The 144,179-nt window shown below is 41.8% G+C and overlaps 1 protein-coding gene and 1 non-coding gene across 2 annotated transcripts; one reads left to right on the top strand and one right to left on the bottom strand.

Moving 5' to 3' along the window:
* Nucleotides 1-8,268: 8,268 nt before the first annotated feature.
* Nucleotides 8,269-8,343, bottom strand: Trnas-aga (transfer RNA serine (anticodon AGA)). The gene has a single exon. It is a non-coding gene; the product is annotated as a tRNA-Ser (tRNA).
* Nucleotides 8,344-49,141: 40,798 nt separating this feature from the next.
* LOC126455660 (uncharacterized) lies at nucleotides 49,142-79,890 on the top strand. The gene is made up of 2 exons (XM_050091428.1): nucleotides 49,142-49,267; nucleotides 77,500-79,890. The coding sequence occupies exon 2, from the start codon at nucleotides 77,550-77,552 to the stop codon at nucleotides 79,629-79,631; it is 2,082 nt and encodes a 693-aa protein (XP_049947385.1). The 5' UTR covers nucleotides 49,142-49,267; nucleotides 77,500-77,549; the 3' UTR covers nucleotides 79,632-79,890.
* The last annotated feature ends 64,289 nt before the right edge of the window (nucleotides 79,891-144,179 follow it).

Genomic DNA, 144,179 nt, shown 5'->3' with positions numbered 1-144,179 from the left:
TGTAACCGAAGTTTAACGAGTTCCTTTTAGTACTCATGTGGATGACCTCACACATTTCGTTATTCAGGGTCAACTGCCACTTTTAGCACCATTCAGATATTTTTTCTAAATCGTTTTGCAGTTTGCTTTGATCTTCTGATGACTTTATTAGTCGATAAACGACAGCGTCATCTGCAAAGAACCGAAGACGGCTGCTCAGATTGTCTCCAAAATCGTTTATATAGATAAGGAACAGTAAAGGGCCTATAACACTACCTTGGGGAACGCCTGAAATCACTTCTGCTTTACTCGATGACTTTCCGTCAGTTACTACGAACTGTGACCTTTCTGACAGGAAATCGCAAATCCAGTCACATAACTGAGACGATATTCCATAACCACGCAATTTTACTACGAGCCACTTGTGTGGTACAGTGTCAAAAGCCTTACGGAAATCCAGAAATACGGAATCGATCCCTTGTCAATAGCAATCAGCACTTCATGTGAATAAAGAGCTAGTTGTGTTTCACAGGAACGATGTTTTCTAAACCCATGTTGACAGTGTGTCAATAGACCGTTTCCTTCGAGGTAATTCATAATGTTCGAACACAATATATGTTCTAAATTCCTGCTACATATCGACGTTAACGAAATAGACCTGTAATTTAGTGGATTACTCCTACTACCTTTCTTGAATATTGGTGTGACTTGTGCAACTTTCCAGTCTTTAGTACGGATCTTTCTTCGAGCGAACCGTTGTATATGATTGTTAGGTATGGAGCTAATGCATCAGCATACTCCGAAAGGAACCTAATTGGTATACAGTCTGCACCAGAAGACTTGCTTTTATTAAGTGATTTGAGTTGCTTCACTACTACGAGGATATTTACTTCTACGTTACTCATGTTGGCAGCTGTTCTCGATTCGAATTCTGGAATATTTACTTCATCTTCTTTTGTGAAGGCATTTCGGAAGGAATGAAGTTTTATTTAGACTGAACTGGGATAGAGTCAGAAATGGTGCCGGCCATTGTTCTGCATATTACGCTGAATACTAGGTATACTTAATCAAGCTCGTAAAGCGTGGCAAAGAAAACTGGTAATGCACAAACGACTGGAGCTTGAGAATACTGTTCCGCCGATAAACCTGAAATGAGAGAGAGCTATCGGAAATTATGTTGTCTGATAATTTCATGAAAAAGGCTTTCCACTGTCGAAAAAATTCTTTATCGAGAGGTTGAATCACACAAGTAGTTCCAGGCGGAACCGGTATTACATCTGCGACTTTTTCGTCGTCCTCCACAAAAACAAAGGCGTCGTTATGTTCAGACAACGAATTCAACAAAAGCAATGAACTAGTTTCTGCAGCTGGTAGGAAAACGTTTCGAACGAACTGTTGAAAATTATTCTTTCCCATTTTTCCAGATTTTGATACGTCGATTACAAGATTATTTGCAACTAAACAGTCCATTTTTAATTTTTGGTCCTGATTTGCCTTGCGGGTCTTGAAGACAGATGTACAGCTGCGGAAACAGTAAATCACTCTTACTTATCACTGGTATTATCGTATGTGAATGTGTCCTTGTATCCATTGATTGGGCAACCGACTCCGTCTTTTTTTTCACCCCCAAATGAATAGGGCCGTTTGCACACAGTTCTTTCAGAAACCTGACTGATCAGCGTTATAAACAACAGTTGCGGGGATAACAGCAATCTTCGTCTTCACATCAGCTGTGAATTTCCCTGTAACACTATTAGTGGCAGCTGCTCTACACCTTTACGTGACGTAGGCGGTAATTTTGCGACTTCCTAGTCTGTACGATTTCTTGAACCCGCGTAGCCAGGTGTACCAAGCCTGGAAATTAGCAATGTTCGTGTCAGATGCAATTCGGAGGGCTCAGTCTCGTAGATATCCATGGGTAACGGTGCATAACCTCTCACGAGCAGTTCTGGGCCGGCCGATGTGGCCGAGCGGTTCTAGGCGCTTCAGTCTGGAACGGCGCGACCGCTACGGTCGCAGGTTCGAATCCTGCCTCGGGCATGGATGTGTGTGATGTCCTTAGTTACGTTTAGGTAGTTCTAAGTTCTAGGGGACTGATGACCTCAGATGTTAAGACCCATAGAGCTTAGAGCCATTTGAATCATTTGAGCAGTTCTGAATCTTTCGAACAGTTTTTCATTCAGATGGTTTTGGGTTTCTGTTTGGCTCATATTTCCTACTTAATGTAATTCATTCTACCATTTGTACAGTTCACGCTCAGATTCTACGAAACGAAAACGCCTTTGCGTAACTTTAAGCCATTTTTCCCTCCTTCGTGTAGCCAATATTTCACTGCCTTTACTTTGTCGCTGAAAGCTGTTGCAGTACGTGCTTCTTTAGGCTTGGAAGGTATTGTTCGTCAGAACTGTTACTGGCACAACTGTCTTCCGAACTACAATTCGTGGAATCGTCACAGTTATTTCCTATTTCTTCTAACATATCCAAAATTTCAGATGAAATGTCGACATCATTCGAATGAATGTAAAGGAAATCAACTAACAAATGACACGTATTTACGTCCTCAGGAGAAGCAGGTGATTTCGGCTGGAAATCACGTTCTTCATGTTCCATCATTGCTAAATCGAGAACATTAATTGGATTCCACATTACTGTTAAACTGGATGAAAAGAAAAGATACTATTAGCAGAAATGCCTTACGAAAGCACAATAAATATTAATTCAGCTTTATCTGTATTGTCAGTACTTGGTTATACTGCGAAAAGCAAGTGATAATTTGCGATAGATGTTACTTGAGTGGCTAATTCGAGAGAATAGTATCTGTGTTCTGTAGTGTCAGAGCAACTATCAACGAACGGTAACCTGAGATGTCGTTTATTTTATTTATTTATTTATTTATTGTTCCGTGGGACCACATTTAGGAGAAGTCTCCATGGTCATGGAACGAGTCAATACATGAAATTATAACACAATTGTAGAAACAGATAAAATGAAATATAAGAAACATATTCAGGCGACAAGTCGTTAGTTTAAATAAAGAAAATCAAGAATGTAACACTGGAATTTGCTTAATTTTTTAGCTCTTCCAGGAGCTCCTCGACAGAATAGAAGGAGTGAGCCATGAGGAAACTCTTCAGTTTAGACTTAAAAGTGTTTGGGCTACTGCTAAGATTTTTGAGTTCTTGTGGTAGCTTATTGAAAATGGATGCAGCAGAATACTGCACTCCTTTCTGCACAAGAGTCAAGGAAGTGCATTCCACATGCAGATTTGATTTCTGCCTAGTATTAACTGAGTGAAAGCTGCTAACTCTTGGGAATAAGCTAATATTGCTAACAACAAACGACATTAAAGATATACATACTGTGAGGGCAATGTCAAAATTCCCAGGCTATTGAATAGGGGTCGACAAGAAGTTTTCGAACTTACACCATACATAGCTCGAACAGCCCGTTTTTGAGCCAAAAATACCCTTTTTGAATCAGAAGAATTACCCCAAAAAATAATACCATATGACATAAGCGTATGAAAATATGCGAAGTATACTACTTTTCGTGTTGAAATGTCACTTATTTCAGATACTGTTCTAATGGTAAATAAAGTGGCATTTAGTTTCTGAACAAGATCCTGAACATGGGCTTTCCACAACAGCTTACTATCTATCCGTACGCCTAGGAACTTGAACTGTTCCGTCTCGCTTATAACATGTCCATTCTGTCTGATTAAAATGTCAGTTCTTGTTGAATTGTGGGTTAGAAACTGTAAAAACTGAGTCTTACTGTGATTTAGCATCAAATTATTTTCCACAAGCCACGAACTTATATCATGAACTACATTATTTGATAATGTTTCAATATTACACACAAGATCCTTCACTACCAAGGTGGTGTCATCAGCAAACAGAAATATTTTTGAATCACCTGTAATACTAGAAGGCATATCATTTACATAAATAAGAAACAGCAGTGGCCCCAGCACCGACCCTTGGGGAACGCCCCATTTAACAGTGCCCCATTGGGACTGAACATCATTACCACTCTCAATATTGCGGAGGATTACCTTTTGCTTTCTGTTCTTAAAGTAGGAGGCGAACCAATTGTAAGCTACTCCCCTTACTCCATAATGTTCCAATTTCGGGGTACGTTTCGACATGTCTTATTGGACCATTCAGTTGCAAGAACAGATATTCATCTAAATTTAAAGTTGTGTGTATTTTATGCCAACGTATAAGCAAAGTAAACGTATTTAAGACAAACATCAAAAGATAAAAAAGTAAAATAAAAAGATTAAATCTACAAATAAAATAGTATTTACAAGTAACTTGTTTTATTTGACACTATGCGTGCAGTACACACAAAACAGAAGGAATTACATTTGTACTGGTGAGAAATATAAACGAGAAATTAAGTCGGCAGCTCAACAAAAATGCTGGAAAACCATTGTCTATTACTTGTGACTTGTTGGTATGACGATCAGCATAAATTTCAAGATCTTATAAAATATGCAGATCTCTACCTTTGGGTTCCAAATTTAGGATGTTAAAACAACTCTCAGTAGGATGAAACTAGTGGCCATTGTCCCTCAAATGACAGCTCAGATCACTGCCATTACCTGCACAATTGTTCTCCCTGAATCTTGTTTTAAGATCCCTTCCCGTTTGGTCTATGTAAATACTGACACAGGACCTTGCATCTAATCCTATATATTTATCTAATTTCTCATCCAAACTACGGCGCAGAAAGAAAGTAATGGTCTACTATACTCAGTGATCTCTATACTATCTGGATGACGAACTTGGGCTGCCACAGCGTGCCGTCGTCTGTTAGCGCCGCCATATTGCAGTTAGGCAAGAAACTGAATGTGATATTTCAGTTAGAAAGGTGGCACTCGTTTTCGTTCGAAAGTATCTACGTTCTTGGCGATAATAACACTAACTACATTAACATTAAAGTAACGAACTACCAATTTCGTTTTACGCTGATGAACACTAAAGTCTGTCGTAAATATAAAGTACCTAAAAGCGAGAAAATATTTTTCCAGGCGTAAGGAACAGTTTTATTCACATATGTAATGCACTTACCAGTGGCGACGTCATCTGTCTAGTTGGAAAAATACGTAATGGGGTGAATTTGGATATCCACAACAATATCCTAATTACTGTCAGGCACCGAATGAAACACCCAAAATTACGTGTGACATTGACACGAAAATTGTTCTCTTCTTTTACTGAACTAATTCACATGTACTAACGTGGAAACTGCGATGAAATCAGTTAGTTTAAAGTGCATATTAAACTGAGCACTAACATATATAAACAATTCAGCCAATCTGGGTAGCTTTGCACCACTTTTTCCCGTCTTTTTGAAAGTACTGCACACACAATCTACATCACAACAGACACTAAAATTTCACACGTATTGCTGAGGTGAGCTTGGCAATGAAGAAATATGCACTAGAGACGCTATCTTGGAGTAAAATTTCAATTTTAATATTGGTACAAAGTTACTTAGTCATTTTGGGTAACTTTAGTATTAAAAACACTAGTATTTTACCCATATCTAATGTTCTGAATGAATTTACATCCCAAAAAAAGGAAATCAGGTGTTTATAAGAAGTAAAAACAGTGTTGATTCAGTTTCCAGATTTACTTTGAAATATCAAGATATTTGTATCAACCTGGCAGTGTTCAACTTAAATCACTGTCAGAAGCTTACTTCACAGTCAAAGGAATTAAAGAAAAATCACAAGCCTGAGAGCTTTTAGGGAGGTGGAAAGAAATTTGAATGAATCACAGAGGTAATAAAATGTTACACTTGGTGTAAAATAATACAAGCAGGTGGAACACCAGCCATTTGAAACAAAAATAGCAATTGCTACAAAGATACCATGATTAGTTAAAAGCTACCCTGATTACAATGTCCCAAGGAACGACTTTATACATCTATGTACTTTTTTATCATTTGTAAAATGATAATTACTGTAAAAATTAAGCATGAGCAAGGATATTGAAATGAGAACACAAAACCACATTGAAATAAAATATGAAATTAATTTTTGTCATTTCCATTCATTTTTAACCGCTGCTGTAATGTTACAGGCACAACATTACACATTACTGAATAAAATAATCTTCCTGAGATTTTGTCTTACATTCGTTATATAGTGACCTATTTTGTCAGCTGAAAACCTTTTCCCATATGTTTTCAGCCACACCTGTATGTACCTGGATGCAATCTTACGTACAAGCTGTGTCTCATGCAAATCTTCAACTCCGCATTTATTAAGGAAGTCGTGGTCAAGTTGAGGGAATGAACAGTTCACAAATTTTTTAAGGACACACTTGACAATCTTACTAATTAAGTGCTTTTGCCTCATGTCACCATTGACAATAAACATTTGAAACAATTTTTCTGAGTGCTCCACCACAGAGTATACAGCATTACTTGTTTCAATAAGCTTGCCTTGGCTTACAAATTTTGTGAATGAGTTCTTTTCTGAAGTACTGAGAAGTGCATATGTTGCGTCATTACAAACAACAGGTGGCCTAAGAATGTAGAGGCAGTCTTTACATGTAACTTGTTTTGAAATTGTGAGGGCAAAAAAACCCTGCAACGTAGTACAAAATGTTCTGCTTGTATGTGGAAAACAGAGTACCCTCTTCAATAAGTGAGCACCATTTTCCTACATCATCTACAACCATACAAGAATCATCATCATCATCTACAAGAGGACGCAGCCTAAAAGCAACTTGTGCATAGCACACATCAACTGATACGAATTTGGGTTGTTATTCTAACCCCCCTCTGGATCTCACACATGAGAAGAAGAGTTCAATATGATCTTGGGAAAACTTATATGTCAACAAATATTGCACAGGAGAATTTTCCCTAGTCATTACTTCCAGTGCAATGGCTTTAATCGAATGCCTGTTCAAAATTATGCCAAAGGCAAAGGTATTTCTTGGGTGCTGCAGGAGACAAACACCATTTACTTTTAAACTTCTTATGTAAGATTCTGTCTGATGAAAAATATCAAGCCAAACTGCATGATTACTGAGTTTCAGGCTGGCTTTATATCCTGGAGCCAGAGGATTTCTGGAGTTAAAGTCATCAAAAATTCTGTCTCTGAATCTCAAAAACTCTACTGTTGCCTCACTACCATGGAATCTGGGATTGGCAGCTCTTCTAAAAAAATCTATAGTATCTGCAATATTAGAACTGAGTGTTTGAACTGCTAAGCTGACATTTATCTTTTTACTAACGTAATTAATATGTTGTCCTGACAACTTATTAGCAAATGTCATGCCTGGAACTGAGTGTTTGAACTGCTAAGCTGACATTCATCTTTTTACTAACGTAATTAATATGTTGTCCTGACAACTTATTAGCAAATGTCATGCCTGGAACTGAGTGTTTGAACTGCTAAGCTGACATTCATCTTTTTACTAACGTAATTAATATGTTGTCCTGACAACTTATTAGCAAATGTCATGCCTTCATCAATTTGCAACTCATTTAGTTCTTTCAAGTACTGCCGCTTAATATGGCCATTTGTAGACTCTATAACACCTACTTCTGCTAATGCATTTCGAGCAAGATTCACTAAATGACATATATCCAAAATGCAGTGAACATTGTGGTTTGAACCTGGGTGAAGGAACTGAGAAGAAAAAGAAAGATTTTGTTAAAATTAATACTGCATCCCAATGAACAAAGAGTGCTTATATTTGTCCTTGTGCCATCATAAGTGACTGCCCAAATTCTGATGCCTGAATTGCTTAGCCTCTCCACAGCAGAGTTTATTAACTTTGCCTGCACACTACCGTCAAAGCCATTCACTAAAAAATACGCTACAGGAGACAAGCATAAAAACTAATGCCTCTGAAGCTTCTGTCACTCCTTTTGATTGTTCAACTTCTCCAAAATCTACAAAACCTGTATACCTCTTAGTTTCCTGGTCCCACACTACCTATTTTCTAATTGCCATAGAATATTTAAATTCAGTCCTCAATTCATGATTAAACTCAAATTACCTGAACACATCACTTAAAAAGCCAGGATCACAATTCACAGTCTCTGCCCAACGAGAAATCAGTGATTTGTCAGGCAGAGGCATTAATGTCTGTAAATATTCATACACCTTAGGAGAGTAAAAATACACCATCATTGCTGACATTTTAATGTCTGTTTTGTACCTGTTTCCCTTGGATGACACACTATTATTCAACATGATGAGATTTTCACTCTGCAGCGGGGTGTGCGCTGATGTGAAACTTCCTGGCAGTTTAAAACTGTATGCCAGACCGAGACTCGAACTCGGGACCTTTGCCTTTCTCGGGCAAGTGCTCTACCAACTGAGCTACCCAAGCACGACTCACGTCCCATCCTCACAGCTTTACTCCTAACAGTACCTCGTCTCCTACCTTCCAAACTTCACAGAAGCTCTCCTGCGAACCTTGCAGAACTAGCACTCCTGAAAGAAACAAATTGCACACTAGTTCCATCCGAGTCCCTGTTTGTTGATTCAGGAATTCATGCAGCTTCTCTGTTAGATGACCCTTCTCTTTCAGAGAACTTATGATGTCTTTCATTGAATAGTTTTTCTTCTCTCTTCTCCTATTTTTTCCTCCAGGCTCTTGATTATTCTTCTCAGTGCCTCCACAACATCTGGTAAAAAATTGCATGTGTCAGTGGCCTTGTCATTCATTTCTATTGGTGTCTGAGATCCACAATCCTTAGATGTCTCGCAACTCTGAGAAAACTGAAACAAGAATAGAATACAAGTAGTACAGGCATCAAACATTGTTTGGTAATGTACTTATGAGAAAACATGTTTGTTTGAAAACAAAAACAATATTTGTGTGAAGTGACTAATCTGTTCAATATAATCGTGAGTTTCTACAGTAGAGTGTTCAGTTGTTATTCTAATCTGTCGCCTTGGTTGCTTTTCCTTTGGCATTAAATGCTTCGGAAACGCAAACTGTGATGGCACTGAAGCAGGCTTCAGATGCCTTCTGAAGTACCAGGCCTTACTAAATAATCTTCTTCCAAGGAGTGATCTCCACTCAAGAAACTAGCCCTCATAGGAGTGAAACCATTGCGTTTAGTGGCAATGACCCACTGTTTCAGCAAATCATCTTTTTGCAGAGGACACCTGTCCAAAACAGAAGACACATTGTATCATGCAAGGCAACGACCAAGATATTTACGAGAGTGTTGTCATTTCTTGACATTCAATTATTACCTGTGGAAAGTTAAATCACTTTCCTTGCTCCACCGGTTCGTACAGTTGTATGCAGAGCAAGAAATAACCATTTTACCCTCACAACATACACTTCGTTAACAGCAAGAGAAACTTCTGCCTAACTAAAAGATGATGGACAGTTGCAGCTCTTCGATCTGTGGCCGCAGGATCTATTTGAGCATATCCAAGTAAACATTTCCCATCATGGTTCTCTCTGCGAAAAAAAATAAAAAAATAAGATTGGTCTACGACCCAATCGTGCATTAGGCCGCGCCACAGATTAAGCTGTACGTTATCACGGATGTGTTTACGTGTTGTGTGTGGGTCTTCGCAGCTCCGAATCCTAATATTGTGGCGATTAAAATGTCCAGAAATATGGAACGTTGCTCAGTCTGTAAACAGGCACTTCGTCAGGCGGTCATTGACAGCCACTGTGGAGGCTAGCACGGCAGATGCGAGTACATAGCTCAGAAGACGGTGGTTTAGCTGGAAAGCTTGGACCATTTACACTTTGCGCGCAAAAAGGCCTAACCACTTGTGTAACGCTTCAGGGACACCTGACCTTGCATCCTGCATTTAGCGTGATGTTCGATGAACTGACGTCTGGAGTCTGCTTTGAAATACAGCTTGCTCTCTGTCGACAGGTGTTTGAGAGACAAGGGTTATCTACTCTGACGAAGGCCTTTGGCTTTGCCTGTCTCTTTAAAGTTTTTGAACCGCCTTATGGTGCTTGTTTTCGACGGTGACGCTCTCCTATACTGGCCTCGGTAATACCGCAGTACAGTCACAGATTTGGATTCTGCTTGCCAAATGGCACATGGTCAATCGCCATTTTAATGCACTCCAAGTCAAATCTGCAATTAAGGACAAAGGAAAAAAAAATGAGAACTTGCCAAATGTTAACAGTCCATGATTTTTATGTCCCACATGTTGCTGAGGTTATTTTGAGTACGCTGCAGAAGTCTGGCTGGGAAGCCCTTACACAGTCACAATCCCGATCTCTCCCCATGAGATTTCCGTTTTTTTGGAGCCCTTAAGAAAGACATTCGTGGGCGTCGATATGCTTCGGACGAAAAGGCAGCTGCTAATATTTCACCACTAAGGCACTGAACGTCTTCTTTCATACCACTCGCGCTTTTGTTGCAATGAATACACATGAACACACGACAGCTTGAACAGGAGATTGGGATTCCTAAAACCAGTACACATCGCACTGAAATATGTCACCAGTCCCTTCCTTATGATGTACGTTTTCACCAAAAATGGTATAAGAACGATTTTCTGAATCGTGTACAGTTCTGTGAGTGCACAGTGCAATAAATCCTCGCCGGTCAGAACTTCTTCTCCGATATTCCTTGTACCGATGAATGTTCCTTCTTAAGTAAAGGACAGGTTTTGCTAGCGATTAGGAGCTCGCTTGAGTTTTTATCTCTCAGTTGCCACTTTAGTTTAAATTTTCATCACAAAGAGGAAGAAGAAGAAGATATGCAAAGGCGATAGGAAATACTGAATCATTTCATATCAGCACACATTCCGCTGCAGAGTGCATGGGGGCTTAATTAAATATGAGATTGAAAATGATTTTTTAGTAACTGTATATCCGATTACGCAGTGTCTCGTAATCGGTTGGCTCTTACTAGTATTATTACGCTATCTGACTGCAAAGAACAATGTAAGAAAATTTTCGAAAACACAGTTAATTAATTAAGTCCCCAGCAACTATAAAACCTACAAAATCCAAGCACAAATGTAACTGTTCTGTATGTGGGAGTGTGACTCAACGTCCACATCTGGCACGGTTCTTCTCCAACAAGACAACAATTTTTAAATACCAACTATGCTGACGTGACAAAAGAAATTTAGAAAAACTATAATTACGCAAGAAAACCAAAATTCACTCTAATACAAGAACACAAGCCAGATGCTTTGTTGACTGAACCTGTAGTGACGCATTATTTCAGTCACACAATTAATAAAAGAACATTGTAATTTTTACCTTCATATATATTGACGAAATGCACTCATTACAATAACATCTGCTATCTCTCCCATCAAATAACTGCATAAAACATGGAACAACACTCTTTACTACAACATCTCACTCCGATTTCACGTCAAGCAGTGCCCACTAGCACATCTCGGTACGAACTCTTAACACATACTGTCCTCTACGAGCTCTCTACTAGCACTGACCTCAACGAGTTCTCTCCAAGCACTGACTGCCACGAACTCTTGACAAGCACTGTCTGTTACGAACTCTCAACACGCACTGTGGAGGCGGCTTAATAGTACTCTTTGGCGCACTCTCTGGCACAGTGGCACAGTGTAGCCACCTTTCAAGAGTGAAAATTTCATTCTGGAAAAACTGAATTACTTTGCGGTAAGCGGACAGACCAGACTGCAAGGAAGTGCGACACATTGTTAGTAGTTAAAACAATCTGTATAAATTTTTGAGACGACTGTGAAGAAGCAAAGAATTACTGAGGTAGGTAGTTACTTAGTTTCATGTTTCATGGATCAGTTGCACGATAAATCGTAATAATGTGGGTCGTGTCTTTTTATATTCACATCAAAAATTAGTTTTTAAATATGGCTACATGCTTCATGGAACTTTATCAAAGATAAGTCGGATGTATTTGCTAAAAACCTGGACAAACATCTTTATTGGTTTCCATTAAAAGCAAAAAACTGTGAGAGACTTGTTGGAGGTTTTGGTAAGTGCAATAAAGAAGGCAATTCCGAACGGCTACCGGAAGCAATATATTTCAACTTGGAATGAAATTAAAGAGAAGTTATATGATGAATTTCTAAAAAGCGGTGTCCTGTAAATAGCAGATAACCTACTTCATAACCTCGATACAGCCAGACGTACTACATTGCTGTCTAAAATTAAAGCAAGAAACGGAAATTTTGCAAGGTTGTGTTTATTTTGCAACAAAACAGTATACATAGGTGATACTAAAGTGAAAACAATATAAAGAATACAGAACGTAAACAACTGCAACACGCATGACGGTAGACAAAAATGTTCTTCGTTTTTTTCCCAGATTATCGGATTTGCAGACACATTCTGACAACTGGTTAATGTGCTCAGTATGGGGAGTGATCACCTCTGGAACCAACCGAAACAGGCTGACGACGACGGGAGAAGCTGCGAATGATGTCATCAATCTCATGTTGAGGCAACAGAGCCCATTCTTCCTTCAGAGCTGCTCACAAGTCTTGGAGAGTGGTTGGTGGATGCTGACGTGATGCAACCCTTCTCTCTAGTGCATCCTAGACATTCTCTATGGGATTCAAATTGGGAGAGGGAGCAGGCCACACCGCGTGTGCAATATCTATGAGGTCCACCAATAAGAACTCTGGGGCCACTTCACCTCGCAACAACCGCGCATGAGATCCCAACATCACCTCACGGTAACTGACAGCAGTTTGATCTTGCTGATTCACTTGTACATTTTCTTGAAGAGGTTTTCTAGTGGTCAACATAATCCCTGCCCAAATTATTAGGGATCCTTCTCGATCTCGGTCTCTTTCCACAATGTTTGGGTCCCTCTAGAAGCGAATCCGACGAGAATCATTCTCCAGACCAAATCCGGACTCATTTGTGGAAAGAACATTGGCCTACCATTCGACTGTCCAGGTTGTATGTTGACAGCTCCCCTCCAGACGTGCCTTTCTGTGAAGACACGTCAGAGGTAAACAGACAGCTGGTCTCCCACAATGAAGGCCACTCTGCTGAAGCCTTCTGTACACCGTTTGTCTCGATACAACATGTCCAGGGGATGCTGCGTGGCCAGGTGCCAGTTGCAGTGCAGCAGTAAGGCGGTACCGTCGTCCCCTTACAGCCAAGGAACGGTCCCCTCTTTCTGGTGTCACACGTGGTCGGCCCTGTCGTGGTCTCCGGGATACAGTTTCGGTCTCTATCAACTGTCGTCTCATCCGAGAAACAACGTAACGATTCACATTAAGCCATCGGGCTACATCAGCTTGCGACTCGCATGCTTCCTCTCTTCCTATGGCCCTCCACAAAAGTGTCTGTAGGCATCTTCTCTGTGCCATACTGCACCGTCTGTGACTGTGTACACAGCAATGTGGGACTACCATGCAAACACTACCCCGCTTGACAGGTGCCCTGACGTCATTGCTGGCGTGGTTGTCCGTTTATCGGAATGCTATCTTCCATGCAGAACACGATCGTAACGACATCTGTTGATACTTTGAATGATTATGTCTTGAATTAGACACACAGCAGTTTGTTGCTTTAATTTTGGACACCAGTGTATATGGACAGAGACTCTCAAGTATATAACACTAGGCGCTCAGCGGGCAGTGCAGCACTATGCTCTGTTAATTTTTTCAAATTGTTGCATCCTTGAGCCCCCGGTTCGCGATGTACGCTCCCCAGTTGCTAAAGCCAAGAATCAGACTTTATTAATAATTATAGTACAAAGTGATATCTCCAGCTACAGTTACATTTTCAGCAAGTTGCACCCAGCAATGTTGAGCAGGTGCAGACACCAACAAGTGTCATCATTTCAGTAGAAGCAGTCCCAACAAGTCACATTAATTCAGTAGAAGCAGTTCATCAGTGGCACCCAGCAATGTTGAGTAGGTGCAGACAGCAACAAGTGACTTCATTTCAGTAGAAACAGTTCATCAGTTGCACCCAGCAATGTTGAGTAGGTGCAAACAACAAGAAGTAACATCATTTCAGTAGAAGCAGTCAATCAGTTGCACCCAGCAATGTTGAGTTGGTGCAGACAGCAACAAGTGACATTATCTCAGTAGAAGCAGTTCGATAAAATTCACTAGCACTGATCACACTGTTCATCAGCAGAAATTAAACACGACCAAATATCACACATCATATTGAAAAGTGCAGGTAACAGTTCAGAATATTTATCTTCACTAATCAGACAGTTCAGGCATGAACAATAGTTTGAATGCACATACAGTGCTTTTACACTAAACATACAAATCATAACAAACACATAAATGATATCAGATAATTGTCCTATTAACTATTACAATACACAAATACCAGTAAACCTATAATATTCATGGGTGTCAGTGCAAGCCACTACCAACAAATAAAATAATATTTAGGAGATAGGTGGGTAGGATTAGTAAAGGAAAACACACAAAACACACTCACTCATCTTTCATCCACATTAAGTACTACTGTGTAACTGAATAGTGTTAATTGTGTAAATGAAATTCTGTCTAAATCTGATGTTCATCATGTGTATCAAGTAGTACTGGCAGCAATGTATAATAGTCAATAATAGTTAGGTCATCGTCATAGTCATCATGTCAAGACCAATGTTTGCCAAGCCAGATCAAATGTACTGTTGTTGAACAACTGTCAGTGAGCCACGATATGCAATTACTTCCTCTCTCCAAAAAAAAAGTATATACTGCTTAGTGATTTAACAAAGTGTGTGTATAGACTATCTTCCTTCTATTTTAGTGTTCTAGTCTGCTATTTTCATCCTCTTTGTTCCATAAGACCAACCAAAAAAAATATGCTCCTCACTTACTTTACCTCTTATACACCAAAACTCCAATAATCATCAGCATCACATAATCTCAATACGTCACTAATACTTCTTCAATACGTCGATACATATAACTCTTATCATCAACATCATTTACCTTACCTCTCGTCCACAAAAAACTCCAATAATCATCAACTTCATATAATCTCTCAATACCTCAATAATACGTCGATAAATATAAACCTCAGCACCAATATCATTTCACTTCCATAACAACTCTTTCCTCTAGTCAGTCTCCTCGAACAAGTACAGACAAAATCCTAATGCACACCTCATCATCCCATACAATCCGAAGACACACTGTCAACACACAACCTCTGTGTAATCCATCTGACCCAAATTTTCTACTCATTATGAATTATAAACAAAGAAATGCATACATGACCTCTAACAGACTTAGTTCGAATAACTCTCAGTAATTAAGTACGATTACGGAGTGTGAATGATCATAATATTTCACAGTGTGTACACCACTTCAAGAATCATAGCAGAAGCAAACATGTGGAGTATTTTTTGTGTCAAGTGTCACTTCCTATTTCCATTGCTCACGAAAATGCAGTGTGATACTGTCAATGGTCTAAACCTAGTTTTGGTCTGTCATGTCGTTAGCTTCCTTCCTATTGGCATAAATTTATACAGCTTCCATAAAACCTAGCTCATGTGACTTCAACGAAGTTCTTTGTACCAATGTCGTTCGTCGAATTATAGCAGTTCATTTTCTTATCTTAAAAATATAAGGCACTTAGCGTAAGCAAAACAAGCAATAGCGAGTAAATATACCAGTAGAGAACAGAATGTCAACAAGTGGATGCAGCACAAATCCTACAACGAGGCTCTGCCAAGCGAACAATCTATAACCTATACCATAGTGTAACCTAGACTCTATATTCGTACACTGTACATCAGCATTTCTATATACCAAATTAAAGAGCAGTTATGGCAACAAAACAGAAATGTGTAAATATGTAATCCCTACAAAAAGCAGCAAACATATATCTTACGTAATAAACAAGTCATTAGCATCATATCAGCCTAAGCAAATAAATGTTCATATGTCATCTTAATAAGTAAACATGAAGGCGCAAGCAGATAAATCACAAAGTATAACTTACATACCTAACCACATCAGCACAATAAATCAGGTTACAATTATAATTTAAATAAATAAGCACAGCAGGCACATAATTAAAAAAATATGACATCAGTGAAAAAGCAGTGCAGCCAAACGATGCATAATATATACAAATAACAACCCTGTTCATTAATAAACATTGACAAAAATCAGCAATTGTGCGCAAGTGCGTCGCTTCACACGTAAATTCATAGAACATGAAATTAGCACAAAGTATGAATCACGTAATTGCGAGCAGCAAATTACGTCTAAAGTACGTACCTAAGTGGAAATTTGTTACCTGAAAATAAACTCAATTAATAGTTACCCTTTTTTTTTAGTTAATTAGTTTCTTCTTCGAAATTACATTCTTCCTGAAAATTTCTCGATAGCAGGTCGTCTTAACGTCGGACACGCACAGAATTTACCTGAAGTTCTTAAATATTTTATACAACCGTATCCTGAAAAATACTGAATGTTAATAACAGAATTCATCAAGTCACTATAGCTTTATACTGAATTTAGTCGGAGAAATTAGACTGTGTGTTTGTTTACGTCTGTCAGTGCATTCGCACTGAGCGCTCGATCAGCTGTAGGCGCGTGACGTAGGAAGCCATTGTTTGCGGTCAACGACTGCCTTGTGCGGCGCGCAGACTTGACTGTTGCTTTGAGTATGTGTCGCCGCCAAAACACAGCGCGGTATCCTTGTACTCTCTGCGTGTTTACATCTAGCTGTTGGTTTCTCAAAAGTATGTCATTCCACAAAAATTTTAACATTTGATATATGATGTATTCCTTTAGAGCGTCGTGATTTAAGAGTTTCTACTTCAACAGTGTTATCATGTATAATTTTGCGAATTCTATATGGACCGTTATAAAGCAGAAAAAATTTGCGACACAAGCCTTTTCCTTTGTGAGACAAACGGTGGGACTTAATTAATACCTTTTGACCAACTGACAAGATTTTTGAACGACCAGGACGTCTAGCTGATTTCTCTCTTCTAGCAGCCGCAGATGCAATATTTTGCAGAGCCAGGTTGACAACTTCAGAATGCCGCAGTTTCCGTGAAGGCGGAAAAGGAACGATTTCAGATATGCGATTTGTCGGTGCTTTATTTTTTAATATCAATAGAGGCGGTAAAGAAGTCGAGTCATTAGGAAGTTCATTCAGAATGTTTTGAAAAATATGAAGATACTGATCCCAAGTTCTGTGATTCTGATGACAATAAAGACGGCACAATTTATTGATTTCCTTCATCCATCTCTCTGAAGCGTTAGATTGAGGGTGAAAAAGTGAAATGAAGATTGGTTTAATTTTACGACGCTGTAGAGTACGAAGCCAAATTTTAGAACGAAACTGTGATCCATTATCTGATATAACCTTATCAACGTGACCGACTTCTTTAAGAAAATGTTTGATAAAAGCATTAGATACTGAACGAGCTGTTGCTTTGCGTAAAGGTGTAAAACACACATATTTTGACGTCAGTTCCACTGCTACGAAAATGTACGCAAAACCATTAGTAGATCGAACCACTGGACCGAACAAATCGACTGCAGCCATCTCCTTTAATTTCGCTGGAATGATGGGAAACAACGGTGCTCTGTGAGAAATCGTTGGAGGCTTAGCCATTTGACATAATTTGCATTTGGCAAGAACAGATCGAATACGTTTTTCCATATTACTGAAGTAACAATTTTCTCGTAATTTATGAAAGCATTTTCGGGGACCAAAGTGTGCATAACTGAAATGCGTATACCAAATCAATTTATTGACCCACTCATCAGGAATACAAACTAACCAAACGGAGTTGTCGAGCGATTTTCGTTTAAAAAGAATGTCATTGCGAACTAGATAATGCTGTCTAATCGCTACGCTTTCCTTTCTCCTCCACTTCTCCTTAATGTCCTTCCAGATTGGATCCTTATTTTGCTCCTTAGCGATGTCCTGGAGCGAAGACGAAATAAAGTTCTCATACGCAACACCTTGAATATACATCAAACAATAATTGTTTTCCTTGCAGTCCTCTTCAGCACTTTGTTTCAAACCCATAGGTGCACGTGATAAAGCATCGGCAACAATATTAGAAGAACCCTGTATGTAAACAATACTAAAGTCAAATTCCTGTAGGTACAACGCCCATCGTGACAATCTGCCGTGAGTTAATTTTGTTGACATAAGAAATTCCAGAGCTCGATGATCGGTGTAAACCTTAGTATGTCTGCCAAACAAAAATGTGCGAAATTTTGTAAAAGCCCAAACAACAGCCAAAGCTTCAAGTTCCGTAATCGAATAATTCTTTTCTGATTTAGAAAGAACACGACTTCCAAATGCAATAGTTTTCTGGACTACAACGCCGTTTTCTTCTATTTCTTGAAATAGATGTGCACCTTGGCCTTTGTATGATGAGTCCGTCGCCAAACAAAATTCTTTAGATAAATCCGGATGTGAAAGAAGTGGAGCAGCAACTAAAGCATCACGAAGCTGTTCAAATTCTGACTGAGCTTCCTCATCCCAACACCAATTAGATTTCTTTCCGGATAGTTCACATAAACGAGGTGTGGCCAAATCGTCCAATTTAACAAAGCGTCGAAGAAAATTACAGACACCAAGGAAACTACGAACATCACGTTTTGTAGTAGGAACAGCATAATTACGAATAGCATCTAATTTTTCTGGATCAGGAAGAATACCTTCTGTAGAAATAATGTGGCCGAGAAATTTCACCTGAGAACGACCAAATTCAGATTTTTCCAAGTTCACTAACATGCCAACTCGTGCAAAAATACGTAATAATGAATCCAAAATTTTGTTGTGCTCACTCCAAGAACGTTTAGCGATAAGAATGTCGTCAACATAAGAAGTAATATTGTCACGAAGACAAACAGGTAAAATTTCATTTAAGCTACGAATGAATGCTGCTGAAGATACAGTAAGTCCAAACGGTAATTTCCGAAATTGGTAACAGTTACCAAAGGCTAAAAAGGCGGTGTATTTTCTACAGTCAGGGTGGAGTTCTATTTGCCAAAAACTTGCGCGCATATCAATCGTGGATAAAACTTTAATTCCATGGAAATATTGAAGAAGTTCATCTAAATTTTGTGGGCGGTCAGTTTCAGGAATGATGATGTTATTTATCTGTCTGGAATCCAGAACCAGACGAATTGATCCATCCTTTTTAAGAACAACGTGTAATGGGCTAGTATAAGGACTGACTGCAGGCTCAATAATGCCCTGATCTAACATGTATTGAAGTTCATTCTTAACCTTGTCTCTGTAAGCCAAAGGAATAGCGTACGTTTTCCCGCGAAATGGTGTGTGTTCTTTCACTTTAAATAAATATTGTAAGCCTTGTATAGTTCCTGTGTGATGACTAAACACTGTAGCATGTGAAGTCAAAATGTAGTGCAGCTCTTCTCTTGCAACGTCATCTGGCACTTCAGCTTTCTTAACCTTTTCATTAATTAATTCTTCGCTATTAATTATATCATCCATCGCGTCTCTGTATCTATTGTCATTATCATGAATAAACACATTGTCGTCATAATGCTCAACGAAAACATCAGAAGTAAGAAACCTTAAACATTTTGTATCTGACTCAGATCTTGTTAAACACTCGAAAAATTTCAAACATTTCGGCATTCCGGCAACAGTCAAATTCACACTTCCTTCTTTAAAGTTCAAAATTGCCTTATGTGCGTTAAGAAACTCCATACCTAATATAATTTGTGTACTGAGTAATGGAACAATAATAAAATTAGCAGAAAATTCGTATCCTTGACAAATGAAATTTAAATTGGTCTGTTGTTTGACTTCCACACTTTTTCCAGAAATAGCACCTCGAATTGTAGTTTTAGAAATAGGTAACACAGGACAGGCAATAGTTCTTTCACATATACGAAAAACTGATTCACTAATGACATTCAATGGGCTCCCAGAATCTAAAACTGCAGTGAACTTATTCTTACCCACACATACTTCAATAACAGGATGTAAAAATGCGTCTACATTATTTTCCTTTTCATCTAACAAAATGTCTCTCATGTCTTCCAGGCGTACGTAGTGTAAAGTCGTAGTGTCATTACTTTCTGAACCGTCTATATTGCTGCCAGAAGCCGAAGCTGCAAGTCATTGTCGATTGTTTGCGTCACGTCTTTGAGTATTCGCGTCATTTCGCGGATCAATTTCTACGATTTGCACTTGTCTCTCTGAAGTTCTGTCACGTGGAGGATGCCAATTAGGTCCCTCCTGTCTGTTGGATGCAAATTCTTGGCTGTGTCTGTTATTAAAATTTCTGTTTTCCTGTCTGTCTGCATAACTACTCCTTGTGTAATTTCGACTGTCACTTCTGAAATTATTGTTGTATCTACTACCCTGATTGTTTCTGTAGTAAGAATTTCTATTACTGTTTGAATAATTTCTGTCTTGATAATACCGATTACTGTTTCCGTATGATTGATCATTCCGATACGAATTACCGTTGTTATAGTTGTCTGTGTAATTTCTGTTAGAACGTCTGTTATTGTCATAGGGCTGGTATCTATTGTCGTGTCTGTTACGTCTGTCATTCTCAAAATTACCCATATAACGCCCGTTCCGATCACTATTACTTCTCTCTGAAAATCTATTGTAATTACTGTTACTGAAAAAGTTACAAGAGGTCCCGTCATCGTTGTCATACTCAAGTTCTTGCAACAAAGTCTTAAAAGTCTCAATGTCGTCTTTACATCTTCCGGCCAAAGCAATTTGTCTTATGGATTGTGGCAGCTTAGTTAAACAAATGCGAATTAATTCAGTCGGGCTATAAGGGTTGGACAAGAACTGATTCTTTCGAATCATGTCTTCAAAGTACTCTGCCGGCGTGCGGAACTCAGACTGTTTGAAATTACGCTGCATAATAAGACTGTGTTTGACTCTGTCTTGCGTGTTTTCGGACCAATATGCCGATAGAAATGCATGATAAAAATCATTTAGATTATTACAATCTCTAATGAGTGCGCGCATCCGCGTCGCCGGTTCGTTTTCTAAATATCCACACATAAATTCCAGTTTGTGACTTAGTGGCCAATTTGGTGGAAGTGCGTACATAAATTGATCTAGCCATGCACATGGATGTATGTCATTCTTAGAATTGCGGAAGATCTTAAATTTCCGGACAGTCAAAAAGTGTTTATAATCAAAGTTTTCGCCTCGTGGCGACAAAGACCTACCGCGTCTGTCCCGGTCCGAATATCGATTATTGTAAAGTTCGCGCGCCTGGCGCTCTCTTGTTGCATCCCGTAAATTAAACAAATTATTTTCTTCAAACCCCTCTGCTACCTGTGATTCTAAATTTCTTCTGCTATCTTTTCCTACAATTTCGCCTTCGATCTGCTTGACTTGCTTCCGTAATGCCTCAAATTCCCTTTTCACGCGTTCATTAAATTTTCCCTGATTCTCAACATGCTTATTTATGTTCTGATACTCTTCGGTTTCTGCAAATGGTAATGGGGCTGTATCATCCGAATCTCTGTCCCCATGTAAACTAAGATTTGTCAATTTATCTGAAATTTCCTCAACTCTTTCCGATAAGTCACCTATTTTTTCTTTCTGTTTGTTTACATCTTCCGTAAGTGTCGCGACTCGGGTTTCAGTATTGACACATTTGGTAGTTAACTGTTCATATTGTCGTGTTAGATTATTTATTCTGTCATTTGGTACGGATTCCTCGATTCTTTCAAATATTTCTTCCTTATCCTTTGCACGTTGTAAATTTAACTCTGAAAAATTCTGTACTATCACGCGATCTCTTTCTTCCTGTTCTCTATCCTGTTCCCTTTGTCTGATTTCTACTGCAATTAATCTATTATTGTGAGAATTCAGAATCGGTTGTACTTCTTCCCTGATTTCTTTCTTTAATTCATCTTTCATATTTTTGAAACATGTCCCCATTCGTGAATCTATCCGTGTTTCCAAAGTTCCCATCTCTGTTTTAAATTCAGATCCTAACCGAGTTTCCATTGTTCCCATATCAGTTTTTAATTCAGATCGTAAAGTTCCCATCTCTGTTTCTAAACGTGTTGCCACTGTTTTTAATTCAGATCCCAAATTTAATATTGCACCCATCAACTGCTCCATAGTAGCCGGTTCGCAATTCTTTTCGCGCCTAACATTTCCCGCAAAACCAGTTTCCTTCGTAATAGCTGTAAAGCTATCTGTGTTCGATACTATTCCAGAATCTTCTATCGTTAATCTCGTATTCTGTGAATTTTCTGATTGAGAAAAATTTTGAAATGGTTCCGGACTATTTTCCCGACTTATTACATTGTTTTCCACTTCATTATTCATCACACTGTTTTCCTCTGTTGGCGAGTTCGCCATGTTAACAATTTCGTTATTCTCACTATTCATCATTTTTGCCTTTTTCATTGATCGCGTAATCATTTACAAAACATAAAAAAAAAATTCGTCACTGTACTAAAATTACACACAATGACTCTTTATCTCCAACAATACTATTCACATGAAATGTCTCCCTCAGACACGATCAATCGAACAATTGAAATAATTGCACTAATTTGTCAAACGCGTATACAAGGCAATAAAAATTAAATTTTGAAAAATACCATTAGAAGAATGCCAATTACCAAATCTACACATGCAAAATAGACTACAATTACTATACTACAAATTACTACAACAATACTACAGTCTACAATTTTCACAATCAGAAGAATCCAAGGGACGATCCGAAGCAGCGGTCGCCAAGTGCATGGGGGCTTAATTAAATATGAGATTGAAAATGATTTTTTAGTAACTGTATATCCGATTACGCAGTGTCTCGTAATCGGTTGGCTCTTACTAGTATTATTACGCTATCTGACTGCAAAGAACAATGTAAGAAAATTTTCGAAAACACAGTTAATTAATTAAGTCCCCAGCAACTATAAAACCTACAAAATCCAAGCACAAATGTAACTGTTCTGTATGTGGGAGTGTGACTCAACGTCCACATCTGGCACGGTTCTTCTCCAACAAGACAACAATTTTTAAATACCAACTATGCTGACGTGACAAAAGAAATTTAGAAAAACTATAATTACGCAAGAAAACCAAAATTCACTCTAATACAAGAACACAAGCCAGATGCTTTGTTGACTGAACCTGTAGTGACGCATTATTTCAGTCACACAATTAATAAAAGAACATTGTAATTTTTACCTTCATATATATTGACGAAATGCACTCATTACAATAACATCTGCTATCTCTCCCATCAAATAACTGCATAAAACATGGAACAACACTCTTTACTACAACATCTCACTCCGATTTCACGTCAAGCAGTGCCCACTAGCACATCTCGGTACGAACTCTTAACACATACTGTCCTCTACGAGCTCTCTACTAGCACTGACCTCAACGAGTTCTCTCCAAGCACTGACTGCCACGAACTCTTGACAAGCACTGTCTGTTACGAACTCTCAACACGCACTGTGGAGGCGGCTTAATAGTACTCTTTGGCGCACTCTCTGGCACAGTGGCACAGTGTAGCCACCTTTCAAGAGTGAAAATTTCATTCTGGAAAAACTGAATTACTTTGCGGTAAGCGGACAGACCAGACTGCAAGGAAGTGCGACACATTGTTAGTAGTTAAAACAATCTGTATAAATTTTTGAGACGACTGTGAAGAAGCAAAGAATTACTGAGGTAGGTAGTTACTTAGTTTCATGTTTCATGGATCAGTTGCACGATAAATCGTAATAATGTGGGTCGTGTCTTTTTATATTCACATCAAAAATTAGTTTTTAAATATGGCTACATGCTTCATGGAACTTTATCAAAGATAAGTCGGATGTATTTGCTAAAAACCTGGACAAACATCTTTATTGGTTTCCATTAAAAGCAAAAAACTGTGAGAGACTTGTTGGAGGTTTTGGTAAGTGCAATAAAGAAGGCAATTCCGAACGGCTACCGGAAGCAATATATTTCAACTTGGAATGAAATTAAAGAGAAGTTATATGATGAATTTCTAAAAAGCGGTGTCCTGTAAATAGCAGATAACCTACTTCATAACCTCGATACAGCCAGACGTACTACATTGCTGTCTAAAATTAAAGCAAGAAACGGAAATTTTGCAAGGTTGTGTTTATTTTGCAACAAAACAGTATACATAGGTGATACTAAAGTGAAAACAATATAAAGAATACAGAACGTAAACAACTGCAACACGCATGACGGTAGACAAAAATGTTCTTCGTTTTTTTCCCAGATTATCGGATTTGCAGACACATTCTGACAACTGGTTAATGTGCTCAGTATGGGGAGTGATCACCTCTGGAACCAACCGAAACAGGCTGACGACGACGGGAGAAGCTGCGAATGATGTCATCAATCTCATGTTGAGGCAACAGAGCCCATTCTTCCTTCAGAGCTGCTCACAAGTCTTGGAGAGTGGTTGGTGGATGCTGACGTGATGCAACCCTTCTCTCTAGTGCATCCTAGACATTCTCTATGGGATTCAAATTGGGAGAGGGAGCAGGCCACACCGCGTGTGCAATATCTATGAGGTCCACCAATAAGAACTCTGGGGCCACTTCACCTCGCAACAACCGCGCATGAGATCCCAACATCACCTCACGGTAACTGACAGCAGTTTGATCTTGCTGATTCACTTGTACATTTTCTTGAAGAGGTTTTCTAGTGGTCAACATAATCCCTGCCCAAATTATTAGGGATCCTTCTCGATCTCGGTCTCTTTCCACAATGTTTGGGTCCCTCTAGAAGCGAATCCGACGAGAATCATTCTCCAGACCAAATCCGGACTCATTTGTGGAAAGAACATTGGCCTACCATTCGACTGTCCAGGTTGTATGTTGACAGCTCCCCTCCAGACGTGCCTTTCTGTGAAGACACGTCAGAGGTAAACAGACAGCTGGTCTCCCACAATGAAGGCCACTCTGCTGAAGCCTTCTGTACACCGTTTGTCTCGATACAACATGTCCAGGGGATGCTGCGTGGCCAGGTGCCAGTTGCAGTGCAGCAGTAAGGCGGTACCGTCGTCCCCTTACAGCCAAGGAACGGTCCCCTCTTTCTGGTGTCACACGTGGTCGGCCCTGTCGTGGTCTCCGGGATACAGTTTCGGTCTCTATCAACTGTCGTCTCATCCGAGAAACAACGTAACGATTCACATTAAGCCATCGGGCTACATCAGCTTGCGACTCGCATGCTTCCTCTCTTCCTATGGCCCTCCACAAAAGTGTCTGTAGGCATCTTCTCTGTGCCATACTGCACCGTCTGTGACTGTGTACACAGCAATGTGGGACTACCATGCAAACACTACCCCGCTTGACAGGTGCCCTGACGTCATTGCTGGCGTGGTTGTCCGTTTATCGGAATGCTATCTTCCATGCAGAACACGATCGTAACGACATCTGTTGATACTTTGAATGATTATGTCTTGAATTAGACACACAGCAGTTTGTTGCTTTAATTTTGGACACCAGTGTATATGGACAGAGACTCTCAAGTATATAACACTAGGCGCTCAGCGGGCAGTGCAGCACTATGCTCTGTTAATTTTTTCAAATTGTTGCATCCTTGAGCCCCCGGTTCGCGATGTACGCTCCCCAGTTGCTAAAGCCAAGAATCAGACTTTATTAATAATTATAGTACAAAGTGATATCTCCAGCTACAGTTACATTTTCAGCAAGTTGCACCCAGCAATGTTGAGCAGGTGCAGACACCAACAAGTGTCATCATTTCAGTAGAAGCAGTCCCAACAAGTCACATTAATTCAGTAGAAGCAGTTCATCAGTGGCACCCAGCAATGTTGAGTAGGTGCAGACAGCAACAAGTGACTTCATTTCAGTAGAAACAGTTCATCAGTTGCACCCAGCAATGTTGAGTAGGTGCAAACAACAAGAAGTAACATCATTTCAGTAGAAGCAGTCAATCAGTTGCACCCAGCAATGTTGAGTTGGTGCAGACAGCAACAAGTGACATTATCTCAGTAGAAGCAGTTCGATAAAATTCACTAGCACTGATCACACTGTTCATCAGCAGAAATTAAACACGACCAAATATCACACATCATATTGAAAAGTGCAGGTAACAGTTCAGAATATTTATCTTCACTAATCAGACAGTTCAGGCATGAACAATAGTTTGAATGCACATACAGTGCTTTTACACTAAACATACAAATCATAACAAACACATAAATGATATCAGATAATTGTCCTATTAACTATTACAATACACAAATACCAGTAAACCTATAATATTCATGGGTGTCAGTGCAAGCCACTACCAACAAATAAAATAATATTTAGGAGATAGGTGGGTAGGATTAGTAAAGGAAAACACACAAAACACACTCACTCATCTTTCATCCACATTAAGTACTACTGTGTAACTGAATAGTGTTAATTGTGTAAATGAAATTCTGTCTAAATCTGATGTTCATCATGTGTATCAAGTAGTACTGGCAGCAATGTATAATAGTCAATAATAGTTAGGTCATCGTCATAGTCATCATGTCAAGACCAATGTTTGCCAAGCCAGATCAAATGTACTGTTGTTGAACAACTGTCAGTGAGCCACGATATGCAATTACTTCCTCTCTCCAAAAAAAAAGTATATACTGCTTAGTGATTTAACAAAGTGTGTGTATAGACTATCTTCCTTCTATTTTAGTGTTCTAGTCTGCTATTTTCATCCTCTTTGTTCCATAAGACCAACCAAAAAAAATATGCTCCTCACTTACTTTACCTCTTATACACCAAAACTCCAATAATCATCAGCATCACATAATCTCAATACGTCACTAATACTTCTTCAATACGTCGATACATATAACTCTTATCATCAACATCATTTACCTTACCTCTCGTCCACAAAAAACTCCAATAATCATCAACTTCATATAATCTCTCAATACCTCAATAATACGTCGATAAATATAAACCTCAGCACCAATATCATTTCACTTCCATAACAACTCTTTCCTCTAGTCAGTCTCCTCGAACAAGTACAGACAAAATCCTAATGCACACCTCATCATCCCATACAATCCGAAGACACACTGTCAACACACAACCTCTGTGTAATCCATCTGACCCAAATTTTCTACTCATTATGAATTATAAACAAAGAAATGCATACATGACCTCTAACAGACTTAGTTCGAATAACTCTCAGTAATTAAGTACGATTACGGAGTGTGAATGATCATAATATTTCACAGTGTGTACACCACTTCAAGAATCATAGCAGAAGCAAACATGTGGAGTATTTTTTGTGTCAAGTGTCACTTCCTATTTCCATTGCTCACGAAAATGCAGTGTGATACTGTCAATGGTCTAAACCTAGTTTTGGTCTGTCATGTCGTTAGCTTCCTTCCTATTGGCATAAATTTATACAGCTTCCATAAAACCTAGCTCATGTGACTTCAACGAAGTTCTTTGTACCAATGTCGTTCGTCGAATTATAGCAGTTCATTTTCTTATCTTAAAAATATAAGGCACTTAGCGTAAGCAAAACAAGCAATAGCGAGTAAATATACCAGTAGAGAACAGAATGTCAACAAGTGGATGCAGCACAAATCCTACAACGAGGCTCTGCCAAGCGAACAATCTATAACCTATACCATAGTGTAACCTAGACTCTATATTCGTACACTGTACATCAGCATTTCTATATACCAAATTAAAGAGCAGTTATGGCAACAAAACAGAAATGTGTAAATATGTAATCCCTACAAAAAGCAGCAAACATATATCTTACGTAATAAACAAGTCATTAGCATCATATCAGCCTAAGCAAATAAATGTTCATATGTCATCTTAATAAGTAAACATGAAGGCGCAAGCAGATAAATCACAAAGTATAACTTACATACCTAACCACATCAGCACAATAAATCAGGTTACAATTATAATTTAAATAAATAAGCACAGCAGGCACATAATTAAAAAAATATGACATCAGTGAAAAAGCAGTGCAGCCAAACGATGCATAATATATACAAATAACAACCCTGTTCATTAATAAACATTGACAAAAATCAGCAATTGTGCGCAAGTGCGTCGCTTCACACGTAAATTCATAGAACATGAAATTAGCACAAAGTATGAATCACGTAATTGCGAGCAGCAAATTACGTCTAAAGTACGTACCTAAGTGGAAATTTGTTACCTGAAAATAAACTCAATTAATAGTTACCCTTTTTTTTTAGTTAATTAGTTTCTTCTTCGAAATTACATTCTTCCTGAAAATTTCTCGATAGCAGGTCGTCTTAACGTCGGACACGCACAGAATTTACCTGAAGTTCTTAAATATTTTATACAACCGTATCCTGAAAAATACTGAATGTTAATAACAGAATTCATCAAGTCACTATAGCTTTATACTGAATTTAGTCGGAGAAATTAGACTGTGTGTTTGTTTACGTCTGTCAGTGCATTCGCACTGAGCGCTCGATCAGCTGTAGGCGCGTGACGTAGGAAGCCATTGTTTGCGGTCAACGACTGCCTTGTGCGGCGCGCAGACTTGACTGTTGCTTTGAGTATGTGTCGCCGCCAAAACACAGCGCGGTATCCTTGTACTCTCTGCGTGTTTACATCTAGCTGTTGGTTTCTCAAAAGTATGTCATTCCACAAAAATTTTAACATTTGATATATGATGTATTCCTTTAGAGCGTCGTGATTTAAGAGTTTCTACTTCAACAGTGTTATCATGTATAATTTTGCGAATTCTATATGGACCGTTATAAAGCAGAAAAAATTTGCGACACAAGCCTTTTCCTTTGTGAGACAAACGGTGGGACTTAATTAATACCTTTTGACCAACTGACAAGATTTTTGAACGACCAGGACGTCTAGCTGATTTCTCTCTTCTAGCAGCCGCAGATGCAATATTTTGCAGAGCCAGGTTGACAACTTCAGAATGCCGCAGTTTCCGTGAAGGCGGAAAAGGAACGATTTCAGATATGCGATTTGTCGGTGCTTTATTTTTTAATATCAATAGAGGCGGTAAAGAAGTCGAGTCATTAGGAAGTTCATTCAGAATGTTTTGAAAAATATGAAGATACTGATCCCAAGTTCTGTGATTCTGATGACAATAAAGACGGCACAATTTATTGATTTCCTTCATCCATCTCTCTGAAGCGTTAGATTGAGGGTGAAAAAGTGAAATGAAGATTGGTTTAATTTTACGACGCTGTAGAGTACGAAGCCAAATTTTAGAACGAAACTGTGATCCATTATCTGATATAACCTTATCAACGTGACCGACTTCTTTAAGAAAATGTTTGATAAAAGCATTAGATACTGAACGAGCTGTTGCTTTGCGTAAAGGTGTAAAACACACATATTTTGACGTCAGTTCCACTGCTACGAAAATGTACGCAAAACCATTAGTAGATCGAACCACTGGACCGAACAAATCGACTGCAGCCATCTCCTTTAATTTCGCTGGAATGATGGGAAACAACGGTGCTCTGTGAGAAATCGTTGGAGGCTTAGCCATTTGACATAATTTGCATTTGGCAAGAACAGATCGAATACGTTTTTCCATATTACTGAAGTAACAATTTTCTCGTAATTTATGAAAGCATTTTCGGGGACCAAAGTGTGCATAACTGAAATGCGTATACCAAATCAATTTATTGACCCACTCATCAGGAATACAAACTAACCAAACGGAGTTGTCGAGCGATTTTCGTTTAAAAAGAATGTCATTGCGAACTAGATAATGCTGTCTAATCGCTACGCTTTCCTTTCTCCTCCACTTCTCCTTAATGTCCTTCCAGATTGGATCCTTATTTTGCTCCTTAGCGATGTCCTGGAGCGAAGACGAAATAAAGTTCTCATACGCAACACCTTGAATATACATCAAACAATAATTGTTTTCCTTGCAGTCCTCTTCAGCACTTTGTTTCAAACCCATAGGTGCACGTGATAAAGCATCGGCAACAATATTAGAAGAACCCTGTATGTAAACAATACTAAAGTCAAATTCCTGTAGGTACAACGCCCATCGTGACAATCTGCCGTGAGTTAATTTTGTTGACATAAGAAATTCCAGAGCTCGATGATCGGTGTAAACCTTAGTATGTCTGCCAAACAAAAATGTGCGAAATTTTGTAAAAGCCCAAACAACAGCCAAAGCTTCAAGTTCCGTAATCGAATAATTCTTTTCTGATTTAGAAAGAACACGACTTCCAAATGCAATAGTTTTCTGGACTACAACGCCGTTTTCTTCTATTTCTTGAAATAGATGTGCACCTTGGCCTTTGTATGATGAGTCCGTCGCCAAACAAAATTCTTTAGATAAATCCGGATGTGAAAGAAGTGGAGCAGCAACTAAAGCATCACGAAGCTGTTCAAATTCTGACTGAGCTTCCTCATCCCAACACCAATTAGATTTCTTTCCGGATAGTTCACATAAACGAGGTGTGGCCAAATCGTCCAATTTAACAAAGCGTCGAAGAAAATTACAGACACCAAGGAAACTACGAACATCACGTTTTGTAGTAGGAACAGCATAATTACGAATAGCATCTAATTTTTCTGGATCAGGAAGAATACCTTCTGTAGAAATAATGTGGCCGAGAAATTTCACCTGAGAACGACCAAATTCAGATTTTTCCAAGTTCACTAACATGCCAACTCGTGCAAAAATACGTAATAATGAATCCAAAATTTTGTTGTGCTCACTCCAAGAACGTTTAGCGATAAGAATGTCGTCAACATAAGAAGTAATATTGTCACGAAGACAAACAGGTAAAATTTCATTTAAGCTACGAATGAATGCTGCTGAAGATACAGTAAGTCCAAACGGTAATTTCCGAAATTGGTAACAGTTACCAAAGGCTAAAAAGGCGGTGTATTTTCTACAGTCAGGGTGGAGTTCTATTTGCCAAAAACTTGCGCGCATATCAATCGTGGATAAAACTTTAATTCCATGGAAATATTGAAGAAGTTCATCTAAATTTTGTGGGCGGTCAGTTTCAGGAATGATGATGTTATTTATCTGTCTGGAATCCAGAACCAGACGAATTGATCCATCCTTTTTAAGAACAACGTGTAATGGGCTAGTATAAGGACTGACTGCAGGCTCAATAATGCCCTGATCTAACATGTATTGAAGTTCATTCTTAACCTTGTCTCTGTAAGCCAAAGGAATAGCGTACGTTTTCCCGCGAAATGGTGTGTGTTCTTTCACTTTAAATAAATATTGTAAGCCTTGTATAGTTCCTGTGTGATGACTAAACACTGTAGCATGTGAAGTCAAAATGTAGTGCAGCTCTTCTCTTGCAACGTCATCTGGCACTTCAGCTTTCTTAACCTTTTCATTAATTAATTCTTCGCTATTAATTATATCATCCATCGCGTCTCTGTATCTATTGTCATTATCATGAATAAACACATTGTCGTCATAATGCTCAACGAAAACATCAGAAGTAAGAAACCTTAAACATTTTGTATCTGACTCAGATCTTGTTAAACACTCGAAAAATTTCAAACATTTCGGCATTCCGGCAACAGTCAAATTCACACTTCCTTCTTTAAAGTTCAAAATTGCCTTATGTGCGTTAAGAAACTCCATACCTAATATAATTTGTGTACTGAGTAATGGAACAATAATAAAATTAGCAGAAAATTCGTATCCTTGACAAATGAAATTTAAATTGGTCTGTTGTTTGACTTCCACACTTTTTCCAGAAATAGCACCTCGAATTGTAGTTTTAGAAATAGGTAACACAGGACAGGCAATAGTTCTTTCACATATACGAAAAACTGATTCACTAATGACATTCAATGGGCTCCCAGAATCTAAAACTGCAGTGAACTTATTCTTACCCACACATACTTCAATAACAGGATGTAAAAATGCGTCTACATTATTTTCCTTTTCATCTAACAAAATGTCTCTCATGTCTTCCAGGCGTACGTAGTGTAAAGTCGTAGTGTCATTACTTTCTGAACCGTCTATATTGCTGCCAGAAGCCGAAGCTGCAAGTCATTGTCGATTGTTTGCGTCACGTCTTTGAGTATTCGCGTCATTTCGCGGATCAATTTCTACGATTTGCACTTGTCTCTCTGAAGTTCTGTCACGTGGAGGATGCCAATTAGGTCCCTCCTGTCTGTTGGATGCAAATTCTTGGCTGTGTCTGTTATTAAAATTTCTGTTTTCCTGTCTGTCTGCATAACTACTCCTTGTGTAATTTCGACTGTCACTTCTGAAATTATTGTTGTATCTACTACCCTGATTGTTTCTGTAGTAAGAATTTCTATTACTGTTTGAATAATTTCTGTCTTGATAATACCGATTACTGTTTCCGTATGATTGATCATTCCGATACGAATTACCGTTGTTATAGTTGTCTGTGTAATTTCTGTTAGAACGTCTGTTATTGTCATAGGGCTGGTATCTATTGTCGTGTCTGTTACGTCTGTCATTCTCAAAATTACCCATATAACGCCCGTTCCGATCACTATTACTTCTCTCTGAAAATCTATTGTAATTACTGTTACTGAAAAAGTTACAAGAGGTCCCGTCATCGTTGTCATACTCAAGTTCTTGCAACAAAGTCTTAAAAGTCTCAATGTCGTCTTTACATCTTCCGGCCAAAGCAATTTGTCTTATGGATTGTGGCAGCTTAGTTAAACAAATGCGAATTAATTCAGTCGGGCTATAAGGGTTGGACAAGAACTGATTCTTTCGAATCATGTCTTCAAAGTACTCTGCCGGCGTGCGGAACTCAGACTGTTTGAAATTACGCTGCATAATAAGACTGTGTTTGACTCTGTCTTGCGTGTTTTCGGACCAATATGCCGATAGAAATGCATGATAAAAATCATTTAGATTATTACAATCTCTAATGAGTGCGCGCATCCGCGTCGCCGGTTCGTTTTCTAAATATCCACACATAAATTCCAGTTTGTGACTTAGTGGCCAATTTGGTGGAAGTGCGTACATAAATTGATCTAGCCATGCACATGGATGTATGTCATTCTTAGAATTGCGGAAGATCTTAAATTTCCGGACAGTCAAAAAGTGTTTATAATCAAAGTTTTCGCCTCGTGGCGACAAAGACCTACCGCGTCTGTCCCGGTCCGAATATCGATTATTGTAAAGTTCGCGCGCCTGGCGCTCTCTTGTTGCATCCCGTAAATTAAACAAATTATTTTCTTCAAACCCCTCTGCTACCTGTGATTCTAAATTTCTTCTGCTATCTTTTCCTACAATTTCGCCTTCGATCTGCTTGACTTGCTTCCGTAATGCCTCAAATTCCCTTTTCACGCGTTCATTAAATTTTCCCTGATTCTCAACATGCTTATTTATGTTCTGATACTCTTCGGTTTCTGCAAATGGTAATGGGGCTGTATCATCCGAATCTCTGTCCCCATGTAAACTAAGATTTGTCAATTTATCTGAAATTTCCTCAACTCTTTCCGATAAGTCACCTATTTTTTCTTTCTGTTTGTTTACATCTTCCGTAAGTGTCGCGACTCGGGTTTCAGTATTGACACATTTGGTAGTTAACTGTTCATATTGTCGTGTTAGATTATTTATTCTGTCATTTGGTACGGATTCCTCGATTCTTTCAAATATTTCTTCCTTATCCTTTGCACGTTGTAAATTTAACTCTGAAAAATTCTGTACTATCACGCGATCTCTTTCTTCCTGTTCTCTATCCTGTTCCCTTTGTCTGATTTCTACTGCAATTAATCTATTATTGTGAGAATTCAGAATCGGTTGTACTTCTTCCCTGATTTCTTTCTTTAATTCATCTTTCATATTTTTGAAACATGTCCCCATTCGTGAATCTATCCGTGTTTCCAAAGTTCCCATCTCTGTTTTAAATTCAGATCCTAACCGAGTTTCCATTGTTCCCATATCAGTTTTTAATTCAGATCGTAAAGTTCCCATCTCTGTTTCTAAACGTGTTGCCACTGTTTTTAATTCAGATCCCAAATTTAATATTGCACCCATCAACTGCTCCATAGTAGCCGGTTCGCAATTCTTTTCGCGCCTAACATTTCCCGCAAAACCAGTTTCCTTCGTAATAGCTGTAAAGCTATCTGTGTTCGATACTATTCCAGAATCTTCTATCGTTAATCTCGTATTCTGTGAATTTTCTGATTGAGAAAAATTTTGAAATGGTTCCGGACTATTTTCCCGACTTATTACATTGTTTTCCACTTCATTATTCATCACACTGTTTTCCTCTGTTGGCGAGTTCGCCATGTTAACAATTTCGTTATTCTCACTATTCATCATTTTTGCCTTTTTCATTGATCGCGTAATCATTTACAAAACATAAAAAAAAAATTCGTCACTGTACTAAAATTACACACAATGACTCTTTATCTCCAACAATACTATTCACATGAAATGTCTCCCTCAGACACGATCAATCGAACAATTGAAATAATTGCACTAATTTGTCAAACGCGTATACAAGGCAATAAAAATTAAATTTTGAAAAATACCATTAGAAGAATGCCAATTACCAAATCTACACATGCAAAATAGACTACAATTACTATACTACAAATTACTACAACAATACTACAGTCTACAATTTTCACAATCAGAAGAATCCAAGGGACGATCCGAAGCAGCGGTCGCCAAGTGCATGGGGGCTTAATTAAATATGAGATTGAAAATGATTTTTTAGTAACTGTATATCCGATTACGCAGTGTCTCGTAATCGGTTGGCTCTTACTAGTATTATTACGCTATCTGACTGCAAAGAACAATGTAAGAAAATTTTCGAAAACACAGTTAATTAATTAAGTCCCCAGCAACTATAAAACCTACAAAATCCAAGCACAAATGTAACTGTTCTGTATGTGGGAGTGTGACTCAACGTCCACATCTGGCACGGTTCTTCTCCAACAAGACAACAATTTTTAAATACCAACTATGCTGACGTGACAAAAGAAATTTAGAAAAACTATAATTACGCAAGAAAACCAAAATTCACTCTAATACAAGAACACAAGCCAGATGCTTTGTTGACTGAACCTGTAGTGACGCATTATTTCAGTCACACAATTAATAAAAGAACATTGTAATTTTTACCTTCATATATATTGACGAAATGCACTCATTACAATAACATCTGCTATCTCTCCCATCAAATAACTGCATAAAACATGGAACAACACTCTTTACTACAACATCTCACTCCGATTTCACGTCAAGCAGTGCCCACTAGCACATCTCGGTACGAACTCTTAACACATACTGTCCTCTACGAGCTCTCTACTAGCACTGACCTCAACGAGTTCTCTCCAAGCACTGACTGCCACGAACTCTTGACAAGCACTGTCTGTTACGAACTCTCAACACGCACTGTGGAGGCGGCTTAATAGTACTCTTTGGCGCACTCTCTGGCACAGTGGCACAGTGTAGCCACCTTTCAAGAGTGAAAATTTCATTCTGGAAAAACTGAATTACTTTGCGGTAAGCGGACAGACCAGACTGCAAGGAAGTGCGACACATTGTTAGTAGTTAAAACAATCTGTATAAATTTTTGAGACGACTGTGAAGAAGCAAAGAATTACTGAGGTAGGTAGTTACTTAGTTTCATGTTTCATGGATCAGTTGCACGATAAATCGTAATAATGTGGGTCGTGTCTTTTTATATTCACATCAAAAATTAGTTTTTAAATATGGCTACATGCTTCATGGAACTTTATCAAAGATAAGTCGGATGTATTTGCTAAAAACCTGGACAAACATCTTTATTGGTTTCCATTAAAAGCAAAAAACTGTGAGAGACTTGTTGGAGGTTTTGGTAAGTGCAATAAAGAAGGCAATTCCGAACGGCTACCGGAAGCAATATATTTCAACTTGGAATGAAATTAAAGAGAAGTTATATGATGAATTTCTAAAAAGCGGTGTCCTGTAAATAGCAGATAACCTACTTCATAACCTCGATACAGCCAGACGTACTACATTGCTGTCTAAAATTAAAGCAAGAAACGGAAATTTTGCAAGGTTGTGTTTATTTTGCAACAAAACAGTATACATAGGTGATACTAAAGTGAAAACAATATAAAGAATACAGAACGTAAACAACTGCAACACGCATGACGGTAGACAAAAATGTTCTTCGTTTTTTTCCCAGATTATCGGATTTGCAGACACATTCTGACAACTGGTTAATGTGCTCAGTATGGGGAGTGATCACCTCTGGAACCAACCGAAACAGGCTGACGACGACGGGAGAAGCTGCGAATGATGTCATCAATCTCATGTTGAGGCAACAGAGCCCATTCTTCCTTCAGAGCTGCTCACAAGTCTTGGAGAGTGGTTGGTGGATGCTGACGTGATGCAACCCTTCTCTCTAGTGCATCCTAGACATTCTCTATGGGATTCAAATTGGGAGAGGGAGCAGGCCACACCGCGTGTGCAATATCTATGAGGTCCACCAATAAGAACTCTGGGGCCACTTCACCTCGCAACAACCGCGCATGAGATCCCAACATCACCTCACGGTAACTGACAGCAGTTTGATCTTGCTGATTCACTTGTACATTTTCTTGAAGAGGTTTTCTAGTGGTCAACATAATCCCTGCCCAAATTATTAGGGATCCTTCTCGATCTCGGTCTCTTTCCACAATGTTTGGGTCCCTCTAGAAGCGAATCCGACGAGAATCATTCTCCAGACCAAATCCGGACTCATTTGTGGAAAGAACATTGGCCTACCATTCGACTGTCCAGGTTGTATGTTGACAGCTCCCCTCCAGACGTGCCTTTCTGTGAAGACACGTCAGAGGTAAACAGACAGCTGGTCTCCCACAATGAAGGCCACTCTGCTGAAGCCTTCTGTACACCGTTTGTCTCGATACAACATGTCCAGGGGATGCTGCGTGGCCAGGTGCCAGTTGCAGTGCAGCAGTAAGGCGGTACCGTCGTCCCCTTACAGCCAAGGAACGGTCCCCTCTTTCTGGTGTCACACGTGGTCGGCCCTGTCGTGGTCTCCGGGATACAGTTTCGGTCTCTATCAACTGTCGTCTCATCCGAGAAACAACGTAACGATTCACATTAAGCCATCGGGCTACATCAGCTTGCGACTCGCATGCTTCCTCTCTTCCTATGGCCCTCCACAAAAGTGTCTGTAGGCATCTTCTCTGTGCCATACTGCACCGTCTGTGACTGTGTACACAGCAATGTGGGACTACCATGCAAACACTACCCCGCTTGACAGGTGCCCTGACGTCATTGCTGGCGTGGTTGTCCGTTTATCGGAATGCTATCTTCCATGCAGAACACGATCGTAACGACATCTGTTGATACTTTGAATGATTATGTCTTGAATTAGACACACAGCAGTTTGTTGCTTTAATTTTGGACACCAGTGTATATGGACAGAGACTCTCAAGTATATAACACTAGGCGCTCAGCGGGCAGTGCAGCACTATGCTCTGTTAATTTTTTCAAATTGTTGCATCCTTGAGCCCCCGGTTCGCGATGTACGCTCCCCGGTTGCTAAAGCCAAGAATCAGACTTTATTAATAATTATAGTACAAAGTGATATCTCCAGCTACAGTTACATTTTCAGCAAGTACACCAAGTCCTTTCATCCATACATGAGTTTTTTCATCATTACTAACTTTTCTACAAGAGCGTGTATACAATGTAAATGGCAAAACTTGTAGGAACAGCCTAAGCTATTATATTAAATGGACCTACATTCTTCCGTGGCTGCAGGGGTAATTTTACTTTTGACGTCGCTACTGGAAATTCTGGTAGTGGTTGGTTTACCCTAGCCATTGTTCGTTGTGAAAACGCCTCCCCTTCTGGACTTGAATCTTTCGCCGATCGAGATGTCATCGTCTACAAGACGTGGCATTGTGGTATTGATCCCAAAACCCAAAGTACACGTAGCTATGTTTATAGTAACATGCCATTTACATTGTATACACGCTCCTGTAGAAAAGTTAGTAATGATGAAAAAATTCATGTATGGATGAAAGGACTTTGTGTTCTTGCTGAAAATGTTATAATAACAGGAGATATTACTTTGTACCATAATTATTAATAAAGTGTGATCCTTGACTTTAGCAACCGGGGAGCGTACATAGCGAACCGGGAGTTGAAGGATGCAACAGTTTGAAAAAATTCGAAAACATAGTGCAGCACTGCCCGCTGAGCGCCTAGTGAGTCGGTGATGCAACCGGGGATCCATCCTTGCTGCTGTCTTGTTTAATTTACATATACCTGATACGCCTCCAATACAGCCCAGAAAGTTTGACTATGCATATGACTGGGCAACTGCTACCCGACATTAAATCTTTGAAACAACTGAATAAATTCTAACTTCTGCTCTGAGTATCCTAAGCCAGTATTCCCGTAAACGGAGGGTACGGCCAAACGTAAACGAAACAGAAATTGCATGTTTTTATCTGTCTAATAGGTTGCCACACAAAGCCTTTGATGCATGTTTTGAGGGACACAAACTTCATCATAATATGCATCCAAAATACCTTGGAATCACGTTATTTAGAACATTTTTTTTAAAGAGCACTTGACACATACATCTATTAATCTCAATAGCAGAAACAACATTTCACATAAGATCTGTGGCACTAGTTTGGAATCGTCAGCAGACAGTGTTTGAATATCGGCCGTTAGTGGGTTAATACGATCTGCTCCCACATATTGGTTACCATTTTGAGTCACATTCCACCTCCTGATATCAGACGGAAGAGTGCGCTACTAAGGGGAATACCAGGAGATTATTAATAACCCCTACCTTCCAATATTGAACGATGGATTCCCTGTCGAGCGAGAAAGATTAAGATTAGTACAACCCACTCTTATCACAGACAGGACTCTCTCGGAAATTGAATTCGATGTTACTGATGAATGGACACGCTGCTAGCAACAAAACCGTTCCCCACAGTGCCTGAAATTGCCCTTGCATCCAGAAGAAACCCCTGGATTTGAGTAGCCTCAGTCAGTGTGGACTAACCTCAACCGCATCCGGACGGGCCATGAAAGATGTACAGACACTATCCGCAAGAGGTGCAAATATTCATCACCATCTTGTGACTGTGGTGCGGAACGACAAACGAATTGCTCATGTTGTATCAACATGTCTCGCACGTGCCTATAAGGGTCCTTCCGAAGATTTCTAGGCAGCGACGAGTGGTGTGAAAAATTAATAAAAGATTTTGATATCTGTATATAGCTATTGTCATTCGTGTAGTTTATGTTAGAGATATGTCTTCAGTTGTTGACATGTTGTAGTTTCGTAATTTTTGTACATGTATTGCCATACAATAAATAAATAAATGGCAACATACCTTTCAAAAGGTTTTTTATTTCTAATTTTTTCAAAAAACTATGCAGATGTGAGTTAGCAGCTACTACGCACCACCTTTCGCGGCCGGCCGTAGTGGCCGAGCGGTTAAAGGCGCTACAGTCTGGAACCGCACGACCGCTACGGTCGCAGGTTCGAATCCTGCCTCGGGCATGGATGTGTGTGATCTCCTTAGGTTAGTTAGGTTTAAGTAGTTCTAAGTTCTAGGGGACTTATGACTACAGCAGTTGAGTCCCATAGTGCTCAGAGCCATTTGAACCATTTTTTGAACCACCTTTCGCACATAACAATAGCAGACATTCTGTAACGGAATAGAAGTAGTTATCAAGGAGTTCTTTTTCAAATTTTGCTTTATTGTCTATCAGATGTATTATATCACTGGGTAAGTGAACAAAAATTTTGGTTGCAACTGTGTGCACCCTGTGCTGAGGAAAACCTTAACGTTGGGTAATGAACATCACTTTATCTTCTGATATTGTAAATACGTACATCAATGTTCCTTCTGAACTGCAGTGGATTACTTACAACAAACTTCCTGTGGGAATAAATATCCTGTGACGCACTACTCAAAATGGGTGAGTACCACATACTATTCTTACAGTTAGTTTCTGAGCAAAGAAGACTTTCTTTCTTAAAGACGGCTTACCTGGGAAAATTATTCCTTATGAAATAATGAATGAAAATATGCAAAGTATGTCAACTTACTGATTTGTCTCTCCCCTAAGATCTGAAATGGTTCTAAAAGCAAACGTGGCTGAACTAAGTTGTTTCAGGAGTTCCAAAATGTGCTTTTTCTAATTTAAATTCTCATCAATATGGACGCCTAAAAATTTCGAAGTTTCTATCCTATTTATTACCTCCTCAGCATGTGTCACACTTATATGTAGTATAGTACCTATACACGTGCAGAATTAAAAATGTTGTCTTTTTAAATTTGACAGTAAACCTATTTCCAGGAAACCAGTCAATGACGATAAAATCTTCTCGGATTGACAGCCGAGTCAATGCGGCTGGAGAACAACGCATTGAGTCGGCTATCAACCCGAGAAGATTTTATCATCGACATTCGCCGAGAAAGCCTGCATTCTCATATACCAGTCAATGATACTTTTATGAACGCTGTTTACCATTTCTTCTGTTGCCGTATGTATTCTTGGACCGATTACAATAATAATAATAATACCACAGACTCGCCTCCGCTATTTCATGTCAGTAATTAATACTTCACTCCAGTTTTACTGCATCGAGATAAGCAGGTTTAATACGTCTACCTAATGAAAGTAAAGATGCCACACAAAAAGAAAAAATAATAATTTGTAGTGTAGCGCCCCACGGTCTGTCGGCGCTAAGATAAGTTTCAATTTCACGTACAAAGAAAGTTGCTGGTCTGCAGTTGCGCAGTAATCGGTAACCGAAGTTTTAAAACTATTTGTGGTATCAAAAGTAATTCAGTCGAAGATTGTTGGATGGATAGTAGAAGACAGTGAAATCTGAGTTTGCAGGACTGACAAAATAGAGGGGTGTCAAACCATCTCCCTGCCGAATTACGGAACAGCTACACTGCTGGCCTCCGTAAATGCAACACCCTGAAGGAAGCATCCGAATCAAGTGAAATTTACACCATGAGTTTGCAGCGATGAGATATGCAACTGATTAGAATTTCAGCGCAGACGCACATCACGCGCGCCTGTGGCGCCACCTCATAGCGCCATTTAAGGCTTGGCGATTTCGACGAGTGTACGTTCGGCACGTGTGTTTACCTTGTGGTTGTTTCACAAGACGACCAGTTATGCCTCGTAGACAACAGCGAACATCTTTTGATCAAGTATCCGAGTTCGACAGAGGAAGGATAGTGGCTTACCGAGATTGTGGATTATCATACAGAGAAATCGCTAGTCGTGTTGGACGAAACCAAACAACTGTAATGCGGATATGTGACCGTTGGATGCAGGAGGGTACGACGGACCGACGTGGTCGATCGCATTCACCTCGGTGCACCACTGCACGTGCTGATAGGCAAATTGTGCGCATGGCAGTGACGGATCGCTCAGTGACATCCCGAACCATAGCACAGCACATTGCGTCTGTAACGCATCATCCAGTGTCTGCGCGTACCATTCGACGCCGTTTACAGCAGAGTGGTCTGTCCGCAAGACGTCCATTGCTTCGTCTACCATTGACGCAGAACCACAGACGTCTCCGTCGCCAATGGTGTGAGACAGACGGATGTGGACGGCAGAATGGAATGACGTTGTCTTTACTGACGAGGCACGCTTCTGTCTGCAGCACCACGATGGTCGGATTCGAGTGTGGAGACACCGTGAAGAGAGGATGCTGGACAGCTGCATTATGCACCGCCACACTGGTCTTGCACCGGGTATTATGGTATGGGGCTGTATTGGATATTACTCTCGCACGCCTCTAGTACGCATTGCCGGTATTTTAAATAGCCGGCGCTACATATCCGAGGTGCTGGAGCCAGTTGTCCTTCCTTACCTTCAGGGCTCGGCCACAGCCATATTTCAACAGGATAATGCGCGACCACAAGTGGCACGCATTGTCCAAAGGTTCTTCGTCAATAACCAGATTGAATTGCTTCCCTGGCCGGCTCGCTCTCCGGATCTTTCGCCGATAGAAAACATATGGTCCATGGTTGCTCAACGAGTGACCCAGATTACATCCCCAGCTGCCACACCAAATGATCTTTGGCAACGTGTGGAAGCTGCTTGGGCTGCTGTACCCCAGGAACACATCCAACGTCTCTTTGACTCAATGCCGAGACGTGTGGCAGCTGTGATCTCCAACAATGGCGGCTACTCTGGCTACTGATTCTGGCAGGAACCACATGTCACAGACGTCTGTAAACGTAATCATTTGATACTTGGTCAACATGTTATCTACAGAATAAATTTTGTTGTGCTACCTCTTGTCTTTCTTAGTGTTGCATTTACGGTGGCCAGCAGTGTATATTCCTCATGTAAACTAAGTGCGGATATCCATTATCGTATTGCAGCTGTGAGTAAAGCTGTAATGTTGGTAATGTTGGTGAAGTTTCTGGAACTGAGAGTGCAATGCACTGGTACAGAAACTGGTATAGGCATGCGTATTCAAATACAGATATATGTTAACAGGCAGAATACGGCGCTGCGGTCGGCAACAAAAACTGTTGTCAGATAGTTTACTGCCGCTACAATGGCAGGTTATCGAGATTTAAGTCAGTTTAAGCGAGTTGTAGTCGGCGAACGAGCGATGGGACACAGCATCTCCGAGATAGCGATGAAGTGGAGATTTTCCCGTACGACCATATCACTATAGTGTACCGTGAATATCAGCAATCTGATAAAACGTAAAATCTCCGACATCGCTGCGACCGGAAGAAGAACATTCAAGAACGGTATCTACGACAACTGAAGAGAATCGTTCAATGTGACAGAAGTGTACCCCTTCCACATATTGCTTCAGATTTTGGTGCTGGGCCACCAGCAAGTGTCAGCATGCGAATCATTCAACGAAACGTCATCGATATGGGTCTTCGGAGCCGAAGACCCATTCGTGTGCCCTTGATGACTGGACAACACAAAGCTTTACGCCTCGCCTGGGCCCGTCGACACCGACACTGGACACGCGTGTCAGCTGGGGACTATTCAAGCTAGTGGAGGCTCTGTAATGGTGCGGGGTGTGTGCGGTTGGAGTGATATGGGGCCCCTGATACGTCTAGATACGACTCTGAGAGGTGACACGTACGTAAGCATCCTGTCTGATCACCTGCATCCATTCATGTTCATTGTGCATTCCGACGGACTCGAGCAATTCCAACAGGACAATGAGACATCTCACACGTCCAAAATTGCTACAGAGTAGCTCCAGGAACACTCTTCCGGGTTTAAACACTTCCACTGCTCACTAAACTCCCCAGACATGAAAATTATTGAGCGTATCAGGGACGTCTAGCAGCGTGCTATTCAGAAGAGATCTCCACCCTCTCGTAACCTTACGGATTTGTGGGTAGCCCTGCAGGATTCATCGTGTCAGTTCCCTACAGAACTATTTCAGACATTAGTCGAGTCCATGCCATTCGTGTTGCGGCACTTCAGCGAGCTCGCAGGGGCCTACGCGACATTAGGCAGGTGTACCAGTTTCTTTTGGCTCTTCAGTGTACGTCGGAGTAGACAGCAGTCCGTAAGACATCAGAAATCGTCACCCGATTGGTCGTGTAAGATCGTCTTCTGTGGCTAGGGAAGAACCATAATGTGGTGCTTGCTCTTTCGTTAGGGCTCAGCTAATCATTTTTCTTCCTCATGTTGATATGTGGGCACCCCATCCATTAAGAGTAAAAACGTTGAATAGGGAAGGTCGATATCTGTCAATGCCTGTAAATCGAACAATCGTAAGTACGTAGTCACAAAATGAGTTGCGCAGTTCCCACTGAAAGCGTTTGGTAACCATGATGGCTTTTGTAACTGTTACATGAAAAAAAAATGGTACACGACCGGTCAGCTACTACTGTTTGGGGTACCGGAAGTGGGTAATTATGGATGAAAGATTTCTGAAGGTCGTCACCGAAGGCACATGGAACCACTTTATTTGAATGGTTACATCAGTGACATTACCTCCGTAAACGGCACATATATTTCATGACGTTTATCAGCAAAACGACGCAAAGTGTCACACAGTTGGCAGTGGAGGTGCATGGTTCGAAAGACACCAGGATGAGTTCACGCTGCTCCTGTGTTCCTGAAACGAAACAGATTTACACGTACTAGAATAAATTTTTTCCAGCAATTTGCAACTGAATTTCTTCACATCGCTTATCAAACAGGGAGTACGAAATCAGCTCACAACTATCGTTTGTTGGTGCAAACCAGCAAATTGTCGGTACACTCGTTCAGGCATATGGACATTGCATAAGTGAAAATCGATCAAGCCTCGAATAACATGAACGGTTGGAAACCTTGCTCGAATTTATCCAAACATCCTTTGTAAGAAGTACTCGATTACGCACGCTTAACAAACTTATAGCTACCCGTTTGCTCACCTTTATGCAATATTATGTTGTAGCTAACTGATTAATTTAACCAATATTTACTATTCGTAGTTTATGAATCAACCATCATTTTATCCTTTACAGCGACCTGTAAAGTATACAAAGCCAATATTTTTCTGGTTTCGCTGTGATATCGTCAAATGGTTCAAATGGCTCTGAGCACTATGGGACTCAACTGCTGAGGTCATTAGTCCCCTAGAACTTAGAACTAGTTAAACCTAACTAACCTAAGGACATCACAAACATCCATGCCCGAGGCAGGATTCGAACCTGCGACCGTAGCGGTCTTGCGGTTCCAGACTGCAGCGCCTTTAACCGCACGGCCACTTCGGCCGGCTGTGATATCGTCGATCAGCAGTCACATTACTAATGGATAACCCGGTTCATACACAGTGTACAGGTTTTTTGTTAAAATCAACGGCGAGAAATAAAATGCTGTGCTGTGGAAAATGTTAGTTTTCTTTCTCGTAGTCAGTCTTAACTACATTAGCAGGGCATTTAAACCATCAGAGACATTGTTTCTCCCACACATATTCGTTCATCTTATATGTACTTTTATAGAAAAATTGTAGACACAACAGTGCGTTGAAGAAAATATGTAATCTATTTTAATGGCATATCGGCTTATGGTTAGAATACGGAACATGAATTGTCTGAAACTTGGTAATCGTAGCCGTTCGCAGATTATGACTGCGCCAATTACTGTTATTGAAGCTACTATCTTCACACGTCCAGCAGCTGGAAACGTCTCTCTCATACCCCGTATACCATTAATCCAAACCGATTTGTCCATTCATTTTAAGCTACTCCAGTTTCCATTCAAGTTTGGTTTCCAATAATAGTAAACAAGCCTTAAGGCGGGAGAGCGAAGGGAAGAGGAAATAGACGGGGAGATGGGAGAGGGAGGAGATGGAAAGAGAGAGAGAGGGAAGGAGGTGATGAAGAGAGAGAAGGAGAGGGGACGAAGACCGAGAAAGAGAAGGGAGAAGAAGATGGACAAAGAGTGGGGCAGCAGGAGATTAGGATGTGTATCCAACTCCAGTATATAGGGGATTCTTATTAAGGTTTAAAAAAATCCGAAGCGACGTAGATGACATTGAGACAAGTAATTTAAAATAAAACAAATGAGACCGCAAATGTCGAGAAATAGCCCAGGAGTGGACGACAAATATTGAACATGTTCGTCACCCAATGACATGCCTCACCGCTGGAGCAATGGTTAGATTTTTCACTTCTGCCCTCGCCGGTAGGGGACACCGCTACACATCGCACACAGCGATGCAATATTTACAATCACACAGCCTGTGCAAATTTCGAACTCTTTTTGTAAATTTTTTTTTTGAAACATAGAACTTACAAATTTACCGTCATCGCTGTAACCAACCAAAAAATGTTATTACTTCCTATTCTTTTCCTTTTTTCCCTTCTGTTTAGTTACAGATTTTATCTAGTGCAGACCCCGTATGTCAATTACCAGTAATGACGTTATTCGGAAGCTTATACTAATTTCCTTGTCACGTACTACGGCAGGTTTTTGCTGTACTGTACTCTGCGATAAACCAGCGGAGGCCACAAGACCGATAAATAAAATAACAAATCTTACGTCAACGTAAACATATAGCTGTCTAACTAAAAGCAAAAAAATACTTCCTGCCCAACTCAAGACTCGAACCTTAAGTCCCAAGTACTAAAAGTCGCTCACATAGTCCCGGAGCCACACCGACTTAGAGATAACCAGATGCTTCAGAACGATAGGCTCACCCGCTGCACGTGCATCGAGGCTCATCATCTGGTGACGTCACATGTTCAGCATTGTCATTCCCTTTTAGTATCTTTCCCTACATTTGCGGCCTCATATCCTTCTATATTAAATTACTTGTCTCAGCGTCATGTACGTCGCTTCAGGATTTTTTGAATGTTGACAAGGATCACCCTCTATATTTAGCAATTGTGAAGCATTGCCGTGTTCGTTAGTATTTCGTATAATTATTGGCCAATGAGGAGTACTTGGTCACATTGAAGATAACAGCAATCCAGAGTTTGACACATGTACAGACCAAAACAGTTTACTATCGCAAATATTTGTTTTATACAATGACAGGTTTCAGTCGTTATGTTCGTCTTTAGATTGGTACCTGTATCACCATTTATGAAATTCATTAATGGAGACATTGGTGTACAGATGAATCTGAAGATGATCGTAGCGACTGAGACTGGTCACTGAATAATACAAATATTTGCTGTCGTTGATCGCTTTGATTTTTGCATATTATTGACTGACTTTAAAGATTTAAAGTTCCATCATAATCTACTCATTAACAGTAATAAAGTTATGTTAAAGGTTTAACACAGTAAGACGAGAATTAAAAACTGTTTATGTGTCTAGGAGCAATGTAGCTCACTACACGAATTATCCAGACCACGTTCGTTCACTTAGCAAATTCCAACAGATTTTAAATATAATTTCAAAGTTTTTCTCGCTCACGACTGCCACAAAATAATGAGAGGAAAAAAGTTATAGCTTATTATATTTTCGCTCTCCTTGCAGTAAAACTTCAGCATCAGGCAGGAAGCGTTAATTTAATACTTTTTTTACTGCGAACTACATTCGCAACTTATTTTGCAGGCGGTATCCACATATACCACGGAATGTACCCGCAAAATTATATCATTGTACGACACATAGTCCAGGGGACACGATGCCAGAAGCATTGAGTTGCGTGAAAAAACTAGCTTTATTAAAATGGGCTTCACTGTCAGCATGACGTTTTAATTTATTACTTCTTTACTGCTAACTCTATTCGAAACACGCTTTGCAGACAAAATCCATACAATTATACTACTGAATGAACCTGCAAAATGATATCATTCTACGACACATTCTCAGCCCGGGGTCTACAGGCAAGAGACAAATAAGACAGTACACATTTCTTCAGTCCTTAGGTCCCAACATTTTTTCCTCTTTAATCTTGCTATAGCTTTACTTAGCGAAGGACTCTATTGCCTCATCAAAGTTCGTAAAACGTTTTGCTACACGAAAAACCAAAATGTCCTTGTCTAATACTGAAAAAGCTGTTATTACGAATAGTAACCAAGACTGGTGTGGTTTCTCGATTTGATTACGTCTATTTTGTCACTGTCTGCTAGATAAAACGAAATAGGTCTTTCTAATATTGCAGCAGTTGTAACACACGCGAAAAAAGCAAGAATGTTTGGCACAAATGGTCATTTTTATGTACCTCATTTACATAAATAACACGACAGAATATAATTCATGAAGAACCAATATCAAATGCCTACTAGGCCTACTACAAGCAAAGAGCTTTATGTTAGTAAATAGCTTAGTATTTCATTCATACACTCCAGTTTCTCTAGCAGGAGGTGGAAAAGCAAAAGTACGAAATTTTTATATACATTTGGAATCATCAGAGTCTTCCATATAATTTGTGTCATGTCCCCATTTCTTCACCAAACAAACAACCTTGTCATCATCAATTCTGTAACTGTTCCTGCCATGTCAAAGCTCTAGTTCAATTCACTAACCCTACCAAAATCACTGGTTCAGTTATCCAGCGTTTATTCTCCCGCTAAGGGCTGTTACGTGTTCGTACAACTCGTTTTCTACGCCATTCCGAGAATAAAATTAAGCGGCTCCTAATCTGGGACTGTACAACAGGTCCTTAGTAGTGTTGCCTTATGGCAAAAATTTTCTGTCAAAATTTCATTTTCTTAGACACACCGAGAAGATTTTCCTTAGCTTTTATTCTTGTTAGTCGTTTATTTCCACTCTGGTAGTCTGAATCTATGGATTTCGTTAATAATTATAACAATGTTTATCATTCGCACACCCCATCAATCACATAAACAAACAGCGATTGGTATTTATTCGACTCAGCTCGTGTAGCCCCTTTCCCGTTTGTCGGGTGCAAGGAATTTTATTTCCAGATGCGACGGGGATTCCCATGGCAGAGACATCACGTACATTATGCACGCATTCAAAAATCAACCTATGGTTTGTTCAGAAATCAACTTAGATTATGTTAAAAATGTTCAAAAACAAACTGGGGTGCGTTTCAAAATCATAAGAATAACCGATAGACCAACACGCGCTGCATGCTAGGCGCTTTCTAAAACAAAGTTTTGTTTTTGAAGAACATGAATTTGGCGCCCCCTAAATTGCCTTGCCGCCAGGAGCAGATACCCCGGTTTGCGCTCGCCCCCCACCCTCTAGATTCGGGCCTGCACATACTTCAGTACATATGACGTCGTAACGTGGAGATACCTGAAAAACTAGGTTTTGCTTAACATGGAGCGCAAATTGCGTTGACATTATTCATCCTGTGTTTCATTTTTTTTTTTTTTAATTTCATTTTGTTCGCATTTGATCGTCGTATCTGCTCGGAGCGGACGTCGTAAGACAACCTTGTAAGTTCGTTGTTTATCGATTAACTCAGTTTTTTTATTACAGAGGGCATCTAACCCTCTGACCGAACAAGCTGAGCTACCGTGCCAGCATAATGAGAGCACTTATGGCTTACAACGAACTTTAAAACATAATTTTAAAACTTTTCAGAAATTTTTCTTACTTAGAAGCTGAACGTCAAATATTTAGCACATTAACTCATCTGCAAATAATGAGATATTCGAAGCTGTTTGATACGCTGGTGTTTGATTCTTTAAAGAATCAGGGGTTTATTGTTAACAACCTGTTATTGAGGGACGCTGGCGGAAAGAATGCATACAACCCGCCACACAAATTCCACTACCGCTTTCAAAGAAGTTCCTTTTCTGAGCTGCAGATGGCAGCACTCCGACAGCAGCGCCTCTTGTAGCGCTGTGGGGTATCACCACGAAGAGAGGCCGCGTGAGCGGCAGGAAAGCGTTACTTGGTGACAGGCAGCTGGGCAGAGTAGCACGTGTCTTTGGCACCCATCCAAACACCCTAACTGGAAGCTCGAGAAGAACTCTGATCAGAGCGGCGTGCTTCTGCAGCTGTACTGTGAGGTAGGCCGCAGCACAGCAAATACGCACGCACTTGTTTTGAGAGATATGTATTTCATCGCATTTTTTGCAGAAAGCATTCAGACACAATATTTTGCTAACGAGTTCATAAATTTGTTACTCAATTCGAGAAATAACTTCCGGACACGTTAATAGTACAGTTTAAAATTAATTGATATTATCTACTACCAAAGAAAACTGTTAAGTACAAATAACTTAGAAACTAAGGGACAAAGTTAATGTTGTCAAAGACTGGACGTGGTGAAAAATTGGATTTATTATGATGGAAGTATGGTTCTGAGAGGCACTTCCACTGGATCCATTTTGGCTCTGCGTTCTATTACTGGCATTTAACTCACTATAACAGCAGTAAATTTCAGTAGGTAACTTCCACCGCTGGCAATTTACATGTTATCAACAACATACTGATACTGAAAAATTGTAACGATATAAAGGATAATTTCTGTCTTATGTACGTAATTATGTTTTCAGATGCTACAACAAACTGTTTATTTGTATGTAGTTGAATACTAATCATCTTATTTGTTTGATCTTACCACTATGCACTTGTATTTCTCACACGTTTTTGTAATGTTTGGCATGTGTAGTTCGCAGAACCAGTCTTCTATCTGGAAAAAGACGCGTCCAGGTACTTTCGGGTGACATGCACTTCAGGCAAATCTTTAGGGGCGATGGGTATTGTGAACCTCACTTTGCGGTAAATGGTTCAAATGGCTCTAAGACTATGGGACTTAATATCTGAGGTCATCAGTCCCCTAGACTTAGAACTACTTAAACCTAACTAACCTGGGGACATCACACACATCCATGCCCGAGGCAGGATACGAATCTGCGACCGTAGCAGCAGCGCGGTTCCGGACTGAAGCGCCTAGAACCGCTCATCCACAGGGGCCGGCTTTGCGGTAAATCTGCTGAGAACTAGGGGTAGGCTAATACTAAATTTTAAATCAGATGATGTTACAAAAATGATCATTTTTGTAATGAGGTGAAACCTGTACATTTCTTATTCTTATTCGCTGTAACATGGTAGAGACACAGCAGCTGTTTAAGTTATTTGCACATTGTTTTACAGGTACAAAATTTTTTCAAAAATCATGATTTGGCACATTAGCTGTGAGTCATTATATTAAAACTACGTTTCTGTAAACGACAGACAATCGTCAGGTATGAAAAAAAAGAAAAAAAATTATGTTAATGATAATGACTGGATGCATTTCTCCTAATATGGCCAGTTTGTAAACTCGACGATCTATTTGACCAAAAGTTGTAGTTTTAATAACATGACATTCAGCTGTTGCACAAAATCATGATTTTTCTAAAAAATTATACATTAAAATTTTTTATTTAGCAAGTTGTTTGGCCTGTTGCGCTGACTAAGAAAATGTAACCGCTTATGAACAGAAACAAAAATTCTAAAGTAATAGATGTGCTTAAAAATGGCTTTTACATTTGTAAGGAGAAAATAAAAATCTTTTCTCACAATTTCAAAATACAAGTAATTTTTTTGTAAATGTAACAGTAAAAAGCATTAGATTATAAATAATATTTTATTTAAAATTTAATTAAAAAGCAAATTTTGTATCCGTTTTCGCCACTTTTCTTTGTGGTCAGCTTAATTTAAAATTTCTTATTGCCAGCTAGGAGACGGGTGCCGGAATTGACGCCGCTTGAGCGTTTTGGGGTTGCGTGATTATCAGCACTGTCTTAGATACTGCAGTAAAGTGGGGAATCATATTCATTAATCTTTCAGTCACTTTTTGAGCATATATTACAGCAAACCAAAAGCAGACTCATAACAGACTAAGAATGTCAATTACTCTGAAAAATGTCTGTCCTTTTCTTCCGAGTTTCTAAAATCATTAACGCCAGGCATGGTTCGTGATGGTATTAGCAAGTGGGCGCAACATAAAAAGTATTTGAGAGGTTTGTTCAACAACATTTAGGAGAATTTCCATTTTGGTATATTAAAACTGACTTCGTTTTCTACAGTTTCAGAAGTTCTTGGCTATCAGGTTCACCATTCAATTAATGCTTACAGCTAATTTTCCCTGAAAAAACTAGGACGGATCTTCTTCCCGAAAACTGTTTGTGTAGCAGGCCTATGATTCTAGGCATGTTACGAGCTGAACACAATACACTAAGAATATGATCATTGGAAGATGTGTCAATTCACACCAGTAGCAGGAGATAAAGCTAATTCATTCAACGAGAATTCGCGAGTACCGGAGTTAAATATTGGCGCTGTCATCCTGATTTACGTTCTCGAGGTCTGTAAGTCCTTTTGGGACTATGGCTGCGTCTTAACCGTTTTGCTCGTCTCACTAATTACCGTGAAATCAAAAGGAATACAAAATCCCCATTGTCATTAATGATTACACAAACATTTCTGTGGCACTTTGTGTCAAGCAATAACTTGTCGTCTGTGATACGTTTTCATAGTTTATGCGTAACGTAGTTAGCTGTCCACTACAAAGTATCCTGTTTTACCCGTCGTATCTTTTCTAAACATACGATGAGCCGATAGACTGCAGATGAAACGCGTTGTCTTCCAAAGAAATTGACGTAAAAATATATCCAACGCCGCATTCTAAATTCTCAACCTGGAAATATATACATCCTATCTGGACTCGTCTTTCGAACTGTTTCTGAAATTCATTTATACCTGTTTGTTTCGACTGTGGTCTGGTCCAAAGACTAATTTGTTGAAAATCAACAAGCCACTCTATTCATCTATACGTAACTCTTGCTAGCTACGACGGGCAGTCAAATGAAAACGACGTAGATGGAAGTAAGTCGGTAAGCTATTCGCGGTTGCCTACGGAACCGAGATTGTACTCAGATGTGCACCTCTTCGTCCGAAGCCAATCGACGGCCTCTTTCTTCAGGACTTCTGACCACAACAGCAACAAACATATATAAATTAATTTCCGATACAGATGGATTGGATATACGAGTATTTCAGGTTAAGAATTTAAAATGCGGCGTGTCGTTTCAGGACAGTTTCTTTCGAAGACAATACGTTTTATGTGCAGGTTATTGACTCACTGTGTGTTTAGGAAAGATACGACGGATAAAACAGGATACTATGCAGCGGACGGTGTAAACTATGGAAACATGTTACAGATGATAAGTTATTGCTTGGTACATAGTGTCATAGAAATATTTGCATAACCATGTATGAAAACAGGAATTTAGTATTCTTTTAGAGTTCATGGTAATAGAGACAGTGAGACGAGTAAAACGGTTAGGACATAGCCATAGCGCTAAAGGACTTACAGACCCAGGGAACATAAATCTGGATGACAGCACTAGGATTTAACACCGATGCACACAAATTCTCGTCGGATGAGCTAGCTCTGTCTCTTGCCGCTGATCCAAATTAAATCGACATAACTGCCAATGGTCATATTTCCATGCGATCTGTATATTACGCAGCCCTGAAGAGAGACGTTGGTGCCTACTGATTTACTTCGGAAGAAGAGGTGCATGCCTGTGTACAATCATGGTTCAGTAAGCAGCTGCAAACATTTTTCCGTGAATGTATTGACTGTCTTATCTCACGGTGGTATGAATGTAATAATAGTTATGACGATTACTTTTGAAATAATAAATAGTTTACTTCGTTTCTTCCATCTGTACCGTTTTTTTTTTTGACTATACCTTATACATTCATTCGAATCTGCTTACCGCAGGCGTCATGATATTCTGCTACAACTTTCACTCCCCACATCTGCGTCCATTACCAAATTGACGGTTCCTTAGCGCCTCATGATGTGCCCCCTCAACCGATCACTCATTTTACCCGTTCCACAAATTTCTTTTTTCTCCAATTTGTTCTGCACTCTACCTACCGATCTATTTTTTTGTGTATTGGCTTTCGGAATGTGCCCATAGAGCCATACAAGCACTTTAAATGTTATACGACAGTTCATTTAGACAATTGAGAGCATATATTAGTTTAAGTCATACCCTGGTACGAAGTTACGGGGGCTTAACAGAGGACAGGACGTAAAACAAGTTTTGAATTCACAGTATACTGGAACAAGCAAATCCATCAAACCTTGAGCCCTCTTCTGTAGCATCAAATTTACGTAACTTATGTTTACTTCTTGTCTCAGCTCCTTATCGCTCACGTATCACTTCCGCACAAGGCTACACTCCACGCAAACACCTTAGGCTTAACAAAGCACCCTGGCTAATGCCTGTGATGGAGAATGCCCTGTTCTTCGGTGTTAAATCTGAAAGAAGACACGTTTTATGTGCATTTTAATACGGATAAAACAGGGCGCTTTGTGCAGCACAGCTAGCTACGTTACGTGTAAGCTGTGAAACGTGCCACAGACGACAAGTTATTGCTTGGTAAAAAGTGCCATAGAATTCTATCAAAAATTGTTATAGCGGTTAAAACGTGTTATTCACTGTTCCGTTAATTAAATGATGATTTCATCACGATGCCGTATTATAGTTTGAGCGTGACACGTCACGAATGTGCACAATTATTATTGTCTCTCGCCCAGCGCAAAGTCCCAAGCGATTAGAAAAAAAGAGCAGGTGACTCCCGTGTATAAGAAGGGTCCCACATAATTACAGATCAGTATCCCACACATCAGTTTGCCGGCCGGTGTGGCCGAGCGGTACTAGGCGTTTCAGTCTGGAACCGCGGGACCGCTACGGTCGCAGGTTCGAATCCTGCCTCGGGCATGGATGTGTGTGATGTCCTTAGGTTAGTTAGGTTTAAGTAGTTCTAAGTTCTAGGGGACTGTTGACCTCAGATGTTAAGTGCTGTAGTGCTCAGAGCCATTTAAAACATTTGCACATCAGTTTGCCGCAGAACTCTTAAATATTGTCTGAGCTCGGAAGTACTAAATTTCTCCTGAGATAGAAAAGCATCTTTCCACAATTCACCACGAATTTCGAAAGTATCGCTCTGCGAATCTCAGCTTGGCCTTTTTTCCGCACGGTATCCAGCGAAACATGGATGTAGGACAAGGGGCATATTCCATATTCCTAGATTTTCGGATAGCATGTGACGCGATGTCCCACTGCAGACTGTTAATGAAGATCGTAGCGTATGGGTTAGGTTCCGAGATACCTGAGCGGCCTGGAGACTTGTTAACCACGTTGTCCCCAAGGGCGAGTTTTCGTCAGAGATAAGAGAGTAGTGAGGAGTGCCCCAGGGAAGCGTGCTAGCAACAGCCTTGTTCTCTGTATACATAAATGCTCTGACGGGCAGCGTGGCCAGCTGTCTACGGCTCACTGCTGGTGACGCTGTGGTGTACGGAATCCCGCCGTCGTAGAGTGACTGTAGGAGGATACAAGGTGACTTAGATAAAATTTTTAGTTGTCGTGTTGAGTGGCAGCTTGCTATTAATACAGAAAAATGTATGTTAATGCAGATGAGTAGCGAAAACAATCCTGTTATGTTAGAATACAGCAGTAGTGGTACGATGCTTGATACCGTCACGTTAACTAAAAACATGGGCATAACGTTGGAAAGGGATATGAAATGGAACAAGTATGTAAGGATTGTAGGCAAATTGTCGATTTACATTTTTTGGGAGAATTTTAGGAAAGTGTAACTCACCTGTAAAGGAGACCGCATTTAAGGGTGGTTCATTGATAGTGACTGGGCCAAATATCTCACGAAATAAGCATCAAACGAAACAATTACAATGTTGTTATCAATGGAGAGACGTCTACAGACGTTAAAGTAACCTCTGGCGTGCCACAGGGGAGTGTTGTGGGACCATTGCTTTTCACAATATATATAAATGACCTAGTAGATAGTGTCGGAAGTCCCATGCGGCTTTTCGCGGATGATGCTGTAGTATACAGAGAAGTTGCAGCATTAGAAAATTGTAGCGAAATGCAGGAAGATCTGCAGCGGATAGGCACTTGGTGCAGGGAGTGGCAACTGACCCTTAACATAGACAAATGTAATGTATTGCGAATACATAGAAAGAAGGATCCTTTATTGTATGGTTATATGATAGCGGAACAAACACTGGTAGCAGTTACTTCTGTAAAATATCTGGCAGTATGCGTGCGGAACGATTTGAAGTGGAATGATCATATAAAATTAATTGTTGGTAAGGCGGGTACCAGGTTGAGATTCATTGGGAGAGTCCTTAGAAAATGTAGTCCATCAACAAAGGAGGTGGCCTACAAAACACTCGTTCGACCTAAACTTGAGTATTGCTCATCAGTGTGGGATCCGTACCAGATCGGGTTGACGGAGGAGATAGAGAAGATCCAAAGAAGAGCGGCGCGTTTCGTCTCATGGTTATTTGGTAACCGTGATAGCGTAACGGAGATGTTTAACAAACTCAAGTGGCAGACTCTGCAAGAGAGGCGCTCTGCATCGCGGTGTAGCTTGCTGTTCAGGTTTCGAGAGGGTGCGTTTCTGGATGAGGTATCGAATATATTACTTCCCCCTACGTATACCTCCCGAGGAGATCACGAATGTAAAATTAGAGAGATTAGAGCGCGCACGGAGGCTTTCAGACAGCCGTTCTTCCCGCGAACCATACGCGACTGGAACAGGAAAGGGAGGTAATGACAGTGGCACGTAAAGTGCCCTCCGCCACACACCGTTGGGTGACTTGCGGAGTATAAATGTAGATGTAGATAGAACGAAACACGTCTAGCTTGAAGGGGGAAACCAGATGGCGCTATGGTTGGCCCGCTAGATGGCGCTGCCGTAGGTCAAACGGATATCAACTGTGTTTTTAAAAATAGGAAACCCCATTTTTTTATTACATATTCGTGTAGTAAGTAATGAAATATGAATGTTTTAGTTGGATCACTTTTTTCGCTTTGTGATAGATGGCGCTGTAATAGTCACGTAACATTCCGTCAGTGCGGACGGTATTTGCTTATACATTATCCGTGTTAAAATGGACCGTTTACCAATTGCGGAAAAGGTCGATATCGTGTTGATGTATGGCTATTGTGATCAAATTGCCCAACGGGCATGTGCTATGTATGCTGCTCGGTATCTTGGACGACATCATCCAAGTGACCGGACCGTTCGTCGGATAGTTACGTTATTCAAGGAAAGAGGAAGTGTTCAGCCACATGTGAAACGTCAACCACGACCTGCAACCACGATGATGCCCAAGTAGGTGTTTTAGATGCTGTCGCGGCTAATCCGCACATCAGTAGCAGACAAATTTCGCGAGAATCGGGAATCTCAAAAACGTCGGTGTTGAGAATGCTACATCAACATCAATTGCACCCGTACCATATTTCTATGCAAGAGGAATTGCATGGCGACGACTTTGAACGTCGTGTACAGTTCTGCCATTGAGCACAAGAGAAATTATGGGACGATGACAGATTTTTTGCACGCGTTCTATTTAGCGACGAAGCGTCATTCACCAACAGCGGTAACGTAAACCGGCATAATATGCACTATTGGGCAACGGAAAATCCACACTGACTGCGACATGTGGAACATCAGCGACCTTGGCGGGTTAATGTATGGTGCGGCATTATGGGAGGAAGGATAATTGGCCCCCATTTTATCGATGGCAATGTAAATGGTGCAATGTATGTTGATTTAATGTTCTACCGATGTTACTACAAGATGTTTCACTGCATGACAGAATGGCGATGTACTCCCAACATGATGGATGTCGGACACATAGCTCGCGTGCACTTGAAGCGGTATTGAATAATATATTTCATGACAGGTGGATTGGTCGTCGAAGCACCATAGCATGGCCCGCGCGTTCACCGGGTCTGACGTCCCCGGATTTCTTTCTCTGTGGAAAGTTGAGGGATATTTGCTATCGTGATCAAACGACAACGTCTGACAACATGTGTCAACGCATTGTCAATGCATGTGCGAACATTACGGAAGGCGAACCACTCGCTGTTGAGAGGAATGTCGTTACACGAATTGCCAAATGCATTGAGGTTGTCGGACATTATTTTGAGCATTTATTGCATTAATGTGGTATTTACAGGTAATCGCGCTGTAACAGCATGTGTTCTCAGAAATGATAAGTTCACAGAGGTATATGTATCACATTGGGACAACCAAAATAAAATGTTCAGACGTACCTACGTACTGTATTTTAATTTAAAACCCTACCTGTTACCAACTGTTCGTCTAAAATTGTGAACCATATGTTTGTGACTATTACAGCGCCATCTATCACAAAGCGAAAAAAGTGGTCCAACTAAAACTTTCATATTTCTTTAGGTACTACACGAATATGTAATTAAAAATGGGGGTTTCTATTTTTTAAAAAACCGCAATTGATATCCGTTCGACCTGTGGCAGCGCCATCTAGCGGGCGAACCATAGCGCCATCTGCTTTCCCCCTTCAAGCTAGAAAAGTTCCGTTATTTATAGTTCTTTCGTTTGACGCTTATTTCGTGAGATTTTTGGCCCGGTCACGATCAATGGATCACCCTGTAGAACAATAGTGCTACCCTCTCTTGACTACTGTTCGAGTCTGTGGGACCCCATCGGGTCGGATTAAAGGAAGACACAGAAGCAGTTCAGAGGCGTGTTGCTAGATTTGTTACCAGGACGTTCGATCAGCACGCAAGTATTACATAGAGGCCTCGTGAACTCAAAGGAGAATTCCTGGAGGAAAGGCGACGTTCTCCTGCCGCCAATGCACGTTTCGCGTTAGGTTCAAAAATGGTTCAAATGGCTCTGAGCTCTATGGGACTTGACTTCTGAGGTCATCAGTCCCCTAGAACTTAGAACTACTTAAACCTAACTAACCTAAGGACATCACACACATCTATGCCCGAGGCAGGATTCGAACCTGCGACCGTAGCGGTCGAGCGGCTCCAGACTATAGCGCCTAGAACCGCTCGGCCACTCCGGCCGGCTTCGCGTTAGGACCACGAAGATAAGATGAACAGCAAAGGAAGTGGCTGGTATCATCCGCCACGCACAGTACCCTGGCTTGCGGATTGTGTATGTGTATGTAGATGTAGATTATTATTATTATTACTTTCTCCAGACACATCATTTGGTGTAGCGAGTATTTGGTGGAAGATTAGGGGAAAGAAACAGACGAGTTTCGAACGGAGCCCGAGTAGACGTCTATCCCACCCTAAAATCACTGCTGGAGGGCTAGTGGTTTACAACAGGCACATGAAACACTGAACCACGATTGCTCGAAAACGCGTGAGAAGCGCATCGTACTTGAGCATCATTTGTTACATCTAAGAATACAATCCTTCGAAGAATGAGTGAAATAACCAGCACCTTCGGTGTATGCTTCCACTATAAGACGGTGAACTCGCTTTCGGGATGACTGCGGTTCGAATACCCTTCGTGCCATCATGAGGTCGGCTTTACACAGTGTCCATAAATCACATCTGGGGAAATAACGGGACAATTTCCTTAGAAAGTTCGCAACTAATTTGTTGTTTCTTCTTGGTCAATTCGAGTTTCTTTTGTAAAGATTTTCTCGTTGGTAGATCGTTAAAATAAAATGATACGTACGTATTAATATAGGAAACGAATTTCCGGTATGAGTCAGCGATCATCATGAGGATTTAATGATCAAAACCGTATAGATAGCTAGAAAATTGTCATTATCAGATATAAAGAAACTTTGTACTTACAGAACGAGATAAGGTATAGATTTTAATATTTGCGCTGAATCTTGTTTCGCGGCTTGAAAGTTTTTGACACCTGATCACCGAAAACGCCTACGAGTCGTAATGTGAGCGGTGTCCAAAATGTTCCTGTTTCAGTGCGTTCCTGTAGCATATACGCAACCCAGCGCGACTCCAATGTGGGCATGTGATTACCGACATGGAGGCAAGGGGTTAGTGTGGTCGTCTAACGGAATCTCTTGTATCGCCCCTTATAAATGAAAACATTTTATTTACAGAGCTAGAAGGTTCTCCCCGTAAATTCATACATACCTAGTGATGCGCTAACGTTGCCTGCTGTTATTCGAAAACCTAGCGAATCTGTATGAACAGCAGTGCGAGAAATATCACAGGAAGTGGATGTTTACACTGTTTATAAATATCCTATAATCTGACTGCAAAAGTGCATGATATAGCGATAAACTATGTGGCAAAACTTAGGAAGAAGCTGTCTGACTTATGAATGCAGTCTCTCTGATTTAGACATTGTCTCTAAGCTTTTATGTCACTAAAAGCGAAAGAAGATTTGGCGTTATAAAGTCCAGTCAACGTCGAAGTCACTAGTCACAGAGCACAACCTCGCACTGTACAGGGATAAATAGTGAAATCTGCTTGGTCAAGATTTAGCGCCCAGTCCCGTCGGCGTCAGAATCATTACAGACGAAGCACAGGCAGTTCCCTTCCTCACCCTTCCCAAAACCCAGCTTGCGCACCGTCACTGACAATTCCGTCATCGACGGGACATTAAACCGCAATATTCCTTCATTTCACATTGGGGAAGGAAATCGCCAGTGTACTTTTTAAAGGAACCCTCCCAGTATTACATTAGAGAAATCGAGGAAAACCCAAATTAGATGGGGATCTGAATCGCCGCCCTCCAGAGTCGGGCGACGAATTCAAACGCGCCAAACTCCTCTTGAGGATTATCCACGTGAATGACGTCCAACATGCCGATCATCCCATAAGTGAAATAATGCTGCCATGTCATATCAGAAGAAATAACACGTTTCGTTTACCATGAGGATATAACTATTACAAATCTTTGTGCAACATATCTCAAGCATTTTTTTAAAATATTGAGCAAAAGCAAAGAGTGTTGTCTACAGTGAAATACTCCTACCGAACAGGCCTCGGAAGGCCCAACGGTACCGACCGACCGCCGTGTCATCCTCAGACAGTAGGCGACACTGGATATGGAGGGGCATGTGTTCAGTACTCTGCTCGTGACGAGAGCCGCTACTTCTCAATCAAGTAGCTCTTCAATTCGCCTCACAAGGGCTGAGTGCACCTCCTAGCCAACAGCACTCAGCAGACCTACACTGAGGCAAGGCCGTTGGCACATCAATAGCGAAATACTATCTGTAAAATGCTGTACAAATGTACAGTCACATCTTGAAAATATTTCAAAAATGGTGCAGAGATGGACAAGTTGCTTTCGGCGTTTGGGAATGTATAACTGAGCACTTCACAAAACGAAAAAATTCATCTTCATCTGATACAATGTCAAGGCACCTTGCCACTGTTAGTGTGGCTTCCCCTGTCGAAGGTTCAAGTCCTCCCTCGGGCATTGGTGTGTGTGTTGTCCTTAGTGGAAATTAGTTTAAGTTCGATTACGTAGTGTGTAAGCCTAGGGACCGATGGCCTCAGCAGTTTGGTCCCATAGGATCTTACCACAAATTTCCAGATTGTATGAGTATAACAATTTGTACAAATATGAAATGGAACGATTACGTAGGTTCGCTAGTAGGCAAAGCGGATGACAGATTTCAGTTAGTTTGTCAGATGTGGAGAACATCCTTATAAAAATAAAATAAAATAAAAAAAAACATATTTTCATATATATATATGCTCCTGCCACCTCTAACCCCTTTGATCATCCACTACACTGCAATACTTCTTCATGTCCCTTGCATTTCCCCTCCTGCAGATACGAGTGCCCTCTGGTGTTAGCCTGAATTGTACGTTGCTGCCACAAGAGTAATGCCCGCACTACTTTCGCCCTTGCATTCAGTACTGAGCAGTACTGTCTTGGATTTCTTTTTCCGTCAGTGTTAGTTGTACAACATTGATATGCTGCAGTATAGGCAGTTTTACAGATGAAGAGTCAGCTGTATGCAACTCGTGTATTGGTTCAGTTATTGCAGGGGAAGCCAAGAATTTGGCTCTGCACAAGTGGTGAAGCGCTCAGCCTCACTGCACACCTCCCCCACCACCACACCACGCAGTCTGAGTGCGAGCTGCCAGAAGAGGGGTAAACAGCAAATGCGCTGCATTTAAATAGCAGCGCAGTCACACTGCATACAACTTGGTTTTTTTTTCACATTTCTCAACATTATGCTGACAAACAGTATTATTTGATTATTATTTCACAGATTTTCTCACTCAGGTTGCTGCATAATTGTGACTTATTTAATTTCATAATCGAGACAGTTCTTTCTCAATACTATGTCGATCGAAATATTGCAACACCAATGCAACCCTATTATGGAGACGTGCAAACTCTATGTGAGGAAACTGATGTCTTTGAGAGTTTTAATGTAAAAGGATTTGTCATTAAAACGGGAATTACATTGCAGGTGAACCAGTTACGTCTGCATATGCACAAGGTCGCTTTCAAATGACGCGGCAAAAGGTCTCAAAAACAGCTCGAAAACGAATGCGAGCTTGGCAGTGTCCTCAGAATGTTTAGGAAACTATCCTTGTAATTCTTTCAAGGCCATAATGAATTCTTCTGTCTTCGCATTTTCTTTCATGACAGTGAGCTTAGGTAACTAGTCTGTGTTTTTGAGACTGTGTTCCTTCTGCAACGCGATTTTCTTTTTAAATGCTTCCACATCAAATAGGTAAGAAGTTATTTCTTACGTTGCAGTGTCTTACTGTGGACAGTGTGCAGTCAAGTCCACTTAAGGAGTGAGGTCTGCAATCCGGAATCCATTTAGGATGTTTTAAGTTTCGTTCCTGCAGTCTTTATGTTACATGCCAAATTTAGTACAAAATGCCTTGTTTTATATACCCTACTGGAACCGTAAATTTTACGAGGATTTGGTAATCTAACGTTAATGAAACTACGTTACGCTGAACTTTACAAGCAGCGACAGCAACCACATCACAGCAATTTGATGTTTGTCTCGTTGCTCGGTTTTTTGTTGTGCACATTTTTGTGACTACATATTGCAGGCTTTTGCAATGTGGTAAATGTACTGTAACGGAAATAAAAGTAACTGGGCTAACAGAATGAATAAATCACACCTACATCGTTGGTCTGCAACAAACCACCGAAGCCCGCGTGTCCTTTGTACGAAAATACGCAGCAAAGATGCGAAATTCTGTCGGTAATTTTCATCCCCCCCCCACCATCCCCCACCGCCACCCTCACCCCTCGTATTCTGTTTAAGCGCCGAACTTCATACAGCGCAAAAGTCACATTTTTGGAACAAAGAACTCATGTGCTGAGAACCGTATAAGAGTTCTTGTTCCCACGACTGGACTTGTGCTTTCTGTCATCTTAAAATGAATGGGAGGAGCACTCCTGTTGCATACAGGTGTCTCAACACACGGACTAGGATAAATATGTACAATTTTTACACGAATATCCTGTTTTCGAATTCGGATTACAGTAGAATGATTAGCAGCTGAGAGCCACCTCTTACATAAAAAAGTTTGTAATGGATGCCTCTTGTCTTACTTACCTTAACGGCCATTCCCTCACCGTTCCATAAATCTACGCCGTGGATTGTAATCTCCTTTTGTCCTTGTAAATTTATGTATCTTTCTGCACAGTGTCCTCAGGCAACAAACGCGCTACGAAAACATGGAGCATGCGAATGAAACCCTTTTGGACTGGAAGATCGTCAAAACTTTTCTCGTCATCTGGGAGAGACTGAGTAGGCGGTGCTGAGCCACTGAGGTGGGAAACACGTTATGTTTATGAAGCCGGTAAGTAATTTAATCAAGAAGACTAGAAAGGTGAAATTGGATAATACTGGGAGGAAACAGGATCCTTCTCTTATTTCCGTGAGGATTTACCTCTTTTTTCTCGGATAACACCCAGTTACCACATTAAAAAAGTTGGTGGAATCATAACTGAAGCCTTAATTGGGCACAAGACAGTAGTTTAACATCCAGATAAATGTCGTCCATCCTCTACGCTATTAGAAAATTCTGAACATACTTCTGCCATTAATGAAACCATTCCTTTTAGAAACTTCACACTGTAATGTAGTCAAAAATGGCTACATAAATGACAACGCCCCACTACTGGAGCTATCCATCAGGGACTGCACTCGATATGTGTTCGAATTTCGACTGTTTGACGCTGTTAGTACTTTACACTTTCAAGTAACTTGAATGCTTCCGGACAAGCAACGCACCAGTCGTGTACTGTGCCTTGTTTAAATGTTTCTCAGCTTACAGTGAGCTCAGTTACTCACCTCATACATGGAATACATGCAAATGAACGAGTGCAATCATAATGGTCGCACCTGTCCATACTTACATTTTTCCATCATTCTCGTTTTCATTTTACTGTCCCTTATAGTTACAGTTGTCTCGTGCTGTGAATTAGTTCATTTATTGTTGCAAAGCGAATAATAAAATAAGTTTCTGGTCTGTTGTGGGATCTACCTGAAATTCGGAGAGGAGGCATTTTCAAGACATGTGCAAGCATATGTGACACATAGTCTCAATTTCATCATCGTAGACGTATATGGTACAATCTACAGGGTTTACGGGTAGTGGGTGGACTAAGAGAGGAAAACTTTGATACTTTCATTTCGCGTGCTACAACGTCCACAATATTGTGTCACATGTTAATGCTAGTAATTACAAAGATGTAATTATTAATAGTTTATACAGACAGTATCATAACCTGAAGAAATAGTGATAATAGGAATTAGACTGATAATGGTAATTACAGTATGGGACTGTGGTGTGGAGCAACAATGGCCATGAGCAAGACAGACACAACACTACAAGCATATAACCTGCGAAAGAACGGAGGAAACCTTTAAATCAAATGAGTAACTTTGAGGGGCTAGATCTTTGATTTCTACCTGCCACTGGTTACTGATTCTTCGCAATTTACGTTTGGTGCAGTCTCACGCGGCATTTAAGAAAAAGTAGAAGCGACGTTTCTCACAATCCAATATTCTCACGTATATGCGCTCTCCTTATGTTTCTTTTCCTCCTCCTCCTCCATTACGTCACACTTCATCATTCATTTCATTTAACAATTTCCTTCGTTCTCTGCAGGTTCTATTTTTGTACTATTGTGTCTGTCTTGTTAATGGCCACTGTTGCTCCACTCCACAATTCCATAAGAGAGCGTACCCAGGGTCTGAGCTCTGAGCCTGATGTTTATTACCGCATGATGGGGTAAAATGAAATTTTCTGAGGGATAAGTACATAAACGTACAATTGTGTTTCGGTCACAAAACTAAGTTATTTTTAAAAGATAATTACGATTATCATTGTTTCGTAATATTGTGATACTGATTACGTAAGCTACTAATAATTATATCTTTTTTTAAATACTAGCATTAACATGCGACACAATATTGTGGAGGTTATGGCATGTGAAACGAATATACGAAAGTTTTCCTCCCATAGTCCACCCTCTACACACGCACACACACACACACACACACACGTACACAAACACACACATTATACATTGTACCATGCATCTATGACATTAAAATTGATGCTTCATGTCACATATGCTTAAACATCTCATGAAAATGACGTCGTCGACTTGTAGGTAGCCCCGCAATAGACCATAATTTATTTTATTATTTGCTGCGTAACAATAACTGAAGTAATGGACAGCACAACACGGTAGCAACAGTAAGGGACAGTCAAACGAATATGAGACAAATGGAAAAAAATTAAGTAAACTTTTTATTATTTCAAACGTGATCGGTGTAACTGTTAATACATTTATACCACTGTGAGGCAAGTCGGTCATTGCCTTCATGGAAAAATATTTACGACTGCATATGGACCTATGATTGTACCCAGGCATCTCTTCGTCCGAAGCAGGTCAATGGCCAAGAGTGTCTTTCTTCAGGGCACAAAAATATGGAAGTCGAATGGGGAGACGTTGGGACTGTATAGAGGATGTGTAAGGGCTTTCCAGTGAAACTCCTGCAGTGTAGTCGGAACAACATTGATAACATGTGGGTTCTTTTCATTTGCCTTCCCTTACGTGTAAAGGCTACTACATTGTTGCATGGCGTTTTGTTATTATTTAATACTATTATTATTAGTGGCAGGCCAGTCTGAATGCTTCCAATTTCTACCAATTCAGAAGTAAGAAGTCCAGCAATCAAGTCATTCAGAAAAATTTTAACTTTTTTTAAAAAATTTTATTTTTATTTTATTTTAAATGGAAGTTCAGGGTGTGAAGCAAGTATCGCAAGGGTCAGGATTGATAGAGAAGCATGTTTTGTAACAAGTGCCTATTCTCTATGTCAGTGGTGACCAGTATTTCTGAACCTATTATCACTGAGTGCATTGAGGTATTAGGTAGACCCCTTCCCTCTCTCGCCCCCTTACCCATACATCATCAACATTAGCGCCTAAGTCAACTAGAATGGCAAACAATTTTCTTTGTACACTTTCAATTTTTAAATGACGGAAGATAAATTCTATTTATTTGATATGGAGCCGGCCGTAGTGGCCGTGCGGGTTCTAGGCGCTACAGTCTGGAGCCGAGCGACCACTACGGTCGCAGGTTCGAATCCTGCCTCGGGCATGGATGTGTGTGATGTCCTTAGGTTAGTTAGGTTTAATTAGTTCTAAGTTCTAGGCGACTGATGACCTCAGACGTTAAGTCGCATAGTGCTCAGAGCCATTTGAACCAACCATTTTTTGATATGGGAGATTTACTAAACCACGAACTAATGAGTCAACGAGACAATTTGTACTGCTTATTTCTAAGAACGTTTTGTATATAATGATGAAGCAATTCGCAGTGCATCTCGAGTGCTATCTACATTTCCTTCTCAGAAAAGAAAGCAAGCTATCCACAATGAGGGATGACACTTGTTACAAAACAAGCTTCTGCTTGACGTCAGTTGCTTCGCCCACACATTGAATCCCCATTTAAAACATACCAAGTTAAAATGTGTGCACTATAGTTACGCCTATTGTCTGCAAATCACTCGATTGTCGTCTTCGTACTTCTGAACTGACAGACAATGGAAGACTTCAGATTAGCAGTTATGTCTGACGACTGACACTAATGACGATAATAATAATACAGTGTTGGTCCTAAAGCAGTGTGGTAGCCAGCACATTACTGTCTTGTTGTGCTGTCAATCAGTTCAAAAATCAAATGGCTCTGAACACTATGGGACTTAACATCTGAGGTCATCAGTCCCCTAGAACTTAGAACTACTTAAACCTAACTAACCTGAGGACATCACACACATCCATGCCCGAGGCAGGATTCGAACCTGCGACCGTAGCGGTAGCGCGGTTCCAGTCTGAAGCGCTTAGAACAACTCAGCCACACCGGCCGGCATCAATCAGTTCGTTTATTGTAGCAAAGTGAATGATGAAGCAATTTCTGTTCTATAGCGGGAATCACTTGCAGCAAAGAGAAGGATAAGGCATTTTCATAAGTATTTAAGGGTATATGATGCACATGCCTCAATTTTACAGTCATAGAAGCAAGGTACAATGTGCAAAGTATGTGTGTAGCGGGTGGACTACGTGAGGAAGATGTTGTCTATACATTCGCTTCACAAGCTGTAATCAAGATATTGTCACACATTTATGCTAATACTCGTATTCCAAAAAATCTAATTATTGGTAACTTACGCTATCAGTGTTTTCACCTTGCGAGATAGCGTTAACAGTAATGATCTTTCAAAAATAATTTAGTTTCGTGAGCAAAACACTATTGAACTTTTCGTTTTCACCCCTCAGAAAATTTCATTTACCCCTCAGGCGGTAAAAACGCACAGGTTGGGAACCATTGCTGACAGCAGCACTCGCAACGCACTGAGAATTTCTTTAACATACAGTATGAGAAAAAGCAATTGGAAACAAACAGAACCAGCTGTCTCATTTACTCATTAGTTTGTGGTTTAATAAAACATCAAAAAAATTATTTAAAAAATGGTTCAAATGGCTCTGAGCGCTATGGGACTCAACATCTTAGGTCATAAGTCCCCTAGAACTTAGAACTACTTAAACCTAACTAACCTAAGGACATCACACACACCCATGCCCGAGGCAGGATTCGAACCTGCGACCGTAGCAGTCCCGCGGTTCCGGACTGCAGCGCCAGAACCGCTAGACCACCGCGGCCGGCAAAAATTATTTATGTGTGGTCATTTTAAAAATAGAAGTCTTCATATAAAATTCATTTTCATTTTAATGTTTAGTGAGGCACTAATGTAGATGATGAGGAGAAAGAAGGGGGGAGAGTGTTCTGGCTAATATCTGAATGTACTCAGTGGTAAGGGTCTCATAAAGGATGGTAAGCACTGATGTAGGAGTAGGAAGGATGCAGCTCTGATTGTTAATATCCATTACTTTTTCTGACTTCCTTCACACTGAAACCGAACTGATATGTTTGTTGTAGCAAGAAAGGATGCGAGTTCACTTTTTAAAGATCATTAACTCTAAAGAAGGGCGGGAGTGAGAGAGGGGGTGGTGGCCGGGTTGGCAGCTGCCCTCCACACTGTCCTTCACTTGTTACGCCCTTGTTTCCATTCATCCTTTTAGTACACTGTCGTTACACTCAATATTAATGTTCATGAGACTAACTCTATTGGGGGAAGTCTCCTATATTCTGACGTAACGCCACTGGCGTTACTACGTAGGGACTTCAGAAAGTAAGTTACACATGTCGTCCCACGCCGAGACCATTGCGCAATAGGACTGGTGCGTTGTCAGATTAGAGTACATGTTCCGGGTTTCCTGCAGACATTGTTTTGCCGCGGCACGGATGACAGGTGCATCTCAGTGTGCCAGCAAAATGGTGCGACAGCTGTAAACGTACTCCAAAGTAGAAATATGCGAGACAGTACGATTTTTATGAACAAAACATGTGAGTTACACACAGATTCGTCGTGAGATTCTGGCAAGGTACAGAGCATGCCAGCAATTTGACCACTGCCACACCACTGGTATTGATCACGAAGTCCATATCTTGCACAGTTCGATTTCCATGTTTTAGGCAAGCCGAAAGAATACCTGGGGGAAAGAACTTTTGTGGGCGGTCGTTTACACAGCGGTTCTCGAATGTCTCTGTGATCAAGAAGCGTATTTCTCTCGAAGAAGAACTGAAGGATTAGCAGAACGTTGTCTACAGGGATTATGTTAAAAATTAGTATGACATACTTGTGTCTCTTTGAAGTGCAGTGCAGAATTAAATAAAAGTTACTCGACCTGCCGTAATAATGTACATATTACTTTTTTAAAGTCCCCTCGTATTATTACTCTTCTTCTACTCCTAGTCAGCATCGTTTTTGACGATGAGAGGCAGGGAGAGAGAGAGAGAGAGAGAGAGAGAGAGAGAGAAATGAAAGTTTTGTTGAGCTAAAAACAGTTTACATCGCGTTCTGAATATGAGTGCGACACAGGACAGGAAATGGTAGAATAAATTGGAAAAACGGAAGTAAATATGGCTGGTTGCCACTATTTTATGGTTGAAATCGTCACGGAGTTTAGTACTCATCATGAGAAGAAATCACGTTTTCTCGAAACGTAAACATCTCCTACACACTGACAGTACGTTCATGGGATGGTAAACCCTAAATTCCTTCCTTTTTATTTTTTACGCTGCGACAGTACGCTTGGTTCCCTAATAGTTCTCTGTTTGGCCAGTATTCGAAATTTATTATTATACCGAAATAAGAAATCAATATCGTCTTTGAAATGGGGAGATGCATTTCTCCTTATACATATTGGGGAACTCGCAAAGAGAGGAAATACCGGAATATAATGCTTGTTCCTGTTTGAGATGGAATACAAGAAACGCCCAGAATTGTACTACATATGGTAGCCAAGACAATGGTGCCAGCGGTGTTACGCGATGTTTAGTTGGCACCGTATATCATATTCTGCTTTACTAGCAGGCATGACCCACACATGCGGAACATTTCCAAGTGATTTTCTCAAGACGGAATGAAAATTGTATTTGCACCAGTATAGATAGGATGACTGCGTGATGATGTTAAAACTTTCAAGGATGATAGAGAAGGGTAAATGTATCAATTTGAGGGAAGGGACTCTAGTCTGATAACGACCGAAGTGGAACTTTTAAGCGAAAATCCTTCTGAGACCTTTGTCAGTGGAATACACATACCTGTACCGTTGTTGCTTGGATTGTAGGGTGGCCAACTTTCAGAGGTTGAAGTATAGACCAAAGCAAGCAAAAACATGCAGTAAATATGACCTAAAAATTCATATCATATGAGTTATGGCCACTTTTTCAGTAGAAGAGATGTATTTCACAGCAACGAAGATGAACAAGAGTAGTAGTGCACTGCCAGAACAGTTCTACGAAAAAACCTTCAAGACAGTTACCTTTGGAGTCATGTTACACTTGAGCTTTCAAATACCACGTTCAGGCTTGTTATATTTCACTGATTTCAGCATCTGCACTTAATTGTCTCCAATGCTATTCCAGCAATTATGACATCCCGGCGCATGACAAAGTCAAGGAGGGAAGAGGAGGGAATGGAAGCGTTGAGGAGGAGATGACAGGGAAGGGTCCTCCTCCCCCCCCCCCCCCCGCCCCTCCGTTCCTGCTATGTTCATGAAGCACCCCCTGTCCCTGGTGCCCCTACTCTGAAGCCAAATATGGTTAAGTATCTGAATTGCTGAAAAATTTGTGACCTGCATTACTGGCTTCCAAAAATTCGTTTAAGGACTGGCTCACCAGTGACATTGGTAACATTGATTTGGAGCTATAAATCATTCGCCATGGAATACTGAACTAGTAGCTAACATATTTCTGTATAAATAATTAAAAACCAACATTTGCTTGTAACATATAAATAACAAGATAGGAATTCGTACTTGTTGACCTTGAGTATTATCTTAAATACTATCCTACAGACCCAGAAAACGTGAAGTAACAGCAAGTCCTGTTTCACATCCCAATTCCTCTTGTCACCAGCAGATGCTGCACTGAAAATATGAATGTAGTGCGATCTTTGGACTACCCCAATAGATGGTTCAGCTGTTAAAGTCGTCCTTGCTTCGTTGCTGTACCATCAATAAGTAGTTCTCACTGTTACTGACAGATGGCTCGACAGTAGAAAACATAACGGAGTCATAAACTACTCATTTTCCACAGTTAAGATGTTGCGATATTCGTCAATGTTTACAAAATATGTCTTGCAGCACAAAAAGTGCAATGTCTGCACCGAGTATCCAGGACTTAGTTGAGGTTAATACCTGAAAGAACGCCTTAAGACTCAAATCAGTTAATTAGATGTCACGTTGCAGTAAGAATACGTCTGTAACGTAAAAGAAAGTGTGAGTCAGTTTCCACATATACACATATTCGTCCCTAAATTCAAAAGTAATTTACTCTCAATGCAAGATTTTAACGCCTAATAATAGTTGCCATTTGAGAATGTAGGCCTAATAATTCGATGTCGTAAAACTAACCTGACCAGGCCTATAACTGCAGGAAAAATACGCTTTAGCTAAAAACTATTGCTCTAAGCACGCAAATAGACAGTCTGAACGAAACTAATTAGGCCTAGTCACAACACACCCTCAAATTAGAAATATCCTCATTTCGATTGTTCTCATGCTCCATTTTAGGAGGGACAAAGATAAAACATCATATTATTCCCTAAATACAATAGAAACGATGCTACTGAATGCCAGTTATTGCTATTATTACAAATGACACACGCGTGCTGAAGGCTATGTGCAATGATAGCAGCTTGCAGTAAAACCTGCGGTGCTAAAACACAACAGAGTCGCAAATTAATTATTTTCCACATTTAACGTATTGAAAAATTCTGGAAGTCTACAGAATACGTAAGCAGGCAAAGTCCATTAATATGACGTCACATATGTCTTCAATGTAAAAGAAAGCACAGGTTAAGTTCCATGTATACAAAAGTGCACCCAATGAACGCTCAAATTTCTAAAGTATGTACCCCAATGGCAGATTTCACTGTCTAATATATGCCGACGTTGTAGAAGCTAGGTCTAATAATTCAGTACCATAAAACTGGCCTTAGTAGCTCATAACTGCAGAAAAATATGTGTTAGCTAAAAAATACTACGCTAAGCACGCAAATAGACAGACTGAATGCAAATAATTGGGGATATTCTTGATGTAATTAACAACACGTCCTCAAAGAATACATTCCATTATTTAAATTGCTCTCAAGCACCATTTTAGGAGGGATATAGATAGTGCACTAGAAATAATACAAACGATGTTATTCATTGCCAGTTATTGCCATTATTACAAATAATACTGGCCAACTAAAGGCTATGCATAATAACAGCAGTTGGCAGTCAGAAGTCTCCCAAAAAGCTTTATAGATCGTATATTTCCTATAAAATTACTGACGATGTTCAAATAAATACGTCAGCAGCACGAAAAAATCGATTTCATATTGCAGGGGACCAAAATACGAAGAGAGTGTATTCACTGCGTGCAGTTGGATGTCTAGTAACTATGGCTTGCGAAAAGACACATTTATCCTAATATAATCAAAATCGCTACGAAAATTCGATTTTGTGCACCTTGCAAGAACAACGATCCATCAAAACACGCCTAACGCAAGACATTGTATGATCAGCTTCCATTGTTATAATTACTAAACAAATACCACAACAACTATCAAAGTAGTGTTATTCTTTATAATGTATACGTAGATGTGGAAGTTATCGTGTTCTAAAATTTAGTGAATCACAACCGAAAATTAGGTAAGAGTTCCTACAAAGTCATGATGCTGCCTCAGCTGAAATATATGCTTAATGTCAAGCCCTCAACCACATCGTTCATGTTAGGACTTCCAATAGGGAAAACCTAACAAAATGGCTGTAAATATTATGAGGTATGTTACCTCAACATTGCAGTGGGACAGCATGGCAGTGCAGAGAAGAATATATTGATGGTGTAATACATGGAAAATGGAGATGGAAGAAAGTGATTACAGGAGCAGTATCGGTGAGGCATAGCCAATAATTGACGAAGTGACGTAATTATATTCCATAACAGCGTAGCTGAAAAAAAGGTACAAATCGCTGCGTACATACCTACACAGTCTTGCACAGGGATCAAACACACGATCCATTATGTAGCGGTCTCTAGCCTGGTAGTACCATGTTCTTTAGCCAAGGAAAACATAAAAATTCCCCATTCTCACAATAACTTTTCTTACTCCTGGGCTTATCGTTTAACACATAAATGTACTTTGTAGGTTTTTCTCTACAATTGCAAGTCATCTACGTTAAACAGGCATCCCCAGCAGATTTATTGTTTAATGTATCCCAAGGTGTCATGTGTGTTGCATGAGGGACAGAAAAGAAAACCGGAAATGTAGCCCCTTGAAGTTTTATAGGGTGTCGCTACACTTTTATCTATCTAACTTCATCTACTTTTCAAGGTCATGCAACTACCCGCATGCCATACACATAGATAACTGTAATTGGGAGACTTTTTAGGATTTTTCCTGGGTAGCGAATAAAAAAGCATAATATATTCTGAAACTTTACTCATTCTTGCGTGAACATTTACACAAAACCTCACTCTATACTTTTATTTGGTGTAGTTTTAATAACATACAGCTTAATTTTTAACTTATAATTTAAGTCTACATTGGACTATTCTAATCCTTTCCCCAGCCAGTAATTTGACTGGTACGTAGGAGGTATGTTCTTGAATTCCAATATATATCTAAGCTTTTGCTGTAAACTACCTCTTTTATGGCTTTGACAATTAGTTCTGTTCATTCCAGTAGTCCTAGTCGAGAGCATTCGGGATTTTAATTTTACCTCTTATTTCCTGCAGAGCACTATTGTTATAGCACTCCACATATTCCTGGGCGTACGCGACCACCTCTTCTGCTGCATAATCTTATGGAATTTCTGTATACAACTTCATTTTTACAACTTTTGCTAACGAGTCGCCATTAAATGTTGTTATTCCATTGGTTTTAAGCTTTGAAAATGGTTTTTCTGTTGCCAGGTGCGCAATATCCAGTCTGGCAAATTTAGATACACATTTAAAAGCTTTATAAAAAGATTTCTCGCGTGTTCTTTAATGCAGTAAACATGCTCCAGTCCATCATTTTCGGCCAGGACTCCAACATATGGCCAGTTACCAGTGCTATTAACAGTAAAATGCTGATTTTTATATTCCTCATCCGTTGCCAGATTTCGCCATACACTGTGTTAAAAACAATATGTAAGCCTTACCTGTAAGTCTTCAGTAGCTTTCGCTTTTACCAATTGCAGTTTATATTCTTTCTTCATGGCAGTTGTCTTCTCCAAATACTCCAGTTTTCGTTTTTCGGATTCGATCTCTTCCATTTCTAATTTTCTTTTTCGTACATGCACCACAGTAACTGAACTTAAAAGACGTAAATTCTGTAGTGGAGAATGGTTTAAGTCTGTGCAATATACTTACTCTTCTTCTTAGGACTTGTGGGATAACATTGTTTGTGGGTGCCAGTCCTAATTCGGCTGTATCTATATCTGATGGTATCCTGAAGAACAATGTCCTGAATTGAAAGAAATATGTTTCCTTTGCTTTAATATAGCACTTCTGTGTAATACTCCATGTTGTCATTGTTGGAGTCAGTGTTAATAATCTCCACATAGTTTACAGGTAGATAATGAAAACTGCATACAGGCAGAAAAACTTATGCTTCTTGCAAATAACAGGAATGCAGAGGGGGAGAGGCGATAGGGCACTCCCCTCCCCTCCCCTCTGTTCCCCTCCCCTCGCCGCCTTGACCTTGGCAGATGGCAGAATGTCATGATTCCTGGAGTGGTCTTGCAGATAAGGAAGAGCTGATGCTGATATCAGCGAAATATTACAAGGACACTTGCCTGAGCATGGTAGTTGAAAGCTCAGCTGCAATAAGTCTCCAAACTTTATTTGAAGCTTATTTCATACCTGTAATAGGGTGTAGTAAGGTCGTTTACTGGACTTTTTCTTATTTTGGACCACACTAAATCCTCCAAAAGTATGAAAAGCAAAGAGCTACTAGTAGAAGAGACGTCTTTTATGGCACCGAAAATGTGCAAGTGCTCATCAGTCTTTAGGTATGAATTTTAGAGATCATATTTACTGGACATATCTTTCGTCTTTTAATCGGTACTTCCTCCTCTGAAACTTGCCTACCCTAAAATCTTAGCAGCAACAGTACTGGTAGGTATAGTCCACTGTAAGAGGTACTGGAACCATTTTCGCTTATAACTCCGCTTATAGCTCCGTCGTTTACAGACCAGTGTTTCTTGCATTAAATTGATATGTTTCTCCATCGTGCCAGAAAATTTGTAATATAATCACGAAATTACCTTGTGTAGTACAATTATGGATTTTTTTGCATTCCATCCCAAACATTAACAAGCCTCGTATCACGGTATTTCCTCTTACCCCCTACTATCGTGTCGGACGCCCTTTTCCCCAGTGTAGTGCCGCAGTTTGATATGGCGCGGACTCGACAAGTCGATGGAAGTCCCCTGCAGAAATACTGAACCATGCTGCCCCTTCAGCCGTCCATAATTGCGAAGGTGTTTCCGGAGCAGGAGTTTGTCCACAAACTGACTTCTCGATTATGTTCCATTAATGTCCTATGGAATTCATGTCGGGCGATTTGGGTGGCCAAATCATTCGCTCGAATTGTCCAGAATGTTCTTCAAATCAGCCGCGAACAACATGTTGCATTCTGTAACGGAACTTATTAAATGCTTTACTTTATCGAAGTATGCGATACCCTCCAAATTCAACCAGTTTAACGAGTATTTATGATTATAGAAAAGTTATTGTGTATGTTGACAATGATTGCATAACATGTCTCCATAAACAGTCAACCCATTAAATTATACTGAATAACTGACCCACACAAAAGTTAATATCACTTGATCACTGATACAACAAATGTCATCATGTAAAAACACTAAGTTCATCTTAAATAATTAATAGTGGCCAACTTACGTAATTTGGATCTTCTTAAATAAAAATCACCCAGTGAAACCTATTTGTTCACTAGGACCTTTTTCACTCAGTATTCACGTAAACACTCTTATTTTAGACGAAAACCAATGTAATTGTTAATAATTCATGTTATTTACTTATTTATGCAAATTAGCGGAGGCTGAATGTCACTTTGGTAAAGTGTATGTGTGTTATTGTTCGAGTTGGATAAACATTGCAAAGAATATATAAAAGAAGTGCTACTTTGTGTTGTGTCATTGTCTTTGGTGGACAGTGGAATTAAGATGGCCACCAGAGTAATAAATATTTGAAGTTTAAATATTAGTTGGTTTCGCTCATTATTTATCATCAAAAGCACATCAAAAACACGGGACCTCATCTTTTTACCCCTACACAACCGGATTTAGAGCCAGCATTAGCATCGAGACACAGCAGCGATCCAGCAAGCAGCAGCGATTACCACAATGCATTTTAATGGCGCCAACCTAACATCAAGTACTAACAAGCTCCGTAAATGGGTGTGAAATAGTGCGATTATAGCAATGTCTACGATTAGGTGACCATTATAATACCCATCCATAAAATCTGATTGTCGTTTGGTAATATGAAGTCCATGAATGGCTGAAATGGTTTCCAGGTAGTCAAACATAATCATTTGCGGTTAAGATCGGTTCATTTGGACCAGAGGACTCAGTCCATTCCTTGTAAACACAGTCCACACCTTTGGGGAGCCACCAACAGCTTGCACAGTGTCTTGTTGGCAACTTGGGACCATGGCTTCGCGGGATCTGCGTCACACTCGAACCCTAGGATCAGGTCTTAACGAACCGAAATCGGTACACATCTGTCGAGGCCACGATTTTCAAGTCGTCTGGGGACCAACCAAGATGGTTACGAACCGAGGAGAGGCGCTCCAGTTGATGTGCTGTTAGCAAAGGCGATCGCATCGTTACTTTGCTGCTATAGCCAATTAACGCGAAATTCGCCACACTGTCCTAACGGATATATTCGACGTACATCCCACATTGATTTTGCGGTTATTTCACATATGTTGCTTGCCTTTTAGAGCTGACAACTCTACGAAGACGCCGCTGCTCTCGGTCGTTAAGTGAAGGCCGTCGGCCACTGCGTTGTCTGTGGTGAGAGATAATACCTGAAATTTGCTATTTTCAGCACATTCTTGACACTGTGTTTCTCGGAATATTGAATTCCATAACGACTTCTGAAATGGAATGTCCCATGCATCCGGCTCCAACTATCATGCTGCTTTCAATGTCTGTTACTCCAGTTGTAGAGCCATAATGACGTCGGAAACCTCGCACGTGAGTCACCTAAGTACAAATGACAGTTCCTCCAATGCAGTTCCCTTTAATACATTGTGCACGCTATACTACCGTCGTGTATATATGTGCGTATTGCTATCCCATGACTTTTTGCCACCTCGGTTTTCAGTGCCATAGGCAAACAGCAATTTTCGTCACATTTCTAAATTACTTCTCGGTTTCTTTATTGCTTGCTCGGTGTACAGATTAAATACTATCAGGCATAGGGGAAAATCCAGTCACACTCCTTTGTTAGCTAGTGCGCCCATTTCGTGTCCTTCGACTCTCATCGCTCCAATCTTGGTTTCTGTATAAGTTGTGAGTAACCTTACAAACACTGTAGTTCATCCACGTTATTTTCAGAATTTCAAAGAATGGTCTCGAGACAACACTGCCAAAAACTTTCTTTAATCTACAGATGCTATGAAAATAAGCTTTGTTTTCTTTGATTTATCTTTTAAGGCAAGCCGTGTGTGTTCCTACATTCCTTGGAACCCAAGCTGTTCTTCCATGGGGTTGGCTTCTACTAGTTTTTCTATGCATCTGTAAATAATACCTACTTTTATTTTTCAGCCATTCATTGTTAGTCAGCTTTTTTTGGAGTTTGAATTATTTATTTGATCTACAAGTGTGGGGTTATTTTGCTTATATTTGCAGATAGTTCTGAACTGGTTGGCTCTCTCAAGGATCTCAGCTACTGTGAGGGAATGTCGTCTACTCCAGGCCCTTTGTTTTGATTAGTTGTTTCAGTGCTGTTAACTAATCTGTAACGCTGGGTAATATGCACAACCTCCACGTGTAGGAAAATCAGTTGCTAACAGGCGTTTATGATATAAGTATCCATTGGAAATCAATAATACTGATGGCTAAAAGCCAACACACGCCTAGAATTAATAAAGAATGGGTAGAAACAAGGTTTGGTACGAACCAGGCTACAATAGTTGTGTTCTATGCAAATAGCAGATTAGACTAAATTTCATAAAACTTTGTTGTACGAAAATTGCGAAAGAGATACATATAACAGAACTGATAATACAACTGGTAGTTATAAAATCTGTGAAAAAACTATAAAAATTAAAAACATTTTATGTTCTGCTTTTCAGGGTACCTGAGAGCATTCCAAGCTAGAGGGCTGGAAGCAATACATTAGTAGATGGAAATCTGCTCTGACAACATGTTCTTGCTGAACTGGAGGGGCATCCACAACCCGTGGCTGTCACAGACGATGGGAACAACATCGGAGAAAAGCTGCCATCGAGCGTACCAGCTCCTGAGTGGACTTGGAATTCCTGCCTTGGATCAGGCATCTTCGCTACAGCGCCAGCAGCCACCAAAGGCCGTCAGCAGTTTCCCCTCCATCGAGGACGAGGAAGCGCGCCACGCTCCTCTGAATGACGTCACTGGAGGAGCCTCACCTGCCAGCAGCGAAGTCCGCGCCACCATCTCCATATTCCACGAGCCAATCCCGAGAGGTGATGCCAACCTCTCAGCGTATGTGTCTCGAAAAATGTCCGTGGACACAAGCTCAGATAACATTGCTCCACAAGCGGAGCCCTCCTTTCAGAATACAACAGCTCACGGGAGGCAGCCATATGCTTTTCCTTCCACCTCATCTTTTGGTCCTTATGGAGCACACGGTAGCCATGAGTCTTTGGGATCAGTGCAGCCACGCCCAGCGTCTCATAACGCGGTCGGCGACGTTTCAGATAACTGTCCAGAATATGAGGGGTCAACTGACCCGCCTATGCCCAAGGGCAACCAAGATGTACCAAGCCACACAGACTCAGATTCAGAGCTTGACGATTCTGACGACGGCGACGGCGACGGCGACGCCCCTGTGCAGCCATCTAAGCAGGGACGGCCAGGCTCACCCATCCGACGTCCGACCTATACTCATTTGTCGGACGTTTCTAATGATTCAGTAGATGATTCAGATGGGAAAAAACAAGCAACAGCTTCATACCCTAAACCTTGGAAACGGATTGAGAATGCATATGTACAAGCCTTACCCCTTTACAGCTCTTTGCTTGCAAGTCAGTTCCTCCTCATAAATGACAGACCCGGTACCGTTTCCAGTGCAATGCTGGAAGAGTGCCTTTTCAATATATTGATTCAGGCACTGCCGAAGACCAGGTTGTTGAAACTCTTGTCGAAATGGCAGGCTCGGCTAAGTGACAATATTCAGAATTTTAAAACGGAAAAGGCTTCATTCCTTGGGCTTCATGTCTCGAACGCCACACAGAACTCTGTCACGCAACAGTTCGGAAACATCAATGTAGACAGAGGGCAATCTGTGGACAGAGAAGCAACTCGCAATAAACAGCATCACAGAAGTGACAACAATGAATATGAAATGGTTGATCTTACTCCTGATGACGAGAAGAAAGTGGCAGGAGCCCAGGAGGAAAAGCAGCAGGTAGCTGAGCAGTCGTCACCGCTTGGGGAGCAGCAATTTCAGCAGAATTCCATCATCCAGCCACACATCGAGCAGATGCAGCCTGGAGATCCTCCAGCGATCCATTCGCTACCAGACGATCCTCCACCAATGGGCGCTGAGGCTTGCACACCTGCTGTCCAGCTGCCAGCCCCGCTGGCACAGGAGTTTGTGTTACCAATTCATCTCAATGAAGCAGGTATGCAGTCAGCCGCATTGTCAGAAGAGGCAGCCGTAGCACTCTCACCGCAGTCTCCCATGCAGCTCTGTTCAGCCCAACCATTCTCCCATGTCCAGGACTGCACCACAGAGGAACCAGCTGAAAATCGACCAAGGCCTGCGGCTCCATCTGCAGAGCGGTCATCTTCCTCACATGGTCATCCCATGGAGCCAATTTTTGTGGCTGAACCATCTGCGCTGCTGCCAGCTTCTGTAGCTGAACATTTGTCCCCAATGGAATCAGAGCCCGAGCCATCTGCGCTGCTCCCAGCATCTCTGCCTGAACATTCACCCCCAATGGAATCAGAGCCACTACGGGGGACATCTCAAAGCGTGGTAGCGCCCTCCTCCTGCCAGGTCCCTGCACAACAAGATGCACGCAAAGGACGTGCCGGGTTCTTCGAGAGGAGGAGCAGGGAACCGTGGGACCACAAAGGACTTCTTAGCTTTGTGGCGCGCCACGCTTTTACCTTACCTCATCATGTGTGGGCTGAACGTAAAGAGGGGCAGCCCAGGCGGAGTATGCGCATTGCCATGAAGAAACAAGTCAACACCTATTTCCCACGTGAGAGACTGTCTTGAAAGTCAGCATCTAATAAGAGAATTGGCTCATGCTGAACTAGCATGGGCGCAGAAATCTGAAATAATATCTTTGTCTGTAGCATATAATCGAGGTAATATGTGTGTTTTGATGAGGAGGTGTAAACATTTATTGAGGAAGCTGAAGGTATTTATACTTAATGTTTCTAGTTCAGTGGTGGACAGGTAAATGTGTAATAGCCATAATATATGTGAAGATCTGTGTGAAATCATTTTGTCATTGTTGGTTTCTAAGCTTATATTGTAGCAGTTGTAATTGTGTTGCTCACTTGGTAATTTGAAAAAAAAGAAAAAGGAATAAGATTTAACGTATCACGCTTTTCATAACGTAGTATGCTGCTCAGAATATTATATTTTTAAAATGTATTACAATTTTAATGAGATATAAGGTATATATATATGTATATATGTATGTCAGTATTTATGTACTCTACTGTGTTTAATTTATAATAAATGTTTCTATGTCGTGAAATTGTTCTCTGGACCTCTTCGCAAACGACAACTAGTTTCGGTTTGATGACCGCTACTTTGGTTGAACATGTTGAGTTTATGTCTGTATAGTTTACCATCATTTGTTTTAACCATTACTGATCTCAGAGGTTTTGCTGGTCTTACAACTTCTCCTCCTTTTCAATTTCCACGACAAACTATATTCAAGGTTTGTCACGTGCTAGTCGAGAATTTTCAGATATTGTATATTTACGTAACATCTCTGCTAATATCCCTTATTTTCCAATTCTCGACTAAGTTGCTGTGGTTTTATAGCCTCTGGACGGAATGTTTCTGGTGTATGTTCTAGTTTTTCTTGAAAATGATCTCTGGTTCATGACCCCAAGTGTATATCTTGTTGCGTGTTTCGGTAACTGAGAAGTGTTTGTTTTATCTACTGAACATTTTGACGGTTGGTCCATTATCCGGTTTCAGCGCCTCAGGTATTGGCTCTGAGCACTATGCGACTTAACTGCTGTGGTCATCAGTCCCCTAGAACATAGAACTACTTAAACCTAACTAACCTAAGGACATCACACACATCCATGCCCGAGGCAGGATTCGAACCTGCGACCGTAGCGGTCGCGCCGTTCCAGACTGTAGCGCCTAGAACCGCTCAGCCAATCCGGCCGGCACCTCAGGTATTCCAAACAAACTGATCTAGTTGCCTAATTTTTTCAAAACTTTTTTAGTGGTACTGTTTGGCATGTAATAAAATTCAGACAAGTCAGAGTAACTGTCCACTATCAATAAATTTTCTTGTTTTCCCAAATAAAATAAATCTGCAGAAATTATTTGTCCTGGATAACTTGGCATTGATTTCACTGCAATGGACTCATGCGTTTCTTTTCTTGAATACAGGTGACATATGTTTCATGTTGATACATAATTCTTGATGTGTTGTGTCATATTTCTCGAGTATCATATTTTCTAGCTCTCCTGCAACAACTTTCTATGTCAAGGTGCCCTTCATGGATCCATTTCATTTTCCTTTGAATTAAATTTGATAACGTAATTATCTTTTGGCATTTGAAGAAAACTGCTTCAGCATATTTAATAATTTCTTTAAAGGTCCAAAAATGACAGTTCTTGTGTAGCTTCCTTCAGTTAAGTAAGGAATTCTTCACTGATAGGTAAAACCGTCAATACATCTAGTTCTTCCACTTCTGCTTTAGCTTCTGGGTTCTTGCAGTCTCCAATTATGATGTCTGATATGGGTATATATGACCCTTCAGTATAAATTACCTTAGGAGAAACAAAATTTCAAAAATTATGCGTTTTAGTGTTGCAGGTACACCTTCGAATAATTTTTTAAAATTTGTCTCCAGTGGTCTGTATTCAGTTTCAGTTATCAACTCTTGCCATTAATACAGTCATGAAATTTCTTGACTGCGTATTTAATCGCCATGGCCCACTTTTCTGTTTGTGGAGATAAGTGTTGTGCTTGTGACAATGACTTTGTAGCATATGCGGCTGGCTGTTTATCCTGCAACAGGAGAGTTCCTATGGCTCTTTGACTGGCATCAGCAGATAAATTCACAGCTTCACTATAACAATGAAGCACTGGCGGTATTGTGAGACATGCTTTTATTTTGGTAAATGCTTGCTGTTTTGCCAAATCCCATTTCCACTCAGTTTCTTTCCTTAGCAACTACTGCAATAGATCTATCACTACATAAGAATTTAGTACGTATTTAGGTAAGTAATACACCATACCTAATAGATGTTGGTGCTGCTATTTATTTTGAACAGTTTGAAGTTGTTAATGACATTTACTTTACCAGAATGAAGTCCATCCTCTGCGAAAACGTGTCATATGAATTTTGTTTCCTTCACACCAAATTCACATTGTCTTTACTTAGTTTAATGCCCAGATTTTTCAGTCTCTGTATAACTTGTTTTGTTACTTCATTAAGTGTTTATATGTTTCTGCATTAATCAAACTATCGTCTATAAAACATGCTACATTCTTGACCATTTAGGACTCTAGATATGACGTGTTGGAAAACCTCTGGAGTATAAGCTAAGCCAATTGGTAATCATGTGCAACTCAACCTGCCCACTGTGTGCAAAATGTTAAGTATTTAGTTCTTTCTGCCACTGATTTGCCAGAGTCCATTTGCACAGTCTAAAAGTATAAAATATTTCGCTCCTCTCACTATCCTACTAATTTCTGCCAGTGTTTTTATTGGATAGTGTCGTCCAAGAGTAATTACACTTAGTTCTCTTGGATCCAAGCAAATACGAAGTTTCTTATCTCGTATATGACTATCATACGTGAAGCAGCAGGCACAGCATCTTTCACAGGCTTGATTACTCCAATTTCAACCATTATCTCAAGTTCATCTCCTATTTGGTACAGATTTATGTCGTACACGAAATCTTTTACACATCCCAAGCGTGAAAAATATAATGCATCTGGAATGTAGACTCCTAGCACGCTTACTCTTATCTGTTATACTCTTTTTATCAGATTCAGTTTTGAACACGTTTCTCGTCCCAAAATTATCTGAAAATCAGACTCCACCACCAAAAACTTCACATTTTCCAGCCTATTCCCAATCTCACAGAAGGTACTGGCTTCTCCCACAACATTTACTCTGCCTGTATTATAGATAAGTAACTTTTTATCACTGAATTTGACATTGTGGCACCTTCTTCGTTTCTTTTTCTTCTGGTTACGACATTACATTGCGCACCTGTAACATGTTCAGCTTTTATGCGTATATTGTTTGTAAAAATTACAGTTTCACATCAGTTTTTGTCAAAACGGTTATCATTTCTCAGGGCATTTATAAATATTTTGAACTCTTTATTGGAAGGTTGAATTTCGTAGAGGGTGCCTTTTTTTTTGCTGTTTTTATTTTACCCTTACCTTTCCTTACAAAATATCCCCCCGTGCTAAAGAGGAGCATATTCGCCATTTTTGCGCTCCAACAAGGGCATTTTTCAGTTGGTTCAATTCTTTTCCCTCTGCGTCAGGGTGTGCTGGTTATATAAAACGAATTGTATAGTTCAGTAAAGTTTTGATAGTTTATTTATATACTTCGACACATTTATATACTTTGACACATATAAACAACAATACGTAGGCATAATATAAGGTTAAAAGAAAACAATCTCCTATCCAATGCAAGTTCACTTTGCACTACGTTACATAAAAATGCCAAGCATTTTTAGACTACACCTACACTAAAAAAATGCAGAGTTTGATTCGTAAGTACAAAGCATTTCGCACGACAAAATAAGTTTTGCAAGGAACTTGTGCGCCGCCAAATGGCACTGTCATATAATTTGCAGGTCAAGACAGCCTGTATAGGCGTGAAGTGCCTATTATACAGAGACAGAACGGCACAAAGTTTTACTGTCGAAAAAATGGTGACTTACGCTTGCAATGACCCTGCCATGTGTTCACTATGTTAGTTCAAATGGTTTAAATGGCTCTGAGCACTATGGGACTTAACATCTGAGGTCATCAGTCCCCTAGAACTTAGAACTACTTAAACCTAACTAACCTAAGGACATCACACACATCCATACCCGCGATCGTAGCGGGTGCGCGGTTCCAGACTGAAGCGCCTACAACCTCTCGGCCACTCTGGCCGGCTCACTATGTTAGTTAAAACTACATTTGTGGCTCTATAATTTACGTGCGTAAGCACGGCAACTTTGAACCAATGGATCTCAGTGACGAATAATGGTACTGGAAAAATTTCAAGGTTCCCCGGGAATATCATCTTAAGAATATTTGTAGCATTTTTCATTTCGTTTATTGCATATTTAAAAAGCTGTTGAGTAATACATTGGCGGGAAAAATTCGCAACAGGAAAGAATAACTAGTGTAGAGTAATGAAATTTCGGGAATACATTTGTCTAGGTAACATATTTAACTGACTGACAATGCAAGATCACATGTTAATGTAAGCGCGAGATAAGTCATTGCAAATGTGAAACGCTGGTACATTAATAAGTTGTGTAACCGCCAGAATGTTGAATGCAGTCTTGCAAACGAACCTGCATTGTGTTGTTGAAGCACTAGATGACATGCCTGTTGCACTTGGTCGGACAATATGGGATCGTTTACTGCTGTTTGTGGATGACGCAGGAGTTGTCGTCTGATAGTGTCCCATATGTGCTTCACTGGAGACGGATTTGGTGATCGAGCTGGCCAAGGCAACATTTCTACATCCTATAGAGCATCCTGGGTCACAACAGAGGTCTGTGGCAAAGCGTTATCCAGCTGGAAAACACCCCTCGAATACTGTGCATAAATAGCACAACAGGTCGAATCACCAAACTGATGTACAAATTTGCAGTCAGAGTGCATGGGTCAACAACCAGAGTGCTACTGCTGTCATACGAAATCGCACCCCAGACCATAACTCCAGGTGTAGGTCCAGAGTGTCTAGCACACAGAGAGATTGGCTGCAGGTCCTCAACCGACCTCTGTCCACCCATCACACAGCCATCACTGGCAGCAATGCTGACTCAACTGTCATAAGAAACCACAACAGACCTCAACCCTGCCGTTCACCACACCACTGAAGTTGCAAATGGCGGTGGTTTGAGGTCGGTGGAATGTACACTACAGGGCGCCTGGCTTGGAGCTGTCCTTGTTGTAACCGATTTGTAACACTTCATTGTGCCACTGTGGTGCCAACTGCTGCTCAAATTGCTGCTGCAGATGCAGTACGATGCGCCAGAGTCAGACGCCGAACACGAAGGTCTCTCCTCTCGGTAGTGTCACGTGACCATCTGGAGCCCGGTTATTTAGCGATCGTACATGTCGCAGAAGAAACGTCCAGCTTCTCGTAACCCTATTACACCACCTCATCCAAACTCAGTGAGGTGTTGATAATGGCGTCCTTGTCTCATTGAAGGCATTCTTGCCTAACATCAACTCACCACGTCCAATCTCGAAGGTAACTAATGCTCACGACCGTTCCAGCGTTTATTAGAACAAACTAGATTTGCATCCACATAGTGGTGCTACTAGCATCACTCTTATGCGATTGGCCCAAAAGTTTATTAGACATCATCTTTCAGGTATAGAGACACGTCTATCAACTTTCGTTAACGTCGCACAACTCTTTCTTGGTGTTGCGATGCTTTTTCATTAGTCAGTTTAAAAAAAATGGTTGTAAATTGAACAATTTTCCGTGTAATAACAAAAATTGTTCCACATTACAAGCAAATATTGTTTTCAGCACTAAAAAATTTAAAGTAATAATTACGAGTTACAGAGAAAATTAAATGAAAGAAAACGTAGTATGTTAAATAAAAAAATGTTAGAAATTTTAAAAAAGTAATGGGAAGGTAAGAAAGGAAATCTCTGTAGCTTTTTCTAATATTCAAACAATGTATAAAATACAAATCATATCTACTGGAAATGATGAACACTACTTGACATATGGGCCAACGTTCTTTTACTTCCAGCACCTCGGGGAGGACGCACTGTACAGAAAGACTTAACTGCTCCCGGCCAACCACGCCCGACACTGAATCTGCCATAATTCCGGCAAACAGAGAGTTTTTTTATTTGCAGTGAAAGTCTCGTGCGAGTCGTAATTTCAATTGTTTCGCTCTGTTTTGATGGCGCCAACCACTTGTTGAGGTGCTTCAACTAGACGTTCATTCCTGGTACATCGCGGTCTTCCTCTCGTCGAGAAGTGTCATGAGGTTTCCAGTGATAGTTTCATGAACTCTCAGCGCGTTTCCTGTTCGATTCAAGAACTTGAGCGAAATGATAATCACCCGTAGAACGGTTACAGTTTTCTCCTGATCGGCCAGCAGATGTCGCGCGTCTTGATCCATCACAGATGTGCTATTTTCACGTTGCTGATTAAATGCGACAGACTTACGTGAAGAAACTTTTCTCTCCTTTGCCTTTCTGTTTCTCGACTTAACATAACGATAGCAGATAATATTGTAACACTTTCCTTCGTGATGTGGTGACGGATAAGCCACATAACATTCCCATTTGCAAGAGCGTACATTTCCCCAAGGAAGCATAGAATAGGATACAGTATAACTGGAGCTATAAGACGTTTAACATTGTGTGACAGTAGCATCCAGGATGCGACATTTGATTCAGTTACTAGCAAAAATTGGTATCAAACGAAATACAGTACTAGTCGTATATCTGCTGACGTCATTTTTGAGTGTGGCTGTGCCTCTAAATAATGTACGTCTCTAAGTGAATTAGGAGGGGTGCGCGGCAGATACCCTATCTCGCTTGTTACCCTTCGATATGTCGTTTTTACAGAGAAAGAGTATAACAACGTTAATTTCTTAGATATTAATACGTGCAAATAGGGTAATAAACAGTTTCGCTGACAACCGTAAACCGAACTGTTTAGATGCCATCAACAATCAGAAGTCGTGCTTCCCCTTGAATATAAGTGGCTGTGCTTCTGGTCTATGACTTACAGATTACACAATCTACCTCTATATCAGGAAGTATACAATAATGAACGTGACATACTGAAACGAGTAGAGGTGAATAACGTTTATAAAGCAAAGAATGTCATTAACTTGCATAAGGTCATAATTAAGAAGTGCATGAGCAGTGTAAGGGACAAACGCAAAATACAAAAAAGAAATTCTTTGTATCACATTAAAAAGCAACGATATCTGAACAGATTCCTCCTACTTTGCCTGAGAATAAAACGCGAGTAGTCGCCCGTACGGGCAGTCAACTTCGACATGAAATACGGCGTAAGGAAAGAGTAATACCTAATAAATACTGAAAGTGAGACTTGTATAACACAAAACAGCTTTTGATTCTTATTTTTTTAAAAACTGGACATACAGGAAGAAGCATAGAACAACTTACTGATATTTGTCAGCATGTTTCTACAGGATGCCACTTGGATAGAATTTTGTTTAGTTAACAACGCGATTCCCGTAACAAAGGATTTTTCGAATTACAGGGGTCCCACTCAAACGTCCCTGATTTCAAAGACGCAGGAAAAAAAACCATTTTTAGCACGAAGAATGTCGAGCCTATAGTCAATTTCTTGCCAAGTTCTTTGTAACATTTCCTGTGTTATTGTTGCTATCGCATTAGTGATACGATGTCGGAGCATAGGAATATCGTCCACTTTGACCACATGAAGAAATAAAGCGGCGTAATGTCGGGAGAACGTGGTGGTCAGGCAATGTATCCTTCACGTCCGATCCAACGATTGGGAAATTTCCTACCCAGGAACTGCGAACAGCCGTTTACCGGTGCGGCGGAGCTCCATCTTGTTGAAAAATGATGTTGGGTTGCAAGTCTTGTATCTGAGGGTACACAAACTGCTCCAACAGGTCTAGATACACTGACCCATTCACTGTTTGTTCCGCAAAGAAGAACGGTCCAAGAATCCTGTATTGCATTAGCCCACACCAGACATTTAGTTTAGGGCTATGACGAAAATGTTCAGTGACAAAGTGCGGATTTTGCTAACCCCAAATCCGAACATTATGCCTACTAACCCTTCCTGATAGATTAAAGGTTGCCTCATCTGAGAATAAACATCTTTCCAGGAAGCTGGCATCCATATCAGTACACTGCAGCATATCTGCAGCAAACTGTTGTAGGCGTGGTTTGTCGTTCGGCGTCAGATGTTGCAGAATTTGTACTTTGTAAGCACACATACGAAGACGCTGGTGAACTAAAGGATGCAATGTTGATTGAGGTATATCAAGTTGCCTAGATGCTTGACGAATAGACTTACGTGGGCTTCTGAGAAACGTTTGTCTGATGTGCTCCACTGTCTCAGCTGAAACTCCGTAACGTGCACCGCCAGAATGTTTCAGAACACTTCCTGTTGCCAGAAACTTCCTATACCATTCCTTAATTGTTCTCAAATCAGGTGGATCACATTCATACACACGACGATAATTTATTTGCTCAGTAATCGGAGATTTTGTTTCTGCAAAACCACACTACTGCTTGCGCACACTGCTGTGGAGTAGCCATTTTCACTTCATATGGCCATGTTGCACTCTGGCGACGATACTTGGCATCTCTGCCGCGGGAATATAAATTCTTTGAGATGCTCTACAATGTGGTGCGTTTTTCATTGTCGTATCTACGTGGTTTCTCACTCCTGGGCCCTAGAAATCGGGAAGGTTTGATTGGGACACCCTGTACTTTTTTGTTATTTGGTTTACTTTTACCAGCTTGCTACGTCGACGCTACGACAGATTCCGACGCCCACGTCTTCGCGACCCCCGACAATCCAGGCAGGCTTCAGACCCAATCACTCGACGAATGACCCTCTCTTTAAACTCACAAACAGCATCACTAAGGGATTCAACGACGGACGATGCACGCTCGCAGTATTTCTAGACATCGAGCGTGCATTCGACAAGTTGTGGCATCAAGGGCTCCTCCTCAAACTAAGCCGACTAGGAATCCCCACCAAATTCATTAAGATCATACAAGCCTACCTTAGTAACAGAATATGCAGGATCCATGTAGGGGATCAACAATCCGACCCGTTCACGCCACAGGCAGGCGTCCCGCAAGGAGGCATCCTGTCACCGACCCTGTACGCGCTGTACACAGCAGACATCCCCACCACGGCGACACCAGACGAGACAGTCGCACTATATGCAGACGACACTGCATACTGGTGCACTGCACCAAACACCAGGACCATACAACGGAAAACGACAGACTACCTACAAAAACTACAGACCTGGATGACGCAGTGGCGAATCCGACCCAACCCGACCAAAACACAGACCATATTCTTCCAACCCAGACGCCGAACCAAGAACAGAAACCAAAACACTGGCGACATACAACTGACCCTATGGAACACGCCTCTGACGCTCACTAACTCCGCGAAATACTTAGGCGTGTTCCTAGACAGGCATCTAAACTGGCAGACGCACATCAACTACCTCCTCAACAGAACAAGAAAAAGACAAGGACTCATACGACAGGTGCAGGGTCGCCTCCACGGCTGCCGCCTGGAGACGGCCCTGCACACATACAAGACCTTCGTCAGGCCGGTCATGGAGTATGCAGCCGCTCCCCTGGCTGGTCTGGCGAAGAGCCAGGCGGACAGACTCTACAGAACTGAAAGAAGACTACTTCGCAGCATCACCAAACTGCCCCCCCCCCCCCCCAGACGCCGAGCAACGACGTGTATGACATCACTAACATAGAACCGCTACAAACTCGACTAACGAAACTAAACGCCAACTACGGCAGACACATACTGACGAAACGACCAGACATGGAAGACTTACTGACCTCTGCAATCCGGGAAAGGAGGCGCCCTAAATTCAAATACATACAACCAGCGCGTACAGTGGCACAAAATACGACCTCCCATTTCCCCGACCTTGCTCCCACCATGACCCCACTCGTAAGCGGCACCCACTGTCCCCCCCCCCACCTCGACGCCAGGATGTAGGCAACGGCCCTACACACACACACACACACACACACACACACATACACACACCACAACGCAACGATCACATACACAAACAATCAATAGCAATAAAACGAAAATCTGAATAGATACACTTCCCTCTTAAACATATGTCTTCTTCTTAATTATATGACTCTCATACTTACATGACGTTCCTAAATTTATATGTTTCTCTTAAATTTATATGTCCCCTTCTAACTTATATATTTTACTTCAATTTATATGTTGTTGTTAAACTTATATTTTTTTTTCCTCTCATACTCTTTTTTAATTATTCACCTATTATAAACACCTAACTATATGTCTCCCAAAATAACCTCATAAATGTCTCCTGAATATCAAAATAGTATAAGATAGTATAAACCCTGTATTATTCAAAAATAATAATGTAAACTCCATATTATACCAGAACAATAATGCTTGGCACAATTGCAAGCAGATATAACTCCAAAAAGCAATAAATTGTATTGAACACCATCGGCAGAAAAAGAGCAAAAAGCAAGCTCTAAAAAGGCCCGCCCTCCCCATAATGGAGGGAATGAAATGTGCCAAAAAAAAAAAAAAAAAAAAAAAAAAAAACAGGAGCTCAGTTAGTCAGCGCTCCTGACGATGGCGACATGTCTGATCGCCGAAATATTGTGCCCGTGGGACACTATGAACCGGCAGTATACCCGTGGACTGTTCTAGCAACAAAAACGCCGGGAAAAACTGAAGAATCACTGCAACTCCAATTATTTACGTACGCGCCAATGGTGTGTAGACGCACGCAATTACATTTACATCCAACCAGGTCTTCTAGTTACTTCACTGCTTTTGTCAGGCAGTGTATTATACCATCCTTCCTCTTGCTTTCATTTCAAACAGACCATACGATAATGACTTGACTAAGAAATCGAAATCGGGATTGATATTATTTGTATTACCAGAGACTCAAAAATACAAAAATAAGAAAATTTAGTTTACAAGACGATCACTGTGTTCCGACACAATGTAACTCAACCTCTCTCTCCCACTCAACGCAAACACATTTTTTATTCTTAGCAGTAGTCGCAAATTCCATTTACGAAGTTCGCAGTAGTTTCAGAACTAACCACTTAGTACCAGAGCCGTTATCGATAGCTACAAACTGACCACGTGACGTCGCATCACGTCTCACAATATTCGTTGGTGATAGTCAGGTGATAGTGATAACCAGAAGAGTTAACAAACATCATTAAACACTTCATACAATGGAAACAGGGCATGATAGAACGATAAAGTGAAAATTATACATTTATTATAGGATTACGCCGGTTTAATTTTCTTTACATGCACTTTAGGTACGAATTTCTATATTCGTAGAAGCTGTTTCAAGCGACGCTCTCAGACATTCCAGGTCCATTTAAATTTTATTTGTAAATTACTTCTGCAAGCCAACTTTTTATGTTCGAAATTTACAGAGAGCATAAAATGTGTGCTGCAGTACATATTTTATGATTTGCTACTCCTTCCTGGTGAAAGTATAATGACTAAGCGTCTGGACAGCGAGAGGACCATAATATCCAGGAAGCGTCGTATTCTACGGAAAACGTATTCAGAAGTTGAAATAACAGAGCCTGCATTTCCCGAGAATCCGGGAAACGACGAGTTGGCAGAAGGTGGAAAGAGAAATGTTTAATGTGTTTTTTTCCTCCCCTCTGCTGGTGACCTAACTTTCTCAGCGTCTTTATTTGCACAGTCTTGACGAAAATTTTTCAGTGAATCTACAAATTGCTGACTACCTTACCTTAATAACAGCTGATAGCACTTCCGAATACAGAAAAGACAGTCCAGAAGTTACGGAAGCTGAAGCATCTGTACTTAGCTTATTACAAACAATCCTACCTCCACAGTGGACAAGAAATTTACTACTGGCCATATAAATCATAAGGAAACTACGTAGTTAGCTACACTCCTGGAAATGGAAAAAAGAACACATTGACCCCGGTGTGTCAGACCCACCATACTTGCTCCGGACACTGCGAGAGGGCTGTACAAGCAATGATCACACGCACGGAACAGCGGACACACCAGGAACCGCGGTGTTGGCCGTCGGATGGCGCTAGCTGCGCAGCATTTGTGCACCGCCGCCGTCAGTGTCAGCCAGTTTGCCGTGGCATACGGAGCTCCATCGCAGTCTTTAACACTGGTAGCATGCCGTGACAGCGTGGACGTGAACCGTATGTGCAGTTGACGGACTTTGAGTGAGGGCGTATAGTGGGCATGCGGGAGGCCGGGTGGACGTACCGCCGAATCGCTCAACACGTGGGGCGTGAGGTCTCCACAGTACATCGATGTTGTCGCCAGTGGTCGGCGGAAGGTGCACGTGCCCGTCGACCTGGGACCGGACCGCAGCGACGCACAGATGCACGCCAAGACCGTAGGATCCCACGCAGTGCCGTAGGGGACCGCACCGCCACTTTCCAACAAATTAGGGACACTGTTGCTCCTGGGGTATCGGCGAGGACCATTCGCAACCGTCTCCATGAAACTGGGCTACGGTCCCGCACACCGTTAGGCCGTCTTCCGCTCACGCCCCAACATCGTGCAGCCCGCCTCCAGTGGTGTCGCGACAGGCGTGAATGGAGGGACGAATGGAGACGTGTCGTCTTCAGCGATGAGAGTCGCTTCTGCCTTGGTGCCAATGATGGTCGTATGCGTGTTTGGCGCCGTGCAGGTGAGCGCCACAATCAGGACTGCATACGACCGAGGCACACAGGGCCAACACCCGGCATCATGGTGTGGGGAGCGATCTCCTACACTGGCCGTACACCACTGGTGATCGTCGAGGGGACACTGAATAGTGCACGGTACATCCAAACCGTCATCGAACCCATCGTTCTACCATTCCTAGACCGGCAAGGGAACTTGCTGTTCCAACAGGACAATGCACGTCCGCATGTATCCCGTGCCACCCAACGTGCTCTAGAAGGTGTAAGTCAACTACCCCGGCCAGCAAGATCTCCGGATCTGTCCCCCATTGAGCATGTTTGGGACTGGATGTAGCGTTGTCTCACGCGGTCTGCACGTCCAGCACGAACGCTGGTCCAACTGAGGCTCCAGGTGGAAATGGCATGGCAAGCCGTTCCACAGGACTACATCCAGCATCTCTACGATCGTCTCCATGGGAGAATAGCAGCCTGCATTGCTGCGAAAGGTGGATATACACTGTACTAGTGCCGACATTGTGCATGCTCTGTTGCCTGTGTCTATGTGCCTGTGGGTCTGTCAGTGTGATCATGTGATGTATCTGACCCCAGGAATGTGTCAATAAAGTTTCCCCTTCCTGGGACAATGAATTCACGGTGTTCTTATTTCAATTTCCAGGAGTGTAGTTGTTTGCTTAGTTTATTGATCGTATGAACGACTTTTTATCGAAATAATGTGGAAACAGTCAGTTTACAGGAGGCGTATACAAGATTAGTTTCACTGCAGTCATTGGCTACATGCTGGCCCTTTACGAGTACTAAAAGCCATACTGGCCTAAACTTAACATTAATGAACATACTATTCCGTAATTCTGCTCATGCAAGTTCACTCAAAACGAAGGCTGTTTTTTTTTATGCAGTAAGTTTTTCAATAAAAATTCGTTTACCGAATAGAAGTTTTTATTCACAAGAAATCACTTTAGATTAGACTTTAAACTTTCTTTACTAACTTCTAAACATTTTACGTTACTGACCAAAACTAAAAAATTGTTGATGCACACTGAACTCCATTTTGAGTCACAGACAGCTTTAATAATCAGTAGTAAAGGTAATTTTTTCTCCTATTGCTGTAGATATCGACGGATTGTTTATGCCAATTTCGGTGGAGAATTACATATGTACATATAGGCATTGTGAAGCGCAGTTAAAATACCTAGCTTCTACAAGATTACCGTAGGATAACACCACACATAATTTTTACTGCTCGCTTTTGTGCAACGAATACTTTCGTTATAAGTGATGTGTTGCCACAGAAAATTGTTACTTGAGACATTACAGAGTGGATATATGCAAAATATGTTACGAGACTGATTCGTTCGTTTTCAAGACGAACAGTCATACGAAGAACTAAAGGAGGAGAAATTACTTGTTTCAGCAGTTCGGAAATATGTTTATTCCGCTTCAAGCTGTCATTGGTATGCACATTCAAAAGATTAGAACATTCTTGCCTGTTTACTGAGACCTGTTCATGTGCTACGGGGCAAGGACAAATATAGGAAAACACCCAAAAGAACAACACATTAATATGCCTAATACGGTGTAGGAAAACCGCTGGCGTTCGAAACAGCTTCCAGTCATCTCGGAATGGATCACTGCAGGTTCTATATGGTTTGCAACGAAATATTATTCCATTCTTCGTGCAAAATCGTGACCAGTTCAAGTAACAATGATGTAAGTGAATAGCGACCACACATCCTTCTCTCCAAAGGATACGAGAAATGTTGAATAATAATGAGATCCGATGACTGTGGTGGCCGAGGAGACGTGACAGTACATTCTCGTGCTCACAAAGCAGTCCTGGACGATACGGGGCCCTGCCGTCTTGGGACATAGCATAAGCAATAGGGAATAGATATTGCATCATGGGATGCACCTGATCAGCCAAAATGGTCACGTAATCCTTGGCAGTAAAGAGACCTTGCAAACTAATCATGGGGCCCATGCAATACCACGACGTGCCTGCCTAAACTGTCAACAAACCACCGCCATATTCCTCTCTTACGACGTAGACTTGGCCAGAAGTTGGAAAACGTGTACAGCAAGCTTCATCTGACCAAATGATTGTCTTCCATTGCTCCCATAGTACAGGATTTATGGCTTATGTACCACATTTTCCTGTTACGAGCATTTGCATGACCTATGAGAGGTTTCAGAATTCTCTGCTTATTGAGTTCCCTTTGCGTCATTTTGGAGCTGCCACGGTTTGCGAGTGTGACATTCTGTTGTAAGGTGACTTAATTACTCACGTAGCACAACCCTATGTATTTTAGTCATATTTTTATGCTCTAGTAGTACTCCCCAGATCTATTAACGTAATGAATGGATGGGTAACTGAGATGTTCTTTTCATAATTCGTGTTACTACTTGCAAAATGCAAAGCAAGGAATGGAATTAGGTGTTCGGGTTTGTGAGAAGTTGTATTTTCAGTTTACTCGGAACAATAGTCTAGAGGAGAGGCATGGCGGAGGTATGCAAAAATTCGACCTTCAACCCAGCCATAAAGGTGTAGCTTTAAGTCTTCAAGGCCGATGCAGTCTGCAGCTTCCACCCTCGCGCTTCTCTCGACTAGAGACTGGCCATATTAACGAGATGGGATGTAACGCACCAAGTGGCTAGAAAGCAGTCGTACAATGGTGGGATGCGTATGTGGACAAATACCTCCTTTAGTTAAAGAAAGAGGCGGCTGGAAGTTTCCGTGGGAACCGTTGGACACAGTGTCTGAACGGTTGCTCTGGGACATAGCTAGAAAGATGGTTCGCTTCAAACCATACGCCCACCCACAAAATAAACAAAATGTCTCACGCTTGTTGGCGCTCTGTCAAAAACTTGAAGGTGGTCGAAGGTCGTAATCTCGGCAAAACTTGCCTAGAGATTGGACACGCCTTGGAGTCATTACAGTCATCGGTGGATAACTCGGAGCTTTTCCAAAACTTGAGAGGGAGGTTAGAATTTCGGTTTAAACATACTCTGTCTCCTGCCTCCACGAAAGATGGTCTTTAACCGCCGCTCGCAGTTGGTGGCACACAGCAGAGTACTGGAAGTTTATTTGGTGAGATTCGGCCAGCAATGGTTTTCCATGGAACAGTTCAGGGAGTGCAGTATTTGTAAACTATGCGGAGTTGGTCGTTCATGCAATTGATAACCACTTGTAGTAGTTTGATTTTCATGATGCACTTTGGGTCTGTGAATGGTGTTTATTCTTCTGAGTTAATTTTTCATTAGAGCTTTCTGAAATGCATTTCGCTTGACCATTAGGAATATTGATTACGCAGTCCTAAAATTGGTACCAAAGTCGGAAAAAATCCCAAGGTGTGGGCTGGATTCGGTTAGCAAAGCTCGCTGACTCAGCAATGGCCTACCAACATAGTTAGGAGGCGGCAGGCAAGGCTGCGTGGGCGGCTCCTCGGTGGTGCTGACTGCTGACTCAGGTCTGGGGCTGGGTGCCGTGTAGCGACCAGCGGAGGCGGCCGCGCTGGCAGGCGCTGACACACAACTCAGTGCTACGTGCACCAGGGCACCTACATCTACATCTACATTTATACTCCGCAAGCCACCCAAAGGTGTGTGGCGGAGGGCATTTTACGTGTCACTGTCATTACCTCCCTTTCCTGTTCCAGTCGCGTATGGTTCGCGGGAAGAACGACTGTCTGAAAGCCTCCGTGCGCGCTCTAATCTCTCTAATTTTACATTCGTGATCTCCTCGGGAGGCATAAGTAGGGGGAAGCAATATATTCGATACCTCATCCAGAAACGCACCCTCTCGAAACCTGGGCGAGCAATCTACACCGCGATGCAGAGCGCCTCTCTTGCAGAGTCTGCCACTTGAGTTTATTAAACATCTCCGTAACGCTATCACGGTTACCAAATAACCCTGTGACGAAACGCGCCGCTCTTCTTTGGATCTTCTCTATCTCCTCCGTCAAACCGATCTGGTACGGATCCCACACTGATGAGCAATACTCAAGTATAGGTCGAACGAGAGTTTTGTAAGCCACCTCCTTTGTTGATGGACTACATTTTCTATGCACTCTCCCAATGAATCTCAACCTGGTACCCGCCTTACCAACAATTAATTTTATATGATCATTCCACTTCAAATCGTTCCGCACGCATACTCCCAGATATTTTACAGAAGTAACTGCTACCAGTGTTTGTTCCGCTATCATATAATCATACAATAAAGGATCCTTCTTTCTATGTATTCGCAATACATTACATTTGTCAAAGTTAAGGGACAGTTGCCACTCCCTGCACCAAGTGCCTATCCGCTGCAGATCTTCCTGCATTTCGCTACAATTTTCTAATGCAGCAACTTCTCTGTATACTACAGCATCATCCGCGAAAAGCCGCATGGAAGTTCCGACACTATCTACTAGGTCATTTATATATATTGTGAAAAGCAATGGTCCCATAACACTCCCCTGTGGCACACCAGAGGGGAGTACCTATGCATCCAGTAGAAAACTGCAGACGTCAGTGGTGTGTGCCCGCACAAGCTACGGCGAGTTGGCAGCAATGTTTACCCACGCAGTGCGACAAAAAGCAACAGTGTTTCACCTCACAGGTGGTGACGATTGGGTTGCTGTATCAGCTGGACTCGAATCAAGAATCATGAGAGAGGGTGGCCAGCTGTGGCTGGATATTAACCAGCAGTTGGTCCTCCATTGGAATAGTTTGGCCAGCTGCCAAAACGTCCACAAACAGTTTGAGTTGCGAACTATCACAGTTCTGTTCCATACTAGAAGCTCTGTTTGGTCCAGAATACACAACACGTACAGCAAAGTTTGATTTCTGTGGGTGTATTTTAGGAAAGGGAACCTTTTTTTTCTGTAAGCATACCGCTTGAACATGTCCGTCCTTGCCACATGTTGCCTTTCGTGACGGGTGTAAATGACGCCTATGCGCTGAGAAGCAGCGCGGGCAAGACTTGACGCCGGTGTGTCGTCGGCCTGGCTGTTCACCTGGCTGCCTATGCTGAGCCTGAGTGGGCCGCTAAGCGCCCGACTTGCAAGCGCTGTGTCTGCACGGCCACGATGTACTACTGCTAGGCGGTACGCCACGAATGTTGTCTGATTGTCACAGGAGTCTTGATAGTTAAAAATTTGCAAAATTTCCTGTTAGGAAGGGTCGGGATTCTTGAGAATATGTTTCCTTATTCTATTATGAGCAATGTTCTGAATGATGCCGTCACATACTATGAAGTTACTACTCTCCTGGAAATTGAAATAAGAACACCGTGAATTCATTGTCCCAGGAAGGGGAGACTTTATTGACAAATTCCTGGGGTCAGATACATCACATGATCACACTGACAGAACCACAGGCACGTAGACACAGGCAACAGAGCATGCACAATGTCGGCACTAGTACAGTGTATATCCACCTTTCGCAGCAATGCAGGCTGCTATTCTCCCATGGAGACGATCGTAGAGATGCTGGATGTAGTCCTGTGGAACGGCTTGCCATGCCATTTCCGCCTGGCGCCTCAGTTGGACCAGCGTTCGTGCTGGACGTGCAGACCGCGTGAGACGACGCTTCATCCAGTCCCAAACATGCTCAATGGGGGACAGATCCGGAGATCTTGCTGGCCAGGGTAGTTGACTTACACCTTCTAGAGCACGTTGGGTGGCACGGGATACATGCGGACGTGCATTGTCCTGTTGGAACAGCAAGTTCCCTTGCCGGTCTAGGAATGGTAGAACGATGGGTTCGATGACGGTTTGGATGTACCGTGCACTATTCAGTGTCCCCTCGACGATCACCAGTGGTGTACGGCCAGTGTAGGAGATCGCTCCCCACACCATGATGCCGGGTGTTGGCCCTGTGTGTCTCGGTCGTATGCAGTCCTGATTGTGGCGCTCACCTGCTCGGCGCCAAACACGCATACGACCATCATTGGCACCAAGGCAGAGGCGACTCTCATCGCTGAAGACGACACGTCTCCATTCGTCCCTCCATTCACGCCTGTCGCGACACCACTGGAGGCGGGCTGCACGATGTTGGGGCGTGAGCGGAAGACGGCCTAACGGTGTGCGGGACCGTAGCCCAGCTTCATGGAGACGGTTGCGAATGGTCCTCGCCGATACCCCAGGAGCAACAGTGTCCCTAATTTGCTGGGAAGTGGCGGTGCGGTCCCCTACGGTACTGCGTAGGATCCTACGGTCTTGGCGTGCATCCGTGCGTCGCTGCGGTCCGGTCCCAGGTCGACGGGCACGTGCACCTTCCGCCGACCACTGGCAACAACATCGATGTACTGTGGAGACCTCACGCCCCACGTGTTGAGCAATTCGGCGGTACGTCCACCCGGCCTCCCGCATGCCCACTATACGCCCTCGCTCAAAGTCCGTCAGCTGCACATACGGTTCACGTCCACGCTGTCGCGGCATGCTACCAGTGTTAAAGACTGCGATGGAGCTCCGTATGCCACGGCAAACTGGCTGACACTGACGGCGGCGGTGCACAAATGCTGCGCAGCTAGCGCCATTCGACGGCCAACACCGCGGTTCCTGGTGTGTCCGCTGTGCCGTGCGTGTGATCGTTGCTTGTACAGCCCTCTCGCAGTGTCCGGAGCAAGTATGGTGGGTCTGACACACCGGTGTCAATGTGTTCTTTTTTCCATTTCCAGGAGTGTATGAAGTTACTACATACTGACGTGACAAGTCATGCGGTACCGCCTAATACCGTGTCGGACCTCCTCCTTTTGCCCGGCGTAGTGCATTAACTCGACGTGACATGGTCTCAACAAGTATTTGGAAGTCTCATGCAGAAATAACGAGAGATATTGTCTCTATAGCCATTCATAATTTCGAAAATGTTGCCGATGAAGGATTTTGTGCAAGAACTGACCTCTCAATTATGTCGTATAAATGTTGGATGGGATTCATATCTGACGATCTGGATTACCAAATCATTCGCTCGTATTGTGCAGAATGTTCTTCAAACCAATCTCGAGCAATTGTGGCACTGTGCATCGGTGCATCGTCATCCATAAAAATTCCATCGTTGTTTGGGAACCTGACGTCCATGAACGATTCCAAATTGTTTGCAGGTAGAGGAGCGTCCAGACCACACAGTTCTTTCCACGTAAGCACAGTCCACATCATTATGGAGCCGCCACCAGCTTGCACAGTGCCTTGTTGACAGCGCCCATGGCTTCGTGGGGTCTGCACCACACTCGAACCCTACCACAAGCTCTCACCAACTGAAACAGGGACTCGCATGACCAGGCCACGCTTTTACAGTTATTTAGGATCCAGCCAATATGGTCGCAAACCCAAGAGAAGCGCTGCAGGCGATGTCGTGCTGTGGCGCTGCTAAGTCCGAAGCAGGCATACGGGGGACTTGAGACGGTGGGGTAGCCATGACAAAGCAGAAAATACTAAAGTTAAGTCAATATGTGACAGCACAAACATGTCGTCTGCTGCCATAGCCCAGTAACGAAAACTGTCGCCACACTGTCCTACTGCACGAGTTCGTGACACGTCCCACATAAATTTCTGCCGTTATTTCACGCAGTGTTGCTGGTCTGTTAGCACTGACACCTCTTTGCAAACGGCGACGCTCTGGTGTGAAGTGGAGTCCGTCAGGTAGTGTGTTGCTCGTGGTGAGAGGTAATGACTGAAATCTGGTATTCTCGGTACTCTCTTGACATATGGAATTCCTTAACGATTCCGTGTTCAAAGTCTGTTAAATCCCGTCGTGCAGCCATAATCTCGTCGGAAACATTTTCATGTACATCATCCGAGTACAAATGACAGCTCCGTCAATGCACAGCCATTTTACATCTTGAGTACGCGACACTACCGGTATCTGTATAAGAGCATATCGTTACCCACTAATTAGTGACTTCAGTGTAGTACTCACCACACTCACATTTAAACTTACACTGCCTAGTAAGCCCTTGCAGGTGTAAAAATTTTTTGTTTATTTATAGAGGCTGGCTAAATGGTTCAAATGCCTCTGAGCACTATGGGACTTAACTGATTAGGTCATCAGTCCCGCAGAACTTAGAACTACTTAAACCTAACTAACCTAAGGGCATCACACGCATCCATGCCCGAGGCAGGATTCGAACCTGCGACCGTAGCGGTCACGCGGTTCCAGAATGAAGCGCCTAGAACCGCACGGCCAAACCGGCCGGCTGCGTGGGTCTGCGGGCGGTGGGGTACCTAGCGCAAATCAAAATATACTAAAGCTATGTCATTATGTGGCTGTGGAAACAAGTAAACTGAACAAAAATGGCAGTCACGGATCCAAAATAGAAATAGCCACAAGTACAACTTGTAAAAGCGCGCCAAAAATGTCCAGAAAGCGTTAAAAATAGACGAATGTGGTGTCGTACATTTGACAAGGTTCGTCTCCAGATGTTATGATACGAGTCGACAGATGCTATGTTCAGAGGAGCGAAATGTTATGCCTTCGTTGCTAATGATGAATGGGTGGAAGCTGGCCAAAGGATCTGACGCCGTAGGAATCTGGACAGGCAAGCAAAGATTAGTTGACACAAGCGCACATTAAATAAATATAATTTTCTCAATTTGTACGAAAGAACAGCTACACTGTTGCTATGAGCAGAGGCCTGACAAGGGCGTGCGTCTAAGTACACAGAACAATTGCCGGCAGAGCTAACTAACAGCAACAACTCGGTGTAATGTTCGGCACCAACTAGCAACAAGCAGTAATCTCGAACTAGAAGTCTGGTGCCCAGTGTTCGCCGCTGATAACGCCGTCCTGGCGGTCTTCTTTGGTCGGCGGCCTGAAGGCTCCTCTTTGGTGGCATTGTTCATAGCACCGCTCGCGTCGCTCACAGGAACCTTCGAGATAACGGCTCCGGCAGTATCGATAAGCTACGATACTATAGAAGTATTCAGAATTAAATGAACGTTATCCTCGCTCCGCCCTTTAAGGACCGCAAAATCTTAAGACCTCTGGCCCACAGACGGTAGATACCTAGAAACAAGTCAGATGCTCATAACTGCCACCTTTTTTTCCGGGTAGTTATAATGGCGCTGGTGGCAGCAGAGCTGTTGGCCCAGTTGCGGACGACCACGACCTGGGATGCAGTGACGTCATTTGTCGTTGTTCGGCAGTAGGGCAGTATTTCAAATCGCCCACCTGTGGATTCGCCGCCACACGCAACAAGTTGACACGAGTGGCCAGCAGTTAACGGCACTGCAGACGGCGTGCCTCCTGAGCTGGTGAAGCAGAGGGAGTGAGTCCTCTTGTTAAAGGCGTTTGTAACGTCCCCTTAGAACAATTACACATGACTGTGCTTAAACTGACAAACAATATTTTTAGCGCAACGCAATCTGACTTTCAAAAATCCCTACAAAGAATGGCCCTGACTAACATTAACCTATACCTTTCACAAATCACTTACCTCACCAAAAATCTTCGTTACTCGAACTACTGCAATACAGCTAGCGCCACTACTGCCAGCTAAATAAAAGATTCAAACTACTGAAGGCACTAACTACTGATAGGCATAGTTAGCAAAATGAAAGATTTTAATAGAGAACAAACAATGTATTTACCTTAATAGTGTTGAAAAATCATAATATACATAGCAGTTCATGACATCCAGTTTTACAAATTTCAAAACTCCACCATCTCTCTCCCCACATCCACCACTGCTGGCGGCTACGCGCTGTTAACATCTAGCTGCCCAACACTACAATGGCAGACAACAATGCAAACTAGCCACAGACTGCACACAGCACAGCCAGAGATTTTCATACAGAGCGCTACGTAACGTTGCCAATAATAAAAAGGAAATAACAACGACAGCGTATAAAACATTTGTCTGACAATGCCTTATGTTGTCAACAGAGATTTAATGCTAATCAAATAAAAAGGAAATAATAGTGACAGTACATGAGACGTTTGTTTGACAATGTCCTATGCTGCTAACAACAATTACACGCTAATTAAATGAAAAGGAAATAATAATGACAGAGTTGAAAAAACATTATATGATAATGCATGTACCATGCTGAATCTTTTTCATTCGTTTATTTTATTCCGGTCTGACTATTTTCTGAAACTTGTTTTTGCACATTTTCAGAAATAAAGAAAAACTGCAAAACTAACATCTCGTCATAAAGTCCTACGCCGAATTTCATTAAATTTACTCAACGAGCGCAACACATGTCACTGCACAAGTAAAACTTGAGAGTACAGCTGCGGATGAACAGTTATGTTCAGACTTGTCTGAAGTGAACGAAATGCAGTGGCGGAAACGGGCAAAGTGTAACACCAAGAACACTTCCACCGAATTCTACCAAACTCATACTCCAATATGTACTTGCCTGTGTGATACATTGATCAGAACTTCATCCCTATGAGCGTTTATATTAATAATTTTCAATGCCGAATAACGCATTTCTACAAACGGTGAGTGGTGTGAGTGCTTGATGGCTATTCGGTGTATCTAACGTTGCTGGAGCTTCTCAGGAGGACGTCAACGTCTCGCTTACCACCATTTATCGGTCTCTGACAAAAAACCGGTTCATTTTCACGAGGGACGGGGACACATCATACCGACAGGGCACACAGCCAGTTGTTTTAGCGTAATGGCAGTAGACTGAGTGCAGATGAGATGGTGCATCAAGAAGAGTACCGTCGGGTCCTTCCAAAAGGACTACACCAGAAGGTCACAGCATTGTTCGATAGGCTTTGACGAACAGGCGGTTGAAAACAAGTTAAATCCAGGCACAAATTACAGGCGTAATTTCGCCACGAATAGTCGGCAACAGCTGGGTTGAAATCTCGAGTGCCACGCGTCCTTTAGCGCTGGCACCATGTGACAGACAACAGAGGCTTGCACGGTGTAGAATCGCGGTCAACTGGGACACTCAGTACTGTTCTGTTGAGTCCAGCGGTGAGTCGCGCCCCTATTTGTGGCAGTCAGATCGAAGCTAATGTAGCTGGAGTAGACGTGTTGAAAGCTCACAAGAGGCAGCAATTTTGTCCAACGCCTGGGATCACGGTGTTGGGAGCTTCTGGATCTGGCAGCAAGACTGATTTGGTAATTACTGAAGGGAGCCTGAATGCTCGCAAGTCTGTGCGGAGACTGATAAACCCTGTTGTCACACCCTTCATCACCAGGGTACCAAACGCCGTATTCCAGCAGGATAACACGAGATCTCATAGTGTAGTTTACACAACAGACGTCTTCAGGACAGCCTGGACCCCTGATTTGTCACCCAAGGAACATGTCTGGGATTCGATGACAAGACGTCTGCTTTCATACCAGTCTCTAACCAGCTATCGTCATGAACTGACACAGCATGTGTTTCGGGCTCGACATGAAACTCCTCAAAGTGACATTCGGAGGCTGTCACGCTTCCAAGCCACAATGGATGGTGGTGGTGGTTGTCGGGATGTTTAAGGGGGACTAAACAGCTAAGGTCATCAGTCCCCCACAATGGATGCAAGAGTATATTATGGCTGTATTACGGTTGTGGAGATCACAGCTCACACTGTTAGTCAATTAGTTAGTCAGTAGTTTATTTACCCACAGATAATTTTAAAAATAATATCAGTCATGTCATCGTAACCGAAAAAGAAAACAGTTTTTTAAATTATTTAATCCATTCACACAGTTAAACATATAATAATAGAAAATGTAATAAATTGAGACGTAATTGAGATATTCATTGGCGGTTTGCTTCTGCTAGTCTCGTAATTAAAAATGTTTTCTCTGTCTGCTTACGGCAGTTGTTACCGCGTGCGCATACGTGTAACTGCTTTGATCACGTAAAGGCGCGTTAGAAACCATGTGGGCTCAATAGCCGAAGGTGTTCTGTGCGCTTTGTCTCGTTGAGCTAAAGTATGTTACACTGGTACAACGTCGTTTTCGCCATGGGAATGACGATATCCCCACTAACGTAACAATCGAGAAACTGCCACGGAACACTGGCAGTTTGCTTTCCACATCAGGCCACTACGCCAAGTACGCAGTCCCTGAGGCTACTGTTGGATTAATTCGCACGTCCTCATAGCGGAACCTTCGTAAGTCAATCAAGTCAGTCCTACAAACAAGTAGGCACTTACAGTTACCTCGTTCATAAAAGGTTGTACCTACAGCCGTACAAATTGCAGGTCGTCACAAAATCAAGCTTAGGGACAGGCCGCGACTGAAGGCATTCGTGGAGACCATTCTCGCAAAGACGAATGAAAACGAGCCATTTTTCGATTTCGTTTGTTTCTCGAACGAGGATGTATTCCACACTTCAACCACGGTAAACAAGCACAGTTGCCGCACATGGAGAGCCGATCGCCTCACACAGTGACAGAGTGCGAACGTGACTCCCAGAGTATGAAAGTCTGAAGTGAATTGTTAAAGGACACGATTACAGGCCCATTCTTCTTCGCGGAGCCTACATTTAATGCTACGACGTACGTATACATGCCGGAGCTGCATGCTGTGCCTCATCAAGATGGATCACCATGCCATTTTGCGAACACTGTGAAGGATGGAGCACCATGACAATTTGCGAGAATTATGAAGAATTTCGTAGCTCATAAGTTTCCAGATCACTTGATTGGAGAGATAGTCCATCAACTGCTTGGTCACCTAGAAGCCCAGACGTTGCGCCACATGATGCTTTTTCTGTCGGTATCAATCATGAATCAAGTATACCAGACAGCCGTTCGTGGTCTGCCAGATCTGCGCCATCGCATTCGTGCAGCTATCGCAAAACACTTGGAGAGAAGTGCAAAGCAGATGTCTCTTTTGCCACCAAAGGTGCCCATATTTAGGTTTATTAAGTGTGTAAAAAAAAAAAACAAAAAAAAACACACACACACTTTGAGTTACCATCTTCGCAGAAACATACCATCAATAAATATCTCAATTACTTCTCAAGTTATCACATTTGATATTATACTATGTTTAACCCGGACTCCCTTAGGTAACTGTAAGTTTAGTCTGGTTCTTGTTTCGTGATCATGAACTTCGATGTTTGTGAGACAGTTGATGATGATCTTCTTGACGTGCACAACAAATTGGGAAATATGCTTACATGGTCCAGTTAGGAACTCTATTTCAATAGGGAATTCTGTTACAGTTTGTAGTTATTATTCCAATGGCCTTAAACTGTAGTCTGAAGCCGGCCGGTGTGGCCGAGCGGTTCTAGGCGCTTCAGTCTCGAACCGCGCGACCGCTACAGCCGCAGGTTCGAATCCTGCCTCGGGCATGGATGTGTGTGATGGCCTTAGGTTAGTTAGGTTTAAGTGCTTCTGAGTTCTAGGGGACTGATGACCTCAGATGTTAAGTCCCATAGGGCTCAGAGCCATTTGAATTTTTTTAGTCTGAAGACCACATGGCTCCCCAAAATGACTCCGTAGCTAAACATAGAGTGCGTACATCAACAGTATATAACTAAAAGGCATCGTCTGTTATACACTGATGACAGAACTCAAAGGGTATAGCACGATGGTGACACTCTCTTTGCTAGTGTATTGGTTGGTCTGTTCCACTTCAGGTGACAGTCAATAATAACAAGTTTACAAAATTATTTTCCTCCTTTAAGAATTCATTCATGTTGTTTCTCAGCTTTTTTTTTATTGTAAGTTCGTTGCAAGATGACCATTTACAAATATCCTTAAGTGTTTCCATTTATTTTATCTACTTGTGATTTATAGAGTGTGGGATACTGATGAAAATGATAAATATGAAATGGTAACAAACGCTTTAGCGGAAAAAATTTCGTTGTTTTCAAATAACAATTTATGTTAGACACTGTCATCAGCAAAAAGAACTTTTCTCTGTCTAATCGTGTCTGAAAAGTCACTGACATATATCACAAACTACACCAGTTGCAAGATGCTGCCCTGAGGAACTCCTACGTCAATAAACTTGGACTCAGATAAATGTCCCATTAAAAATTGTGCTTCATTTGAAGCCTCGTCTCTGTATCATGTTCTTCAGATATGAGCGGGACCCATCATTGGTAATTCCTGTTACATCATCTACCTCTGTAACTACGCTGCCAGCGGGGAAGATTGCTGACGAAAGGGCAGGACTGGGGACTGGGTGTTGTATGGTCCTCATGTTCGTACTGTCATAACTGACATTCAGCTATTCAAATGACTGTATGGGAACGTCTCGAAAGCAAACAAAAAAAATTCCTGTTATTTATTATGCTTATACATTTTAGTAGAATTATATGGAGAATAGTGTCACAGACCTCTGATAGATCTAAAAATGTAATTGTGATACATTCATCCCTGTCAACTGCACGAAGTACAACTTTCGTAAACTCTACTATAGCTTCGTGTATACTTCTACACAAGGCGAAGTAGTGACTCACGCAATATTCGTCATCCTAATAGCGACTGCTATGGTACTTTAATAGACAGTTTCTGGCCGCTGGTACACTATTACCGTCAAGTTCCTAATCCTAGTACTGTGGCTAAATGTAAGAGGCGAAAACAAAAACATAAAAAAGTCTATGAAACTAATCCTGAATTTAAAGGTTGGTTGCGGTGAATCGAACTCTGAAACGGTTAGATGTAGAATCTGTAACCTAATTTTTATGTCTGAATCTGGATGTGCTAAAAAGCATTCTTAAAGTGAAAAATCATATCAAAAATATTAAGGTGGTGTCATCTAAAAGCCAGACAAATTTAGTACCTTTGTGAAATCAGCTACAACTGATGTGTCTTTAAACAATGAGGCTCACATCGCTGAAATTAAACTGGCAGGATTCGTGGCAGAACACAATCTTCCTTTCAGTGTTGTAGATCACCTGGAGAGGGTAGTTAAGAGTTGATTTCCTGATTCTAAAACCACCGACGCTATAGATTTGCGCCTCACTGAATGACCCCAGATTATAAAGAACGTAACAGAAGAGAGCCATAAGAACGAACTTGCAGAAAAACAGACATACAAAATTGAGTGTTCATCTGATAAGGCAACAGACGTAAGATCTGTTAAAATGTCGTGTGTCGTGGTTAGATGTTTTGATAAATAAACAAATAAAACTGAAGGTAAATTTTGGAATTTTTGTGAAATTTTTAAGCAGGGTGAATATGATAAGTCAAACGACAGTGTAACAAGTAAAAAAGCTTTATTCTAATGTAATGCTTTCATTTTATGCTTCTGAAAACAATATTATAGGATTTGCTTCTGTTGGTTGTAATTCTATTATGGGGTCAAGGAACTCTATTGCCACACGGTTAACTAAAAATGTCCTGGGCTAATTATTCTCAAATGTATATATCACTCGCTTCACATACGTGCCAGTGAACTTGTAAATATCTTCCCAGACGTTGTGAAAACCTAGCTAGGAACGTTAACAACCATTTTACAGCTAGTGCTAAGAAACACGCACAACTGCATGTATTTCAAAAGCTTTTAGAAGTCAAAATTCGTAAGTTGTTACATCCATTCCAGACAGGAGGGCTATCATTATGGGCAGTTCCAGTGAGGATTTTAGAATAGTGGAATGATTTGCGTCTCTATATTGATTCTAAATACCTAGAAGAGAGGCTAATTGCGACAGAAGAAATTCGCCGATACCTCAATGACAAATTTTTAAAATAATTTTATTTATTTTTGGCTTATATTTTATCGAAATTCGGAGATTGAAATAAGTATTCCCGGAGTGGTAAAGCTGTTATTGACTTACATGAAAAGATGGTAGAAGGGTACAAGGAAATGTTGTTTTGCAACATGGACCAGCAGTATGTCGTAACCAATAAACTGACTGACACTGGTCCCAATAACAGGCCAAATGTGTTCATGAGTTGAAGTTCTGATAGCAATTCAGAAACCAGAAATGTATAATGAACGCGATGCCTAGAAAAACTTTTACCGTACATATACGGATTTCATGCAGACGTGATGTTCAGAACTATAAACGACAAGTAACTATGACGATGATTTATTGCCATTGCTTGCTATTTTGATGCCTAAGAGGGTTCTTTCAAACAGACGAAGAGAAAAAAACCTCCCTCCCTTATATCTCTTAAGTCAAAATTGCCAAGAATGGTCTCTCTAGACCAGTGGTTCCCAACAGGTGGTCCGCTGACCCCCAGGGGTCCGCGAGCTATGTCAGAGGGGTCTGCAAGATGCTGTTGTTGGGTCTTCAGTCCTGAGACTGATTTGATGCAGCTCTCCATGCTAATCTATCCTGTGCAAGCTCCTTCATCTCCCAGGACTTACTACAACCTATATCCTTCAGAATCTGCTTAGTATATTCATCTCTTGGTCTCCCTCCACGTTTTTACCCTCCACGCTGCCCTCCATTGCTAAATTTGTGATCCCTTGATGCCTCATGACATGTCCTACTAATCAATCCCTTATTCTAGTCAAGTTGTGCCAAAAACTTCTCTTCTCCCCAATCCTATTCAATACCTCCTCATTAGTTAAATGATCTACCCATCTAATCTTCAACATTCTTCTGTAGCACCACATTTCAAAAGCTTCTATTCTCTTCTTGTCCAAACTATTTATTGTCCATGTTTCACTTCCATACATGGCTACACTCCATACAAATACTTTCAGAAACGGCTTCCTGACACTTAAATCTGTACTCGATGTTAACAAGTTTCTCTTCTTCAGAAACGCTTTCCTTGCCATTGCCAGTCTACATTTTATATCCTCTCTACTTCGACCATCATCAGTTATTTTGCTCCCCAAATAGGAAAACTTTTTTACTATTTTAAGTGTCTCATTTCCTAATCTAATTCCCTCAGCATCACCCGACTTAATTCGACTACATTCCATTATCTTCGTTTTGCTTTTGTTGATGTTCATCTTATATCCTCCTTTCAAGACACTGTCCATTCCGTTCAACTGCTCTTCCAAGTCCTTTGCTGTCTCTGACAGAATTACAATGTCATCGGCGAACCTCAAAGTTTTTATTTCTTCTTCCTGGATTTTAATACCTACTCCGAATTTTTCTTTTGTTTCCTTTACTGCTTGCTCAATATACAGATTGAATAACATCGAGGAGAGGCTACAACCCTGTCTCACTCCCTTCCCAACCACTGCTTCCCTTTCATGCCCCTCGACTCTTATAACTGCCATCTGGTTTCTGTACCAATTGTAAATAACCTTTCGCTCCCTGTATTTTACCCCTGCCACCTTCAGAATTTGAAAGAGAGTATTCCAGTCAACATTTTCAAAAACTTTCTCTAAGTCTACAAATGCTAGAAACGTAGGTTTGCCTTTCCTTAATCTTTCTTCTAAGATAAGTCGTAAGGTCAGTATTGCCTCACGTGTTCCAACATTTCTACGGAATCCAAACCGATCTTCCCCGAGGTCGGCTTCTACCAGTTTTTACATTCGTCTGTAAATAATTCGCGTTAGTATTTTGCAGCTGTGACTTATTAAACTGATAGTTCGGTAATTTTCACATCTGTCAACACCTGATTTGTTTTGGGATTGGAATTATTATATTCTTCTTGAAGTCTGAGGGTATTTCGCCTGTCTCGTACATCTTGCTCGCCAGATGGCAGAGTTTTGTCAGGACTAGCTCTCCAAAGGACGCCAGTAGTTCAAATGGAATGTTGTCTACTCCCGGGGCCTTGTTTCGACTCAGGTCTTTCAGTACTCTGTCAAACTCTTCACGCAGTATCGTATCTCCCATTTCATCTTCATCTACATCCTCATCCATTTCTATGATATTGTCCTCAAGTACATCGCCCATGTATGGACCCTCTATATACTCCTTCCATCTTTCTGCTTTCCCTTCTTTGATTAGGACTGAGTTTCCATCTGAGCTCTTGATATTCATACAAGAGGTTCTCTTTTCTATAAAGGTCTCTTTAATTTTCCTGTAGGCAGTATCTATCTTACCCCTAGTGAGATAAGCCTCTAAATCCTTACATTTGTCCTCTAGCCATCCCTGCTTATCCATTTTGCACTTCCTGTCGATCTCATTTTTCAGACGTTTGTATTCCTTTTTGTCTGCTTCATTTACTGCATTTTTATATTTTCTCCTTTCATCAATTAAACTCAATATTTCTTCTGTTACCCAAGAATTTCTACTAGCCCTCGTCTTTTTACCCACTTGATCCTCTGCTGCCTTCACTACTTTATCCCTCAGATCCTGTCAATTGTTCCCTTATGCTCTCCCTGTAACTCTCTACAACCTCTGGTTTAGTCAGTTTATCCAGGTCCCATCTCCTTAAATTTCCACCTTTTTGCAATTTCTTCAGTTTTAATCTACAGTTCATAACCAATAGATTGTGGTCAGAGTCCACATCTGACCCTGGAAATGTCTTACAATTTAATTCCTAAATCTCTGTCTTACCATTATATAATCTATCTGATACCTTCTAGTATCTCCAGGATTCTTCCATGCATTCAACCTTCTTTAATGATTCTTGAACCAAGTGTTAGCTATGATTAAGTAGTGCTCTGTGCAAAATTCTATCAGGCGGCTTCCTCTTTCATTTCTTAGCCCCAATCCATATTCACCTACTATGTTTCCTTCTATCCCTTTTCCTACTCTCGAATTCCAGTCACCCATGACTATTAAATTCTCGTCTCCCTTCACTACCTGAATAATTTCTTTTATCTCATCATACATTTCTTCAATTTTTTCGTCATCTGCAGAGCTAGTTGGCATATAAACTTGTATTACTGTAGTAGGCGTGGGCTTCGTGTCTATCTTGGCCACAATAATGCGTTCACTATGCTGTTTGTAGTAGCTTACCCGCACTCCTATTTTTTATTCATTATTAAACCTACTCCTGCATTACCCCTATTTGATTTTGTATTTATAACCCTGTATTCACCTGACCAGAAGTCTTGTTCCTCCTGCCACCAAACTTCGCTAATTCCCACTATATCTAACTTTAACCTATCCATTTCCCTTTTTAAATTTTCTAACCTATCTGCCCGATTAAGGGATCTGACATTCCACGCTCCGATCCGTAGTATGCCAGTTTTGTTTCTCCTGATAACGACGTCCTCTTGAGTAGTCCCCGTCCGGAGACCGAATGGGGGACTATTTTACCTCCGGAATATTTTACCCAAGAGGACGCCATCATCATTTAACCATACAGGAAAGCTGCATGCCCTCGGGAAAAATTACAGCTGTAGCTTCCCCTTGGTTTCAGCCGTTCGCAGTACCACAACAGCAAGGCCGTTTTGGTTAGTGTTACAAGGCCAGATCAGTCAATCATCCAGACTGTTGCCCCTGCAACTACTGAAAAGGCTGCTGCCCCTCTTCAGGAACCACACGTTTGTCTGGCCTCTCAACAGGTACCCCTACGGTACGGCCATTTGTATCGCTGAGGCACGCAAGCCTCCCCACCAGCGGCAAGGTCCATGGTTCATAGGGGGGGACCAAGTGATAGCCATGATTAATATATGCTCTGTGCAAAATTGTACCTTCAGTCCGTATTCAGCTACTAGTTTCCCTTCTCTTCGTTTTCCTACTATTGAATTCCAGTCCCCCATAAATTTTCGTCTCCCTTAACTATCTGAATAATTTCTTTTATCGCACCATACATTCCTTCAATCTCTTCATCATCTGCGGAGCTAGTTGGCATATAAACTTGTACTACTGTGATAGGCGTTGGCTTCGTGTCTATCTTGGCTGCAATAATGCGTTCACTATGCTATTCCTAGTAGCTTATCTGCGTTCCTATTTTTTTATTCATTATTAAACTACTCCTGCATTTCCGTTATTTGATTTTGTATTTATAACCCTGTATTCACTTACCAAGAGGTCTTGCTCCTGCTGCCACCGAACTTCACTGATTCCCACTATGTCTAACTTTAACCTATTCATTTCCCTTTTTAAATTTTCTAACCTAGATTATGGGATCTGACATTCCACGCTCCGATCCGTGGAAGGCCAGTTTTGTTTCTCCTGATAACGACGTCCTCCTGAATATTCCCTGCCCGGAGATCCGAATGGGGGACTATTTTACATTCGGAATATTTTACGCAAGAGGACACCATCATCATTTAACCATATAGTAAAGCTGCATGTCGCCGGGAAAAGTTGCGGCTGTAGTTTCCCCTTGCTTTCAACCGTTCGCAGCACCAGCACAGCAAGGCCATTTTGGTTATTGTTACAAGGCCAGATCAGTCAATCATCCAGTCTGTTGCCCCTGAAACTACTGAAAAGGCCGCTGCCTCTCTTCAGGAACCACACGTTTGTCTGGCCTTTCAACAGATACCTCTCCGTTGTGATTGCACCAACGGTACGGCTATCAGTATCGCTGAAGCCTCTCCACCAACAGGAAGGTCCATGGTTCATGTGTGTGTGTGTGGGGGGGGGGGGGGAGGGGGGTTACAGCTGCAAAAGATGGTTATCTGGTTTGGAAATACTATTAACAGGAGAAAGATTGCGCAAATTGTCACAAGCTCATTGTACTGGCGAGAGAATGTAAATGTCATATCGAAAAATTTTCACAGGCAGAACTCATAGAAATTCACCGTACATCTCTCAAGATTGTGCGTGGAAAACCCCAAAGCTCATATTATGCGTAGAATCGACGAATGTTCGATAGCTCCGTAAGTTTCTATCCTCTAGAGATCGTGTAGTTAAAGTTATATCAACAACACAGTCGCAGAAGCATTCAGTTTCCCCAGTCGGTATCTGCAGATGGAAGAGCAACATGCATGGTTCAGTAAAAATTAGGCTATGCTCTTCCACGCAGTTCATAGTGCTTCGGAGACTATAGGGGAAGATGTATAACATAGAAAATGAAAAAGCACGAAACACTGATTGCTCTAAAGTAATGCAGCATTTAGCACAAACAGAACAAGGAAAAACTCATTTAAATGACACATGAATTTTGGTCACCAAACAAATGTATTTCATTAGCAATTGACGTTATTATTTGGTATTCAAAATTATGTACTGCTTTGAAAATAACTGTCAATTATTGTTTTGTCTTGTAGTTCAGTCAAGGCTGTACCAACTGGCTGGACAGATATGGGGAAAAAGTCAGGATCGAAAGTCGCTTTAAGAATTAACCGAGAGAGGTACATGAGGTCTTCTCTCCGTGTTCCTGCCTTCTGCGTAAGATATGAAGCCTTTTCCTTTACCCGCGATTGTAAACGAACGCTTCTGTCACAGTGTCACAGCTACAGTGACATTTCCTCCAAGCAGCATCATAAAGAAATCACCACGACGGCTCTACCGAACCGACACCTATGGCTAACATGGTTTATGTCACTACAGCGCGCTCGGTCCACACAGCCGCCGCCAAACAGCTCGCTCATGTCCAGCAATAGAGTTCTCTATGCTACTTCACTATTGTATTGTAGGATCTCAAGCGTGGCAAGCGAGTCCTGAAGCAAATATGCTATTTGACGGGGGACTTCCGGTTTTTGCCGATTCAGTCTGCGGACTGGAATGAGAAACGATGGAAGAAGTAAGCAAAAACGATGGAAGGGGATGGGGGGAGTATGTCATTTACCCGCCCCTCCAGCCAGTGTTTTTGCTGTTACTACGATCTGGTGTGAAAATAAAACAGAAGTTCGGGAGGATAAGCTGGCTGATTAGTATTACCACGCGAGTTGTTACTTGTTGTGTCTATAAACAACTGTACTTTACTCATCTTGTGAACGCAGTTTCAGAAAATACTGCTTACGGTCGAGACTGTCAAATTTAACTACCTTGTCGACAGAATATGCCGCAACTGCTGAATTTGTCTTCAATAACATAATCAACGAGTTTCCTTTGTTGAAAGCAAGGAAATGCTAACTGAAGTTATAGTAAAAAACATTTTCTGGAACGAGTTATTCTCTCAGCTCTTAATTACAGTCCTTTCTAATTAATAATTTATTACATATCGTAGTAAACGAATGGCATAAACAATAAGATGTTAATGCCGTGAAGCAAACTGCTATCAATCCATTAATTACAAACAGAAAATAGTACTGTAATTCAGTTTTGGATTACGTTACTTCCTTCTCACCTATCGTCATACTTTTTTATAAGTTCTGAGCGACAACATAAGGTATTAAGAACGCACAGCTTGTTGCACTCTTCACACATTAATTTGTCTATTTCTTTTATCAGAGCAACTTATTTTATCTTTTCCCATATTTTGGTTACATGCAACAGTCAGAAATTATGACGGAAGTAGGCCACACAATTTGAAATATTGTAGAATCAAATTATTTACCTACACCTGCAGCAGAAAATGGTTCAAATGGCTCTGAGCACTATGCGACTTAACATCTGAGGTCATCAGTCGCCTAGAACTTAGAACTAATTAAATCTAACTAACCTAAGGACATCACACACATCCATGCCCGATGCAGGATTCGAACCTGCGACCGTAGCGGTCGCTCGGCTCCAGACTGTAACGCCTAGAACCGCACGACCACTCCGGCCGGCTTGGAGTAGAAGTACGGAAGAAATCAGAGAAGGATTTTCACAACTTTGGGGGGTTTTCGAGCCTTGGAACCATAGACCGAAAGCTTCTTAAGCTAAAGTAACCAGAGGACACAGAATATTAGTTCTACTACTGTAAACAGTTCTTTTAGCTAGATCTCCTAGCGGTGGTTGACCCATACTATAAGTTCATAGCAGCTGATATCTCTCCATGTGACAGGAACTATTACTTTAAGTTGTACTATGGAACTATTGTGTGGAATAAAATGATCATTTGTTAGTGTTTGAGGCAAGAGTAGAAAAAATTCATTTAGGCATTAGGAACGCAGCGTGGGCTAGACAATTAGTTTCGCTTAAGTGAAACACATAACTGTCTTACATAAAGCCTGTTTTCACCGAAGGTGGCGTTTTTTTATGCCAATTTTCTATGTATTATTTTCCGTTTCTATCACATTGTTACGTACTTACAGGAAATTATGTTGTCGTGTGAACTCATTAGTGTACAGCACTTAATCCATAAACGCATGTGTGGGGCAAAATATACCCTGCACTAGCTTTGATATCTTGGTAGCATTGTTAGATAAATTCTGTAACTGTGACTTTCCATAGACCTTTCAACCAACTGTCCCTTCTTTTATGTGTAAGTTCCCCAGTTTCACTAACTGTCTTTTCGATCAGACGTGTGTCTTGTCAGCCACTGTCACCAATGAAATGTAGGGACAGATGGAGATTCGAACGTGTAGAACATTATGCAAACAAATATGAGAAAAATAATGAGTCTAAGAACAAAAATAACCTATTCCAAAGACAGATCGTAATACAGACACTGCGCAAGAGATAGACGATGATGACTCAGAGGAAGTGGCTGCAATATCTTAAGCGAGCTATGGAGGAAAGGATGGCACTGAGTTGAAAAAATCTGCCACCACTGGGAATCACATGCCCTCACCTATCAAATCTGCTGCAGGTCCATCACCGGAGTGGAAGAGCCAAGACTGAAGAAAGCTCCATCGTCTTCTGAGAGACATGAGGTGGGTCCCCTGGAAAAAAAGACCAGAAAACCAAACTACATGCAAAACTTCCTGTAGTATATATGCAAGGAACATTAATTTTCAGTTTGGTAAGAAAATATTGGGAATTATTCTGGTTAGATATAAACAGCAAACTATGCAGAATACTGTGTCTTTGTGTGATTTAATTTTTGTCGCTACGTGAAATACGTCTTTACATCTTAAAAATCATTAATTTTATGTTTAAAATACTCTCAAGTTGTGATGTACGCACGTACATACCAGTCTCCTAGTTTCATGAAAATACTTTTTTTCTGACTGGGGTAAAAAAGTTCACACAGTTGTAGTAACGTCATAAAAATCCGCACATGTGCTTAAGGGTTAATAATGTACTGTCCTTCACTGCATAAACTGTACTTCCTTGCCTCCCCAATAAGCTTTTTTCTGTTTGCATTATTTCCACTGTGTGACTACAAACTCATGGGTACAGCAAATCTGTCTCCCGCCACTGGTCAAAAAAAAAAAAAAAAAAAAAAAAAAGTGTGTGAAATCTTATGGGACTTAACTGCTAAGGTCATCAGTCCCTAAGCTTACACACTACTTAACCTAAATTATCCTAAGGACAAACACACACACCCATGCCCGAGGGAGGACTCGAACCGCCGCCGGGATCAGCAGCACAGTCCATGACTGCAGCGCCCCAAACCGCTCGGCTAATCCCGCGCGGCCCCGCCACTGCTGCCTCAACTACCAGTGTCACAACTAAGCAATTGTTAGGTTGGTATATAAGCTCGTAGCGTTTTTCCAGAAGTTTAAATAACACAGCAGATACATATAACAGACACTGTAGTCATCAACTTTTACAAGTCTACCAACGTTGGGGTTGCTTTTCGATTCCGCGACTGTGGAAATCACTTGATTTTGAGGCAAAAAACACGTTGAGCCATGCTAGAAGCGCATTTTCATCTGGAAAGGAACTTCGTTGTAGGTCGTTCGATAGAGAGAGGAAAAGGTGAAAATCTGGGGGCGCAAGATCAGTTGAATAAGGCGGATGCGGAACGACTTCCCAACTCCTGTACAGCGTTTTTTGTCCGTCCAGCTGAATACAGGCGGGTGTTATCGTGGAGTAGCGTCAGTTCACGTAGTCTTCCTGGTCGTTGTTCTTGGATTGCACCTGCGAGAGGTATCAGTTACTGACAATGAATATCAGTAGTGATGATCAGTCCTAATGTTAGTATAAAGACACCATTTCTCGTCACCGGCAAGATACTGGATAGGAATGGTTGGCGTTGTACACGAGGCAATTGATGAGGAACAAATAGAGATGCCCACACAGGCACCTGCTGATTTTTGTGATTTTGTCTTGGAGCATGCGTTACGCATACACCCAGTTTTTGAACCTTCCCTTTTTTATGCAAATGTCGCACGACGGTGGAATGATCACACCTCATCACGTTTGCAAGTTCTCGAGTGCACGGACGTGCATCACTGTGGATGAATGCGTTTGAGGGGACGCAGCTGCGAGCCATTCCCCCTATGCCAGCAATGCAAATTTTTCTGAATGAACTATTGAAGACAGAACCTTGGAACGTGGAAACGACGTTTCGAGTAATAATTGTTTTAATCTAGTGCAGCTTCAGGCACATTGAATTTGATGAGTTCTGTTAACATTTGTTACAAAAAAAAATGGATTAAATTTAAAAAATGAATCTCTTTTTAAGGTTGAGTCATAAGAAATACCCTTACAAAGCGAAATGTGGGTCTGTTTGTTCATTTGTTATCTTGGAACGACATAAGAAAAATTCAAATTTCTGTGACACACAGTTCTGGAATGGATGGTATCTATAGGACAAAAACGTAGTTTTGAGAAAACGTGGTTTAAAGTTTTATTTGTGTATATTATTTAAAAATTTTATATCTGTTTTTAAAATTAATCTTTCCGTGGACAGTATTCAGCATCACCTGAATCGTATGCATCTTCTCTTATTTTATTCTCGGCTCTTATTTGTTTTCTCACCTATTTTGTGCAGCTATGTCTGTTTCACAAATTCTTGAAAAATCGATATTTGGTAACGCCAGTCATGTGTTTCGTCTGCATTGACTCCTAGCTTCTCCAATACTTCGATTTTTCTTGATACGCCATCATTAAAATATAAAACAGCATCTAATACATCAAATTTTAAAGTTTGATAATGTACAAACACCGTTTTTGGTAGACGATTCCAAATCTTTCCAAGCAGCGATTGAGATTTTGATTTTACTACGTAAGAACGTCTTCAGTAGATCATTATTAAGAAGGTCCCTACATAAATCTTTCATTGGGCTCGTAACTGCTAGCGGTAAAGAGTGTTAATTCTCATAATTTTTGCCAGAACATAATGCCTGTTTACATTTACACCAACTTTCAGTACTGCTTGGGCAAAGGCTGTGTTGTAGGTTGACACCTTACTGAAAAACATACAGCTCTTCTCATACTTTCTAAATCATTACATTTAGAGGCTTTCTCAGCCTTGAGCCAAGTCTTTCCTGAACAGACCCAGCGCAATCCGATTTTATAATCTGAATATCAGGGCAATATGGCTTCTCTTCACAAATTGTTGTAACGGCGTTTATGTCGACATAACTGTGATATTTCGTGTACGTGACACCCCTACCACTGACAGAGCACTGAAAAAATTTTCGTATCCCAGCCATCTCCCACACCCCACACTTGGTCCATTATAATTTCTTTCACAGATGTGTCTTGCTCTTGAGTCATTTTAATAAACAAAGCAACTTTTACATTTTTAAAGGCTGTGACTGAAACGATGCCACTGAGAGATGTGTACCCTCGTTTTGGCACGAGGCATCAAAACTACCATACACAGAATCATGTTTCAACTTCTTTCTCGATGCACTTAAGGGGTCTTTGTTTTCATCACTAGAAGCACATGTAGACAGTCACTCTTCTTGTTCATCACATGTATTATGGGTACTTGTGTGATAATTTCCTCTGAATCTTGCCTTTGGCGAAAACTTTTTTAGTTTCAGCAATTTCTTTGGAGAAACGATGAAAATTACAATAGCAATTCACGTGTGCAATTAAACAAAAGAAACATAAATTTTTTTCATCTTGTGTCGACGAACGAAGTTGACTTTTCATCTAAGTGACAGGTTTGGAAACCATCGAAATATGAATCATAGATAAGCATCACATGGAGATGCCTGAAAACCTACAGTAAGGCGAAAATGGGTGCTGCTCTAGATATGCTACGTATTATAAAATTGTCAGTATCTCAGAAAATAATCATCACACTTGCATGAAACAGTTCGCTTTACAAATAAAACTGCAGAGCATTTGAAACGACAGAAAAATGAAATTCCGATTTTTGAGCCGATTTTGTGCCTGTCCCCCTTAAACGATCTTCATCAAATCCCGAATATCTCCCTGAACATGGAGAGTCACTAATGACAAAACACTCCTTCATAAAACGAGAAAACCATTTTCTTTCCATGCTCTGTACAATGCATTGTCCCTGTACAGTCGTGGAAAAAACGAGCGAGACCCCTCGCCTTTTCGTTATGCTGATTCACACAGCTTTAAAGTCTGCTACACAGCATAACAGGCAAGGCGACGAAGTGCTACCAACATACTATGCACAGGCGTGAAATTGAAAAACTATCCGAAATTTGTCAGACTATTTTCAATCATGTGTAAGACTATGTCAATGCTGATTAGTGTCTTAACTACAACACCTAAACATAAGATATAAATGAAAGAAGAAACGCTAATTAGTATGAACTGTATTAATAAAAATGAGTTTCAGCTTATCGAGATAACATAACTGTTTAGTAAGACAAAGTATCCCAGATCGTTACGAATTAGCAAAATATCATACGCATTCTGCCGCGAAATGGTCTGTGTCAACTTTCAGACCTGTTATACTGGATTACCGTTGCTGACCTACCATGAAAGTGTGCAAATTTAACAATGCGTGAAGATTCATAACGAAATTCAGTTAAAAATCATTCAGTACCACACTTAAGTCAATTCAGTTATTGACAGAAGCGGAAAAAGTAGGTAGTAACAAGTATGAAATTCGACAAGAGTTTCATTCGACATCCACGGGGCGCCGGTACAGTATAAAGGTAGCAATAAAACGTATTGGGGGTGCGAGAATTTCTTAAAATTCCTTCTGCCTCCATCGAGATTGGAACCGAAAACAAACCAGACCTCTCTTGCAGAAGCAAACACCTTTCACTATGCTAGCAGACAACCCAGGCAAACATCCCTCTATTATTACCCCAGACATGAATAAACCGGTAATTTCGCAATGAAAATGGCAAAATTATCTGCAGTTTCTGTTGCACAGAGCTTTCTGTACTCAAAAACATGAATTGTCTACCTTTATGTCACCGCTTATGTGACAATCATTCGGGATGTTTATCGAAATAACAAAAAAACTGTTATTAGCGAGTAAATTTAGTAGGATAATTCTGCGCCAACCCAGGAAATAAACGGCGACTAGCTGCCAAACGTATTCTAGAATGTTTCGAATTCTCCATTAGACGTGCCACAGCCAGAAAACGTTCATTAGCCGAAGTGTTCCTTAAGGTAGCTAGCAATGGGAATGCTCGCACAACTAAAACGCGGTGGCATTAATAGTGGGATCTGAATTACCACGTGTATAGGCAAATGGATTTTATTTGCATTCCTGTAACCGTTATTTGAATCGACAGCTTAGCTACGATTAATATGCTGATGTATCGACTGCAACTGGAACATTTCGAATAAAGAGCAGGGGAAATTATTATGCGGCCCTCATCTTCCGTAGCTGTGGTAGCTATTTACGTTGTTAGGATTTCGTTACGTAAAACGGTAAAAATGGAACCCTACTAGTCTCACTTTCTTGACCGTCTATCTGTCTACCCAACCCTTAAAACCCGTTTACCTCGAGTACGGGTGGACACAATAAGCGCAAATGTATCGCGCTTCCTGCGTGTAAAAAAGTGAGCTATGTCAACGCAATCTAAAGATACGGCCGTTTATGTAAGGAAAATTTACGCGAAAGGTCAAAACATTAAGCACTATGCCACCAAACTGCTTAGGTCATCAGTCCCCTAGACCTAGAACTACTTCAACCTACCGAACCTAACACACATTCATGCCCGGGGCGAACTGACGGCGCAAGGAGCCGCGCGGTACGCGATATGACGCCGTTGAACTTACCCCGCACTGGCAAGCTGTTAATATCATCTCGTGTTACTAAAAAGTTATTCACTTCTGGTGAATGATTTTCTGCGCAGTTCTTTCAAGAAAGAATAACTAAAATATATTTGATGTTACGGAAGAGGAAGGACGCCTAATTCATTTCCCCTTGTCTTTATTCATGATGTTAGATTCGCAATCTGAGCATACGTATTATCCATAACCACAATTTAGATCCAAGTCATAGTCACAGATATGCGAATACAACACATTGGCTTATACTTGAGGTATTTCGTTTTTCACGAAGTTGTGGCAGACGACGCTGTGGTGTCTTCGAAGCGCGAGTTTCTCCAGTGGTAGCTATCTCAGCGCATCAGCTGAGCGAACTTGCATAGTATGTTGGTAGCACTTCGTCGCCTTGCCTATTATGCTGTGTAGCAGACTTTAAAGCTGTGCGGATCAGCATAACGAAAAGGCGAGGGGTCTCGCTCGTTTTGTCCACGACTGTACATAGCGCAAATGCTTCTGGCTGCCTACGCTACTGTTACCCCCCTTATTGCACTCAAACTGAAGACTTCATCGGACATGTTCCGATTTCTACACTTGGCACTCCATTTTTTAGCGTCCATAGCCTCACTCACTATCGCCAAATGACAAAATGACAATATGTAAACTCATACAGCAACAATGAACTACAAATAGAAAATAGCAATCGATAAATAAACCCATAGCAACCGAAATACTAAGGTGCAAAACAAAAACGCTGCGAATTTATGTGCCAAACTAATATATAGGCCTACATGTCCACACAGTCACCGACGAATCTTTTTTATCTGACAACTCGGCGCTGGTAGCAGCGGCAGGCGTGTGGCCGTCGCCTCAATGTTACCCCTTATGTTACCAGCATGATGCAATAACGAGCGTTTCAGCGACGCGCCCGTAGGTCGCGCAGCCGTTTGCAGAACAATCGCGCGTCTGCGTTCGAACGTAAGTTCCTCTGCTCGGCAGCAGATGGCAGTCCACGGCCCGCAGCGCCTCTCTCAGCAGCCCCGCGCACCCTATAAGTAGGGGCTCCCACGCAGCATCGCGTCACACACCCTTCGCGCCAACGGAGGGAGGCAGACATGTCTGACAACAGTGATGGCATCAGCCCGGCACTAAACGCAGCGGAAGGTAGGTAGCTGCATCAGGCTGTTCACTCTAATCAGAGTCACAAAACAAAATATTCAGCTAATCTAAAGCCAACGCCCATAAAAATTTTAGCAGCCGCTACGCTGGTAGCTGTAATTGTATCGCTTTTTTTTTTTGCTTTGAATGCAAAAAAATAATTGCTACAATAAACATTAACTTTGCAATGAATACTCATAATTCTTCTTTGTGTTTTAAAATTGTTTTTAATGTATTCCTTGGCTTTTCACTGTTGTGGCTGGCATTCCTGATGTGACTTTGCACCACAATCTGTAGGTAACAGTGATACGCCGAGAAAAATATGCACAATGAAATTGCTTTCTGTCTGCAGTGTGTATTGTTGTCGTCTAAGAAAATTATTTTCTTTGCACGTAAAGTTGACGTTTATAATACATAAGTTATTCCAGTATCTTATTAAGTGTAATATTTGTGGTTAGTTAATTTTCCCCGTATGCAACAAACAACAGGCTAGCATGTTTCGCACAATATGAAAGACTCAAGTGTAAAAGTATAGTAGCATCTACACAAAGAATCTTTATAAATAAACAAATAGATTCTTGTATATAATCGATGTGTTTATATCTATCTTAAGACATGCAGACGATTTGAAAGCAGCGTTGTGGCATGTGATCTGTTGTCCCACCACTTCTCGCTTCATGTAATAAATAGTTTCCTCGCTGTGATTTGACAGTACAAACCTATGTGCACTGCAACATGGTTTACATACACTGAGTGAAATAATCTTGTATCTTTTCCAGAAGGGTTTATTAAATCTCAGGTACCTGATATTCAACTGTCACCTTACATGCAGATCGACATGATTGAAAATTTTTAAGGTAGCTCTCTTAGAAAAAATTAAATTCTAACTGTGCCGAGCTTACATAGGCATCTGCTGTAAATTTTCTTGGGATGTGGAAGATTGCTAGATTCTATAACTGCTATTTTTGAAACAAATGATTATTTTAGTTTTGGGACAGATCATGCTACAATAAACAAATTTTCTATTACAGAGAATCGATGGTGATCCAGTAAGTATAAGACTAAAAACTGTGCTCCAGAATAATGGGGCGAGCAACAATTGCTTCCTCTTGAAACCACCCCGCCCCCTTTGTGAATACCTATGACAGCCAACTGTGTCTTCGATTACACTTAGTTATTGATGGTAACTTTGTTTTTTCAGTCACTTATATTAACTTTGCAGCCAATGTGTTACTGAATTTAACATTTCAGTGTACAGTAACTAAAAATTTGGATAGGTCAATATGTAATAAAGCAACAAAGTAATTTATAACCAGTCTTATAAGTTCTGTGCACTGGTAATAAAATACTTTATTAGAAATCAGTACGCTACTTACATTTTGGAATTTCAACATATTTCACAGTGTTATAAAGTAATCAGTAATTTTATCAGTTTTTCCCATTATGTATTTTTTTTAGAAAGTTTAAATAACAAATTAAAATTGTATTGCGGTATCTTCCTATCGCTTAAGATGAACAACACTCACAAAATAATACGTAATGTATTACACTCCATTGTACGGAACATTCTGCTTATGAGAGATGGTTTCTGGGTTGTACATGTAACGAAAACTGCTTATTTGGACTCGAAAAAGTCGTCAAGCCAAGTGTGAGAAGTAAAATATCAGCACTTAACGCCCCGACTATGACGACAAGCTCGTATTGGCCAAGAATGGCACAGGGAACCAGTAGTGTCATTTTCATTAAACCCATCGCTGCATTCACCCGGAATTAATTTGAGAAAACATCGGAAAATCTAAATCAGATTACGTTAGTCGGGAATTTGAAGCCTTTCTTCTAGCAACGAAGCTCTTCGGTGGCAGATATACAGGGTGTTCCAGGCGGAATGGTCAGTATTGAGGGATAGCACAGGAACGATCACTCTAAGCAAAAAAACACCTTGTAAACATGAGGTCTAAAATGCATATTTTAAAAGCTATGTGCGCTTCATCTTCGATACCGTGGAACGAATTTTTGCAGCCGCAAGCCCTTTGCTTTCCCTAGTGTAAGAGGTGGTAGTATGGACCAAAACATGAAAAATTGTTCATTAAACATGGGCTCTAAAACGCATACCTTTAGAGCTATGATCAGTTACTCATCTTCGCTACTGTGAAAGGCATCTCCTCTACCGAACAAGTGCTCACAGCTCTTAAGATAAGTTCTTTAGAGACGATGTTTGCTAGACATTTGTTGCTTCTAATGATCGCTCCTGTTATATCCCTGAATATTTACCATTCCTCCTGGGACACCTTGCAGTCGTGTCAGCTGCATGTGGGCGAGCATTATCGTGTTGAAGCAGTGCTTTGTGGTAAAGATACATCTGTCTTTTTATTCAGTCGTGGTCACCAAGTATCGGAACTGTTAGCAATAAGTGTGAAGCATATCCTAATAAAAGGATAAATATTGGAAAGGGATGGTCGATTCTGTGCATGAAATAAACAGAGGTGCGCAAACGTCAACTGATTTTTGTGGTTTTCATTTAGAACGTGCGGTTTCCATATACAGCACTTTTTTTTTGTTTTAGAATAGAAGTGGTAAATGCAGGTTGACTGGTCACAAAGAATGTCATATGCCACGTCTCACACTGACTGAAGTGGGTCATCATTAATTGGTTCTCAGGAGATCGTTTTATGCAACCCACAATGTTATATCCGGTTTTCAAAAATTCGCGCGAGATTTTCAAATTCTCTCGCTTGGTACGTACAAACCATTAATCCTACAGAAAAAATGAACGGAACTTTTTTGAGTAAATTTAATGTAGTTTTTGAGTTGTTCAAGAAAATATTACAAAAGTGACATTCAAACGCACCCCGACTGATCAGCATTTATGATACGTTGTTCATGGCACTCCCTTCTACCACTGTACAAAAATTTACGACTGTACGAATTATTTCCCACATTCGACCTTTTTGCTCTTCATTGATTGGCCTTATTTTGCCATCGGCTTTATTATGCTATCGGCCAAGACGAGCACTAACAAATTGCAAAATTGACGTTTGTGTAAATTTTACCTAACAGTTTTATGAATTTTCACAGCACAAAATAAACAGTTACGTCGTTGTATTCTTCATACCTTCTGACTATGAAATTAATGTGCTTGTAAGGGTTAAGTTTGGATCGAATTGTCCAAGTATTTAGTTTTAGTGTAACGTTTACAAAAGTATTTTTGTTTTTTGTTTCGGTGCCCTCAGTAGTACGTTTAAGTTAAAAATGCTAGCGAAATACCGACTATGCTGGTAGCGTACCAGCCCAATCAATACATCTAAATCTACATCATACTCCGAAAGCCACCTAATGGTGTGTGGCGGAGGGTGCTTTCGGTAAAACTATCTGATCCCCCCAACCCTGTTCCACTCGCGAATAGTGCGTGGGAAGAATGATTGTCGATAAGCCTCTGTATTGGCTCCAATTTTTCGGATTTTCTCCTCGTGGTCAATACGCGAGATGTCTATGGGGGGAAGTAATATGGCTGGTTCAAATGGCTCTGAGCACTATGGGACTCAACTGCTGAGGTCATTAGTCTCCTAGAACTTAGAACTAGTTAAACCTAACTAACCTAAGGACATCACAAACATCCATGCCCGAGGCAGGATTCGAACCTGCGACCGTAGCGGTCTTGCGGTTCCAGACTGCAGCGCCTTTAACCGCACGGCCACTTCGAAGTAATATGTTGTCTGACTCCTCCTGAAAAGTGCTGTCCCGAAATTACAGTAGTAAATCTCTTCAAATGGTTCAAATGGCTCTAAGCACTACGGGACTTAACATCTGAGGTTGTCAGTCCCCTAGCCTTAGAACTACCTAAACCTAACTAACCTAAGGACATCACACACATCCATGCCCGAGGCAGGATTCGAACCTGCGACCGTAGCAGCAGCGCGGTTCTGGACTGAAGCATCTAGAACAGCTCGGCCACAACGGCCGGCAGTAAATCCGTGATGCGGAACGTCTCTCTTGTAACGTCTGCCAGTGGAATTTGTTTAGCATCTCCGTAACGCTCTCTCGCCAGCTAAACGATCCCGTGACGAAACGCGCTGCTCTTTCTTGGATCTTCTCTATCTCCTCTATCAGTCCTACCTGATAGAGATCCCAGATAGATGAACAATACTAAAGAATCGAGCGAACAAGCGCCTTATAAGCCACTTCCTTCGCGGATGAGTTACATTTGCTTAAGATTCATCCGATGATTCTGAGTCTGGTGTCTGCTTTTCCCACTATCTCTTTTATATGGTCATTCCACTTATGGTCACTCTGGATAGTTACGCCTAGATATTTTACGGCAGACGCTGTCTACAACTGTTTGTCATCAATAGTGTAGCTGTACAGTAGTGGATTTTTTTTCCTACGTATAAACAATATGTTACATTTATTTACGTTCAGGGCCAACTGCCAGAGTCTGCACCATTCATCAATTCTCTGCAGGTCGTTCTGCAAATTCTTACTATCTTCTGGCGTTGCTACTTTGGTGTAAAGAACTGCGTCATCTGCGAATAGCCTTAAAGAGCATCCGACGTTTTCTACTAGATCATTTATATACATTGTGAACAGCAACGGTCCTATCACACTTCCCTGTGGTACCCCTGATATTACCATTACATCTGTCGATTTAGTTCCGTTAAGAGCAACGTGTTGAGTTATATCTGCAAGAAAGTCTTGATTCCAATCGCAGGTCTGCTCGAATACCCAGTAAGCTCGTATTTTTTTCATTAAACGGCAATGCCGGACGGTGTCAAATGCCTCACTGAAATCAAGGAACACGGCACCAACCTGAGCGCCGTTGTCCACTGCACTGTGGATCTCATGGAGGAACAGATTGAGTTGAGTTTCGCAGAATCTCTGTTTGCGGAATCCATGTTGATTTTTGTAGAGGAGCTGTTCATTTTCCAAGAAAGTCATAATTCTTGAGCATAAAACATGTTCCATAATTCTACAACAGATTGACGTCAACGATATAGGTCTATAATTGAGTGGTTCTGTCTTACGGCATTTCTTAAAAACGGGAATGACCTGCGCTTTTTTCCAGTCGTTTCGTATCTTCCGTTGCTCAAGCGGTATACGATAAATTACTGATAGAAGGGGAGCAAGTACCTTCGCATAATCTTTATAGAATCTTATAGGTATCTCATCTGGTCCTGAAGCCTTTGCACTGCTAAGCGATTGGTTATCTCAATATCTGCCATTTCGACGGTCGTACGACGATTGAAAGGAGGGACAGTGTTACGATCTTCCGCGGTGAAACAACTTCGGAAGACCGAATTCAGTATCTCGGTCTTCTCTCTGTTGTCTTCCGTTTCGGTGCCGGTGTGCTCGCTGAGAGAATGAATAGATGATTTTGACGTACTTACTGATTTTACGTACGACCAAAACTCTTGGGGTTTTTACTCAGGTCGGATGACAACGAATCATAGAACACTTCTCCCATTGCTCCCCTTACGCTCATTTTCGCTTGGTTCAGGTTTTGTTTGTCAGCTAGGTTTTTACTTCTCTTGAATCTGTGATGAAGTGCTCTTTGCTTACGTAGCGCTTTTCTAACACGGCTATTAAACCACGGCGGATCTTTCCCATCCCTTAAAACCTTACTCGGAACGTACTTGGCTAGGGTATATTGAACGATGCATTTGAATTTTTCAGTTTGTTCTGCAAATCTTTGTACCCATCACCGAATATTTGATCCTGACTGCAGAGATATTCTGAAATTAGTATCCTGTCACCATTGCTGAGCAAATATATCTTCCTACCTTTCTTAACATTCCTTGTAGGACCCGTCGTCATACATGCTTTCACAGCCTTATGATCACTGATACCATTCTGTATGTTAACTGATTCAATAAGTGCAGGTCTCTTTGTTGTCAGGAGGTCTAAGATGTTTCCCTCATAAATTGGTTCTCTAACTGTCTGCTCAAGGTAATTTTCGGACAAGACATCAGGAACAATGCCACATGAATCCCTGTCTCTGGCATCAGTTTTGATGGCATATCACTCCCAATCAATACCTGGCAAATTGAAGTCACCCCCTATGAACAAGAAAATTACTAATGATATTCTGCAAGCTCTATCTGAAGCGCTCTACAACTACAGATCCTGACCCAGGTGGTCTATAGAAGCACCCGATCACCATTTTTGACTGTTCTTTGATAGTCAATTTCACCCAATTAATTCACATTCGGAATCCGTGATAACCTCGCTAGATTTTACCGAATTTTTTACTGAAATAAACACGCTACCACCAATTGCGACTAAGCTACCCTTACGATATACATTCCAGTCTGAACTTAGGATTTTGTTGTCATTGTCGTCTGGCTTCAACCAACTTTCTGATGTCCGAAAGAACAGATACCATCGGTGACCATGCAGCTCGTTAGAATGAAATTACAATGGAATGAATACCCCTAGCTGCACACAGGGGTTGATATAAGTCAACGGGGACAGTTGAAAATGTGTGCGACGACCGGGAGTCGAACCCGTGATCTCCTAGTTACATGGCAGACGCTCTGTCCATCTGAGCCACCGAGGACACAGAGGATAGTGCGACTGCAGGGATTTACCACTGGCTCGCCTCCCGTGAGACCCACAGTCCCAACTTACTGTCCCGTATTATATTCATAGTGCTCCTGCCCATTATACTCGTTACTCGCGGCCTTTTGCCAATTCCCGTATAGTTCGGGCACTCTTTCTGCATCTGCACAGAAGATGGTCAAACTATATATATATATATATATATACACTCCTGGAAATTGAAATAAGAACACCGTGAATTCATTGTCCCAGGAAGGGGAAACTTTATTGACACATTCCTGGGGTCAGATACATCACATGATCACACTGACAGAACCACAGGCACATAGACACAGGCAACAGAGCATGCACAATGTCGGCACTAGTACAGTGTATATCCACCTTTCGCAGCAATGCAGGCTGCTATTCTCCCATGGAGACGATCGTAGAGATGCTGGATGTAGTCCTGTGGAACGGCTTGCCATGCCATTTTCACCTGGCGCCTCAGTTGGACCAGCGTTCGTGCTGGACGTGCAGACCGCGCGAGACGACGCTTCATCCAGTCCCAAACATGCTCAATGGGGGACAGATCCGGAGATCTTGCTGGCCATGGTAGTTGACTTACACCTTCTAGAGCACGTTGGGTGGCACGGGATACATGCGGACGTGCATTGTCCTGTTGGAACAGCAAGTTCCCTTGCCGGTCTAGGAATGGTAGAACGATGGGTTCGATGACGGTTTGGATGTACCGTGCACTATTCAGTGTCCCCTCGCCGATCACCAGTGGTGTACGGCCAGTGTAGGAGATCGCTCCCCACACCATGATGCCGGGTGTTGGCCCTGTGTGCCTCGGTCGTATGCAGTCCTGATTGTGGCGCTCACCTGCACGGCGCCAAACACGCATACGACCATCATTGGCACCAAGGCAGAAGCGACTCTCATCGCTGAAGACGACACGTCTCCATTCGTCCCTCCATTCACGCCTGTCGCGACACCACTGGAGGCGGGCTGCACGATGTTGGGGCGTGAGCGGAAGACGGCCTAACGGTGTGCGGGACCGTAGCCCAGCTTCATGGAGACGGTTGCGAATGGTCCTCGCCGATACCCCAGGAGCAACAGTGTCCCTAATTTGCTGGGAAGTGGCGGTGCGGTCCTCTACGGCACTGCGTAGGATCCTATGGTCTTGGCGTGCATCCGTGCGTCGCTGCAGTCCGGTCCCAGGTCGACGGGCACGTGCACCTTCCGCCGACCACTGGCGACAACATCGATGTACTGTGGAGACCTCACGCCCCACGTGTTGAGCAATTCGGCGGTACGTCCACCCGGCCTCCCGCATGCCCACTATACGCCCTCGCTCAAAGTCCGTCAACTGCACATACGGTTCACGTCCACGCTGTCGCGGCATGCTACCAGTGTTAAAGACTGCGATGGAGCTCCGTATGCCACGGCAAACCGGCTAACACTGACGGCGGCGGTGCACAAATGCTGCGCAGCTAGCGCCATTCGACGGCCAACACCGCGGTTCCTGGTGTGTCCGCTGTGCCGTGCGTGTGATCATTGCTTGTACAGCCCTCTCGCAGTGTCCGGAGCAAGTATGGTGGGTCTGACACACCGGTGTCAATGTTTTCTTTTTTCCATTTCCAGGAGTGTATATATATATATATATATATATATATATATATATATATATATATATATGGTATCTGTTCCTTATGTTATGATGTTACAAAAAGTCAAACCCTAGAAATCCTAACTGGTGAGTCATGAGCGTGGGAGTAAAAGTGCGTCTAAACGTCACTTTTGTACGTTTTTCTGGAATAACTCAAAAACCGTAGCCTCCAGCGTAAACGTACGCAGATAGAAACAAAGATAAATTAATTTCCTATAAAAAAATCCTCTTCGTTATCTTTGTGGCACTAGGAATTCGTGCGCAACGAGCGAGAGAGTATCGAAATCTCATGTGTTGTTTTCGAAGGCCACAAATAATATTTCACATTGCGTAAAATGATATTTGTAGGAGCCGCTGAACCAAAGTACAAAAGTATTTTTACTAATTTTTTTATACAATAAGGAGACAACAAGATGTTGCTGTGACTCGATACCGATGTAGAAGGGGCACAGTGGGAAAGTGGCTTCCATCATGCCTGTGCCGTTCACGGGTGTCGAGTGCTGATTAGCTTAAAAAAATAAACACCCAACACAAACGAAAAGAAACTACACTGAAGAGCCAAAGAAACTGGTACATCTGCCTAATATCGAGTAGGGCTCTCGCGAGCAACCAGAATTGCCGCAACACGAAGTGGCATGGTCTCGAGTAATGTCTGAAGAAGTGCTGGAGCCAATTGACGCCACGAATCCTGCAGGGCTGTCCATAAACGCTTCAGAGTACGAGGAAGTGGAGATCTTTTCTGAACAGCACATTGCAAGGCATCCCAGATATGCTCAATAATATTCATTTCTCGGGAGTTTGGTGGTCAGCGGATAAGTTACAACTCATAAGAGTGTTCCTGGAGTCATTCTGTAGCAATTCTGGACGTGTGGGGTGTCGTATTGTCGTGCTGGAATTTCCCAAGTCCGCCGGAATGCACAATGGACATGGATGGATGCAAGTGAATAGACAGGACGCTTATGTACGTGTCACCTGTCAGAGTCGTATCTAGACGTATCAGGGGTTTCATACCACTCCAACAGTACACGCACCTCACCATTACAGAACTACCACTATCTTGAACAGTCCCCTGCTGACATGCAGGGTTCATGGATTCATGAGGTTGTCTCCATACCCGTACACGTCCATCCGCTCGATACAATTTGAAACGAGACTCGTCCGACCAGGGAGCATGTTTCCAGACATCAACAGTCCAATGCCGGTGTTGAGCGCCCAGGCGAGGCGTAATGCTTTGTGCTGTGCAGTCATCAAGAGTACACGGGTGGGCCTGCGGCTCCGAAAGCCCATATCGATGATGTTTCGTTGAACAGTTCGCACGCTGACGCTTGTTGATAGCCAAGCACTGAAATTCTCTTCAGTTGTCGTTGGTCCCTTTCTTGCATGATCTTTTCCCGGCCGCAGCGATGTCGGAGATTTTATGTTTTACCGGATTCTTGATATTCACTGTACTCTCGTGAAACGGTCAGACGGGAAAATCCCCACTTCATCGCTACCTCGGGGATGCTGTGTCCCATTGATCGTGCGCCGACTATAACACAACGTTCACACTCACTGAAATCTTGATAAGCTGCCTTTATAGCAGCAGTAACCGATCTAACAACTGCTCCAGACACTTGTTGTGTTCTATAGGCTTTACCGACCGCAGCGCCGTATTCTGCCTGTTTAGATATTTCTTTATTTGAATACGCATTCCTATACCAGTATCTTTGGCGCTTCAGTGTATAATTTATCAATAATTACTTCTCCTCAGTTAGCAGAATTAATGTGGTGGAGGTTACGGCTCTTCACATAGTCCACCAGCTACACACATATATGGTGATTTTTACCATACATCACTGATGATAAAAGAGAGTCATATACATAACAAATGCTAAATATCTGAGGAAAATGTCTTCTCCAAGTTGTAGATAGTACTGGTAGTAGTGAAGAAATTGCTTCATTACTCGCTTCAAAAGAGATAAATGAATTTATTGACAGCACTACACAGCTGTAACTACATAAGGGCTTTCATTTTACAGTTTAGTTAGGTGCTGAAGCTGGTGATAATGTGGGGAAGTTGAGGGGGCAACAGATGACAGGGAGCGGTCGAGGGTGGCGGTAGTAGCTAATTTCTTAGTGCACTCAGCAGTCAGACATTAGCTAATGGTATAAGAAAACTTGGGAACCACTGATCTAAGGTGAGCTGGTAGCGCTATGGTTAGGAGCACAGCTTTTAATTTTTGCAACCCGTCTTCAAATTGTCTTATGTTCTTTTTCTCTCTTTTGCTGTTGCGGAAGTATGAGACACCAACATTTTTTCTTGACCTCGTGAAATACAATGGAAATATCCACAAAAGAATTGACCATTTCATATCGAATTAAAAATGATTTTGTCATCACAAATCTTGTCTAATATTATATAATTGAAAATTAACAACTTGTTGATTTGCACTTTCATGTTTCATGAGAACGAGTACGTTCCTCCAATGGTATCTATTATCAGACATTGAAAGCATGAAGAATCAGAGGGGCACAACCAATATTCAAAAGCACATACGCCACAGTCAGATTTCTTAGTGTGAATATCATTAGGAAAAGCAACCTCGTTAATGGTACTGAATAATCCGCGGTCTGGCAATAATTTCGCGGCGAACTAAGCATGTCACAACATTTTTTCTAAAGCTGGAGCCTGCAGTTTATTTTGAGTCAAGTTGTGTATTTTAATTGCACCACTTCTACTAGTGATTTCTCTTTGTTGTGCAATAAAAATACGGCACTTCTGTAATCGGTGAATGTCATTCCTTACTTGTCACTAAAAGAATACGTCAGTAGTGGGGCAACAAGGACGTCAAGCCAAATCCAAGATGGCGGCCTTCACCCCGAAGTACCGTTATCCAAGATGGCTACCGTGGCGCAAGTATGTGACGTCACATGACGTCAGCTGATGACTGATGACGTCATTCACGTCATTCAAGATGGCGTGAAGATAGCGCAGTTGGACTGCCTCCACTAACCTAAGTCACATCGCCCTGGGAACTGTCCGGAAGTTTGAATTTTGGTGGGGACATAGGTCAATTGGGCTACCTTCACTAACCTAAGAAAATGGTGGAAAAGAAAAGGCATTGGGGCGACCTCCACTAACCTCTTCCTAGGAACTGGACATAAGTCTTCTTTTAAACAATTATAAGCAGTACCACCATCAAGTGCGGTCGACATCCTCTCCGAATTTCAATTTCTTTCTCTAATGGCTTACATTCAATTCCAGTATAATTTCTATACAGTTTTTTGTTACATCCACAAGAGGCTGATATATCGATAGCTGTATTACATGTACTGGACATAGGTCTTTATTTAAAGAATTATACCCAGTACCACGATCAATTCTGTTCACGAAATTTTGCTCTAACAGCTGAGGGGGGGGGGGGGGTCGATTCAATTCGAATATAATTTATTATATACATTATTAGTTTTGTGTTACCGCCACAAGCGGTTGAGATATCGATAGCTGTATTACATACACTCATTAATGCTTTGCACAAGAGGCAAGTAACCTAGTTCACTACACTTGCCTACTAATAAACCACCCTAACTGTAGCCAATGGGAGATACTCGTCCGAAAAGACTGCCTCCTCATCCATGTACAATCACAAACTACGAGATCGAGCTACTACGCTATCAGTCTCTTGGCACCTGCCACGTCGAAATGCCTCACAGCGAAAGCCCCGCTTTCCCTCCAAATGCATCCTGGTCGTCCCTAATGGCTACGAAACATAGCTAGCACAGCCCCACAACGGCTCGCGTTCACAGACTTTGTTTTTACGTCACGTAGTACGCTCGAGCAGGGCCGGACGAGAGCCACCATTCAGCATTCGATTATTATTTATTTAACATCAACTTCGCTCCTACAATAAAGCAAAACATTTCCTATCACAATAAATGTCCTTTTTTTTCACAAAGACAAAGTCCAGTTTTATGAGCAAAAATCTATATAGTTTTTCACGTTCGACTTAGAAACTTCTGCAAACACATTTACGTATAAACCGATATTTCCACTCACGAATACAGATTTCCATGATTTAGCAGATTCTAAATCACGCCCTATAATTTACAAAGTCAAATAACGTCTTTCTCATATCTAGACAACCGGAAAACGTGTCTTCCACCTGCTAGATGCACATGCCACAATCGACCTCCTCTCAACTAAATAAAGAACTCAAATGCGAAGAAGCACTCGACCGAAAAATTTACATGATGACGGAATAATGACCCAACGCAAACATACATCCATATTCAATCTTGTCAAATTCCCACTTGATCACGAAAGCTGTCCAACACATACTAAGTATTACACTCCTGGAAATGGAAAAAAGAACACATTGACACCGGTGTGTCAGACCCACCATACTTGCTCCGGACACTGCGAGAGGGCTGTACAAGCAATGATCACACGCACGGCACAGTGGACACACCAGGAACCGCGGTGTTGGCCGTCGAATGGCGCTAGCTGCGCAGCATTTGTGCCCCGCCGCCGTCAGTGTCAGCCAGTTTGCCGTGGCATACGGAGCTCCATCGCAGTCTTTAACACTGGTAGCATGCCGCGACAGCGTGGACGTGAACCGTATGTGCAGTTGACGGACTTTGAGCAAGGGCGTATAGTGGGCATGCGGGAGGCCGGGTGGACGTACCGCCGAATTGCTCAACACGTGGGGCGTCAGGTCTCCACAGTACATCGATGTTGTCGCCAGTGGTCGGCGGAAGGTGCACATGCCCGTCGACCTGGGACCGGACCGCAGCGACGCACGGATGCACGCCAAGACCGTAGGATCCTACGCAGTGCCTTGTGCCGTAGGGGACCGCACCGCCACTTCCCAGTAAATTAGGGACACTGTTGCTCCTGGGGTATCGGCGAGGACCATTCGCAACCGTCTCCATGAAGCTGGGCTACGGTCCCGCACACCGTTAGGCCGTCTTCCACTCACGCCCCAACATCGTGCAGCCCGCCTCCAGTGGTGTCGCGACAGGCGTGAATGGAGGGACGAATGGAGACGTGTCGTCTTCAGCGATGAGAGTCGCTTCTGCCTTGGTGCCAATGATGGTCGTATGCGTGTTTGGCGCCGTGCAGGTGAGCGCCACAATCAGGACTGCATACGACCGAGGCACACAGGGCCAACACCCGGCATCATGGTGTGGGGAGCGATCTCCTACACTGGCCGTACACCACTGGTGATCGGCGAGGGGACACTGAATAGTGCACGGTACATCCAAACCGTCATCGAACCCATCGTTCTACCATTCCTAGACCGGCAAGGGAACTTGCTGCTCCAACAGGACAATGCACGTCCGCATGTATCCCGTGCCACCCAACGTGCTCTAGAAGGTGTAAGTCAACTACCCTGGCCAGCAATATCTCCGTATCTGTCCCCCATTGAGCATGTTTGGGACTGGATGAAGCGTCGTCTCACGCGGTCTGCACGTCCAGCACGAACGCTGGTCCAACTGAGGCGCCAGGTGGAAATGGCATGGCAAGCCGTTCCACAGGACTACATCTAGCATCTCTACGATCGTCTCCATGGGAGAATAGCAGCCTGCATTGCTGCGAAAGGTGGATATACACTGTACTAGTGCCGACATTGTGCATGCTCTGTTGCCTGTGTCTATGTGCCTGTGGTTCTGTCAGTGTGATCATGTGATGTATCTGACCCCAGGAATGTGTCAATAAAGTTTCCCCTTCCTGGGACAATGAATTCACGGTGTTCTTATTTCAATTTCCAGGAGTGTAGTTCGCTATTCGGTCGTCAGACGACTGTGTAAGTCAAATACATACCTGCATTGCAACAGCCCTCTCCACTCGGATGGCCTCCCCTTGTTAGTGGGAAACTTGAATCATTTCCACCACAGGCCACGCACAGACATAATAATCCTACCAAATCGAACACATATATGTTTGATCACTATACTTACAATTGAATGATTTTCGACAATGAGTGAAGTATCTGAAATACACCTTGCTTACGGCTCTTTAAATAGAAATACCTGTACCATTCTTATCACTTGACATGCTCATCCTTTGCTATCACAGTATTTCACGTCAAATCCAAATCTTCGTTACCACTGGACATAGTCATCTCCTTTACACATCTCAGAACACAAACACATACTTTATAAACCAGATGCTACCAATTTAGAAAATTATTCTGCTAATAAATGTGTTATGAAGCCCGTATTTTCAACCCCATCAAGCCACGGCAGCTAGATATTTATCCAGTATTTGTAAAGCATTATCTCTCTATGCCATGTCAGAGGTTCCATGATGTATCGACTGGGCTATAGGCCCAGGATCACAAACAGTGGATAATGTGCTAATTGAGGTCGTAAGAAATGTACACTAGCTTTTCAGATCAATAGCGCCACGCTATCTGCTAGAAATTCAGAATACGATTTTGAATCAAGTGCTCGAATTCAAGCACATTCCTGCGTGGGATCCTATGGAGAAGTCCTTTATTACAGCCACTAATGAATCATATTTCTACCACTCTCATATCTCGAAACGACTCACCTTTCCCAAGCCGATCTGCTACAGTAAAATTCCAACCCCGTTTTAGTTAGCCCCCATGCAACTGCTGCCATTTCTCCATCTTTACGAATCTGATTGTTCCAATTTAAATCGCAACTGAGTAGGAGTCAGTGCCGTAGGGGACCGCACCGCCACTTCCCAGCAAATTAGGGACACTGTTGCTCCTGGGGTATCGGCGAGGACCATTCGCAACCGTCTCCATGAAGCTGGGCTACGGTCCCGCACACCGTTAGGCCGCCTTCCGCTCACGCCCCAACATCGTGCAGCCCGCCTCCAGTGGTGTCGCGACAGGCGTGAATGGAGGGACGAATGGAGACATGTCGTCTTCAGCGATGAGAGTCGCTTCTGCCTTGGTGCCAATGATGGTCGTATGCGTGTTTGGCGCCATGTAGGTGAGCGCCACAATCAGGACTGCATACGACCGAGGCACACAGGGCCATCATGGTGTGGGGAGCGATCTCCTACACTGGCCGTACACCACTGGTGATCGTCGAGGGGACACTGAATAGTGCACGGTACATCCAAACCGTCATCGAACCCATCGTTCTACCATTCCTAGACCGGCAAGGGAACTTGCTGTTCCAACAGGACAATGCACGTCCCCATGTATCCCGTGCCACCCAACGTGTGGCATGCCCCCATGGTAAAATACACAGTTATTTTCCCTAAAAATAAATAAAAAACTACAAAAGACATATCCTACGTACTCACCCCAGTTACCATCTTTATATGGACAACTTTCAAGTACATCTGAGCGTCAGACTATACTACTATAAGTTTCCTTAACAAAGTTCTCCGAAGTATTTCTGACTAGGGGTTGAAAACATCACTTGTGCTGAAGATATAGTAACTATGTACTGAAGAGTTGATATGTGATTTCCCATTTTCGTACATGCAAAAATGAAACTAAAAACAGCCCAATTACCAGCGTTGCCTGTCTTCGACTTGTGTGACGTCTTACAACATGATACAGAGTGTGACACGTCCCGAAGAGATGGCGTCGCCTTAATTCGTGTACGAGACACATAACCAACGCATCAACCTATTATTGCAATATGGGTAATTAAAGAGAGCTGTTCTAATTTTATATGCTGCAAAGCCACGATTTTCAGACAGATCAGGTGTTACTGATATGGTGAAGGATCTTTACCATGGTAGCAATTGCAAGGAGCAGGGAAGCGTAAGTACTGGACTCCAGAAGACTAGGTTTTAATACAATAATTGTTTTTATTTTCCTAAGGTCTCCACAAGGAAATTTGGCACCATCGTTTAAAAGACGTATTCCAGTTGGTTAAAGATAACTGAAATTAAATAAAAAAATCGTCAAGATTTGAGCTTGAAATAAGTTATTACAACTGTCAAAGCAGTTTCAAAGCTAGTAAAAGAACGAAGAAACACACATCTGTCACATAGAGGTTTCATATGAAATAACCAATCATGAGCAGATTCTCTGCAGCAAGGGCATCGAACGAGGTAGCACACTGGACTCGCATTCTGGAGGACGACCGTTCAAACCCGCATCCGGCCATCCAGATTTATGTTTTCCGCGGTTTCCGTAAACCGCTCCAGGCAAATGCCGGGATGGTTCCATTGAAAGGGTACAGCCAATTTCCTCCCAATACTTGACACAGTCCGAGCTTGTGCTACGTCTCTAATGACCTCGACTACGACGGGACGTCGAATCCAATTTTCCTTTCTTCTTTTGTAGCAACGGCATGTAATCAACGCACCAAATACACTCCTGGAAATGGAAAAAAGAACACATTGACACCGGTGTGTCAGACCCACCATACTTGCTCCGGACACTGCGAGAGGGCTGTACAAGCAATGATCACACGCACGGCACAGCGGACACACCAGGAACCGCGGTGTTGGCCGTCGAATGGCGCTAGCTGCGCAGCATTTGTGCACCGCCGCCGTCAGTGGCAGCCAGTTTGCCGTGGCATACGGAGCTCCATCGCAGTCTTTAACACTGGTAGCATGCCGCGACAGCGTGGACGTGAACCGTATGTGCAGTTGACGGACTTTGAGCAAGGGCGTATAGTGGGCATGCGGGAGGCCGGGTGGACGTACCGCCGAATTGCTCAACACGTGGGGCGTGAGGTCTCCACAGTACATCGATGTTGTCGCCAGTGGTCGGCGGAAGGTGCACGTGCCCGTCGACCTGGGACCGGACTGCAGCGACGCACGGATGCACGCCAAGACCGTAGGATCCTATGCAGTGCCGTAGGGGACCGCACCGCCACTTCCCAGTAAATTAGGGACACTGTTGCTCCTGGGGTATCGGCGAGGACCATTCGCAACCGTCTCCATGAAGCTGGGCTACGGTCCCGCACACCGTTAGGCCGTCTTCCGCTCACGCCCCAACATCGTGCAGCCCGCCTCCAGTGGTGTCGCGACAGGCGTGAATGGAGGGACGAATGGAGACGTGTCGTCTTCAGCGATGAGAGTCGCTTCTGCCTTGGTGCCAATGATGGTCGTATGCGTGTTTGGCGCCGTGCAGGTGAGCGCCACAATCAGGACTGCATACGACCGAGGCACACAGGGCCAACACCCGGCATCATGGTGTGGGGAGCGATCTCCTACACTGGCCGTACACCACTGGTGATCGGCGAGGGGACACTGAATAGTGCACGGTACATCCAAACCGTCATCGAACCCATCGTTCTACCATTCCTAGACCGGCAAGGGAACTTGCTGCTCCAACAGGACAATGCACGTCCGCATGTATCCCGTGCCACCCAACGTGCTCTAGAAGGTGTAAGTCAACTACCCTGTCCAGCAATATCTCCGGATCTGTCCCCCATTGAGCATGTTTGGGACTGGATGAAGCGTCGTGTCACGCGGTCTGCACGTCCAGCACGAACGCTGGTCCAACTGAGGCGCCAGGTGGAAATGGCATGGCAAGCCGTTCCACAGGACTACATCCAGCATCTCTACGATCGTCTCCATGGGAGAATAGCAGCCTGCATTGCTGCGAAAGGTGGATATACACTGTACTAGTGCCGACATTGTGCATGCTCTGTTGCCTGTGTCTATGTGCCTGTGGTTCTGTCAGTGTGATCATGTGATGTATCTGACCCCAGGAATGTGTCAATAAAGTTTCCCATTCCTGGGACAATGAATTCACGGTGTTCTTATTTCAATTTCCAGGAGTGTAACATCGGCTCTGTACAGGTGGTGTGTGTGCCTTGTTGTTGTTGTTATTGTGCCGGCTGGAGTGTCCAAGCGGTTCTAGGCGCTTTAGTCTGGAACCACGCGATCGCTACGGTCGCAGGTTCGAATGGATGTGTGTGATGTCCTTAGGTTTGTTAGGTTTAAGTAGTTCTAAGTTCTAGGGGACTGATGACCTCAGAAGTTAAGTCCCATAGTGCTCAGAGCAATTAGAACCATTTTTGTTGTTATTGTTGTTGTCAACAGTCCGAAGATTGATTTGATGCAGCTCCCCATGATTCTCCATCCTGTACAAGACTCTTCATTTCCAAATAACAACTGCAATCTCCATGCTTCTGAATCTGCTTACTGCATTCACCTCCTGATCTCATTCTACAATTTTTACCTCTCACACTCTCACATTTCTCTCCAATACTAAGTTGATGATCCCTTGAAATCTCTGAATGTGTCCCATCAGCTGACTCCTTCTCTTGGCCAGGCTGTGCCAGTAATAGTAGGGAGTTGCCGTTCACAGCACAATTTTGATATCAAATTGATATGCAAATTAATTAAATTGATAATTAATCACCCCCACTCCCCGCCACCCCCGCCCCCAGATGACGTCACGTGTTTTTCTCAGCTTCACATGCTGGAATTTCGAATTTTGATGGAAATTTCTTTGTCTCAGGGCTGTGCCGACATCCCCCCCCCCCCCCCTCGGGAATTGGTGTCAAATTAAAATTTGCAGTTCCCTTTCTGCGACTCGAAACCTTCTCCTCCTGGGTGGCAATCCCAAATGTACCCACATAACACGATTAAACCACCAGAGGCGCTTGGAATTGACAGGAAATTAGAAATGATGGTACCCTTTTTGGGACTCGAACTGTGGTGCTCCTGGATGGAAAGCCCAGATGCACCCCTAACACATGGAAACTATCCAGATTTGGGAGAGGAAGGTTAGGTTAGAGTACTTTATTTATTTTTGTCAGGAAACTGGCGCAAATATCGATCGTAATTACATAATTAATCACAAAGACTGGGCTTAATTATCGAACCATATGCATAGTGCTACATAAGGATGACATGAAATCGCAAAACAACTCAAAAACTGATGATACCATACAACTGGTGTTAGTCTGATGGGAAAGAATTTCGCAATACCACTCGAAACTAGCGCCAGACACACTCAAACTCTACCCTACACCTACAAGCTGCCAGGAAAAAGGCAGGTACTATCTTTATTCTTTTTAGTGGGAAATACATTCAACTGACGAGATGCTGGTGTTGGACAGAGAAGAGTTTGAAAAGTATACTTTCTGTAAGCATACAGTATCTATCGCTGTTTGACGTCAGAATTCGCTAGAGATGCCTGCTCAAAAACCATCCTGCAGGCCAGGTAATCGAAGCCAATACATGCTACCACAACTGATTGAAAAAAAAGTGTCACAGTTCTAATTACATTTCAAAATTGTGAAAAAAAACAGCACTCGTAATGAACGGGCTATCATGTAGCACATGTACTGGGGAAAATCGATTTCCTAAAAGACTGCAGAGGAGGCGGAGGTTGAACGTACGTTCTTCTCGATGTGCAGGGAGCACCTGCGGAGGTGACCTGACACAATCTAGGCAGGCCCCCAACGCATCCAATAGGCTTCTCGTTCTGCGATGGAGTAGACTTTTATTTAACATCAACAACTTTTTCTTGCAATCCAAACGGAACCCTTTGGAACAACAACAAAATTCCGGAGAATGGCCCAGCTGGCCGCCCGCACTCGGCTTTCCACCATCCGGCTGCCGCCTTAAGGCGATGCTCCTATGCCTGAACAAAAGCATGTTGTTGTTGTTGTGGTCTTCAGTCCTGAGACTGGTTTGATGCACCTCTCCATGCTACCCTATCCTGTGCAAGTTTCTTCATCTCCCAGTACCTACTGTAACCTACATCCCTCTGAATCTACGTAGTGTATTCATCTCTTGGTCTCCCTCCACGATTTTTACCCTCCACGGTGCCCTCCAATGCTAAATTTGTGATTCCTTGATGCCTTAGAACATGTCCTACCAACCGGACCCTTCTTCTCGTCAAGTTGTGCCTCAAACTCCTCTTCTCCCCAATTCTATTCAATACCTCCTCATTAGTTATGTGATATACCCATCTAATCTTCAGCATTCTTCTGTAGATCCACATTTCGAAAGCTTCTATTCTCTTCTTGTCCAAACTATTTATCGTCCATGTTTCACTTCCATACATGGCTACACTCCATACAAATACTTTCAGAAACGACTTCCTGACACTTAAATCTATACTCGATGTTAACAAGTTTCTCTTCTTCAGAAACGCTTTCCTTGCTATTGCCAAGCTACATTTTATATCTTCTCTATTTCGACCATCATCAGTTATTTTGCTCCCCATATAGCAAAACTCCTTTACTGCTTTAGGTGTCTAATGTCCTAATCTAATTCCCTCAGCATCACCCGACATAATTCGACTACATTCCATTATCCTTGTTTTGCTTTTGTTGATGTTCATCTTATATCCTCCTTTCAAGACACTGTCCATTCCGTTTAACTGCTCTTCCAAGTCCTTTGCCGTCTCTGACAGAATTACAATGTCATCGGCGAACCTCAAAGTTTTTATTTCTTCTCCATGGATTTTAATGCCTACTCCGAATTTTTCTTTTGTTTCCTTTACTGCTTACTCAATATACAGATTGAATAACATTGGGGAGAGGCTACAATCCTGTCTCACTCCCTTCCCAACCACTGCTTCCCTTTCATGCCCCTCGACTCTTATAACTGCCATCTGATTTCTGTACAAATTGTAAATAGCCTTTCGCTCCCTGTATTTTACCCCTTCCACCTTCAGAATTTGAAAGAGAGTATTCCAATCAACATTGTCAAAAGCTTTCTCTAAGTCTACAAATGCTAGAAACGTAGGTTTGCCTTTCCTTAATCTTTCTTCTAAGATAAGTCGTAGAGTCAGTATTGCCTCACGTGTTCCAATATTTCAACGGAATCTAAACTGATCTTCCCCGAGGTCGGCTTCTACCAGTTTTTCGATTCGTCTCTAAAGAATTCGCGTCAGTATTTTACAGCTGTGACTTATTAAACTGATAGTTCGGTAATTTGCAGATCTCTCAACACCTGCTTTCTTTGGGATTGGAATTACTAAATTCTTCTTGAAGTCTGAGGGTATTTCGCCTGTCTCATACACCTTGCTCACCAGATGGTAGAGTTTTGCCAGGACCCGCTCTCCCAAGGCCGTCAGTAGTTCTAAAGGAATGTTGTCTACTCAGGGGACCTTGTTTCGACTCAGGTCTTTCAGTACTCTGTCAAACTCTTCACGCAGTATCGTATCTCCAATTTCATCTTCATCTACATCCTCTTCCATTTCTATAATATTTTCCTCAAGTACATCGCCCATGTATGGACCCTCTATATACTCCTTCCATCTTTCTGCTTTCCCTTCTTTGATTAGGACTGAGTTTCCATCTGAGCTCTTGATATTCATACAAGAGGTTCTCTTTTCTCTAAAGGTCTCTTTAATTTTCCTGTAGGCAGTATCTATCTTACCCCTAGTGAGATAAGCCTCTAAATCCTTACATTTGTCCTCTAGCCATCCCTGCTTATCCATTTTGCACTTCCTGTCGATCTCATTTTTCAGACGTTTGTACTCCTTGCCTGCTTCATTTACTGCGTTTTTATGTTTCCTCCTTTCATCAATTAAATTCAATATTTCTTCTGTTACCCAAGGATTTCTACTAGCCCTCATCTTTTTACCTACTTGATCCTCTGCTGCCTTCACTACTTCATCCCTCAAAGCTACCCATTCTTCTTCTGCTGTACTTCTTTCCCCCACTGCTGTCAATTGTTCCCTGAAACTCTGTACAATCTCTGATTTAGTCAGTTTATCCAGGTCTCATCTCCTTAAATTCCCACCTTTTTGCAGTTTCTTCAGTTTTAATCTATAGTTCATAACCAATAGATTGTGGTCAGAGTAGACATCTGCCCCTGGAAATGTCTTACAATTTAAAACCTGGTTCCTAAATCTCTGTCTTACCATTATATAATCTGATACCTTTTAGTATCTCCGGGATTCTTCCATGTGTACAACCTTGTTTTATGATTCTTGAACCAAGTGTTAGCTATGATTAAGTTATGCTCTGTGCAAAATTCTAACAGACGGCTTCCTCTTTCATTTCTTACCCCCAATCCATATTCACCTATTACATTTCCTTCTCTCCCTTTTCCTACACTCGAATTCCAGTCACCCATGACTATTAAATTTTCGTCT

The sequence above is a fragment of the Schistocerca serialis genome, chromosome 2, assembly GCF_023864345.2.
Source record: "Schistocerca serialis cubense isolate TAMUIC-IGC-003099 chromosome 2, iqSchSeri2.2, whole genome shotgun sequence".
NCBI classification, from domain to species: domain Eukaryota; kingdom Metazoa; phylum Arthropoda; class Insecta; order Orthoptera; family Acrididae; genus Schistocerca; species Schistocerca serialis.
This window is presented reverse-complemented; position numbering and strand designations above follow the sequence as displayed.

What these genes read in the sequence shown, in the direction of transcription:
- LOC126455660 (XM_050091428.1), top strand. Translation starts at nt 77,550, where the DNA reads ATGGAAATCTGCTCTGACAACATGTTCTTGCTGAACTGGAGGGGCATC.